The sequence below is a fragment of the Protomyctophum bolini genome, assembly GCF_963924005.1.
Source record: "Protomyctophum bolini genome assembly, chromosome: 6".
Classification (NCBI taxonomy): Eukaryota; Metazoa; Chordata; class Actinopteri; order Myctophiformes; family Myctophidae; genus Protomyctophum; species Protomyctophum bolini.
In genome coordinates, this window is record NC_137867.1 from 47,157,217 (window position 1) to 47,277,948 (window position 120,732).

Here is a 120,732-nt window from a genome sequence, read left to right on the forward strand (position 1 = left end):
ATACATGGTCAGGACTGGAGACAGGGACCACATGCAATACCTTCACGGACCACCAGTGGTCCATGGACCACCTGTTGAAAACCCCCAGGACTAGACTAGATGAGTGGAACAACAAACACTAGACCCCTTTGGCGTTGTATTTGTTTTAATTGAACCGCCTGTTTCAACACTTTGTGTTTCGTTTGTGTCTGTAAATCAAGTTTTTTTTTTGTGTTATATAATTATGCAAATGCATCAATTATATTATTGTTTATTATTACCGTATTTATTCATGTATTTACCTTTTATCCTTATTCTATTTAACAGTACCCTATCAAATCAAATGTATGCCTTTTTCATGTCTTGTTTACTTTCGTCATTTTGTAGTGTATAGTCCAACTGTCCAGGACCACTAGTAGTAAAGCTTCCTTCATCGATCCGTGTGCAGCAGCCTGTGCTCTGTGCCGTTAACCCTTCCATGCTGAACAGAATGATGTGGACAGTGGGGCGATAGCAGATCTACAAGCTCACAACGCGTCGCGATGCGACGCGTTGTGAGCTTGTAGATCGGCTATTTCTCCCCCCAATGCGCGACGCCGTCGTGCGACGAAGTACAGTATAACCTAACAACAACCACCAGTCCCACCCATAGGTCCCACTCCCCCTCCACCCCCACAAACATTGTGAAAACATTTTTTCACTGTGTTGTCTTACTGTCTGCACTCTGCAGACCCATCCTGCACCTGGCGATTAAAAAAAAACCCACACAACAACGACAGGACAGACTCTAATCTGAATAATATTAATAATCAATCATGTGGATATTCAAGAGGAAGAAAAGAAAGCGCAAAGAAAATTCCATTTGGGACAAGTCGATGTCCGTGTCTCAGCCCAACCTCCTCCTCTCCTCCTCCTCTTCCTCGTCCTCCTCGGTGGATCTAATGGACAACATTGTGAAGGAGAAGAAGAAGGAGTCGTTCTTGTTGTCACCTCCTCTCCTCCTCTGCACCAAGTCCTCCCCGGGCCGGAGCGGGGAGGAGGAGGTGGAGGACTCGGATCCCCCGCCGCAGGAGGCAGCTTCTGCCGGGCTGCCGCTGCTGCAGTCTCCCGGTCTCACTCTCCCACCTCTCCCCAGCAGCTCCAGACCCCCGGGGCCGGCGGTGGTGGCGGCGGAGGACAGACCCTGGTCCCAGTCCCACCACAAGAGCGCCTCGCTCGGATCGGCGTCCATGCACGAGCCGCTGGAGGAGGAGGAGGTGGAGGTGGAGTTGGAGGCGCTATCCGGCTGGCTTAATCGGACGACACAGGTGACTACTGAGGCGGTCAAGAAAAAACTGCAGCAACTGGTGAGAATCTTTATTCATTTTGAATCATTTCACTTTTCTTCTCTGGTGCAGTGCATGTATAGCGCCTATACAGTGCAAATGTATAAGTTAAAATGTACAATTTCGCAGACGCTTCAGAGCGATTTACAGTATAAGCATTAAGAACAAAAAAAACATGGTGATACATCCATAGAAAATTGTTCATAATCATGAATAATATACGCTATTAAGTAGAACCTGAAATAACATAAGTAGAACAGTGGAATATCTATATAGTTACTTAACCATTGCATTGATTGGTTACATTTGTATGCTGCTGACAGTCAGTCAGTTACAATCAGCTCAAGTGATTGAAAGAATTCAGATTTTTTTCCCCTCTCTTTTTATTTGCAATAGCATGCCATTCCTATACCACACCACACTGCAGAAATACTGTCTATATAGCCTAAAGTATGGTGCTGCATTCATAATGTTGCTTGAGTGAAACAAAATGATTGGCATCAAAATACTATCTATGCCAGTGGTTCCCAAAGTGGGGTCCGGCCGGGGACCCCCAGGGGTCCTTGAGGGAGTTCCAGGGGGTCCCCCCCAGCTAAATGGACCCCTATGGGACGGTAACTCTGAGAGTGTACAAATGGAACCAAATGGACCGGTTCCATTTGTACACTCTCAGAGTTAAATTGACATTGATTTTAATTGGAGGTCCCAGAGATAGAAATGCCATTAAATGGGGGTCCGTAGAGTAATGCATGTCAAACCCTGGGGGTCCTTGAAATTAAACGGGTTGAGAATCACTGCTAGAGCCGTAAAAATCTTCTCTTATGGGGGGTCACTGGAATATGTCTTCAAATGGGGGTCCCTGGCATATGTCTTCAAATGGGGGTCACTGGAATATGTCTTCAAATGGGGGTCCCTGGCATATGTCTTCAAATGGGGGTCCCTGGCATATCTCTTCAAATGGGGGTCCCTGGCATATCTCTTCAAATGGGGGTCCCTGGCATATCTCTTCAAATGGGGGTCCCTGGCATATGTCTTCAAATGGGGGTCCCTGGCATATGTCTTCAAATGGGGGTCCCTGGCATATGTCTTCAAATGGGGGTCCCTGGCATATGTCTTCAAATGGGGGTCCCTGGCATATCTCTTCAAATGGGGGTCCCTGGCATATCTCTTCAAATGGGGGTCCCTGGCATATGTCTTCAAATGGGGGTCCCTGGCATATGTCTTCAAATGGGGGTCCCTGGCATATGTCTTCAAATGGGGGTCCCTGGCATATGTCTTCAAATGGGGGTCCCTGGCATATCTCTTCAAATGGGGGTCCCTGGCATATCTCTTCAAATGGGGGTCCCTGGCATATGTCTTCAAATGGGGGTCCCTGGCATATCTCTTCAAATGGGGGTCCGTGGGCTGATGATTAGTGTCAATATGGGGGTCCTTGACTTGAAAAAGTTTGGGAACCACTGATCTTCTAGGCTACTAAAGGTTTTAAATACTCATTATGCAGATTACAGAACGGTCCATTTCACAGTCATATCACCGGAGTTTATAGCCTATCACGGATGGGGGTGGTAATTACTGTAATGACTTTATGTGCTGCTGGGTAGATTAACCTATAATTAATAATACATCATCATTTATCACTTAATGATAGCCTATGTCTTTGTATTAATATGATAAATATTTTTTAATTTTAATAATCTCTGTGCAGGATGCCCCATTTATTTTGGAATATTAAAATGTGACTTAATTAACTGCATTGTAATTATTGATGCGTTCATAATATCTAATTAAAGTTTTAACTTCTTAATTGAAGCTTAAGTAGGCCTATACTGCTGCGGCCTATTTGGTGATTATTACATTATGGTTAATGTATCTGCAAAGTAGCTCAAATAACATCTTCAAAATGTAATGGAGTAGAAGTATTTTTACGTATAGCAGAAAATGGGAAATACTCAAGTTGAGTAAAGTAACTCAAAATTGCATTATACGGTGTCCGAACCTTTTGGACTTGAGAGCCACTTTCAAAATGACCAGCTTAACCAGATGTATACCCACCCAGGTGGCTCAGCGGTAGAGTGGCTGGAGTTCGAACCCGGGCTGTTAGTGTCAAAGTGTCCTTGAGCAAGACTCTGAACCCCTAATTGCTCCTCCTGATGTGCTGGTTGGTGCCTTGCCTGGTTTCCGCCGCCATCGGTGTATGAATGAATGGGTGAATGTAATGCACAATCTATGTAGCCTCTTTTTCTATTTATTTTCTATTATAATTATAATTATAATTATATACTACTGTACATACTGTACAACAGTGTACATTCAACAAACAATGCATTACTGTATTGCACTCTGGTTAGACGCCACTATTCATTTCATTGTCAAAGTATTTGTATACTATGTGCAGTGACAATAAATGTAATCTATTTTTTTTTAAAGCTCCTTGGATAAAGGGGCTATATAAAAAAATGCACCAAAAAAAATGCACCATTTACCAAAAAAATATTTTATCCCATCCCTGAAAACAGTTTAAAACTGTACTTGAGGGGGCATTGGAATAGCGGTGCTGGTGTGTTGCTACTAAGCCAGCAAACACACTCAGAATGGGAAATAGGGGAGGGATGGAATTCGTACCGCTTTGTTTTGTATAACTTTGAATCATTTGGACGGCGGTGGCTGGTGGCTCAGGGGTAGAGAGTGGCTGGATGGATGGAAACTGCAAGGTTGCCAGTTCGAACCCTGTGGGCTCCCCCAGAGTTAGTGTTGAAGTGTCCTTGAGCAAGACTCTGATCCCCTAATTGCTCCTGATGTGCTGCTTGGTTGGTGCCTTGCATGGTTTCCTCTGCCATCGGTGTATGAATCAGTGTGTGAATGGGTGAATGTAATGCACAATCTATGTAAAGCGCCTTGGATAAAGGCGCTATAGAAATGCACCATTTAACTTTGTAATGCTATACTGACGTTTGTGCGGAAGTTCGCAAAACACTCTTGAAAACAAAGTATTGCATTGTGGGTTTTGAGCTGACAGGCCCTATATTTGATGTCAATGAAGTCACGTTAATTCAAGCGGCAGATGTGCCTTTTTTCTAGGGATGCACCGAAAGGGAAATTCTTGGCCGAAACCGAATATAGGAAACAGTCGGCTGGAAATACGAATACCGAATATGATTAATATTATATATCTTTTTTCCTACCTTTTTCCTACCTATACACTATTCAGTGATATATTTGCCTATTCAGGCCATAACCGAATAGGCAGAAAATGCATTTTTTTGCCATTTTCTGCCGAATATTTTCTGCGGCCGAATATTCGGTGCATCACTACTTCTTTCGTTTTTTTCTTATGTATATTTTAGGGCCATGTCAACCTACAAATACTTCGTTTTTGGACACCCCTGCTCTACATGTACTTATTTACTTCCCTCCACTGGAGGGGTGTAGTCTTTTTTACAAAGAAGGCTGGTCTTTCGATGGTTAATGTCTTGATAATGGAAAGTTGGCTGGACTGAGACAAACTATGTGATAATCACTCCCATATAACAATCACAGTACAGAACCAGAACACAGCTGACTGACATCCTGTGGGACAAAAAACATGTCCTCTTCTGGAGGACACGTAAAGCAAGCACTGTGTCACGTTTTATCAATGAATAAAATGTCATTTGTAATGATGTAATGATGGTAGATCAGAGGTTCCTAACACAATGTTCTATCATTGTCAGTGACCCTATCATTGATCGTGGTGACGGAACTTATAGATTCACGTTTCGGGAACCCTTCTCGGGTACCAGTGGGACCAACATGTCCCGCGTACCAACCAGCACAGGTCCACTTACCAGTGGTTGGGAACTTCTGCTATATCCTACCTATTCTGGGGGGGGGGGGGGGGATCTGTAAGCTCACAATGTTTTCGTCGCATTGTGAGAGATTGGCTGCAGAGGCCTACAGTACGCTACTGTAGAATAGATTGGCTTGCAGAGGGAAATGCTATCGGGCCTACAGTACGCTACTGTAGAATAGAACTCAGAGGTGACTGACTGGTTTTTTCGACATGAGTTTTATACAAAAACATATTCACTGAAGTGAATAAGGACAGGTTTAAAGTTGAATTCCCTTGTGAGAGTCAGATATTAGTACAGTTAAGAGAGACAGACATTGATTTTGAACATATATATATATATATATATATATATATATATATATATATGTTTTGGTCAGAAACTTAAACAGCACGGAGGTAGTAAGATATTAAGGCTAAAAGGATAACACAAAAAAGACAGACAGACAGACTGTCTCTCTTTGTAATTCTTGTGTTTTGGCAACACATGTCAAATGCCATATGTCAATAAAGCCTGTCGAATCAGACACACGGAGATAGATAGAGAGGGAGAGGGAGAGATTAGTGTGTTTATGTGTGTTGGGGGAGGGGAGGGACAGTATTGAGGTGGGCTCCTGTTGTTGAATCAACCCTATATACCTGCTCTGACCTGCATGGATCCGATGACACCGTGTGGAATTCTGGGAATTAAAAACTGTGTTCGCTTAGAATCAGTGTTGTTTTTGGCAGCACATTTTAATTTAGTTTTAGTCACATTTTAGTCACCCGGAATGTTTTAGTCGACTAAATGTCCTAAGATTTTAGTCGACTAAATCCACAGTTGATTTTGTCGACTAAAATGCATTTTGGCGGGCCTTAATGCCGTCGTGATGGCTGAAATAGCATATCTACAAGCTCAGCGCAGATCTACAAGCTCACTGCGACGCGTTGTGAGCTTGTAGATTGGCTATTTTCAGCATGCAACCAAGTGTAAAATATTTTACTTATACTGGATCTCTTGTCCACTAGTCCCTTCCTAACATTTTACTCTAGTTTTCATCTGTTGACGAAATTCTCAGTATTTTTTTGTCTTAGTTTTAGTCATCATAGTGTACTAGATTTAATTTAGTTTCCATTTAGTTTTCGTCAGTGAAGAAAAGGTAGTCGAACGAACATTTCTCGTCTTGGTTTTTAGTCGACGAAAACATCACTGCTTATATAATGAATCCAGCTGTAATTTTCTCCCACTATGGGCTCATATTACACAGACATGGAGCCCAGACTGACTGGAGGCCTAAAGTTCCTAAACCCTAAATGGATCCATGGGAGCCTAGCTACGGAAGTAACAAAATTACTTTTACTGGAATTCCACCCACACATGTGTTGTTGCCCATTGTGCCTGTTGTTGCCCACTTTTTGGGGAAAAGGCTCACGTGTGTGTCTGTCTGTGAGCACGTGTTTCTCCTAGAATTGTTCTTTTTCTGCCGTGCGTGGCGTGTGTGTGTGTTCTGAAAACTCCTCTGTGCCAGTCTGCAGCGTGCATGTATCCTGCAGCAGAGACATGCTGGCCATTGGGAAAGGAAAGGAAAGTTACTATTTACCCAGGGTAACTGGACTAAGGAAAGGAAAGGTACTATGTTTACCCAGGGTAACTGGACTAAGGAAGGGAAAGGTACTATGTTTACCCAGGGTAACTGGACTAAGGAAAGGAAAGGTACTATGTTTACCCAGGGTAACTGGACTAAGGAAAGGAAAGGTACTATGTTTACCCAGGGTAACTGGACTAAGGAAAGGAAAGGTACTATGTTTACCCAGGGTAACTGGACTAAGGAAAGGAAAGGTACTATATTTACCCAGGGTAACTGGACTAAGGAAAGGAAAGGTACTATGTTTACCCTGCAGGGTAACTGGACTAAGGAAAGGAAAGGTACTATGTTTACCCAGGGTAACTGGACTAAGGAAAGGAAAGGTACTATGTTTACCCAGGGTAACTGGACTAAGGAAAGGAAAGGTACTATATTTACCCAGGGTAACTGGACTAAGGAAAGGAAAGGTACTATGTTTACCCTGCAGGGTAACTGGACTAAGGAAAGGAAAGGTACTATGTTTACCCAGGGTAACTGGACTAAGGAAAGGAAAGGTACTATGTTTACCCAGGGTAACTGGACTAAGGAAAGGAAAGGTACTATATTTACCCAGGGTAACTGGACTAAGGAAAGGAAAGGTACTATGTTTACCCTGCAGGGTAACTGGACTAAGGAAAGGAAAGGTACTATGTTTACCCAGGGTAACTGGACTTTTGATTGATTGATTGAAATCTTTATTAACAGTTTGCAGAATTACAGTACATTTCAAGCACAAACTCAATACAAAGACTGTTAACTGTGAGTGGACGACCCAATTAAGCCTTACACTTGTTTACAACAGGGTCCACATTGTTCAATTCATCAAAACATTTAGAGACAAACAAATAGACACTTCTATGTAGTTAAAGAATAGAACAGGAATTCATCATATAGGAAGCGAAAAGGGAAAAAAAGTATATATACAGTGAGGGGAACAGGGGGATAAAAGAAAAGAAAACGAAAGACAGAGTGTAGGGCGCCTGCACACAACACCATGCGTTGATGCCATGTGTGCATATGTGCAGGCACCCAACACCACGTCCATACAAAAACATAGTACAATCCATAGTACAAAGACAGAGTGTAGGGCGCCTGCACACAACACCATGCGTTGATGCCATGTGTGCATATGTGCAGGCACCCAACACCACGTCCATACAAAAACATAGTACAATCCAGATACAAATTCAGCTTTTACAGAGGCCAGTTTCGAATTGCAGCCATCCGTAGGTGCCCTTTGAGAGCAGTTTTGAAGGAGCCAAGGGATTCACATGTCTTAATGACTGTTGGTAGGGCGTTCCACATTTTGGTCGCATAGGAGCGAAAAGAATTTAGTCCCTTGTTTGTGCCGAATCTGGGTTGTACATGGTTTGTTGCACTCCCTCTGGTGTTGTGGGTGTGGACTTCGTTTACATTAAGGAAGTATTTAGACAGGTACATGGGTATCTTGGTGGTGTATCTAATCTTGTGGACCAGACCCATTGCAAGATGCTGTACTCTGTCGTCGACCCTAAGCCATCCCAGCCTGTCAAAGTGGGCAGGGGTGAGGTGGGTTCGGGGGGTGAGGCCAAGTAGGAGCCTGACCAGTTTGTTTTGGGAGGTCTGGAGCCTTGTTTTAAGGGCCTTTGAGGTGCTGTGGTACCAGGAGGTGGATGCATAGTCAAAGAAACCTTGTACAAGGGCTCCTGTTAAGGTCTTCAAGGTGTTTTTGTCGACCAGTGAGGAGATCCTGTAGAGGAATCTTGTTCTTTGATTGACTTTTTTGATTACGTTGGTGGCCATCTTATCACCGGAAAGATTGGCCTCCAGGATGGAACCTAGGTAGGTAATTTGATCCTTCCGTGTGATAATATCATCACCAACTCTAACCAAGAAGCCATCTGCCTTTTTGAGATTACTATTTGATCCGAAGAGAATGGATTCAGTTTTTCCCAGGTGTAAGGATAGTTTGTTATCAGCGAGCCAGGTGCAGATTCTACCGAGTTCAGAGCTGAGGGTCTTTTCAACCTGCAGTTTGTTCCTGTCCGAGACCAGCAGTGCTGAGTCGTCTGCGAACAGGAACAAGTTGCAGTCACAAGCTGAAGTCATGTCGTTTACATATATTAGGAACAGTAAAGGCCCTAGTATGCTTCCTTGTGGGACGCCACAGCTCACTGGGAGGGGGGGGGACAGTGTTCCGTTCACTTCCACCATCTGTTCTCTCCCCTCCAGGTAGGATTGCATCCAGCTCACTGATGTGCTATCAAAACCAATAGCTTTAAGCTTGTTAACCAGTATGGAGTGGTTCACGGTGTCAAAAGCCTTTTGGAGGTCCAGCATGACCATGCCGCAGTATTTTCCAGCATCCACCTCGTGTTTGATGTGGTCGCTCAAATAGAGAAGGCATGTGTCAGTGGAGTGGGATGTTCTGAAACCAGATTGGAACTCGTACAACAATTTATTAGTGGCAAGATACTTTTCAACCTGTTCATAGACTATTTTTTCCATCACTTTCGAGATGGAGCTTAGAATAGAAATAGGGCGGTAGTTGCCGGGTTCTAATTTGCTCCCTTTTTTGTACAGGGGGGTTACTTTGGCCAGTTTAAAATCTCTGGGGACCTGTCCTTGTTTGATGGAGAGGTTAACTATGTGGGTGATGACTGGAGCTATGGAAATGGACTAAGGAAAGGAAAGGTACTATATTTACCCAGGGTAACTGGACTAAGGAAAGGAAAGGTACTATGTTTACCCTGCAGGGTAACTGGACTAAGGAAAGGAAAGGTACTATGTTTACCCAGGGTAACTGGACTAAGGAAAGGAAAGGTACTATGTTTACCCAGGGTAACTGGACTAAGGAAAGGAAAGGTACTATGTTTACCCTGCAGGGTAACTGGACTAAGGAAAGGAAAGGTACTATGTTTACCCAGGGTAACTGGACTAAGGAAAGGAAAGGTACTATGTTTACCCTGCAGGGTAACTGGACTAAGGAAAGGAAAGGTACTATGTTTACCCAGGGTAACTGCATGGACTAAGCTCAAGAACTTGTTTACAGCCAGGCCCTGCTAGCTCATAGAACATTTCATGGTAGGGGTTCAATGCCTTGCTCAAAGGGCACTTCAGCGGTGGTAATTTTAACGTGCCGGTCCGGGGATACGAACTATAGCGACCTTCCGATATCAAGACCGCTCCGGCACAAACCGTTCGGCCACCGCTGCCCACCGCTCTCATTACTGCTTGGGCCGTTCCAATCCAGGCCGGTCTGAGCCAGAAAAAAATCATATTTAATTTCGAAGACACAACAATTATCTTTTAACAAGGTAACAGCCCTATATAATCATGTTGCTTTGTGACATAATAATGTTGTGCACATAGCAGCTGCTCTCAGCCATCCTGGCTGCAGCTGCGCAGCCTGTTTAGGTCACTGCTGTGTAGACCTAAATGGACCTAAAATGCACACGCACGCCCTTGCTTCGTCAGTGTTTCGTAGAGAGGGCCTCCGCAACTCCACTTCACTCCCGGGCTGAATTATGGGCCCACCCCGTCACCACGTCCCTGTCCTGCAGACTGGCACGCTTGGCAGACTGGCAGAGCCTGGATCTAGGCTGAAGGGCACTGACACCACACCACACCACACTGTCTGCATTTTAGATTTCTTGGTATTACCATTTTTGTGCACTACTCCATTTCTGAGAATTACAAACAAAGTAAAGTGACCTCAGGGGAAAGTCAATAAGATGCATTTATTGCATGATATTAAGCTGCCGAACATACATTATTGATTACAAAAACAAAACAAATCAAACACTTGAATGATGAAGGAAAAACACTTTGTCTGCCCTGCTTTGTTATACTTACTGTACTTACATACATGGTGGAAGGAAGCTTGGAGTTATTAGCATATTCATTTTGGGCGGGAAACCCTTTTGGTGTTTTAAGCATTATGTTATTTTTTAGCTATTGAAAAATAGCAGATCTACAAGCTCATGTAGAGTGCCACACTACGAGCTTGTATAGGTCTGCTATTTTTGAAAAATCGTGGCACAAATCTTTGAATATAATTATATTCTTTCAGAGTGAATGTTTTTAACTAAAATCTTTGCTTCTGGGAGGTCCCTGGAAGTTGGAACATGTTTTCAGTTAGGGGTCGGCGGCCAATTACATATAATTATTGGGGTCCTTGACATGAAATATTGAGCACCACTGATATAGAAACATGAGGTATTTCAGAAAACTGATTTAGAAATTTAGAAGACATTCTTTTACATTTTGTGATGTCAGGCCTAAATGGGTTAACAACTCTGAACATGCTTCTCATTACTGCTTGACCTGTATGCATGTTCATTTAATTTCTTCACTCACACACAGAGCTGTATCTAATCCTGTTTCTCTTGCTCTTCTTTCTATATCTCTAGGCTACACTCAAAAAACTACAAACAATATTAATTTGTAGTACCAAAAATAATTTGACCCACTTGTGTCTACAACACATGATCCTATCATACACGCCCGTCCGTTTACATGTGTGACATGTGAGTGACACACGTGTTCTACACGTTTTCTTGCCTGTCATACTTGGTGGGTTATGTCGGTGAGCCTGCCTGGGGAGCCTGAGGCCATGCTTATGTTGTCCTACAGGTTCAGTTCCATCCCAGGCCAGCAGAGTGTCCCTGAGGCCTGAGCAAAACCTTTATGTAAAGGACTCTATCTTAATCCATTCCTGACCTGAGATCACATTCTAAAAATGTCTTCTACATCCTGACAGTTTTTCATTCTGACCTGAGATCAGATTCTAAAAATGTCTTCCTGACAGTTTTCTGAAAAAGCTATGTTTCTATGTCAGTCGTTCTTCGATTTTTCAAAAATAGCAGACCTACAAGCGCTATGAGCTTGTAGATCTGCTATTTTTCAATAGCTAAAGCATGACATAATGCTAACACCAAAAGGGGGTTCCGCCCAAAATGGGTTAAAACGACGATTCTAAAAATATGTCTTCTAAATCCTAAAAGTTTTCTGAAAAACCTACGTATGTTTCTATATCAGTGGTGTTCAACTATTTCATCATGTCAAGGACCCCCAGAATTATCTGTATTCGGCCGCTGACCCCCATCTCAAAATATGTGGTATACTTCCAGGGACCCCCAGAAGCAAATATCTGAGTTAAAAACGTTAGAAAATAATAATAATATATATTCAAAGATTTGCGCCACATTTTTCAAGATCTTTCAAAAAATAGCAGATCTACAAGCTCCCTGTTCTGCTCTTCTGTGGGCATTGATCAGCTGAGTGGCTGCAAATAGGTTTTTTTAGGGGCGCTAGCCCCTCCTATATCCAGCTTTTAGTGTGTGTGTTTAAACACAAACTTTGTCCTAGCACAAACATTAAAAGCCATGGATAACTGGCCCTTTTTACGTCATACTGTAAACTCAAACATTAAAAGCTGGACATGATGCTGTATGATGATAAGAGCACCCCTGGTTTTATTAACTTAACTTAATTACTTTTTTTTGCCTCCTTCTAGTTTATTTTCTTTCTAAAATGACACCTCTGCCAGAACCCTATGATCCAAGCTGAGTTATTGATAGAATGTATGTACAGTCAGTCAGTCAGTGCTGTACAATACATTATAGCTGTAGGCTGTTATGCTAAACAAGTCCACCCGCTTATTGAGCAGAAAATAATTTGCATTCGCATGTGTTTTAAATGTAGGTCGGATCAGATTCAGTCAGATGTTTACAACAGTGTGTTAGTTAGCTAGCTATCTGTGCCTGTGGCGTGGGAAACCGGTGCTTATTATCAGATGATGAATTATGATGAATTCCTGTTCTGTTCTTTAACTATATAGAAGTGTCTATTTGTATACGTCTCTAAATGTTTTGATGAATTGAACATGGTGGACCCTGTTGTAAACAAGTGTAATGCTTAATTGGGTCGTCCACTCACAGTTAACAGTCTTTGTATTGAGTTTGTGCTTGAAATGTGTACTGTAATTCTGCAAAGTGTTAATAAATATTTCAATCAATCAAAAATCAGACATGTAATACCTTCAGATGAAGGTAGGGGGCGCACTGCTCATGTGTTTTTTAGTACAAAGCATGTTGTTACAATGCAAATGCATAACAGTGATACTCCGCTGAAGAAGATCCCCACACAGTCTGCCTTTTAATTGTAATGGCTTTCTTAAGATAACTGTTTGTTAAACAATAAAGCTGGCATCCTAAATAAGTGAGGGGGCACCCGGATTTGAACCAGGGACCTCTTGATCTGCAGTCAAATGCTCTACCACTGAGCTATACCCCCTTGTTACACGATAGGCAGAAAACACAGCCCTGTTCCTTTTGTTCAAGGCTACAGGTCAACAAACAGTAGATTCTCACCTTAGCTAGCATGCCTCTATTTGCATATCAATGCGTGTGTGTGTGTGTGTGTGTGTGTGTGTGTGTGTGTGTGTGTGTGTGTGTGTGACTGTGTGTGTGCCTGTATCACAGGGTGTGATACAGTGTGTGTGTGTGTGTGTGTGTGTGTGTGTGTGTGTGTGTGCAATTCATTGGTTGAGTAGTTTACTTTTGCCCATTAAGGCCTCAAAGCCGTTATCAGGAAGATCGGGCCATTAGCGTCAGTGCCTGGAAATATAATGTTGGGTGTGTAACTGTGTATAAGTTGCGCCTTCAGTGGTAGCAGGAAATCGGAGGGTTCATTTACCGGTAATTCTTGCTCTCAGCACACTGAGTGAGCCGCTCACTGTAGTATCATATCCACAATTTCAACCATTTAATGCACTTTATTGTTATGAGTTGACTGTTTCTTTTTTTTTCTTTTTTTATTCTCAATTCCTAGTCTTTGATTGAAATCTGTATTAACAGTTTGCAGAATGACAGTACATTTCAAGCACAAACTCAATACAAAGACTGTTAACTGTGAGTGGATGGACGACCCAATTAAGCATTACACTTGTTTACAAGAGGGTCCACCTTGTTCAATTCATCAAAACATTTAGAGACGTACACATAGACACTTCTATATAGTCAAAGAACAGAACAGGAATTAATCATAAAGGAGGTAAAGTATCCTGAGCAGTGAGCACACACACACACACACACACACACACACACACACACACACACACACACACACACACACACACACACACACACACACAGCATCAAAATGCTCCCATCTGTTGTTAATATTCTTTCTCCCAAGGCTGTGTAGAGAAGAATCAGTCACATAATTATATCACATTCTAGGCACTTAAGTTGGCACACATAACTATCAACAATATTGCAGGATATTAATTAGGCCTGCTGGCCTTTAGGTATAGTATACCTTCTGAGTCCTGAATGATCCCAATTCAATTCAATTCAAAGGGCTTTATTGGCATGAGAAAACATACGTTTATACATTGCCAAAGCAGAAAGAACAATACAACAATACAGCAATACAATCAAAACAAAAAAGTATGTACTTTGAAGGTCAGAATCTTCAATAGATCAACTTCTATGTATACCAAGATCACTCGATGCAGGTATAGTGCAGGAATATATACAATGATTAGTCTTTAGGGTGGTTGTGTTGATCCCACCGCATTCTTGTCACGTCTCCTATACCTAACCTGCACCCTCAGCATAGCTGTCAATCAGGCTTTTTTCCCCCGGTCAAGAGATTAAGAACTATAGTAACCTCCTCCTCCTCCTCCTCCTCCTCCTCCTCCTATATAGTCAACCGTTATGTCATGAATCCTTCCACGCATGCACTCGTCTTAGTAGTTTCCGTAAACAACAACATCTTCTACTGTATATACAGTAATAGTATCGCTGTTCAGTTTTCGACGGTCTGAGGAAATATAGGCTCTTGCGTGATCGATCCTTTTGGACAGGTTTAATCTCTGCGTCGGTCGGTCACTCTTTCTTTGGCAACGGAACGGATCAGCGTACTGTACGTGGAACTAATTAACCCATTCTGAACGGGAACCCCTTTTGGTGTTAGCATGATGTTATGCTTTAGCTATTGAAAAATAGCAGATCTACAAGCTCATAGCGCGCCACCGAGTGGCGCGCTACGAGCTTGTAGGTCTGCTATTTTTTTGAAAAATCGAAGAACGACTGACATTTTTAGAATCTGATCTCGGGTCAGAATGGGTTCATCAGACCAGTGTGTGTCCAGTGTGGAAACCTCGTATGAATCTGATCTCAGGTCAGAATGGGTTAAGAGGAGCAACGCAAGAGGAAGGACCTGCTGTGTCAGGAGAATAGCTGGATTCTTTCATGTTTAGAAGGTGCCACGAGGGAGGTACCATCATCTCTCTACCCTAGCTGTCGTTGTAGACTAACTCTGCTTCCACCTTTCCACTCCTCTCTGCCTCGTAAACCTCGCCTTTCTGCATTCCCTTCTCTGTAGTCTCTACCTTTACACTGAATGGAAAACTGAGGCTCTGAGTTGAGTGTTGATGATGGTCTGAGGACCAAAATGTCCACTCTCACACTTCTTTCCCCCCCACCATTCTTTTCTACACTTTTGTAAGTAAAGGACACATTCTTTGCATCTAAAGAGCCTTAGTTTTCCTTTCAGTGTGCGAGCCCTTTTGTTGTTGTTGTTTATGGACTGACTATAGATTCTGGCCTCTCGCACCTGTTTTCAGCCCCGCCGATAGTATAAGCCCTTGAGAGCGCAAAAACGTCCCTAAATCTTTTACATTTCCGCATTCCCCATTTTTCCCATCTCTTGTTCTTCTGCCTCTTCTCTGCCCCATTTGTTCCCACCCTTTTTCTCCATGTTAGACTGTTAGACCAGCCTCTGTTGTTCTCCCTACAGTTATCTCCATGTTAGACTGTTAGGGGCAGCGGTGGCCGAACGGTTTGCGGAGCGGTCTTGATATCGGAAGGTCGCTATAGTTCGTATCCCCGGAACCGGCACGTTAAAACTACCACCGCTGAAGTGCCCTTGAGCAAGGCATTGAACCCCTACCATGAAATGTTCTATGAGCAGGGCCTGGCTGTAAACAAGTTCTTGAGCTTAGTCCAGTTACCCTGCAGGGTAAACATAGTACCTTTCCTTTCCTTTCCCCTACAGTTATCTCCATGTTAGACTGTTAGTGTCCCCCCCCGTCCCCCCTCTATAATATCTGTCTACGGTCTGCACCCTGGCGTTTGATGACCGAGGCCTCTGTCACAGACTCCCTGCTGGCGTTTCGAGGGTTAATCCGTGATGAGTCGTCCACGCTGGCGTCCACATGTGGCCGGCTGTTATCGGTGAGCGCCTTCAGGACGGTGTCCCTCTGGGCTCATGTTTGAGGCTCAGTTGTTTTCGTGTCATAGTCAGTGGTTTTCTTTTTTAATATATTTTTTATCCCACGATTTTGTAACCCATTTTTCACCCCTGTGTCAATCACCTAATGTGATCCTGGGCTCTACACACCCTCCACCAACCTAGTCCTCATATATGGGGGACAAGGGGAGAGCAACGGACTTGAACTCATGCTTCCTTCATTCCTGAGTGCCCAAGTTGCTCCTTTACACCTGACAGGGGGGAGTTTCCCTGGTTGGACGTCGCGTGTGGAAGGAACACGTTATTCCAACCAGTTCCTTTCCCCTCCATCAGGCGCCCCGGCTGGCCAGGGGGAGGCAGTATAGAGACCAGTTCCTTTCCCCTCCATCAGGCGCCCCGGCTGGCCAGGGGGAGGCAGTTTCTGTAGTCAGTGGTTTTCAACCCTTTTCATATCAACGGCCCATTATTTAGTCAGCTATTTGAGCCGGTACTGAACCACCATTTGAGGAGATTTAAACTCAAAACTTGGTGATTTTGTCCACAATTCCATGCTGTATTGAGGTGGTACCATAGGAGAGATAACAGGCAACATGCTCATTGCTCAACCCATTCTGGGTGGGAACCCCTTTAGTGTTTTAAACATTATATGTGGGAAAAAATAGAAGATCTACAAGGTCATGAGCCTATAGATCTGCTATTTTTCTACACATACGAGTTTGTAGATCTGCTATTTTAGAAAAATCGTGAAAATGTGGATGTGCAAATCTTTGAATATATATTATATTTTTTCAGAGTGAAAGTTTTTTACTCAAATCTTTGCTTCTGGGAAGGGGGGGGGGGTCCCTGGAAGTACATATTTTCAGATGGGGGTCCGCGGCCAAATACAGATAATTCTGGGAGTCCTTGACATGAAATAGTTTGAGAACCACTGACATAGAAACATATACTGTAGGCTTTTCAGAAAACTGTCAGCATTTAGAAGGCATTATTTTGTACTAGAATCGAACTCGGGTCAAAATGTGTTTAAATGTTTAGAGGGGGCACCCGGATTTGAACCAGGGACCTCTTGATCTGCAGTCAAATGCTCTACCACTGAGCTATACCCCCGTGCTGTCAATACAGAGAGGCAGGACACACTTCTGTGTCCCTTTGTTCAGGACTAGGTCCTCACTCCCTTTGTTTGCATATCAATCGTGTGTGTGTGTGTGTGTGTGTGTGTGTGTGTGTGTGTGTGTGTGTGTGTGTGTGAGAGAGTGTGTGTGTGTGTGTGTGTGTGTGTGAGAGAGTGTGTGTGTGTGTGTGTGTGAGAGTGTGTGCGCACGCGCGTGTGTGTTTTGTCCCTAATCTCATAAATCGCTGGACCAATCAATGCCAGTTGGTCAAGCGAGACATGTTTACGATAACTGTGTTATAGATTACACGTACATGCACACCTAGCTTGGTGGACGGTAGGAAAGCAGGCAGAAAGAACACAGCTATATAATATACAAATATCAGACATCATCATCATCATGCATCATCTCATTCCGGCCAATCGGAATTTGCGTCCTTAACCTTCGTCTTCAATGTCTGTGTTGGGACAAACGCTCAAAGTTGGCCATTCATTATCAATGGCATTCAATGTTTGTATGCCAAAGGTGAACAATCGCAACTACACATGAGCTGAAAAAAATGCAACTACGGTATCAATATTTACCATTTACTTCACAGAAAAACATGCCCAAAGACAAGACTTGCTGTGCTGAAAACTGTCTGTTGAACATAACGGTGTCTCTCTCTTGTACAGCTGTGGAGAAAACCCTTAAAACACAGCAGTTTGATTCTGTTACTCTGTCGGTGTGTGCAGTTCAGTTTTGGTCGGCTCTGAACACAGTAGTACAGTACTGTCTGCATGTTGACGTTAACAGATCCCTGTTAAGTGAACCGTCGTCATCATCATCATCCACATGAAAATATAATTAAGTTAGGACAGTTTAATTAGCTGACCTTAACGGTTTCATTGATTATGATTTAACGTTCTTGTCTATCATGACAGACGTTGTCTCAAGGTCACACGTGACTGTGGTGTGACTATGTTTTACGGTCAGTCTCCAAAGCTCTGCCACAAAGATAGCCATCTATGCCAGTGTCTCTGTGTGTAATAAGTGAGGGGGCACCCGGATTTGAACCGGGGACCTCTTGATCTGCAGTCAAATGCTCTACCCCTGAGCTATACCCCCATGTTATAAGCATGTCTGTCAGATTACATATAATTATGTGGTCCTTTACTCAGAGGCTAGGTCAACTAGTCTTGTTTTAGTTACAGATTTTTAGAGGATTAAAAACATACATACTTAAGCAATATTCTTTGGATATATACGAAAATCGACAGAAAAACCAGTCTACAAGCTCACAGCGCCTTGCATCTCACGATGTGTGTGATTTTGTACATAGAGGCTCATTGGCTGTAACAAAAAATCACACCCGTGTGAAGTTGTGAACTGAATGGTGAAACTCCCCTCTCCCCTTTCCCCTATCCCCCTGCCGCTCTCTCTCTCTCTCTCTCTCTCTCTCTCTCTCTCTCTCTCTCTCTCTCTCTCTCTCTCTCTCTCTGTAATTAGCAGGCAACAGTGCAACACTATCTCTCTCTCTCTCTGTTTCTGGCACAACAGTGCCACTTTTGCCCCTACTGGTACTCATAGTCAAGAATGGACCTTTTGCACAATAAGTATTTTAGCGTTTGGAATCCTGAGATACAGTGGAATACGTCTCACAGGGTTGTGTGTAGATGGTGTGTACAGTAAGAGTATTATTTCTGGCCTGCGGTTATGTATGCACAGTGTCAGTAAATCTGTTGTAATCAGCTTGTAATTCACACACGGACGTCCGTCTCAACACGCCCAGACACTACCTATACTGTACCTACCGTAGTACTGGAATCTGGTTCTCGTTGTTGTCACACAATGAACACTCTATCTGACTCAATTTAACTGTTAAATTGAGTCACACACACACACATGCGCAATTGCGCATACGTGCACGCACACACACACACACACACACACACACACACAGGGCTTTTCAAAGGGGCTGCCGCGAATGTACCTGAGTTGCACTGTACTTAATTCCCGATCTACAGTAGTACACCACATCTCTCTCATCTCATTGTGAGCTTGTAGATCGGCTATTTGTTGGGTGGGGGGGATGGGGCGGCGGTGGCTCAGGGGCAGAGTGGGCCGGATGGCAGTTCGAGACCCTGTGGTGCTCCCCCAGAGTCAGTGTCAAAGTGTTCCTTGAACCCCTAATTGCTCCTGATGTGCTGGTTGGTTGGTGTATGAATGTGTGAGTGAATGTGATGCACAATCTATGTAAAGCGCCTTGGATAAAGGTGCTATATAAATGCACCATTTACCATTTGTGGTCAATGAGGTTATTTTCAATTATTTTGAAAGTTTGAGAACCAGCTGGTCTATCTATAGCATCATCAATGCTGACATTTATTGCGTGAACTGTAATCATACTGTATAACTTCAGTACGAGTTCACAGTGATGCCTCGATCCAGTCCTGAAAAACAATCTAGTCTATTTCCGTTGCACGACACTGGCGTGCAACTCTAAGTATAAAATCAGGCTCCAGGGCTTGGAGGAGAGCAGTGGGTGCTTTGACAAGCTTGTAGTTATACTACTGTGGAACGCACTCCCTCCAGCCCTGCCTGGAATCCTTAAAGATTCCCATGATTTTCCACCCTAAAACATGATCACCTTATTGTTATATTATATACAAGGCAGACCACAACGGAAACACTCTCAGTCTTTTTTTTGTGTATAGTCCATTTGGCGTTTTCTAACACTTTTTGTAACTTTTTTAAAACTGCCTACTTCTATTCTATTTCTGAGTGTAGTTTAGGATGGTGGGTGCAACAGGCAGGGTTTAAAGGAGAATTTCAGACTAGAAGGCTTTCTTCTTACCTTTGTGTGTAGTTGTTACGTCCCCACCAAAGAGGTCCAGGTGTTATTTTGTGCAAAAGCTTCTTATTGGCTATTTCCCCTAATATAAGCCCTCAATGAATTCAATTCAATTCAATTCAATTCAATTCAATTCAATTCAATTGAACTGAATTGAATTGAACTGAATTGAATTGAATTGGGCGTTGGGTTTTAGTGCTAATTCGCTTATGTCCATCGCTCAAAAAAAAAGTATATATCCTCTCTTCATAATGTAAATAGTATCCCAAGCGGCACACTTTACTACTTATTTCGATGGAAATAAGTGAATTAGCACTAAAACCCAACCCCCATTGAGGGGCTTATGGTAGGGGAAATAGCCAATAATGCACTTTTGCACAAAATAACACGTGGACCTACTTTGGTTAGGGACGTAACAACTGGAACGTATAGCCTGCGGAGTTAGTTCATTCAGACAGACAGACATACTGGAGGGGGTTCATGCCATGCTCAAAGGCACATATACTATACTCAAGGGGTTAATATTACTATGTGGGTGTGTTCAGTGTGTGCAAGTCCCACACACGTCATTCGCCGATGCGGCAGTCAGCTGACCAATTGGGCGGGCTACTTAAGCTCACCAGTCGCATTGCTCTTCCTGCCTTCCTCTGCTCATGGTTCCTGGTTGTTATGTGATGTTTTCTCCCAGCAGCACCACCTCTGTTATTTATGATCCCCTTGGGGGTTTTATAATTATTGTATAATCTATCTCCCTGCTCTTAATGTTTTACGATGGTGCTTAATCGCGCCGAGCGGGGAGAAAATGCAGCCGAGCCGAACGCCAAGTCAAATATCATTATGCACACTCATTACTCACTCTGTAATAAATATTGGTTAAGTCTATCCGTGAGTTGTCTGCATGACTGAACTACACATAAAGGTAAGAAAGCCTTCTAGTCCTATATAGCTCTGTGTAGTTTGGTTTGATGTTTCAGCCACAGCAGCTCTGGGTGGAGACCTGTGTTGTTGCATGAGTCTCTCTCTCTCTGCCCTCCATTTCCTGTTTCTACACCGTCCTGCCAAATAACTGTATAAAGCAATAACACCAAACAAAAGAAAAGAAAAACAAAAGAGTTGAAATGATCAGACATTCAGTATTTCAACCCCCAGGATAGCGTAGGCCGTAGGGAGTGATGTAAAGTGCATTTACTTAACCCATTTTGGGGCGGGAACCCCTTTTGGTGTTTTAGAGCATTATATTATACTTTAGCTATTGAAAAATAGCAGATCTACAATCTCATAGTGCGGCACCGAGTGCCGCGCAACAAGCTTGTAGGTCTGATATCTTTGCTTATGGTGGGTCCCTGGAACAACATATTTTTTAGATGGGGGTCGGCGGCCAAATACAATACAATTTTTGGGGGTTCTTGAATGAAAATGTTTGAGAACCACTGACATATAGAAACATGGATTTTTCAAGAAAACTGTCAGGATTTAGAAGAGGATTTTGTAGTGTGTTTTAAGTCGTGTACATTGTTGAGGTACTTTGTCTTTTACCTCACTTGAAACTAGCGTTATCTATCCATTATCTGCAGTGTTGTCATGAGACACTACGAGGTCTGTGATTAATCCTGATGCATTTAGACGACGCGCGCCTCAGGTTCCTGCAACCTCCATTGATTTGTTGTTGTTGCTGTCTGACTGAGTGCTCTGTGTCTCAGTGTCTGTGTGTGTGTGTCTGTGTGTTGCGTGTGTGTGCACTGTGCACGTGCATGCATTGCTCCTAGCATGCGTGATTGGGAGAGAGATGGAGACAGCTAGATTGTGGCCGTCCATTATTGATCGATGATGAGATATAGGATCCAAAAGGAAAGCACGTGTCGCACATCTACAGGAATTCTACAGGTGTTGCTGGTCAAACATACACGTACAATGAAAAGGAAGGGATATACTGCCTCCCCCTGGCCAGCCGGGGCGCCTGATGGAGGGGTGAAGGAACTGGTTGGAATAACGTGTTCCTTCCACGCGCGCTAAGTCCAACGAGGGAAACCCCCCCCCCCCCCCCCCCCCCCCCTGTCAGGTGTAAAGGAGCAACTTGGACACTCGGGCATGAAGGAAGCATGAGTTCAAGTCCGTTGCTCTCCCCAGGTTGGCGGAGGGTGTGTAGAGCCCAGGATCACATTAGATGATTGACACAGGGGTGAGAAATGGGTTACAAAATCGTGGGATAAGAATTATATTAAAAGAAAAAGGAAGGCATGTCCAGTCCACACACTGTGTCTCTGCTCCCAGGACATTTTGATTTGGTACGTTTCCACCCTTAAGGGGTCTTCTTCGTCCGGTATGACGAAGACCTGGCCTGCATGTACGAAGATTGTTGATCTATATGAACATATAATCAGCAATGGAGACATGCTAAGGACTGGGCGGTCACTCACTTCTGATCTATGGATATTATCTTCATAACGAGAAGTCCTTAGTTTATAGATTGTTGTGTGTTGTTGTGGGAAGATCGATGCACCGTTAATTAACCGTTTGCGTGAAGTATAGGCAATACAGTGGTGCACAGTACTGCACTATTCTAACAGTCATTTACTCTGCCCCATCTTTTGCTAGGGTATTGTTGAGTCGTCAATGTCACACTTGTTGTTCTTGGCCATGATGGGACCTCTCAGCCTGGCTTGTGAGAGAGAGAGAGGGAGGGAGGGACAGAGAGAAGTGTCACTCAGGCCCGGTGGGGACAGACCAGAGAGGAGAAAAGCATGTTTTCATTTTGGATTCTAAATAAAGTGCATTCTGACCTGAGATCAGATTCATACGAGGTTTCCACTGGACACACACTGGTCTGATTAACCCATTCTGACCTGAGATCAGATTCATACGAGGTTTCCACTAGGACACACACTGGTCTGATTAACCCATTCTGACCTGAGATCAGATTCTAAAAATGTCAGTTGTTCTTCGATTTTTCAAAAATGGCAGACCTACAAGCTCGTAGCGCGCCACTCGGTGGCGCGCTACGAGCTTGTAGAACTGCTATTTTTCAATAGCTAAAGCATAACATGATGCAAAAATGGGTTCCCGTTCAGAATGGGTTAACAGCTTCACTTTGCTATTGGACAATATAGTTCCCCCCATGCATCACAACACTAAACTGTATTGTGTATGTGTGTTGTACATGTACAGGTAGCCCCTCTCGGAACCCTACATAAAGCTTTTATGAAATTTGATTGTCGCTTTATATAGGGTTCCTGGCCATGCTAAGATTTTCCAATGCGATTGTTGGAACGCGGATATAAACAAACTCAACCTTTCGTCGATCGGCGCGCTATTACCGCGCTTTTTATTGTGTTTGTTTACGGATGTGCGAACTATAAGTACCTTACATACCTCTGATAAAATATCCTGTGTCGCGGAAGCCGTTAAGTATTTTTAATCCATGTTTGATTAAAAATGTCGCTTTGATTTCTTCTTGTTTATTTACCGTTTATTGTACCGCCTCCCGATGTGCGGTTGGCTTTGCGGGCTACGTCCCTGCCTCTGATCTGCTCCGTCATAGCTGTAGCACCACTAGCTAGCCAGATAGGCGGTACAATGAGGTGTCAATAAACAAGGTAGGAAGAAGCGACATTTTTAATCAATCATGGATTAAAAATACTTAACGGCTTCCGCGACACAGGAGATGTGTCGGTATGGTATGTAAGGTACTTATAGTTCGCACATTCGTATGTCAACACATGAATAAACATGGTAAAAGCGCGCAGAATCGTTTCTCATGGCGTGTTTACATTGTATTTGTGTGTGCGTAACTGGCGGCAGCCCAGCGTGAAACAGGACCCAATGTGTAAAGTAATCAAAGTGTCAGAAACTTTACTACATTTGGGTTCTGCTTGCGGGGCTAATGTACAGGGTGGAGGTGGCTCAGGGGTAGAGTTGCCGGATGGAAACCGCAAGGTTGCCAGTTGGAACCCTGTGTGGGCTCCCCCAGAGTAATGGTGTCAAAGTGTCCTTGAGCAAGACTCTGAAAGTCTGAACCCCTAATTGCTCCTGATGGTGCTGGTTGTCGGTGCCTTGCATGTTTTCAGCCCGACGTGAATGTAAAGCCTGTACCATTTATGTCAGCATCTACTTAATACGTATATACGTGATTACGTGTATGTACAGTATACTATACACAACGTGTCAGGTGCCTGTGTGTCTGTGTGTGTGTGTGGAGGGAAGGGGGGTTTATGGGGTATAATAATAATTAAATATTATAGTAGCTATGAGAGGGGTGCTATGTGCAACTGTATGTTTGCGTATGTGTGTACGTGAGTGCGTGCATGCGCGATGCGGGCAGAAAGCCAACAGGCCAGAGAGACGCTATAGCAGAGAGATGGAAATCTCTCTCTCTCTCTCTCTCTCCGCTGGTCCAAAAGCACTCAGAAAGAGGTTTGAGAGAGAGAGAGGAGGGGAGGAAGCTGCACTCGTGTAATTTCCTGTCAGCGGTGTGTGTGTGTGTGTGTGTGTGTGTGTGTGTGTGTGTGTGTGTGTGTGTCCCGGGGGACAACTTCATAGTACAGCTCAATGGGAACCTTTTCGCTGTGAGAGTGGGGCTGCCTGTTAGAGAGATATATAGATGCTGTTGTTTAGGTGGGGCGAGCGGAGCGGAGTGGAGCGGAGTGCACGGTGCTTCACCGGTGGAGTATTAGCCCATTCTAGGCGGGAACCCGTTTTTGGTGTTAGCAATTATGTTATGCTTTAGCTATTGAAAAATAGCAGATCTACAAGCTCATAGCGCGCCACCGAGTGGCGCGCTACGAGCTTGTAGGTCTGCTATCTTTGGAAAAATCGAAGACCGACTGACACATAGAAACATAGCTTTTCCAGAAAACTGTCGGGATGTAGAAGACATTTTTTTAGAATCTGATCTCAGGTCAGAATGGGTTAGAGAGCAGGTCTTTACTTATGTGTGGTGGTGGTGGAGGTGGAGGACGTGACAGACAGAGGCATGGCGGTGAGTTCTCTGAAGCGAGGAAGGAAGGAAGGGAAGGAGATTTATGGCGATACATACGAGCTATATATGACTGATGGAATGACTGACCGCTGCACTTCATTCAGGAAGTGTTTTAACCCATTCTGGACGGCAACCCCTGTTGGCTACTTTAGCTATTGAAAAATAGCAGATCTACAAGCTCGTAGCGCGGCACCGAGTGCCGCGCTACGAGCTTGAGTAGGTCTGCTATTTTTTTGAAAGATCGTGAGAATGTGGCGCAAATCTTAGTTTGAATATATATTCTTTCAGAGTGAACGTTTTTTTTTTAACTCAAATCTTTGCTTCTATTGGAAGGTCCTTAATTAATTGGAACAACATATTTTCAGGTGGCGGTTGCCGGCCAATTACATAATACATATTTAGGGGTCCTTGACATGAAATATATAGCGAGAACCACTGATATAGAAACATACAGTAGGTATTCCAGAAAACTGTCGTGATGTAGAAGACATTTTCCACGTCAGTCCTAAACGGTTTAAGAATACCACAGCAGTATAATGAGTGGTACTTAGCAGCGTATATATATACAGTACCTGTGTCCTCCTATCCTGCATGTCTGTGACAGTACTGAGCGTGTCACTATTAATGCATTTCATTATTTATAGCGCCGCAGCTATTCATTGTTCTCTTAATAGCGATTATTCTGTCAATTCCTGTTTTTGATTTAATGGAACAATGGAGAAGTGTTGTTGTTTTGGATACTTATTGTAATGAATGACAATGTGAAAATGTGTTCTAATTGGGGTTTTTTCTTTCTTTCATTCTGTCTTTCTAATCACCTAAATCGGCTAGTCTGATTAACCACTTGTATTTCTTTTTTTAACTTAAGGGACAGTTGGCAAAAATGGAAAATTATTTTCTTATTGAACGACTGAAACGTTGCTCAATAAAAAATAATGCTGTATGAATGAATGAATGAATGTATGAATGAATTAATGATTTTTTATTTATTTACGTGTCTGTCCGACTGACTTTTGCAGCCCATCCCTTTACGGGATTATTCAGACACAATTTACAGTACATTATATTTCCTGTGCCGACACGCTGACACCAAAATATCAAACAAAAGTAAATATCATACAATGTATACATAACATAATCAAGAGTACTGTACAGTCAAGTAATGCATTTTGTCACGATAGAGACTGTAAGTGAAGACAGTGTGCGGAATCTTTTTCTTTTTTTTTTTCACATACTGTACTTCTCCAGTCCCAGTTATCCGACCGTACTGTATGCACCTGTCCTCTGTAGGTGTGCATTTTCTTTCTTCTAAACTTCAGGGAAACCTTTGAATTATTTTTGGAAAAGGTCTACACAACACAGCATTGCTTTTTTGGGGGGCGGGAACCCCTTTTGCCGTTTTAAGCATTATGTTATACTTTATATATTGAAAAATAGCAGATCTACAAGCTCGTAGGTCTGCAATTCTTTTGAATAATAGTGAAAATGTAGTACAAATCTTTGAATATATATTCTTTCAGAGCGAACGTTTTTAACTAAAATCTTTGCTTCTGGGAGGGTCCCTGGAACAACATATTTTCAGATGGGGGTCGGCGGCCAATTACATATAATCTTGGGGTTCCTTGACATGAAAATGTTTGAGAACAACTGACATAGAAACATGGGGTTTTCCAGAAAACTGTCCAGAAAATGTACTTTGCAAGTATATATATATTTTTTAAAGCAACCAACTTTCCAATGCTTTAACTGAAGTATACACACGTTTGACTTTCACTTTGAGTTATATTTGACCAGGATTATCTCTATACTTGTAGGGTTGAGCACTTTGCCATGCAATCACTGACTGACTCACTGTGTCTGAACTCTTCCATTCCCAGAGCATGGGCGCGCCGGGCACCTCGGGGGTCAGTCCCGACAGATCTCTGACTGACTCATCTTAACTCTTCCATTCCCAGAGCATGGGCGCACCGGGCACCTCGGGGGTCAGTCCCGACAGATCTCTGACTGACTCATCTTAACTCTTCCATTCCCAGAGCATGGGCGCACCGGGCACCTCCGGGGTCAGTCCCGACAGATCTCTGACTGACTCATCTTAACTCTTCCATTCCCAGAGCATGGGCGCACCGGGCACCTCCGGGGTCAGTCCCGACAGATCTCTGCCCAGCTCGGAGATGTACAAGCTGGACATCGAGCTGAAGAAAGGACTCAACCTGGCCATCCGCGACAGAGGAGGTACGTGTTTGTGTCTCTGCTTTCTGTTACAAGTTACAATCCGAAAACCTTTTATTTGTGTGCTATTTATTGTGAGCTAGTTATAGAGCACCGAAGTCCTGACGTCACTGTCGGTATAGAGGGCGTCAGTCCCCAGGTTCATGTATTTTTTATTTGCATTTAAAATCCCCATTTTAGATCTCTTCATATAAGAACTGCGTTTGAAAAATAAACCGATCATCCCGGCCTTTTCGCTCGTATGGATATGAAGCATCGACTGAAGGTGGAAATGTACAAATAATATACCCAAAGAGTAACAAAATAAGCGTTAGAAATGAGTCAAACAACCCAGAGACTACATTTCCGGGTAGGCTGCAACTGAATGTTAATTACGTTTATTTTTATTTTATTGATATATATAATTTAATGTTTCGTGGTTAGTACGAGTCGAGTCACCACCAGCTGAGCTTACGTCAATGAGGAATCTCAGGAACGCAATGTGTTTGTTGACAGCTGGGCGTGACGTATATTAGGACATCATTAACGACACACAGCCACCCCCCCCCCTGACAGAAAGGCCTGAGTGGTCGGTTTATTTTTCAATCACAGTTCTTATATGAAGCGATCTAAAATACCCCTGTGGGGATTTCAATGCAACTAAAAAAAAATACATGAACCTGTGTACTGGCGCCCTCTACTGACAGTGACGTCAGTCTTCGGTGCTCTATAGTTCAGCTTTTATGCAAGGTGCATTTCATTCATCTATTCTCACACACCGACAGTGGAGGAAAGGACACTTTGACATGGATAGTTCAATTTTGTTTAACTTAAGTTGTATGAAATACTTGCCATGTAGTGGTTGCAACTATATTAAACCTGTTTGGTAGCCATAAACGTCTAAATGTCTAATTGCCAATTAAGTACCAATTATATTCTTTATTTATTTTTGAAATTCCTCTAATCTGGTGTACAGGTGATGACATGCACATTACATGCATAATAGATTACAAATTATTTCTTTCTTTATAAGGGGAGAATTGGCACTCAGAGCCTAAACTGGTGACCACCAGGTGGCGCTGTTAATTGATGTTGTCGCTATTGACCTTACAAGTGAAGTGATCAATTATTTCACTCCTCGTTTGTTAAATCTTTAGTTTATAGGGCATAGCAGTGGGCGTGGTTTTCTGGTTCCACTGAAAAATCTGCCATTCATTTTTCCCAATAGAGGAATAAATATATATTTATATCAATTATTCTAAGACTGGAATCAAGCCATTCAGGATCCTGGTGAATCGTGACTATATAAAACCTTTGATTGGGAAAAAAATAAGAAACAAATTAGTATATCATAGAATAAAATATATTTTTTTTTTTTCTCCACAGAATCAAAGGTTTTACGTTGATGATTCACCAGGATTCACCTGTTATGACCAATCCATCAATCAGTGGATCTCACATAGCATACTTTAAGTTCTCATTTATTGGTATCGCACTCACGTTTCACGGTTTAAGTACGCCGAGCGTTAAGAAGTCACCTTTGGCCGAATCAGCGCCGCCCGAGTTATGTACAGTTTGTACACCGAGGACAGAATCGTAAATCATCGAGTCTCGGTAGCTCCGAGACGGCATTTTGTTTCTGACTGGGGGACCCCGCCCCGCCCCGCCCTGCCCTGCCACAAGAGAGCGCGGAGGGGGAATTGACGAGAACGAGCACTCCTTTTTCAATCTGACTGTTGTTTTCAATCTTACCACATTATACATAATTAATGTTATATTATCACTGGAATCTGTTGTTTTCAATCTTACCACATTATACATAATTAATGTTATATTATCACTGGAATCTGTTGTTTTCAATCTTACCACATTATACATAATTAATGTTAAATTATCACTGGAATCTGTTGTTTTCAATCTTACCACACATCTGATCATGAGTACAATATAAATGCTTCCGTCATACAGTCTGGAGCAACGGAAGCTCTGATCATGAGTCAAATATAAATGCTTCCGTCGTACAGTCTGGAGCAACGGAAGCTCTGATCATGAGTAAAATATAAATGCTTCCGTCATACAGTCTGGAGCAACGGAAGCTCTGATCATGAGTAAAATATAAATGCTTCCGTCGTACAGTCTGGAGCAACGGAAGCTCTGATCATGAGTCAAATATACATGCTTCCGTCATACAGTCTGGAGCAACGGAAGCTCTGATCATGAGTAAAATATAAATGCTCTGGAGCTGAAGATGAAACTGTGACAGTCTAGTGTTTGGTGTTCCAGGTACCAGCGACCCGTACGTGAAGATGAAACTGAACGGCAAGGAGGTTTTCCGGTCCAAAACGGTCCATAAGAACCTGAACCCGGTGTGGGACGAGAGGACCAGTGTGGTGATCGACAGCCTGACCGAACCGCTCTATCTAAAGGTAATGCACCACACAAACACACACACACACACACACACACTACACCTCCACCACACACACACACACACACACACACTACACCTCCACCACACACGCACGCACGCACGTACGTACGTGCATGCCCACAAAGCATCTCATTTCTGTGTGGTTGACATGGCGTAGAACCCGATAGGTAGACTGGAGATCAGGTGTTTTTTTTTGGGGTTACGCTGATTGGCTGAACGGGCTGTCTGTCAACGCTGTAGTCCCGTAACCGTAACCAGAGATCAGACTCCGTAACCAGAGATCAGACTCATGGATGGAAATGCGATTTCTCTGACGTGGCCCAAAAAAACCCGGCAGAAATGTGGATTGAGCAAATCATAACAATTTACTCACTGGGAGATCTAAAGGTCTTTTGACGAATGACTGTGAGCGATCAGATCCTGATGATATGATATGATATAACACTGATATGATATGATATAGTACTTTATTGTCAGTTCACATTGAAATTTGTCTTGCGACACAGCAGCCAAGTATGCAGAACACATATACACACATTTGACATAACACAAAGAAACAAGGCAATTTACATACATAAAGACATGAAGACAAGAGCAATATCCACCGCTTAGATTACCCCGTGGCTACTACAACTCCTGATTAAGCCTCAAGGTCGACTGGTGGACAAAGGACCTCTTTAGTCTGACCTTATTGTATGCTGGTACACCATATCTCCTTCCTGAAGGTAGCAACCTATATTCTCCATACAACACGTGCTTAGTATTAGAGGTGATATTCCTTGCTAACCTTAGGATGCTGTTGTCATACGTGGATGTATAAAGTTTCTGAAGTTGTTGTCCAACAATCTTTGAACAAATGTTCAGTTGTTGCAGCAGTTGTGACTTTAGAGCTGAGAGTTTTCTGAAAAACCCATGTTTCTATGTCACTGGTGCTCAAACAATTATTAGTAATTGGCCGCCGACCCCCATCTGAAAATATGTTGTTCCAGGGACCCCCCAGAAGCAAGGATTTGAATTAAAAACGTTCGCTCTGAAAGAATATATATTCAAACATCTGCGCCACATTTTCACAATTTTTCAAAAACAGCAGATCTACAAGCACTGAGTGCCGCGCTATGAGCTTGTAGATCTGCTATTTTTATAGCTAAAGTATAGCTAAAGTATAAAATAATGCTTAAAACAATGGGTCAATGAAAAACGATATCGGAACTGCCAAAACTGCTAAAATGGCAACTATACTTTAGAAACAAGCCCAAATAAAGAACTACACTTTAGAAACAAGCCCAAATAAAGAACTACACTTTAGAAACAAGCCCAAATAAACAACTACACTTTAGAAACAAGCCCAAATAAAGAACTACACTTTAGAAACAAGCCCAAATAAAGAACTACACTTTAGAAACAAGCCCAAACTAAAGCACAGTAAATATTTGCAAGCACCTTCACAGAAAAACAAGTCCAAACTAAGTCACCATAATTTATAAATATAGCAGTGGCTCACAATACCTCAGCCTGCTGGCCTAAGAGTCTAACATCTTACCCCAAATCAGAGGGAGTTCCCTGTGGCTTAGTGGTTAAGATGTTGGCTCTCCACACGGGAGACCCGGGTTCAAGTCCCATGGGTTGAATGTGGCAGATCCCCGTGTGAGGTCAAATGGTGGGTGAGTGTAGCAGAGTGCCTCACAACCTCATCCTGATGACCTGAGAGTCCAACATCTCCCCCGAGTCACAGGGAATTCCCTTTGGTTTACTGTTTAAAGGGTTAGTTCAGATCTTTGGACTTAAAGCTGTAGGAAATAGAGCGTTGCAGTCCCGCCCCCCTTTCAGAACAACGAGGGCACCAGGAAATATTTCTCCATGCCCTTTATTTCCTTTCTAATTATTTGTTCGGCCCCAAAAGATTGTGTTTGTTGTCATGAGTTGGCTTTGTCTGAGGCTTAAAAGGTCTTTAAATAAATACTTTATGAAACGTCTATGGGAAAAATGAATGGGAAATGCTTTTCCAGGTCTGTCGTCGTCATGAGGGTGCGGGACTGTGACGCTCTATAGTCTATACTTTAGAAAGAAGCCCAAATAAACAACTACACTTTAGAAACAAGCCCAAATAAACAACTACACTTTAGAAACAAGCCCAAATAAACAACTACACTTTAGAAACAAGCCCAAATAAACAACTACACTTTAGAAACAAGCCCAAATAAACAACTACACTTTAGAAACAAGCCCAAATAAACAACTACACTTTAGAAACAAGCCCAAATAAACAACTACACTTTAGAAACAAGCCCAAATAAACAACTACACTTTAGAAACAAGCCCAAATAAACAACTACACTTTAGAAACAAGCCCAAATAAACAACTACACTTTAGAAACAAGCCCAAAAAAAAGCACAGTCAATATTTGCAAGAAACTTCACGGAAAAACAAGTCCAAAAAAACCCCTAACCCTTACCCTGAAAAACTAACCCAAGTCCAAACTAACCCTTATAAATATAGCAGAGGCTCACAATACCTCAGCCTGCTGGCCTAAGAGTCTAACATCTTCCCCCAAACCAGAGGGAGTTCCCTGTGGCTTAGTGGTTAAGATGTTGGCTCTCCACACGGGAGACCCGGGTTCAAGTCCCATGGGTTAAATGAAACCCTTTCCCCGTGTGAGGTCAAATGGTGGGTGAGTGTAGCAGAGTGCCTCACAACCTCATCCTGATGACCTGAGAGTCCAACATCTCCCCCGAGTCACAGGGAATTCCCTTTGGTTTACTGTTTAAAGGGTTAGTTCAGGTTTTTGGACTTAAAGCTGTAGGAAATGGGGCGTCCCAGTCCCGCCCCCTTTCAGAACGACGAGGGCACCAAGGACTCTAATTTAGGCCCTTTCTGAAACCAGTCCCTTGACTTGAAGTGCTCTCGGGAGGTTCCCTCGTCAGGAAGTGCCCCTTCAGCTGAATCAAGTTCCCTTGATTAGGGTGCTGGGTGTAAAAAACTGTTTGGAAATACACTCGTCGTATGTCGTGTATCGTGTATGTTTGTGTGACATGTGGATTTCATTAATATGGAAAAAGGAAATACAGCGTATTGTGTGATTTCATTTATAGTTTTTCACGGTGGGGTAAATAAAGAGCCCTTGTGAACATCAGTTGGAGCGTTGTCTATTCTGCATCGGATGAAGATTGTTTAGGAGCAGTTTATTTATCATTTATTTGTGGTGGTTCTTCCATTTGTAGGTCGCGGTTTCCATGCGGACAGAGAGCAGGGCTGCACAAGGCAATGGAGTCTAGATCGGCACAGACTCGCTCTTGAGGGCTTTATATGCCACTTCCACTCAAGGCTGCTTGGTTTCGGATGACACTTAATATGGCGCAGCCTCGCGTGAACGTGCATATCGAGGGCGAGTGGCGAGGAGCTGGTTTCAGAAAGGGGGTAACCCTAACCCTAAAGAGGACGAGAAGCGAAGACCGTACGGTGGACACCATGTTGCTCCCTGGAAGGGATAGTCCTTGGAGGGCACCAAGAAATAATTACCCATACATTTTTTCCCCATAGACGTTTCATAAAATATTCAATTAAAGACATTTAAGCCTTGGACAATTTGTCAAAAAAAAGAAACATTGGGCCGAACAAATAATTAGAAAGAAGAAAATAAGGGCAGTGTACAGTACTTTTATTTTTTACACGAGCATTGCATATTTCAGCAGGTCACCAATTTCACCGTAACATCACCATGCTGGTGTGACCGAGTGGCCAAGACTTTGGGTATTGGAACCTCTATTGGTGTTTTAAGCATTATGGTATGCTTTAGCTATTGAACAATAGCAGATCTACAAGCTCATAGCGTGGCACCGAGTGCCGCTCTACAAGATTGTAGGTCTGCTATTTTAGAAAAATCGTGAAAATGTGCCTGAAATCTTTGAATATACAGTATGTTCTATCACAGCGAACGTTTTTAAATCAAATCTTAACATATTTTCAGATGGGGGGTCGGCGGCCAATTACATATAGTTTTTGGGGTCCTTGACATGAAATATTGAGCACCACTGATATAGAAACATAGTTATTTCACTGTCAGGATTTAGAAGACATTTTTTTAATTTCGACGTCGGGCCTAAATGGGTTAAAGAGAGTAAAACATATTGTACACTTTAGCCCCAAAAAAGCAGTCAATATTTGTAAGCAACTTCACAGAAAAACAAGTCCAAACTAAGTCGCCGTAATTCATAAATGTAGCAGTGTGTGGCTCACTAAAAGTCTACCATCTTCCCCCAAATCAGAAGGAGTTCCCTTTGGCTTAGTGGTTAAGATGTTGGCTCTCCACACGGGAGACCCCGGGTTCAAGTCCCATGGTTGCCTAACCCCGTGTGAGGTCAAATGGTGGGTGAGTGAGGCAGAGTGCCTCCCAACCTCATCCTGATGACCTGAGAGTCTAACATCTCCCCCGAGTCACAGGGAATTCCCTTTTAGTCCGCCAGCCGAGGTGGAAGGGTGGGAAATTTAGTATTCCTTTCGCTTTAAGTAGCATGTCAAACTAGGAGGTTTTCATGATTCTGAATCCATTCCAATCATTAGTTTTGCACGAAATACACTCCTTGGACGAAATACACGGCCATAGACATCATGACAAATGTGATGAGGTCAGCACATTTTGGGCACATTCGGGAAAGTTGCATGTCACATGCTACTTAAAGCAAAAGGAAAATTTGACAGTTCTGCTTGCCACAGGATGTTAATGATAGGATCACAAGAAACCCCTATAAAAATGCCCAAAACTGACAGCCGGTCAGCAAGTGGATTCATGAATGTATGTATATACTATATAGAGTAGACAATATTTTAGGCCAATAAAAAAATACTATATACCAAATTTCCCACTTTAAACAAAAGACTGCCGGACTATTTGGCTTAGTATGCAAAATACTAGCAGTGCCTCAAACACAACCTCAGCCTGCTGGCCTAAGAGTCTAACATCTTCCCCCGAATCAGAGGGAGTTCCCTGTGGCTTAGTGGTTAAGATGTTGGCTCTCCACACGGGAGACCCGGGTTCAAGTCCCATGGGTTGTATAACTGCACCTATTCCCCGTGTGAGGTCAAAGGGTGGGTGAGTGTAGCAGAGTGCCTCACAACCTCATCCTGATGACCTGAGAGTCCAACATCTCCCCCGAGTCACAGGGAATTCCCTTTGGCTTACTGTTTAAAGGGTTAGTTCAGGTTTTTGGACTTAAAGCTGTAGGAAATGGAGCGTCCCAGTCCCGCCCCCTTTCAGAACGACGAGGGCACCAAGGACTCTAATTTAGGCCCTTTCTGAAACCAGTCCCTTGACTTGAAGTGCTCTCGGGAGGTTCCCTCGTCAGGAAGTGCCCCTTCAGCTGAATCAAGTTCCCTTGATTTGGGTGCTGGGTATAAAAAACTGTTTGGAAATACACTCGCCCTCCTTGTGCAGAAACAGGAAACAGACACCATTCGTTGGCATCGTTGCCATGGTTACCATCATGATATTGACTTACCTGTTTAGTTTGTAGCTATATTGCATTGAATCGTGTATGTTTGTGTGACATGTGGATTTCATTAATATTATGGAAAAAGGAAATACAGCGTGACTCATGTCATATACATCCATGGTGTTTATAAATCATTGTGTTAAAAGTTGTTTTGTTTGTGTGATTTAATTTATAGATTTTCACGGTGGGGTAAATAAAGAGCCCTTGTGAACATCAGTTGGAGGCGTTGTCTATTCTGCATCGGATGAAGATTGTTTAGGAGCAGTTTATTTATCATTTATTTGTGGTGGTTCTTCCATTTGTAGGTCGCGGTTTCCATGCGGACAGAGAGCAGGGCTGCACAAGGCAATGGAGTCTAGATCGGCACAGACTCGCTCTTGAGGGCTTTATAAGCCACTTCCACTCAAGGGCCGGTTGCTTGGTTTCGGACGACACTTAATATGGCGCAGCCTCGCGTGAACGCGCATATCGAGGGCAAGTGTGTAGGGTGAGTGGCGAGGAGCTGGTTTCAGAAAGGGGGTAACCCTAAACCTAAAGAGGACGAGAAGCGAAGACCGTACGGTGGACACCATGTTGCTCCCTGGAAGGGATAGTTTCCCCATAGACGTTTCATAAAATATTCAATTAAAGACATTTAAGCCTTGGACAATTTGTCAAAAAAAAGAAACATTGGGCCGAACAAATAATTAGAAAGAAGAAAATAAGGGCAGTGTACAGTACTTTTATTTTTTACACGAGCATTGCATATTTCAGCAGGTCACCAATTTCACCGTAACATCACCATGCTGGTGTGACCGAGTGGCCAAGACTTTGGGTATTGGAACCTCTATTGGTGTTTTAAGCATTATGGTATGCTTTAGCTATTGAAAAATAGCAGATCTACAAGCTCATAGCGTGGCACCGAGTGCCGCTCTACAAGATTGTAGGTCTGCTATTTTAGAAAAATCGTTAAAATGTGCCTGAAATCTTTGAATATATATTCTATCACGGCGAACGTTTTAAACTCAAATCTTAACATATTTTCAGATGGAGGGTCGGTGGCCAATTACATATAGTTTTTGGGGTCCTTGACATGAAATATTGAGCACCACTGATATAGAAACATAGTTATTTCACTGTCAGGATTTAGAAGATTTTTTTTAATTTCGACGTCGGGCCTAAATGGGTTAAAGAGAGTAAAAAAGGTAAAAACATATTGTACACTTTAGCCCCAAAAAAGCACAGTCAATATTTGTAAGCAACTTCACAGAAAAACAAGTCCAAACTAAGTCGCCGTAATTCATAAATGTAGCAGTGTGTGGCTCACAACTAAAAGTCTACCATCTTCCCCCAAATCAGAGGGAGTTTCCTTTGGCTTAGTGGTTAAGATGTTGGCTCTCCACACGGGAGACCCGTGTTCAAGTCCCATGGTTGCCTAACCCCGTGTGAGGTCAAATGGTGGGTGAGTGTAGCAGAGTGCCTCACAGCCTCATCCTGATGACCTGAGAGTCCAACATCTCCCCCGAGTCACAGGGAATTCCCTTTTAGTCCGCCAGCCGAGGTGGAAGGGTGGGAAATTTGGTATTCCTTTCGCTTTAAGTAGCATGTCAAACTAGGAGGTTTTCATGATTCCGAATCCATTCCAATCATTAGTTTTGCACAAAATACACTCCTTGGACGAAAAACGGCCATAGACATCATGACAAATGTGATGAGGTCAGCACATTTTGGGCACATTCGGGAAAGTTGCATGTCACATGCTACTTAAAGCAAAAGGAAAATTTGACAGTTCTGCTTGCCATAGGATGTTAATGGTAGGATCACAAGAGACCCCTATAAAAATGCCCAAAACTGACAGCCGGTCAGCAAGTGGATTCATGAATGTATGTATATACTATATAGAGTAGACAATATTTTAGGCCAATAAAAAAAGACTATATACCAAATTTCCCACTTTAAACAAAAGAAGTCTGTCGGCTGCCGGACTATTTGGCTTAGAATGCAAAATACTAGCAGTGTGCCTCAAACACAACCTCAGCCTGCTGGCCTAAGAGTCTAACGTCTTCCCCCAAACCAGAGGGAGTTCCCTGTGGCTTAGTGGTTAAGATGTTGGCTCTCCACACGGGAGACCCGGGTTCAAGTCCCATGGGTTAAATTCTCCGGCCCTTTCCCCGTGTGAGGTCAAAGGGTGGGTGAGTGTAGCAGAGTGCCTCACAGCCTCATCCTGATGACCTGAGAGTCCAACATCTCCCCCGAGTCACAGGGAATTCCCTTTGGCTTACTGTTTAAAGGGTTAGTTCAGATTTTTAGGACTTAAAGTCCCCTTTTGGAACGACGAGGGCACCAGGAAATAATTCCCCATTATTTTTTTCCCATAGACGTTTCAAAATGTATTTATTTAAAGATCTGTAAGCCTCGGACAAAGCCAAATCATGACAATAAACACTCTTTTTTTTGAAAAAAATAATAAAAGTGTTGTACCCTGGCCTGCCCTTCTTTCTAATTATTTGTTCGGCCCAAAACAATTGTGTTTATTGTCATGAGTTGTCACGGTCCGAGTTGGCTTTGTCTGAGGCTTAAAAGGTCTTTAAATAAATAATTTATGAAATATCTTTGGGAAAAATGAATGGGAAATGCTTTTCCAGGTCTGTTGTCGTCATGAAAGGGGACGGGACTGTGACGCTCAATACTTTAGAAACAAGCCTGAATAAACAACTTCACTTTAGAAACAAGCCCAAATAAACAACTACACTTTAGAAACAAGCCCAAAAAAAGCATAGTCAATATTTGCAAGAAACTTCACGGAAAAACAAGGCCAAACTAAGTCACTAATAATTTATAAATGTATGTGCCTCAAACACAACCTCAGCCTGCTGACCTTAGAGTCTAACATCTTCCCCCAAATCAAAGGGAGTTCCCTGTGGCTTAGTGGTTAAGATGTTGGCTCTCCACACGGGAGACCCGGGTTCAAGTCCCATGGGTTATGCCAGAGCCCCTTTCCCCGTGTGAGGTCAAAGGGTGAGTGAGTGTAGCAGAGTGCCTCACAACCTCATCCTGATGACCTGAGAGTCCAACATCTCCCCCGAGTCACAGGGAATTCCCTTTAGCTTACTGTTTAGACCCAAGGCTGATTCTAAAAAAAAATGTGGTTCTCAAACTATTTCATGTCAAGGACCCCCACAAATTATATGTAAAATTACTGTTCCAGAAAGCCGTCAGATGTACAGAATGATGAATGTTGGAAATATGCACTTCCAAACAGTCACTTCTTCTGTACCATCCGGCCATGTTAGTTATAGAAGCAGCTTTGTAGCATGTGTGCGCAATATCCCTGATTAGTGTGTGTGTGTGTGTGTGTGTGCACACACACACACCTGCACCTCATTACTTGCATCACACCACAGGGCTTGTTACAGAAACCATGTCACACATTCTGAATGGCTGTTTTTTTGGGCTTTACATAGCACGCCACGACAGAATAGTTGATCTCATAACTAAGGACATTTCTAAACACTTTGCACTGTCTGTGAGAATGTACAAACATTCCTGTGTCAAACCTTCCATGTTTCAACTCTGTACTGAAAATACTGACATTTTTGCACATCTCTCTGCTAACACACCAGATGTTGTTGTGGTCAATGAAGAGAACAAATCAGTTTTCATTCTTGAAATGGCCTGCACCTTTGACTCTAGCTTAGAGGAAGCCTTTATGACTAAGGTCATTAAGTACCAGCCGCTCCTCCAGTCCATCATTGAACTAGGCTATAGGTGCAATCTATATGTGTTTATCTTCGGCAGCCTAGGACATGTACACAGTTTGGTCGTAAGAGGCTTCCAACAACTTGGGATGCCAAAAAAAGCAGCCAAACGGCTTGCGAAATTCTGTGCAATATCTTCCACTATCGGTAGCCGCCAAATATGGCGAAGACGCTGTTACCTGTACCCCTGAAGGGTGTGTGGGTATTTGTTCGGGATTTGCTGACTGCATTCTGTACGGCACCTTGTAAATATTTGTGTCCTTGTATTTGTATCTCTTATGTGGACATAAATAAATGATTAAAATGTGTGTGCGTGTGCATGCGTGCGTGTGCGCGTGCACAGTCAGTGCCCACGTGTATATGCAATTAGTACAATTATAAATTAACATGACATTTTTAAACTAGCAAAAAGCGATGATAGAAATAACTAGAAGTGCACTCTGTCGAGTGCATACTTGCTTGTTGCACACTAGTAGGCCATAAATGGCCAACTAGTGCGCAAGCAGAGCGAGCAAGTACTTTCGACCGCTACAAACTGTCAACCAATTACATATACATATACTATGTATATGTATATATGTAATTTGTCCGTCCCAGCCAACCCGCCACTTTTTATGCGTATGCACCGTCCCAGCAAATTGTGCCTGATACGGCAGTGGTGCCAGATTACATACATGTATACACAGGAGCATTACCTTTAATCCTCCCAACACTAAAACATATGGTCATTACGTCACCATCGAAAACCAATTACACTCTGGCATTGGGTCCTTTAATCCACATATTTCTTACCTCATCATTGAGAGCTAGTTATACATATACTATATGTAATTTGTAAATTGATTATACTGGCTGTCTGCCGGCGTCTCTTCTGGTACAGCTGGTGGATGGAAATGAAGCTCCTCCCACGCGGCAGAATCCTGCTGGGGCAAGCTTTAAAAGGAATCTGGCCGACGTGCTCAGAAAAGCACAGTCAATATTTCTAAACAACTTCACAGAAAATCAAGTCCAAACTAAGTCGCCATAATTCATAAATGTAGCAGTGTGTGGCTCACAACTAAAAGTCTACCATCTTCCCCCAAATCAGAGGGAGTTCCCTGTGGCTTAGTGGTTAAGATGTTGGCTCTCCACACGGGAGACCCGGGTTCAAGTCCCATGGGTTAAATTCTCCGGCCCTTTCCCCGTGTGAGGTCAAATGGTGGGTGAGTGTAGCAGAGTGCCTCACAACCTCATCCTGATGACCTGAGAGTCCAACATCTCCCCCGAGTCACAGGGAATTCCCTTTAGCTTACTGTTTAGACCCAAGGCTGATTCTAAAAAAAATGTGGTTCTCAAACTATTTCATGTCAAGGACCCCCACAAATTATAAGTAAAACTACTGTTCCAGAAAGCCGTCAGATGTACAGAATGATGAATGTTGGAAATATGCAACAAAGAGTCACTTCCAAACAGTCACTTCTTCTATGCCGGCCGGCCATGTTAATTTAATAGAAGCAGCTTTGTAGCATGTGTGCGCAACGTCCCTGATTAGTGAGTGTGTGTGTGCGTGTGCATGCGTGCGTGTGCGCGTGCACAGTCAGTGCCCACGTGTATATGCAATTAGTACAATTATAAATTAACATGACATTTTTAACCCATTCTGACCGGGCACCCATTTTGGTGTTTAGCATCATGTTATGCTTTACCTATTGAAAAATAGCAGATCTACAAGCTCATATCGCGCCACCGAGTGGCGCGATACGAGCTTGTAGGTCTGCTATTTTTGAAAAATCGAAGAACGACTGACATTTTTTAAAATCTGATCTCAGGTCAGAATGGGTTCATCAGACCAGTGTGTGTCCAGTGGAAACCTCGTATGAATCTGATCTCAGGTCAGAATGGGTTAAACTAGCAAAAACCGATGATAGAAATAACTATAACTGCACTCTGTCGAGTGCATACTTGCTTGTTGCACACTAGTAGGCCATAAATGGCCAACTAGTGCGCAAGCAGAGCGAGCAAGTACTTTCGACCGCTACAAACTGTCAACCAATTACATATACATATACTATGTATTATGTATATGTCATTTGTCCGTCCCAACCCAACCCGCCACTTTTTATGCGAATGCACCGTCCCAGCAAATTGTGCCTGATACGGCAGTGGTGCCAGATTACATACATGTATACACAGGAGCGTTACCTTTAATCCTCCCAACACTAAAACATATCGTCATTACGTCACCATCGAAAACCAATTACACTCTGGCATTGGGTCCTTTAATCCACATATTTCTTACCTCATCATTGAGAGCTCATTGAGAGCGTAGCAGTGTTCCTCACAACCTCAGCCTGCTGACCTAAAACTCTAACATCTTCCCCCAAATCAGAGGGAGTTCCCTGTGGCTTAGTGGTTAAGATGTTGGCTCTCCACACGGGAGACCCGGGTTCAAGTCCCATGGGTTAAATGCTCGGAAACCCTGTGTGAGGTCAAATGGTGGGTGAGTGTAGCAGAGTGCCTCCCAACCTCATCCTGATGACCTGAGAGTCCAACATCTCCCCCGAGTCACAGGGAATTCCCTTTTAGTCCGGCAGCCGAGGTGGAAGGGTGGGAAATGTAGTATTCCTTTCGCTTTAAGTAGCATGTCGAACTAGGAGGTTTTCATGATTCTGAATCCATTCCAATCATTAGTTTTGCACGAAATACACTCCTTGGACGAAAAACGGCCATAGACGTCATGACAAATGTGATGAGGTCAGCACATTTTGGCCACATTCGGGAAAGTTGCATGTCACATATGCTACTTAAAGCAAAAGGAACATTTGACAGTTCTGCCTGCCACAGGATGTTAATGGTAGGATCACAAGAGACCCCTATAAAAATGCCCAAAACTGACAGCCGATCAGCAAGTGCATTCATGAATGTATGTATATACTATATAGAGTAGACAATATTTTATAGGCCAATAAAAATATACTATATACCAAATTTCCCACTTTAAACAAAAGAAGCCTGTCGGCTTCCGGACTATTCGGCTTAGTATGCAAAATACTAGCAGTGTGCCTCAAACACAACCTCAGCCTGCTGACCTAAGAGTCTAACATCTTCCCCCAAATCAGAGGGAGTTCCCTGTGGCTTAGTGGTTAAGATGTTGGCTCTCCACACGGGAGACCCGGGTTCAAGTCCCATGGGTTGAATGCCAGCCCCTTTCCCCGTGTGAGGTCAAAATGGTGGGTGAGTGTAGCAGAGTGCCTCACAGCCTCATCCTGATGACCTGAGAGTCCAACATCTCCCCCGAGTCACAGGGAATTCCCTTTGGCTTACTGTTTAAAGGGTTAGTTCAGATTTTTAGGACTTAAAGTCCCCTTTTGGAACGACGAGGGCACCAGGAAATAATTCCCCATTATTTTTTCCCATAGACGTTTCAAAATGTATTTATTTAAAGATCTGTAAGCCTCGGACAAAGCCAAATCATGACAATAAACACTCTTTTTTTGAAAAAAATAATAAAAGTGTTGTACCCTGGCCTGCCCTTCTTTCTAATTATTTGTTCGGCCCAAAACAATTGTGTTTATTGTCATGAGTTGTCACGGTCCGAGTTGGCTTTGTCTGAGGCTTAAAAGGTCTTTAAATAAATAATTTATGAAATATCTTTGGGAAAAATGAATGGGAAATGCTTTTCCAGGTCTGTTGTCGTCATGAAAGGGGACGGGACTGTGACGCTCAATACTTTGGAAACAAGCCCGAATAAACAACTTCACTTTAGAAACAAGCCCAAATAAACAACTACACTTTAGAAACAAGCCCAAATAAACAACTACACTTTAGAAACAAGCCCAAAAAAAGCATAGTCAATATTTGCAAGAAACTTCACGGAAAAACAAGGCCAAACTAAGTCACCATAATTTATAAATGTATGTGCCTCAAACACAACCTCAGCCTGCTGGCCTAAGAGTCTAACATCTTCCCCCAAATCAGAGGGAGTTCCCTGTGGCTTAGTGGTTAAGATGTTGGCTCTCCACACGGGAGACCCGGGTTCAAGTCCCATGGGTTGAATGCCAGCCCCTTTCCCCGTGTGAGGTCAAAAGGGTGGGTGAGTGTAGCAGAGTGCCTCACAGCCTCATCCTGATGACCTGAGAGTCCAACATCTCCCCCGAGTCACAGGGAATTCCCTTTAGCTTACTGTTTAGACCCAAGGCTGATTCTAAAAAAAAATGTGGTTCTCAAACTATTTCATGTCAAGGACCCCCACAAATTATATGTAAAACTACAGTTCCAGAAAGCCGTCAGATGTACAGAATGATGAATGTTGGAAATATGCAACAAAGAGTCACTTCCAAACAGTCACTTCTTCTATGCCGGCCGGCCATGTTACTTTAATAGAAGCAGCTTTGTAGCATGTGTGCGCAATGTCCCTGATTAGTGAGTGTGTGTCTGTGCATGCGTGCGTGTGCGCGTGCACAGTCAGTGCCCACGTGTATATGCAATTAGTACAATTATAAATTAACATGACATTTTTAAACTAGCAAAAACGATGATAGAAATAACTAGAACTGCACTCTGTCGAGTGCATACTTGCTTGTTGCACACTAGTAGGCCATAAATGGCCAACTAGTGCGCAAGCAGAGCGAGCAAGTACTTTCGACCGCTACAAACTGTCAACCAATTACATATACATATACTATGTATATGTATATATGTAATTTGTCCGTCCCAGCCAACCCGCCACTTTTTATGCGAATGCACCGTCCCAGCAAATTGTGCCTGATACGGCAGTGGTGCCAGATTACATACATGTATACACAGGAGCATTACCTTTAATCCTCCCAACACTAAAACGTATCGTCATTACGTCACCATCGAAAACCAATTACACTCTGGCATTGGGTCCTTTAATCCACATATTTCTTACCTCATCATTGAGAGCTCATTGAGAGCGTAGCAGTGTTCCTCACAACCTCAGCCTGCTGACCTAAAATTCTAACATCTTCCCCCAAATCAGAGGGAGTTCCCCGTGGCTTAGTGGTTAAGATGTTGGCTCTCCACACGGGAGACCCGGGTTCAAGTCCCATGGGTTAAATTCCGGTAAATTCCCCCTGTTGCCTTTCCCCGTGTGAGGTCAAAGGGTGGGTGAGTGTAGCAGAGTGCCTCACAGCCTCATCCTGATGACCTGAGAGTCCAACATCTCCCCCGAGTCACAGGGAATTCCCTTTAGCTTACTGTTTAGACCCGAGGCTGATTTTTTTTTAAAAGGCTTCTAAATCAGACAGTTTTCTGAAAAAACATTATATGTAAAACTACTGTTCCAGAAAGCCGTCAGATGTACAGAATGATGAATGTTGGAAATATGCAACAAAGAGTCACTTCCAAACAGTCACTTTTCACTTCTTCTATGCCGGCTGTGGGCATGTTGGTTATAGAAGCAGCGTTGTAGCATGTGTGCGCAATCTGCATGTAGCATGTGTCCCTGATTAGTGAGTGTTTGTAAGTGTGCGTGCGTGCGTGCGTGCGTGCGTGCGTGTGCGTGCGTGTGTGCGTGCGTGTGCGCGTGCACAGTCAGTGCCCGCGTGTATATACAATTAGTACAATTATAAATTAACATGAGATTTTTTAACTAGCTAAAAACTGATAATAGAAATAAAGACCTGAAGGCAAAAACAAGGGAACAAAACAACCCAAAGTGATAGTTGTGAACTGCAACAGGCTCCACTAAGGGCCCTGCAGCTCTCCCTCAGACAGCCTGGGCACACCTCAACCTCCATGCGCAGCCAAAAGAAGCTGTCTGCCGGCGTCTCTTCCGGGTTTTTAGACCAGCTGGTGGATGGAAATGAAGCTCCTCCCACGCGGCAGAATGCCGCTGGGGTTCAAGCTTTTCCAGGAATCTGGCCGACGTGCTCAGAAAAGCACAGTCAATATTTGCAAACAACTTCACGGAAAATCAAGTCCAAACTATGTCGCCATAATTCATAAATGTAGCAGTGTGTGGCTCACAACTAAAAGTCTACCATCTTCCCCCAAATCAGAGGGAGTTCCCTTTGGCTTAGTGGTTAAGATGTTGGCTCTCCACGCGGGAGACCCGGGTTCAAGTCCCATGGGTTACATGGAGTTCATTTGAAAACCCTGTGTGAGGTCAAAAGGGGGGGGTGAGTGTAGCAGAGTGCCTCACAGCCTCATCCTGATGGCCTGAGAGTCCAACATCTCCCCCGAGTCACAGGGAATTCCCTTTGGCTTGGTGGTGTTCTATTCCTGTAAGAAATACTGTTTTCAGCATTCTCAAACGTTCTAGCAGCCAGCTTGTAGCATGGCTCGTTGGGCAATAGACTTTCAACCCATACATCCTGCGTTCGAATGCTGCTCACGCAAGTAATGTGTGTGTGTGTGTGTGTGTGTGCGTGTGCGTGTGTGCAATTATAACAGTTATAAACTCACCTGAAAATGTTAAACTTGCTGAAACTGATATAATAGAAATAAAGACCTGAAGGCAAGAACAAGTTCTGGTCTATACTTTAGAAAGAAGCCCAAATAAACAAAGTACACTTTAGAAACAAGCCCAAATAAACAACTACACTTTAGAAACAAGCCCAAATAAACAACTACACTTTAGAAACAAGCCCAAATAAACAACTACACTTTAGAAACAAGCCCAAATAAACAAAGTACACTTTAGAAACAAGCCCAAATAAAGAACTACACTTAAGAAACAAGCCAAAATAAACAACTACACTTTAAAAACAAGCCCAAATAAACAACTACACTTTAGAAACAAGCCCAAAAAAAGCAGTGAATATTTGCAAGCACCTTCACAGTAAAACAAGTCCAAACTAAGTCGCCATAATTTATAAATGTAGCAGTGTTCCTCACAACCTCAGCCTGCTGACCTAAAATTCTAACATCTTCCCCCAAATCAGAGGGAGTTCCCTGTGGCTTAGTGGTTAAGATGTTGGCTCTCCACACGGGAGACCCGGGTTCAAGTCCCATGGGTTAAATTCAGGTCATCCTTCCCCGTGTGAGGTCAAATGGTGGGTGAGTGTAGCAGAGTGCCTCACAACCTCATCCTGATGACCTGAGAGTCCAACATCTCCCCCGAGTCACAGGGAATTCCCTTTGGCTTACTGTTTAAAGGGTTAGTTCAGATTCTTGGACTTAAAGCTGTAGGAGCGTCCCGGCCCCTTTTGGAACGACGAGGGTACCAGGAAATAATTCCCCATTCATTTTTCCCCATAGATGTTTCAAAAGGTATTTATTTGAAGATCTGTAAGCCTCGGACAAAGCCAACAGCCGAGTTGACAAATCATGACACTAAACCAAAGAAATGGTGGAACACATAATTAGAAAGAAGAAAACTAAAACAAACAGAGTGTTGTACCCTGGCCTGCCCTTCTTTATAATTATTTGTTCGCCCCAATTTTCTTTTTGTTTATTTTCATGATTCGTCAACTGGGCTGTTGGCTATACTTTAGAAAGAAGCCCAAATAAACAACTACACTTTAGAAACGTTACTCTGTTTGTATTTCTCAATTTACTTCTATATTTGTAAAAAACAAAAAATGTATAAACAGAAGTTGAACATTAAAAAAAAAAAAACCCTACACTTTAGAAACAAGCCCAAAATAAACAGTCAATATTTGCAAGCAACTTCAGTCCAAACTAAGTCACCATAATTTATAAATGTATCGGTGCCTCAAACACAACCTCAGCCTGCTGACCTAAGAGTCTAACATCTTCCCCCAAATCAAAGGGAGTTCCCTGTGGCTTAGTGGTTAAGATGTTGGCTCTCCACACGGGAGACCCGGGTTCAAGTCCCATGGGTTGAATGTGGCAGATCCCCGTGTGAGGTCAAAAGGGTGGGTGAGTGTAGCAGAGTGCCTCACAACCTCATCCTGATGACCTGAGAGTCCAACATCTCCCCCGAGGCACAGGGAATTTCCTTTGGCTTAGTATGCAAACCATACTCTCTCCCCATGCCTTCGGCCTGGTGGAGACAATAAAACATACTCTTTCCCCATGCCTTCGGCCTGGTGGAGACAATAAAACATACTCTTTCCCCATGCCTTCGGCCTGGTGGAGACAATAAAACATACTCTCTCCCCATGCCTTCGGCCTGGTGGAGACAATAAAACATACTCTTTCCCCATGCCTTCGGCCTGGTGGAGACAATAAAACATACTCTCTCCCCATGCCTTCGGCCTGGTGGAGACAATAAAACATACTCTCTCCCCATGCCTTCGGCCTGGTGGAGACAATAAAACATACTCTCTCCCCATGCCTTCGGCCTGGTGGAGACAATAAAACATACTCTCTCCCCATGCCTTCGGCCTGGTGGAGACAATAAAACATACTCTCTCCCCATGCCTTCGGCCTGGTGGAGACAATAAGTCGCTATCATTTATAAACGTAGCAGTGCCTCACAACAACCTCAGCCCGCTGACCTTAAAAGTCTAACATCTTCCCCCAAATCAGAGGGAGTTCCCTTTGGCTTAGTGGTTAAGATGTTGGCTCTCCACACGGGAGACCCGGGTTCAAGTCCCATGGGTTAAATGGTCGCAAACCCCATGTGAGGTCAAATGGTGGGTGAGTGTAGCAGAGTGCCTCACAACCTCATCCTGATGACCTGAGAGTCCAACATCTCCCCCGAGTCACAGGGAATTCCCTTTGGCTTACTGTTTAAAGGGTTAGTTCAGATATTTGGACCTAAAGCTGTAGGAAATAGAGCGTTGCAGTCCCGCCCCCCTTTCAGAACGACGAGGGCACCAGGAAATATTTCTCCATGCCCTTTTTTTCCTTTCTAATTATTTGTTCGGCCCCAAAAGATTGTGTTTGTTGTCATGAGTTGGCTTTGTCTGAGGCTTAAAAGGTCTAAATAAATACTTTATGAAACGTCTATGGGAAAAATGAATGGGAAATGCTTTTCCAGGTCTGTCGTCGTCATAAAAGGGGACGGGACTGTGACGCTCTATAGTCTATACTTTAGAAACAAGCCCAAATAAACAACTACACTTTAGAAACAAGCCCAAATAAACAACTACACTTTAGAAACAAGCCCAAATAAACAACTACACTTTAGAAACAAGCCCAAATAAACAACTACACTTTAGAAACAAGCCCAAATAAACAACTACACTTTAGAAACAAGCCCAAATAAACAACTACACTTTAGAAACAAGCCCAAATAAACAACTACACTTTAGAAACAAGCCCAAATAAACAACTACACTTTAGAAACAAGCCCAAAAAAAAAGCACAGTCAATATTTGCAAGAAACTTCACAGAAAAACAAGTCAAAAAAAAACCCTTACCCTGAAAAACTAACCCATGTCCAAACTAACCCTTATAAATATAGCAGTGGCTCACAATACCTCAGCCTGCTGGCCTAAGAGTCTAACATCTTCCCCCAAATCAGAGGGAGTTCCCTGTGGCTTAGTGGTTAAGATGTTGGCTCTCCACACGGGAGACCCGGGTTCAAGTCCCATGGGTTAAGTCTCAATGTAAGTAATTATCCCTGTGTGAGGTCAAATGACCTGAGAGTCCAACATCTCCCCCGAGTCACAGGGAACTCCTTTTGGCTTACTGTTTAAGTTGGCTGATTAATTAATTAAATCAGTTTTCTGTCTGATTCTGACAGGTTTCTCTATCAGTGGTTCTTAAACTATTTCACGTCAAGGACCCCCAAACATTATATTGTAATGTTGGCCGCCAAGTAAAACTACTGTTCCAGAAAGCCGTCAGATGTACAGAATGAGGAATGTTGGAAATATGCAACAAAGAGTCACTTCCAAACAGTCACTTCTTCTATGCCGGCCGGCCATGCTAGTTTAACCCATTTGGTGTTTTGAACATTAGGTTATAATTCAGCTGTTGAAAAATAGCAGATCTACAAGCTCCACAAGCTATTTTTGAAAAATCGTGAAAATGTGGCGCAAATTTGGAATATATATATATATATATTATTTTTTTTACTCACTTACTTTGCTTCTGGGGTGTGGCCAATTACATAATCATTTTTAGGGGTCCTTGACATGAAATATTGAGCACCACTAATACAGAAACATATAGGTATTTCAGAAAACTGTCAGAATTTCAGATTTCTTTAAAAAAAAATTACCTCAGGCCTAAATGGGTTAATAGAAGCAGCTTTGTAGCATGTGTGTGCAATGTCCCTGATTAGTGTGTGTGTGTGTGTGTGTGTGTGTGTGTGTGTGTGTGTGTGTGTGTGTGTGTGTGTGTGTGTGTGTGTGTGTGTGTGTGTGTGTGTGTGTGTGTGTGTGTGTGTGTGTGTGTGTGCGTGTGCGTGTGTGTGCGTGTGTGTGTGTGTGTGTGTGTGTGTGTGTGTTTAGGGCAGCGGCTGTGTTTCAAATAGTATTAACATATATAATTATGTTTCTTCTCCGCAGGTGTTTGACTATGACTTTGGTCTTCAAGACGACTTCATGGGCTCCGCGTACCTCAACCTGGTGTCTCTAGAACAACACAGGTACTTTACCTCAACCTCAGGTACTTTACCTCAACCTGGTGTCTCTAGAACAACACAGGTACTTTCTTACTCTTTCTTTACTGTGTATTTCCCTCAATATATAAAATCTACAAATGAAAAAAAAGGGTATATTTTTGTCACTCAAGAGAAAATAACGAATAACTCTTGCAGGGCGCACTGGGCTCATCATGCATGTAAAGATTTATTGCACTCTTAAAGTGCTGCGTTTATTTGTGACTCGAGTACAAGCGGTGAATGAATGAATGAATGAATTTTTATTTTCGTATCTTGTCATTTAAGACCCATCCCTTACGGGATTATAAGACACCAACAACATAAATAAACAATTTCACGTTCACTTCCCACACAGAAGTTACACAATTGATCAAAACAAAAACAGAAATAAACATTATCATAAAATAAAATAAAATACATCACATATAAGTTTTCTTTGTCCGTATGTCCCAAGCTTTCTCTATATATTCTGCTAATGCAAATATCTTTTGTTCGAAAATCCATCTCAGTCGTTCTGAATGTGAATGTTGGTGTGTGATATGCTCCTCCTCACACTGTGCTAACAACAACAACAATATACACACTGTACAATACTGGGTATAGGAAATAATGTATAATACATGTTGGACAAAACATGAAGGTAAATCCATTAGCAGCAATGGAGTACAAAAGTAGAACCAGAATCATCTCTATTACAGTTTTACAAGTAAAACAAGTGGGTGAAATGGGCTGCAGTGCACAGTCTTGACGCACAGTCAATATTTACAAGCAACTTACTTAACTGTAGCACTGGCTCACAATATAACCTCAGCCTGCTGGCCTAAAAGTCTAACATCTTCCCCCAAATCAGAGGGAGTTCCCTTTGGCTTAGTGGTTAAGATGTTGGCTCTCCACACGGGAGACCCGGGTTCAATTCCCATGGGTTATTCCAGGCACTATATCCCCGTGTGAGGTCAAAAGGGGGGGTGAGTGTAGCAGAGTGCCTCACAATCTCATCCTGATGACCTGAGAGTCTAACATCAACCCCCGAGTCACAGGGAATTCCCTTTGGCCAAATTCCAATACCCGAAATCTATTCCACTTGCTCACTCCAGCATGGCCATGTTATGGTAAAATTGGTGACCTGCCGAAATGTGTGACCATCATCATGTGGACTTCACACAACTTACATGGAAGTCTTTAAATATAGTCTAACCTAGGTTGAACTCTGCTAAAAACGGCAACGATTTACATTGGGACACTGTCTGACATTATGTGATTGTTTCTACAAGATTGTCACATATTTCAGCAGGTCACCAATTTCAACGTAACGCCAACCATGCTGGAGTGGCCGAGACTTTGGCTAAACTAAGGCTTAGTGTTTAGGGTTAGTTCAGAATTTTGGACTTAAAGCTGTAGGAAACAACCTACTTATAACATACGTAAGTGCAGGAGATTCGTCCCTCACATGTTCTCCCCGTGTCCCCTATGGTAGGTACCCTCACAAAAACATGCAGTAATCCTGGTCTCTAAACTACCTCCCCCTGGCCAGCCGGGGCGCCTGATGGAGGGGAAAGGATCTGGTCGAAATAACGTTTTCCTTTCACGCGCTACGTCCGGCCAGGGAAACCCCCCCCTGTCGGGTGTAAAGGAGCAACTTGGACTCCTCATGCATAGAAGGAGGCATGAGGTCAGTCCGCTGCCCCCCAGGTTGGCAGAGGAAGTGTAGCGCCCAGGATTACATTAGATAATTGGCACTGAGTGAAAAAACTGGGTTACAAAATCGTGGGATAAAAATGATTAAAAAAATAAACATGCCTATTATTTGAAACCCTCTACAAAGAGCACCTGTCTGCAGTTTTTCGACATATTAAGGACCCACGAAGCGGGTTTATTTTTTCTTGATAAACATGCTCTTGTTGGGAGTTTAAAAAAAGGGATGTTTACACATGGAACTAGTTTGAACTGGCAGTTTATTTGTCATTGTTCAGGGCTCGGATAACCTCAGGGGACTACTCTGTGTTGCATTATATAACCTGGAACAAGTATCCAGACATTATATTTAATACAATATAATACATATTGCATTGTTCATGTAAACTGTAAAGAATCAATGCTGCTTAATCACCACCAGTATACCATGGTAGGCTATGAGTTGCTTAAATATTGGAGCTACTTATTAATATTAACACCAATCATAGGATTTAATGATCAAATGTGTCATATTATATAATGTTGTTGCTGCTGGTCAGAAACCTTGTATCCATATTTCAGCTGTTTGTATATTTTTTTGGTATGATGTCATTGCGTGTGTGTGTGTGTGTGTGTGTGTGTGTGTGTGTGTGTGTGTGTTTATTTTTTTATATATTTTTTCTTATCCCACGATTTTGTAACCCATTTTTCACCCCTGTGTCAATCATCTAATGTGATCCTGGGCTCTACACACCCTCCACCAACCTAGTCCCCATATATGGGGGACAAGGGGAGACCAACCTAGTCCCCATATATGGGGGACAAGGGGAGACCAACCTAGTCCCCATATATGGGGGAAAAAGGGGAGAGTAACGGACTTGAACTCATGCTTCCTTCATGCCTGAGTGTCCAAGTTGCTCCTTTACACCTGACAGGGGGGAGTTTCCCTGGTTGGACGTATAGCGCGTGGAAGGAACACGTTATTCCAACCAGTTCCTTTCCCCTCCATCAGGCGCCCCGGCTGGCCAGGGGGAGGCAGTTTAGAGACCAGGATTACTGCTGTTTTTTGTGAGGGTCCCTACTCCACACAGAAAGGCCCTTTCGCCAACCCCGCCTCGGGTATGGGCACTGATGAGTGTGTGTGTGTGTGTGTGTGTGTGTGTGTGTGTGTGTGTGTGTGTGTGTGTGTGTGTGTGTGTGTGTGTGTGTTTTAAGGACGGTCCCGGTGACCTTGACCCTGAGGGACCCCCAGCACCCTGCCGACGACCTGGGGACCCTCGACCTGCTGGTCACCCTGACCCCCAAACACAGTCCTGTAGAGGAGACCACACACACCATGGTATGTATACGCTGGGTGTGTGTCATTCTCTCTCACATGCACACATGCACACATGCACGCACGCGCACACACACACACACGCACACACACACACACACACACACAGTCACACACACACTCACACACACACACACACACACACACACACACACACACACACACACACACACTCTCAGACAGGAACAACAAGTCAAGAGGCTACAGACCTCTGTCTGTCTGTCTGTCTGTCTGTCTGTCTGTATGTCTGTCTGTCTGTCAGTCATCCATTACAATCACCATTCCACAAGATTCTACAATCTTGACTTTCAACATGGCAATGTGGTTTGGCAATCTAAATGTAAAAGGAAGAAGCAAGCTGCAGCGAATAGTAAACCTAGCCTCAAAAATCATTGGGAAGAGACAGCAACAATTAGGCTGTATATCTACAAGGAGGTAGTTCGTAAAAAAGCAAACGACCTCCTCTCATCCACTCTGCAGGGAGTTCCAACTACTTCCCTGTTCCCTCAGTGGTAGACGGTACAAAAGTACCAAAAGCTAACCGTAACATTTTTTTTTAATTCCTTCATACCAAATGCCATTAAGGCACTAAATGATACTGTGTCTCGCTAGATTTGTTTGTTTTTCCAATGTATTTGCATTGGTATTTGTATTTGTCCTGCACTTTTTTGCCATGAGAAAATAATTGTGTTAAGTGTTGTTGCTGTTGTTGTAACCGTTTGTTTTTTACTGTTGAGACCCAAGACGAATTTCCACACGTGGACAATACATGAAACTAACTAACGAACTAACTAACTGTACTGAATAAGAGATGCAGATACAGTATACAGACATGACGTACAGTACTGAGTGAGTCTGTGCTTTCCACGGCAGAAAGACACGGTTAAGGCATATCGCTGGAGTTCTGTTGTCCATACAGTGAGTTCATGCTGCCTATACTGTACTGTACTGTAGCAACTATACCCCTTGTAGCCTAAACCTGTCACTGATAGCCTCTCCTTATTAGTCCTAGATAATAGACTCATAATAATATGTGTTTCCTTTTTTCTTGTTTATTAGTTTGAATTGTGTGTACATATATATATATATATATATATATATATACTTTTTTGGGGGGATAGTCGCTAGCCTCCAACGTCTGACTTTCGGAATTACGTCATATGGCAGCCCAAGTCTATGGACTTTGAATGTTTGTTTAGTGCACTTTAAGCGAACATTACCAGGCGGCGCCAGGCGCCCCTCACTTGTCCTGTTCGTTTTCTTCAAATCAACATTTCTCATGCAGCTATTTTCATATAAAATATTCACTTTCAATTTACTTTGGCGCTATAAATGTTTTTACTGCCAACAAACAATACCCCAGCTATAGCTACATGAATTGATTGATTGATTGATTGATTGGATATTTGTTTATTAGACATAATGTATAAACAGCAACAGTCAAACACTCAGTCCAAAATAAGGGGTAGCACCAAAAACAGTCCTTGCGAATGAGCTGTGAGTGTTTCACAGTATTGTGAACCAAATGAGCTGTGAGTGTTTCACAGTATTGTGAACCAAATGAGCTGTGAGTGTTTCACAGTATTGTGAACCAAATGAGCTGTGAGTGTTTCACAGTATTGTGAACCAAATGAGCTGTGAGTGTTTCACAGTATTGTGAACCAAATGAGCTGTGAGTGTTTCACAGTATTGTGAACCAGGACATGGTCTCTGAGTGTTTCATAGTATTGTGGACCACATGGACTCGGTCTAGACTGTAATTGTATTCATGCAGAGTGGAGCAAACAGGACTTCCTCTCTCTGACCCATTATATTCTCAGCAGGTTTTTGCATTCATGTTTCATTGGCTAAAGCAGGACCTCTAGTGGTCAAATGTATAATACACTTATATACAGGATGGTATAAATAAAAAGTAATTATTACAAACGAATAAGAGAGAAGGAAAGCGAATCAAAGCACAGCAAAGAACCAGTAGAGGGAAAAAAAGCTAGAACAAAAACCCCATCAATCAACAATGCTTTTTAGAGACGTTCTCCAGTTCAGATGACCTGTAGACCCTCCTCCGCTAGTCAACTCCTGTATTTCTAGGACCATTCAACCTTTTATAGCTTAGTGATTGTGTAGATCTGTGGTTAAAGCATGGCGCCGGACTGACCTCATGCTTCCTTCTATGCATGAGGAGTCCAATTCTGACCACCAGGTCAAAATTCATGTCAGATCCTGTGTCTATAGGCTAGTAGACGTGACCTTTGACATGATCCAAATGTCTCAATAGAAGAGAAGAGAGACAAAATACCACCACCCCAATTGTATAAGTTATATATTGTATTCACATACCTTTTTTGACATCGACATTTTATTCATCATGTGGTACAGTTGGTAGTGCTGTCGCCGAGTCACAGCTAGAAGGTCCTGGGTTCGATTCCCACTCGGGGAGCTGTGGGTGCTGGCGGCGTGTTTCCTCCTCCGCGTCATCAGTGCCCATACCCGAGGCGGGGTTGGCGAAAGGGCCTTTCTGTGTGGAGTTTGCATGTTCTCCCCGTGTCCCCTAGGGTAGGTACCCTCACATGTTCTCCTCGTGTCCCCTAGGGTAGGTACCCTCACATGTTCTCCTCGTGTCCCCTAGGGTAGGTACCCTCACATGTTCTCCCCGTGTCCCCTATAGGGTAGGTACCCTCACATGTTCTCCCCGTGTCCCTATAGGGTAGGTACCCTCACAAAAAACATGCAGTAATCCTGGTCTCTAAACTGCCTCCCCCTGGCCAGCCTGGGGCGCCTGATGGAGGGGAAAGGACCTGGTCGGAAAATAACGTGTTCCTTCCACGCGCTACGTCCAACCAGGGAAACTCCCCCCTGTCAGGTGTGACTGGGACTCAGGCATGAAGGAAGCATGAGTTCAAGTCCGTTGCTCTCCCCAGGTTGGTGGAGGGTGTGTAGAGCCCAGGATCACATTAGATAATTGACACAGGGGTGAAAAATTGGTTACAAAATCATGGGATAAAAGAAAGTACCGGTAAGTGACAACAACGTGCTGCGTTAAGGAGAGATTACGTCTAAATGTGTGTCGTTGTGTTCAGACCATGCTGCTCCGGAGGTCCTGGAAGCGATCCAGCAAGGTAACGATCTGACAAATAAAGATAAAACATCCGTCATCAACATCCTCATCGTAGAATCCAGCCTCTGCTCCTCCGCATTTCTCATCAGCTTGTGGAGCGCTATTGGTCTTTTTCAAGTAGTATACTTAAATCAAGTAGTATACTTAAATCAAGTATAGTATCCTTGAATCAAGTAAATCAAGTAGTATACTGTACTTGAAAAAGACTGGTCGAAACGTTGTATGTCCTGACCTGCTGTGATTGTGAATAAATACTTTGGAGCGTTACAAAAAAAGATGAGTTGCGAGCCTTTGCTTTTCTTTAGGTATATCTGCTTTCCAGACAGATGCGTTGTTGGCTAGCGTAGATGAGAATTCCTGTCGCTTATTCCTTCCGCCTATTGTCTGTAGTTCTGCAGCTCTTGGCAGTGAGTGTAGGAAACTCTTAAGTTGATATCCGTTATTAAACCGTTCACTCCCATGTCGTTGCCGTCGTCAAGAGCAGAAACCTCCTGTTATCTCTGTGTGCAGTGTTGTTTTTGGCAGCTAATTTTGATTTTAGTTTTAGTCATTAGTCTCTTGAATCGTTTTCATTTAGGTTTTAGTCACATTTTAGTCACCTGGAATGTTTTAGTCTAATTATTTTACTCGACTAAATCTACAGTTGATTTTGTCGACTAAAATGTATTTTGGTGGGCCTTTACACTTTATACCCTTGCTGAAAATAGCCGATCTACAAGCTCACAGCGCGTCGCAGATCTTGTAGATCTGCTATTTGCAGCATGCAACTAATTGTAAAAATGACTTATACTGGATCTCTTGTCCACTAGTCCCTTCCTAACATTTTAGTCTAGTTTCTATTTGTTGACAAAATTGTCAGTGTATTTAGTCTTAGTTTTAGTCATCGTAGCTTCGTTTCCAAAAAAAGGTAGTCAACGAACATCTTTTGTCATAGTTTTAGTCGACGAAATCAACACTGACACAAAGGCATCAGTTACTAGTAGTTACTTTGTAGATTCTGGTCATTATTACAAGACATACATTAACCACTTCAGCCCTGTAGATAGGCTATAGATTTCGGGCCATTTGAAAATTGCAGATCTGCTATTTTCATAAGATTTTTATATAATTTAAAACGTGAAATGGTACGTTCTGCATAATGAGTACATTTTAATGCCAGTATACTTTTAGTACTTTTATCCAAGTACATTTTGAATTGATTGAAGAATTACAGTACATTTCAAGCACAACTCAATACAAAGACTGTTAACTGTGAGTGGACGACCCAATTAAGCATTACACTTGTTTACAAGAGGGTCCACCATGTTCAATTGATCAAAACCTTTAGAGACGTACAAATAGACACTTCTATATAGCCAAAGAACAGAACAGGAATTCATCTTAAAGGAGGTAAAAAGGGAAAAGAAACCTATACAGTGAGGGGGAAAAGGATTCAGATTTTACGGGGGGCCGTTTGGAATTGCAGCCGTCCGTAGGTGGTGCCCTTTGAGAGCAGTTTTGAAGAAGTCAATTCTGGACTTCTACTTGTAACGGAGTAGTTCTAAATTATGGTATTAGTACCTTTACTTATTAAAGTAAAAAACTTTGAGTAATTGAGTACTTTTCCTGCCACTGCCTGATTGTCAGACTGAAGCAGGCAGATCCAGGCTATTATGAACCCACGCTGTTCGCCCACTAGGTGGCAGTCTTTGCACCCTCTGTGATCTACTCCTGTCAGTAAACAACAACAAGCACATGCTGTTGCATCTTCATGCCATATCTTTTTATACACGTCGTTCTGCAAGACTTGCCAAAATAAGCATCTTCAGCAACAAGTGCACAACTTTAGCTTCATGAAGAGTGTGATTGAGAACCCTTTGCTACCATGTTGTTGGTGTCATAGAGTGATTGAGAACCCTTTGCTACCATCATGTTGTTGGCTTGCACTTTCCATCACATTGTTTCAGCGTGCTTCATGGCCACCTTCACTGCCATAACAGTATAATTGTTAGTCCGGAAGCCGACAGGCTTCTTTTGTTTAAAGTGGGAATTTTTTTATAGTCTTTTTGTATTGGCCTAAAATAGTGTCTATTTACAGTACATACATTCATGCTGACCGGCTGTCGGCATTGAGCCATCTTTTTAATAGGGGTTTCTCACTTTCTTGTGACCCTACCACTAACATCCTATGGCAGGAAAAAATGTCAAACTTTCCTTTTGCTTTAAGTAGCATGTGACAATTCTGAATCCATTCCAATCATTAGTTTTGCACAAAATACACTCCTTGGGCTAAAAACAGCCATAGCCACTTGCCCAAAATGTGCCGTCCATATGGCTGATTTTTAGCCCAAGGAGTGTTTTTGTGTAAAACTAATGATGCTTGGAATGGATTCATAATCATGAAAAACCCACATATCACATGCTACTTAAAGCAAAGGAAAGTTAGACATTTTTGACATTTTTTGCCTGCCATAGGATGTTAGTGGTAGGGTCACAAGAAACCGCTATGAAAACAATTGTCCAAAACTGACAGCCGGTCAGCAAGTGGATTCATGAATGTATGAATATAGACAATATTTTGGCCCAATAAAAAAGACTATATCAATCTCCCAGCCGTCCACCTCGACTGCCGGACTATGTGTCTTATTGTTCACTGTAAGAAGAGTCCACTTTGTACACTTGCATTGTTGGACTAACGCTGTCGTATGACATGTGCATAAGTTTGCTAAAGTGTAGAGGGGGCACCCGGATTTGAACCGGGGACCTCTTGATCTGCAGTCAAATGCTCTACCACTGAGCTATACCCCCTTGTTACACGGCAGGCAGAAAACACAGCCCTGTTCCTTTTGTTCAAGGCTACAGGTCAACAAACAGTAGATTATCACTGTAGCTAGCCTGCCTCTATTTGCATATCAATGCGTGTGTGTGTGTGTGTGTGTGTGTGTGTGTGTGTGTATACATTCCTGCACTATACCTGCATCGAGTGATCTTGGTAGCTAGAAGTTGATCTATTGAAGATTCTGACCTTCAAATGTACAGTACATAATTTTTGTTTTGATTGTATTGCTGTATTGTTGTATTGTTCTTTCTGCTTTGGCATCAATGTAAACGTATGTTTTCTCATGCCAATAAAGCCCTTTGAATTGAAGTGTGTGTGTGTGTGTGTGTGTGTGTGTGTGTGTCTGTGTGTGTCTATACGTGTGTGTGTGTGTGTGTGTGTGTGTGTGTGTGTGTGTCTGTGTGTCTATACGTGTGTGTGTGTGTGTGTGTGTGTGTGTGTGTGCGTCTCTCTCTATGTGTGTGTGCGTAGCAGCAGCAGTCGTCTCTGCGTCTCTCAGAGTTCCACCAGAAGGCCCAGCTGTGGCGAGGCATCGTTAGCATCGCCCTCATCGAGGGCCGCGATCTTCTCCCCATGGACGCCAACGGCCTCAGCGACCCCTACGTCAAGTTCCGCCTGGGAGACCAGAAGTACAAGAGTAAGGTAACCACGCCTCCTGTACTGTACTGTATTGTACTGTACTGTACCACCCGTTGACCATTGGCAGACCGCGGCCATGTTTCCATCAGCACTTCCAAACTCCAGCACCTTCACAGAAAAACAAGTCCAAACTAATTAAGTCTCCATCATTTATAAATATTGCAGTGGCTCACGATAACCTCAGCCTGCTGCCCAACATCTTCCCCCAAAATCAGAGGGAGTTCCCTGTGGCTTAGTGGTTAAGATGTTGGCTCTCCACACGGGAGACCCGGGTTCAAGTCCCATGGGTTACGTGCCTCTTTCTTTCCCTGTGTGAGGTCAAAAGGGTGGGTGAGTGTAGCAGAATGCCTCACAACCTCATCCTGATGACCTGAGAGTCCAACATCTCCCCCGAGTCACAGGGAATTCCCTTTGGCTTTGCAGACTGTGACCATGTTTCTGTCAGAGTTTGGAAGCACTCGTTTTCTGTAAAGCAATGTCCTGCTGCCTCCTGCATTGTGTGCTAATTATAAACAGGTGGTACGCAGGGCAGTTGAGTGATATCTAACGAGCACTTCCAAACTCCAGCACCTTCACAGAAAAACAAGTCCAAACTAATTAAGTCGCCATCATTTATAAATATTGCAGTGGCTCACAATACCTCATCCTGCTGACCTAAGAGTCTAACATCTTCCCCCAAATCAGAGGGAGTTCCCTGTGGCTTAGTGGTTAAGATGTTGGCTCTCCACACGGGAGACCCGGGTTCAAGTCCCATGGGTTGATTGCCAGCCCCTTTCCCCGTGTGAGTTCAAAAGGGTGGGTGAGTGTAGCAGAGTGCCTCACAACCTCATCCTGATGGCCTGAGAGTCTAACATCTCCCCCGAGTCACAGGGAATTCCCTTTGGCTTTGCAGACTGTGACCATGTTTCCATCAGAGTTTGGAAGCACTCGTTTCCCGTAAAGCAATGTCCTGCTGCCTCCTGCAATATGTGCTAATTATAAACAGGTGGTACGCAGGGCAGTTGGGTGATATCTAACGAGCACTTCCAAACTCCAGCACCTTCACAGAAAAACAAGTCCAAACTAAGTCGCTATAATTTATAAATATTGCAGTGGCTCACGATAACCTCAGCCGGATTCGTTGTAGGTCACATTCACACCAGAGAACTTTGCTGCGATTAAAACTAATCTTGCTGCACATTTCCTAATGCGTATCAAAGAACGGGGGTTTCGCTTCGCTTCCAATCGCACGATTCGGTGCATTAATCAATTGCTTAAGAAAACACATGAAAACACTGCAGTGTATTATAGCCTACAGAATAGTCTGTCTGTCTGTCTGTCTGTCTGTGCGTGCCGTAAACATGGAGTGCTGTCACTGTGTGGGGACTGGGGAGTATAGGGACTTTCAACTCGATAAACTTGTAAACATTTTACGCTGCTGTCTGTTATATCAGTGCGCTCAGCGCTGTGCCTCCATGCCCAAAAGAACAGTGCGTGGCTGCGTGCGTATAGTGAGAGAGCGAGAGAGAGAGAGAGAGGGGGGGGTCCAGTCCCAGACGGCACGACACATGCACGCTATGAGTATAATTTTATCACCATAGATTTCACTGTGTAGGCTAGTTTATGAATGGAACACAACACATTGATAAAGGTCCCCCCTGCTGCGTTTCCAATTGCTGCGGATGACAGTGTGAAGGCAAACCGCAGCAAATTAAATATGCAAGAATCCCAATTTCTCCGCCCATACGCATCGAGTCTACCGAAGTATTAGGTGTGAATGTGACCTTAATCGCAGCAAAGCTCTCTGGTGTGAATGTGACCTAACATCTTCCCCCATGTCAGAGGGAGTTCCCTGTGGCTTAGTGGTTAAGATGTTGGCTCTCCACGCGGGAGACCCGGGTTCAAGTCCCATGGGTTAAATGCTGTAAAAATCCCAGAAGAGTACCCTGTGTGAGGTCAAAAGGGTGGGTGAGTGTAGCAGAGTGCCTCACAACCTCATCCCGATGGCCTGAGAGTCTAACATCTCCCCCGAGTCACAGGGAATTCCCTTTGGCTTTGCAGACTGTGACCATTGTTTCCGTCAGAGTTTGGAAGCACTCGTTTTCAGTAAAGCAATGTCCTGCTTCCTCCTGCATCATGTGCTAATTATAAACAGGTGGTACACACACAGGGCAGTTGAGTGATATCTAACGAGCACTTCCAAACTCCAGCACTTAGAAAAAGAATCACCTGCAACAAGGACACAAAGTATAGCTCATAACATGTATACAGTGGATTTTTATGAAACAAACACTTTGAGGATAGAAAGAGAATAGTTCAAGCTTTCCGTTAACAGCTGCAATGTTGGTGAGTTTGACGTTGTTTAACCCATTCTGAACGGGAACCCATTTTGGGTGTTAGCATCATGTTATGCTTTAGCTATTTAAAAATAGCAGATCTACAAGCTCGTAGCGCGCCACCGAGTGGCGCGCTACGAGCTTGTAGGTCTGCTATTTTTTGAAAAATCGAAGAACGACTGACATTTTTTAGAATCTGATCTCAGGTCAGAATGTGTTAATCAGACCAGTGTGTGTGTGTCCAGTGGGAAAACCTGGTATGAATCTGATCTCGGGTCAGAATGGGTTAATACAATCAGAGAGGACTTTTCTGTCTGGATGAATGGGCTACGATGGCCGCGGACTGCATAATGGAGAATATACTGTACTTTCTTCACCATAAATGCAGCAGTAAGGTACAGTGGTACATCACCACCTACTGTATCTCCTCTCATCTCTTTCACCATATTCATATATCTTTATTATAATCTAGCTTGTAGAGTGGCCATTTTAGCGAGAGAAAAAAATGTGAAAATGCTAATCTTTGAATATACTTTTTTAACGCCAATCTTTGCTTCTGGAGGGGTCCCTGGAACAAAATATTTTCAGATGGGGGGGGGGGTCGGCGTGGCCAAATAGATTGTGGGGGTCCTTGACATGACAAAGTTTGAGACCTCTTCCTTCAGGAAAGGATTCCATATAAGCCTTCTGGCTTCTTCCTTTCCTTGCATTGTATTTTTGTTTCTTTGATATGTTATTGTCTATTTTTTGTACTATATGCTAAATAAATAAACCTAAACCTAAACCACTGATATAGTTCAACGTCTGTTTTTTTAGAAGACATTTTGTAGAATGGTTTTGAATCTGTAAATGTCTTCTAAATCTAGTAGGAGTTCTCAAACCTTTTCATGCCAACGACCTCCAAACACTTTTCAAGACTTCAAAAATGTAAAAAGAAAAAAATATATATTATCTGTTTACAGGATAGAAAAAGATTCCGTTTGGGGTTCGTGTTTAGGCTTATTAGGTATTTAGAAGTTAAGTTTAGGGATTTGAGATATACCTGGTTGTTGGTTTTATATTTACTAGACTTGTACGTGCCAGTCGCAGTCGGCCACCGGCCTACTTGGGAACGATGTGACTTGGGGAACCTAATGATATACGTTGTCATAGCAACCCGTTTTAACTGTCAGCCGGTGTCCCACATGGACATCTGTGTCTGTGCCTGTGTGTGATAAGACTGCAAACTGAAAAGTGTACCTGGCAATCAATTGCCAGGTGAAAGGAGTTGGCCTCATTAGGCCCACTGGCAGAGCCTGACCAGAGCCTTTTGTGGTGGTCCTGGAGAACCGTGGGTCCGACCGACTCGATACCGGGCACTGCACTGCCTGTGGGGGGGTGTGGAACGCGTGTGTGTCGAATGTGAAGTCGGTGGGTCGAACGGTTCTCGGGTTACGTGCATTACAACAACTGTACACACAAGTATACACGTGCATTACAACAACCGTACTCACAAGTATACACGTACCTTACAACAACCGTACTCACAAGTATACACGTACATTACAACAACCGTACTCACAAGTATACACGTACATTACAACAACCGTACTCACAAGTATACACGTACATTACAACAACCGTACTCACAAGTATACACGTGCATTACAACAACCGTACTCACAAGTATACACGTGCATTACAACAACCGTACTCACAAGTATACACGTACGTTACAACAACCGTACTCACAAGTATACACGTACATTACAACAACCGTACTCACAAGTATACACGTGCATTACAACAACCGTACACACAAGTATACACGTGCATTACAACAACCGTACTCACAAGTATACACGTGCATTACAACAACCGTACTCACAAGTATACACGTGCATTACAACAACCGTACTCACAAGTATACACGTGCATTACAACAACCGTACTCACAAGTATACACGTACATTACAACAACCGTACTCACAAGTATACACGTACATTACAACAACCGTACTCACAAGTATACACGTGCATTACAACAACCGTACTCACAAGTATACACGTGCATTACAACAACCGTACTCACAAGTATACACGTACGTTACAACAACCGTACTCACAAGTATACACGTACATTACAACAACCGTACTCACAAGTATACACGTGCATTACAACAACCGTACTCACAAGTATACACGTGCATTACAACAACCGTACTCACAAGTATACACGTACATTACAACAACCGTACTCACAAGTATACACGTACATTACAACAACCGTACTCACAAGTATACACGTGCATTACAACAACCGTACACACAAGTATACACGTACATTACAACAACCGTACTCACAAGTATACACGTGCATTACAACAACCGTACACACAAGTATACACGTGCATTACAACAACCGTACACACAAGTATACACGTGCATTACAACAACCGTACACACAAGTATACACGTGCATTACAACAACCGTACTCACAAGTATACACGTGCATTACAACAACCGTACTCACAAGTATACACGTGCATTACAACAACCGTACTCACAAGTATACACGTGCATTACAACAACCGTACTCACAAGTATACACGTGCATTACAACAACCGTACTCACAAGTATACACGTACATTACAACAACCGTACTCACAAGTATACACGTACATTACAACAACCGTACTCACAAGTATACACGTGCATTACAACAACCGTACACACAAGTATACACGTACATTACAACAACCGTACTCACAAGTATACACGTGCATTACAACAACCGTACACACAAGTATACACGTGCATTACAACAACCGTACACACAAGTATACACGTACATTACAACAACCGTACACACAAGTATACACGTACATTACAACAACCGTACACACAAGTATACACGTACATTACAACAACCGTACTCACAAGTATACACGTACAGTATGCAGAGACCTGGTTCAGGTTCAGGTTTATTTGTCATGTGTATGCACACACACACACACACACACACACACACACGCACACACACACACACACACTTCACAAGTGTAAATAATGTATTTCTTGTTGTTTTTGTTTCTGTTATTTTCCATACGTATGTTTGATTACTTTGTCTTAATATTTGTATATTACTATTTGTTAAAATTGTATATTAACCTTGGTGAGAACCAAATATAAGCCCTCCCTGGGTTTCTTTTCTCACCTGCACACACTTCTCTTTTATTAATGTTACCTTTTTGTACTGTTTTTATTGTGCGAAATAAACTAAACTAAACTATGTGTATAGATACAGAGTATAAATACAATTAAATTTATTTTGCTCAGAGCACTCTCAGTCTTACATACACTGCAGGACATAAACAAACATCTATAGTGGTGCAAGAAAAAGACAAAAAAAAACAGAAGAAAAACAAAGTGCAAGTGAAGTGACAAAACAGTGCAATACAGTTCAAGGTCAGCTGTTCAGCAGCCTGACTGCCTGGGGGTAGAAACTGTTACTGAGACGGTACGAGATTTGATGCTCTGGTAGCGTTTTTTTGGAAGGGAGTAGTTACTTTGAACAGGGTATTTAATTTTTATAGTAGGATTGCACACTTTGTCCCGTGCACTGTAAGCTTGTAGATCTGCTATAGTTTTCGGATTTAGGCTCATGGTTTACAATGATCTAAAATGTTATTTATTTCCTTGTTTGGTTTTGGTTGTGTTTTCTTCGTGCGTGCGTGTGCGTGTGTGTGTGCGTCTGTGCGTGCGTGTGTGCGTGTGTGTGCAGACCGTGCCCAAGACCCTGAGCCCCCAGTGGAGGGAGCAGTTTGACCTGCACCTGTTCGAGGAGACGGGCGAGGTGCTGGAGATCACCGTCTGGGACAAAGACACGGGACGCCGGGACGACTTCATTGGACGGTCAGTTCATTGGTTTGCTTGGAGCCGTGCACTATAGCGTAATTTCCTTCTACAAGCTCATACGAGCGTTTTTCACTCAAAACGTTTTTCACTCAAATCTTTGCTTCTGGGGTGGATCCCTAGAACAACATATTTTCAGATGGGGGTCGGCGGCCAAATATACGATAATTCTGGGGGTCCTTGACATGAAATAGTTTGAGAACGACTGACATGGAAACATTCTGTAGAATCGACCTCGGGTCTAAATGGGTTAAAAAAGGGAAACTTCACCCTTTTTGCAAACGTTAATGACGTTTAGAAGATTTAGAACACTTTCCTGGGGGTCTTTATGTGTGTAATATGTGGTTTTAGATATTTTAGATTGTAGCAGTGAGCCCAGTGTCTCTGATGTCATGGACACTAGTGGGCAAACTTACTTCCTGGACTACATGTTGTCTCGGTAAGACAGCCCTCCCCCTCCTATCCACAAGGAGGAGCAGTGCACCAAAGCATTATGGGAATTGTAGTCCGCAGGATGTGAACATGTGTAACCGGAAGTGTTTTTTTGACCATGACCTTCAGGTGTGAGCTGGACCTGTCCACGCTGGCCAAGGAGCAGACGCACCACATGGAGTTACCGCTGGAGGACACTAGGGGCACTGTGGTGCTGCTGGTCACGCTCACCGCCTCCTCGCACGTCTGCATCGCAGATCTACAGGTGACGCCGCTGGACGACCCAGAGGAGCGCCGTGAGATCCTGCAGAGATACGTAAGAGAGAGAGAGAGAGAGACACACTGGGAAAGACTTTCATTCAATTAACCCATTCTGACCTGAGATCAGATTCAAAAAATGTCTTCTACATCCTGACAGTTTTCATTCTGACCTGAGAGCAGATTCAAAAAATGTCTTCTACATCCTGACAGTTTTCATTCTGACCTGAGAGCAGATTCTAAAAATGTCTTCTATATCAGTCGCTCTTCGATTTTTCAAAAATAGCAGACCTGTGCGCTATGAGCTTGAAATTGGTGACCTGCTGAAATATGTGATAATCTTGTAGAAACAATCACATAATGTCAGACAGTGTCCCAATGTAAATCGTTGCCGTCTTTAGCAGAGTTCAACCTACGTTAGACTATATTTAAAGACTTCCATGTAAGTTGTGTGAAGTTGTAAATGAGTCCGTTTGATGAGGGATGATGCACAAATGATGCATAAATATGTTTATCACAGAAGTCCACATGATGATGGTCACATATTTCAGCAGGTCACCAATTTTACCATAACACGGCCATGCTGGAGTGAGCAAGTGGAATAGATTTTGGGTATTGGAATTTGGCCAAAGGGAATTCCCTGTGACTCGGGGGTTGATGTTAGACTCTCAGGTCATCAGGATGAGGTTGTGAGGCACTCTGCTACACTCACCCCCCCTTTTGACCTCACACGGGGATCAAATACCTCCGCCAATAAACCCATGGGAATTTAACCCGGGTCTCCCGTGTGGAGAGCCAACATCTTAACCACTAAGCCAAAGGGAACTCCCTCTGATTTGGGGGAAGATGTTAGACTTTTAAGGCCAGCAGGCTGAGGTTGTGTTTGAGGCACACTGCTACATTTATAAATTATGGTCACTTAGTTTGGACTTTTTTAGTTTGGAGTTGCTTGCAAATATTGACTGCTTTTTTTGGGCTTGTTTCCAAAGTGTACTTTTTTTTTTTTAATGTTCTGTTTATACATTTTTTATTTTTTACAAATATAGAAGTAAATTGAGAAATACAAACAGAGTAACGTTTCTAAAGTGTAGTTGTTTATTTGGGCTACTTTCTAAAGTATAGTTTGTTTTAGTTTTCTTCTTTCTAATTATGTGTTCCACCATTTCTTTGGTTTAGTGTCTTTAGTGATTTGTCAACTCGACTGTTCGCTTTGTCCGAGGCTTACAGTATATAATATTTTATTTACCGTTTTTTTTAGCATCCATCGTTAGCCTCCGGTGGCTCCCATTGTGTGTAGATCTGTGTTCCTTTGTTCAAGGTTAGGTCATCCTCTATTTGCATATCTATGTGTGCTTGTGCGTGTGTGTGTGTGTGTGTGTGTGTGTGTGTGCGTGTGTGTGTGCTGTTTTCCCAGGGCGTGTGGCGGTCTCTGTCCAGGTTAAAGGATGTGGGCGTGGTTCAGATCAAGGTGATGAGAGCTGAGGGCCTGATGGCTGCTGACGTCAACGGTACAGTAACCGTCTTCAACTGTACGCACGCACAAACCAACTGTTTTCTCTTCCTCTTTGCAGTAATAAACTGAAAATATATAGTTCACAATGCCTGACAGTGACAGATAGCACGTTGTTGTGTTGGTTGTTGTAGGTAAAAGTGACCCGTTCTGCGTGCTGGAACTGAACAACGACAGATTACAGACACACACCGTTTACAAGAACCTCAGCCCGGAGTGGAACAAAGTCTTCACCTTGTGAGTCCCTTTATCCTCTCTCTCTCTCTCTCTCTGTCTCTGTCTCTGTCTCTGTCTCTGTCAACTACCTTTTTTCACTAAATAAACTAAAGCTATATGATTTAAACTAAAGCTATACGATGACTAAATAAGATCTAAGACATGGACCTCCTCTTCCTCCTCCATCAGTAACGTGAAAGACATCCACGCTGTGCTGGAGGTGAGCGTCTATGACGAGGACAGAGGCCCCAGCGCAGACTTCCTGGGAAAAGTGGCCATTCCCCTGTTACAGGTATGTGTTTACACTAGCACCATTCCCCTGTTACAGGTATATGTGCATGAGTTTACGGTACCATTCCCCTGTTACAGGTATGTGTTTACACTAGCACCATTCCCCTGTTACAGGTATATGTGCATGAGTTTACGGTACCATTCCCCTGTTACAGGTATGTGTTTACACTATAGTACCATTCCCCTGTTACAGGTATGTGTTTACACTAGCACCATTCCTGTAACAGCGGGTTCCGTGTCAATGCATGTTTTGTGATTGATCTGTTGTGTCTTCGCAGTGTGCGTCCTATCCATGTCCATGTCCTCCTCCTGTCTTGTGTTGTACTAGTGACTCTGAGGTCCCACAGGTTGGTGTTGGGTCCTAGTGCACGTCTCTAGTTGTGTCTTTTTGAGAATGTTATTATGTTGTTGTCGTTCAGATGCGTGCCGGGGGGGAGAAGGCGTACGTGTTGAAGAATAAGAACCTCACCGGTCCAACCAAGGGACTCATCTACCTGGAGACTGAAGTAATCTACAACACCGTGAGTGTACTAAATACTTCTATACCTGTACTACAATGTACATTTTCAACACCGTGAGTGTACTAAATAAATACTACAATGTACATTTACAACACTGTGAGTGTACTAAATACTTCTACCTGTACATTTAGCCATGGCCCAATAGAGCGGCGCAGTCCCTCCACCTTTCAGAACAACGAACGGCCCAGGAAATGAAAACGCAATGCATTTCCCCATAGGCAGTTTTTATTTAATTTATTTAAAGACCTTTTAAGCGTCGTACGAAGCCAACTCTTGTCGTGACAAATCATGACAAACACACACAATATTTTGAACCAAACAAAGAATTACAAAGAAGAAAAACAACAAAGAAAGTCTTGTAACCTGCCGTTCTTTTCTACTTTCTAATTCTAATTCTGGGAAATGTATTTTCATTTCCTGGGCCGTTCGTTGTTCTGAAAGGGGGAGGGACTGCGCCGCTCTATTGTGGATGACTTTGTTTCTTGGTGTTGAAGAGGCACTTCTATACAACTCAATGTCACAAAGACCAAAGACATGCTTATTGATTTCCGTCTCTGTCCATGTTGTCCACCAGCTCCTCACAGCAGTGTTATCGATGGCCAGTCAGTATAGAGTTTGTAACTATAATTACACATATCTCGGGACAATGATAGATAATAATCGTCTGAAATTTCGACTGCAACACTGAAATGGTATGTATGTAAGGAAAGGCCAGCAGAGCCTCTTCTGTTTAATTTACAATTTAGGCATTTAGCAGACGCTCTTAATCCAGAGCGACTTACATTAAGCAAGAACAAAAGCATGGGAATACATCACATAAAAACATTCATCATGAAACATGCGTAAGCTAAGAAAGTAACAGTGGAATATCTATATAATGAAATGTATACGTATAAACTTTACATATATACTACTATGCTATACATATGTACTATGGCGTGCTATGACTATATACAATGCAATTCTAGTGCTGTCTACATAACATGCTATAAGTCTGTTTCAAATGCTATCTAAGTCTACAGAAGTGCTATCTAGGGTAGAGTAAGTGCTATGGGCCATGATGGAGTCTGAAAAGGTGGGTTTTCAGACTACGGCGGAAGATTGGGAGTGATGCTGCAGTTCTGACTGCCATGGGAAGTGCATTCCACAGTTTTGGAGCCAGAAGGGAGAAGAGTTTGGGACGTGTGGAGCGTTGTCCCGGCGTTTTTAGTGAGGGTACTTCCAGCTTCCCTGCGTTAGCTGATCTGAGTGCGCGGGAGGGTTTGTAGGGTTCAATCATCCTTGCAAGATATGGGGGAGCCATACCTTTGGTTGCTTTGAATGCCAGCATCAGAGTTTTGTATTCTGTGCGGGCAGCGACCGGGAGCCAGTGGAGGGAGCGGAGCAGGGGGGAGACATGTGAGAATTTTGGCTGGTTGAAGACCAAGCGAGCTGCAGCATTTTGGATCAGCTGGAGAGGCTTAAGTGCACATGCTGGTAGGCCAGTAAGGAGGGAGTTACAAACTTACAATAGTCAAGTTTTGACAAGACTTGTCTGGATTAGGAGCTGGGCTGATTCCTGGGTGAGAAACGGTCTAATTCGTCGTATGTTATAGAGTGTGAACCTACAGGATCGAGTGACAGCTGTGATGTGAGCTTTGAACGAGAGCTGACTGTCCAGGACAACACCAAGATTCCTGGCTGTTGGGACAGACGTTACCAGGGCGTTGTCTACGGAAATAGTTAACTCCCGCATAGGGCAGGACTTAGCTGGGAAGAAGAGAAGCTCAGTCTTGTCTGGGTTCAGCTTGAGGTGGTTGGAGGACATCCACTGTGAGATGTCAGCCAGGCATGCCGTGATGCGCTCTTCCACCTGAGTGGCAGAAGGGGGGAAGGATAGAAACAGTTGTGTGTCATCGGCGTAGCAGTGATAGGATATATTGTGGGCAGAGATGATAGTGCCAAGGGATTTAGTGTACAGTGAGAAAAGGAGGGGACCAAGTACAGATCCCTGTGGGACCCCAGTTTGGAGGGTTCGGGGGGATGATAACAGACCTTTCCAGGAAACCTGGTAGGTCCGTTCGGTGAAGTAGGAGGAGAACCACTTTAGTGACGTTCCACCGATGCCTAGATCCGCTAGGGTGTCTAGGAGCAGCTGGTGGTTCACTGTGTCAAATGCTGCCGATAGGTCTAGGAGAATCAGTACTGCAGAGTGGGAAGCAGCTTGGGCAGCATGTAGTGCTTCTGTGACTGCCAGCAGGGCAGTTTCTGTGGAGTGGGCCTTCTTGAATCCGGACTGGTTGGGATCCAGCAGGTTGTTCTGTGAGAGATGGAGAGAGAGCTGGTTGGAGACAACACGTTCAATGGTTTTAGAAATAAATGAGAGGAGTGATACCGGTCTGTAGTTCTTGACATCTGAGGGGTCAAGAGTTGGTTTCTTGAGGAGTGGTGTTACTCTGGCTGACTTGAGGGCAGATGGGACGCAGCCTGAGGTTACTGAGGTGTTGATGATGGAGGTGATGAAGGGGAGCAGATCAGGTGCGATGGTCTGGAAGATTGGAGACGGGACAGGGTCAAGAGGACAAGTGGTAGGTCTAGAGGATGTTACTAGTTGTAAGACCTCGTCTGGGGAAAGAGGAGAGAAGGAGTACATGCATGGTATGTTGGGGTTAGTGTTGGTTGAGTCAGATGCCACTTTATGTGGGAGGGGAGGAAAGGAGCTGCTGATATCATCAACCTTCTTCTCGAAGTAGTTGACAAAAACATCAGCAGTGAGGGATGCAGGTTGAGTGGGGGGAGGGGGTTTAAGGAGGGAGGAGAAAGTGGAGAAGAGCTTCCTTGGGTTAGAAGTACAGGATTGGATTTTGGTGTGGTAGAAAGAGGTTTTAGCAGTGGTTAGTGAGAGGGCGAAGGCAGAGAGGAGTGAGTGAAAGTGGGAAAGGTCATCTGGTAGCATTGTCTTGTGCCACTTTCTTTCGGCTGCCCTTAGAGGTGTTCTTTCAGATCTGAGAGTTTCAGATAGCCAGGGAGCCGGTGGACATGAGCGAGCTGGAAGTTAAAGTCCAAATGCCAGGTCGACAGTCACTGATGATTTTGTTTTATAGAGCCTTAATTCATTGAGTCTGTCAACTCCATTTTGCTGGTATGGCAACCTCGGTGTCAGACAGAAAAATGCCCTTTTGGTGTTAGCATTATGTCATGCTTTAGCTATTGAAAAATAGCAGATCTACAAGCTCATACGAGCTTGTAGGTCTGCTATTTTTAAAAAAAACGAACGACTGACATAGAAACATAGCTTTTTCAGAAAACTGTCAGGATGTTTAGAATCTGATCTCAGGTCAAAATGGTTTAAGCGGCATTGATTGTCTACACTCTACATGAACAATGCATTATATATTATTATGCCACTCCAGCATGGTTGGCGTTACGTTGAAATTGGTGACCTGCTGAAATAATATGTGACAATCTTGTAGAAACAATCACATAATGTCAGACAGTGTCCCAATGTAAATCGTTGCCGTTTTTTGCAGAATTCAACCTACGTTAGACTATATTTAAAGACTTCCATGTAAGTTGTGTGAAGTCCACATGATGATGGTCACATATTTCAGCAGGTCACCAATTTTACCATAACACGGCCATGCTGGAGTGAGCAAGTGGAATAGATTTTGGGTATTGGAATTTGTCTAAAGGGAATTCCCTGTGACTCAGGGGTTGATGTTAGACTCTCAGGTCATCAGGATGAGGTTGTGAGGCACTCTGCTACACTCACCCCCCCTTTTGACCTCACACGGGGATTTAGTACCTCTGCGATTAAACCCATGGGAATTGAACCCGGGTCTCCCGTGTGGAGAGCCAACATCTTAACCGCTAAGCCAAAGGGAACTCCCTCTGATTTGGGGTAAGATGTTAGACTTTTAAGGCCAGCAGGATGAGGTTGTGTTTGAGGCACACTGCTACATTTATAAATTATGGTGACTTAGTTTGGACTGAAGTTGCTTGCAAATATTGACTGCTTTTTTTGGGCTTGTTTCTAAAGTGTAGGTTTTTTTTTTTTTTTTATGTTCTGTTTATAATTTTTTTGTTTTTTACAAATATAGAAGTAAATTGAGAAATACAAACAAAGTAACGTTTCTAAAGTGTAGTTGTTTATTTGGGCTTCTTTCTAAAGTATAGCCAACAGCCGAGTTGACAAATCATGAAAATAAACAAAAAGAAAATTGGGCCGAACAAATAATTATAAAGAAGGACAGGCCAGGGTACAACACTCTGTTTGTTTTAGTTTTCTTCTTTCTAATTATGTGTTCGTTCCACCATTTCTTTGGTTTAGTGTCATGATTTGTCAACTCGGCTGTTGGCTTTGTCCGAGGCTTACAGATCTTTAAATAAATACCTTTTGAAACATCTATGGGGAAAAATGAATGGGGAATTATTTCCTGGTACCCTCGTCGTTCTAAAAGGGTCCGGGACGCTCCTACAGCTTTAAGTCCAAAAACCTGAACTAACCCTTTAAACAGTAAGCCAAAGGGAATTCCCTGTGACTCGGGGGAGATGTTGGACTCTCAGGTCATCAGGATGAGGTTGTGAGGCACTCTGCTACACTCACTCACCCTTTTGACCTCACACGGGGAAAGGATGCCTGGACTTTAACCCATGGGACTTGAACCCGGGTCTCCCGTGCGGAGAGCCAACATCTTAACCACTAAGCCACAGGGAACTCCCTCTGGTTTGTGGGAAGATGTTAGACTTTTAAGGCCAGCAGGATGAGGTTGTGTTTGAGGCACACTGCTTGAGAACCACTGATATAGAAACCTGTCAGACAGAATCAGACAGAAAACTGATTTAATTAATTAATCAGCCAACTTAAACAGTAAGCCAAAAGGAGTTCCCTGTGACTCGGGGGAGATGTTGGACTCTCAGGTCATTTGACCTCACACGGGGAAGTGTGATGAGACCATGAGTGTGTTTAACCCATGGGACTTGAACCCGGGTCTCCCGTGTGGAGAGCCAACATCTTAACCACTAAGCCAAAGGGAACTCCTTCTGATTTGGGGGAAGATGTTAAGACTTTTAAGGCCAGCAGGCTGAGGTTGTGTTTGAGGCACACTGCTACATTTATAAATTATGGTCACTTAGTTTTGACTGAAGTTGCTTGCAAATATTGACTTATTTTTTGGGGCTTGTTTCTAAAGTGTAGGTTTTCTTTCTTTTTTTTAATGTTCTGTTTATACATTTTTTGTTTTTTACAAATATAGAAGTAAATTGAGAAATACAAACAGAGTAACGTTTCTAAAGTGTAGTTGTTTATTTGGGCTTCTTTCTAAAGTATAGCCAACAGCCCAGTTGACGAATCATGAAAATAAACAAAGAATAATTGGGCCGAACAAATAATTATAAAGAAGGGCAGGCCAGGGTACAACACTCTGTTTGTTTTCTTCTTTCTAATTATGTGTTCGTTCCACCATTTCTTTGGTTTAGTGTCATATTTTGTCAACTCGGCTGTTGGCTTTGTCCGAGGCTTACAGATCTTTAAATAAATACTTTATGAAACATCTATGGGGAAAAAATTATGGGGAATTATTTCCATGGTGCCCTCGTCGTTCTAAAAGGGGGCGGCACGCTCCTACAGCTTTAAGTCCAAGAATCTGAACTAACCCTTTAAACAGTAAGCCAAAGGGAATTCCCTGTGACTCGGGGGAGATGTTGGACTCTCAGGTCATCAGGATGAGGTTGTGAGGCACTCTGCTACACTCACCCACCATTTGACCTCACACGGGGAAAGGATGCCTGGACTTTAACCCATGGGACTTGAACCCGGGTCTCCCGTGCGGAGAGCCAACATCTTAACCACTAAGCCACAGGGAACTCCCTCTGGTTTGTGGGAAGATGTTAGACTTTTAAGGCCAGCAGGATGAGGTTGTGTTTGAGGCACACTGCTTGAGAACCACTGATATAGAAACCTGTCAGACAGAATCAGACAGAAAACTGATTTAATTAATTAATCAGCCAACTTAAACAGTAAGCCAAAAGGAGTTCCCTGTGACTCGGGGGAGATGTTGGACTCTCAGGTCATTTGACCTCACACGGGGAAGTGTGATGAGACCATGAGTGTGTTTAACCCATGGGACTTGAACCCGGGTCTCCCGTGTGGAGAGCCAACATCTTAACCACTAAGCCAAAGGGAACTCCTTCTGATTTGGGGGAAGATGTTAAGACTTTTAAGGCCAGCAGGCTGAGGTTGTGTTTGAGGCACACTGCTACATTTATAAATTATGGTCACTTAGTTTTGACTGAAGTTGCTTGCAAATATTGACTTATTTTTTGGGGCTTGTTTCTAAAGTGTAGGTTTTCTTTCTTTTTTTTAATGTTCTGTTTATACATTTTTTGTTTTTTACAAATATAGAAGTAAATTGAGAAATACAAACAGAGTAACGTTTCTAAAGTGTAGTTGTTTATTTGGGCTTCTTTCTAAAGTATAGCCAACAGCCCAGTTGACGAATCATGAAAATAAACAAAGAATAATTGGGCCGAACAAATAATTATAAAGAAGGGCAGGCCAGGGTACAACACTCTGTTTGTTTTCTTCTTTCTAATTATGTGTTCGTTCCACCATTTCTTTGGTTTAGTGTCATATTTTGTCAACTCGGCTGTTGGCTTTGTCCGAGGCTTACAGATCTTTAAATAAATACTTTATGAAACATCTATGGGGAAAAAATTATGGGGAATTATTTCCATGGTGCCCTCGTCGTTCTAAAAGGGGGCGGCACGCTCCTACAGCTTTAAGTCCAAGAATCTGAACTAACCCTTTAAACAGTAAGCCAAAGGGAATTCCCTGTGACTCGGGGGAGATGTTGGACTCTCAGGTCATCAGGATGAGGTTGTGAGGTTGAGGTTGAAATCATCATCATCAGGGAAATAACCCATGGGACTTGAACCCGCGTCTCCCGTGTGGAGAGGCAACATCTTAACCACTAAGCCACAGGGAACTCCCTCTGGTTTGGGGGAAGATGTTAGACTTTTAAGGCCAGCAGGATGAGGTTGTGTTTGAGGCACACTGCTTGAGAACCACTGAAATAGAAACCTGTCAGACAGAATCAGACAGAAAACTGATTTAATTAATTAATCAGCCAACTTAAACAGTAAGCCAAAAGGAGTTCCCTGTGACTCGGGGGAGATGTTGGACTCTCAGGTCATTTGACCTCACAAGGGGAAGTGTGATGAGACCATGAGTGTGTTTAACCCATGGGACTTGAACCCGGGTCTCCCGTGTGGAGAGCCAACATCTTAACCACTAAGCCAAAGGGAACTCCCTGTGATTTGGGGGAAGATGTTAGACTTTTAAGGCCAGCGGGCTGAGGTTGTTGTGCGGCACTGCTACGTTTATAAATGATAGCGACTTATTGTCTCCACCAGGCCGAAGGCATGGGGAGAGAGTATGTTTTATTGTCTCCACCAGGCCGAAGGCATGGGGAGAGAGTATGTTTTATTGTCTCCACCAGGCCGAAGGCATGGGGAGAGAGTATGTTTTATTGTCTCCACCAGGCCGAAGGCATGGGGAGAGAGTATGTGGTGAGGCTAGATGTAGTACACTTTAGCTCTAGCTACACTTTATAATTTAATGTAACAATCTGTATCTTGTGATAATGTTCACGTATGTCTAGTTGTTCTCTATGCATGTTCTACTGTTTGTAATGTGTCTCAAGAGCTTGTATTATCTGCTGTTTAAAACAAAGTGCCCATGCAGCATGGGACATATAAATAAACCTGACCTTGACCTTGACCTAAGCTGATCAACCAGCCTGGCCCTGAGTCATTCTGCATCTGGTGAGGACACCCTGACACCCTGACAGGGCGGCGGTGGCTCAGTGGGTAGAGTGGCTGGATGGTAACCGCAAGGTTGCCAGTTTAAACCCCCAGAGTTAGTGTCAAAGTGTCCTTGAGCAAGACGCTGAACCCTGATGTGCTGGTTGGTGCCTTGTGTGGTTTCCGCCGCCATCAGTGTATGAATGTGTGTGTGAATGGGTGAATGTAATGCTCAATCCATGTAAAGCGCCTTGGATAAAGGCGCTATAGAAATGCACCATTTACCTATTTATTATTTATTATTTTTTTTTTATTTTTTTTAACAGCGGGCGACAGCCCGGAAGTGCATTATTTGTCTATGGGACCCGGCGGCGTTAGCAGGCGATTGGTCGAAAAGTAGGGATTGTGTTAAAAGGGTCTTAAAGTTACATAGTGCAGCTTTTTAACCCATTTTGGGGCGGGAACCCCTTTTGGTGTTTTAAAGCATTTAAGCCGGATGCGAGGAATTCATATTCCTGGTATAGGGGGAACACACAGCTGTCTGCTCTAATGAGGATGCTTTTTTTAGCACCTGCTCGTCATATTATACGTATATGACTCAGACAGCTGGATTTTGCCCCACACAATCTTGCTATCCCCGCCCCCTTAACAACCCCATTAGCCCATTCTGACCTGAGATCAGATTCTAAGAATGTCTTCTATGTCAGTCAATAGCAGATCTACAAGCTCGTAGCGCGCCACCGAGTGGCGCGCTACGAGCTTGTAGATCTGCTATTTTTTGAAAAATCAGGAAAATGTGGCCCAAATCTTTGAATATATATTCTTTCAGAGCGAACGTTTTTAACTCGTATATCTTTGCTTCTGGGGGAGGGGTCACTGGAACAACATATTTTCAGATGGGGGTCGGCGGCCAATTACATATAGTTTCTGGGGGTCCTTGACGTGAAATATTGAGCGCCACTGACATAGAAACATGGGTATTTCAGAAAACTGTCAGGATTTTTAAGACATTCTTTTAATTTCGACGTCTATATGGGTTTAAAGGGTCTTAAAGTTACATCGTTCAGCTTTTTAAGGGTCTATTCTTCTCTTCAGGTCAAGGTTTAAAGGGTCTTAAAGGGTCTTAAAGTTAATTCTATTATTAAAGTCTATTCTTGTCTTCAGGTCAAAGCTGCTCTGAATACTGTGGCCCCTGCAGAGCAGAGGTACCTTGAAGAGGAACCGAAAGTCTCCAAACAGGTATGTGTTCTTATCATCATCATATCATCATTATCATCATATCATACTATATCATCATATGATCATACTATAATTAACCAAATGTCTGAATGTCTGAATGTGTGTCTGTGTGTGTGTGTGTGTCAGAAACACTGCCGTAGCTCCTCACTTTAAAGAAAAGAGCAGATCTACAAGCTCACGTAGCTACGTGCTTGTATAGATAGCAAACGACCTCCTCTCATCCACTCTGCAGGCAGTTCCAACTACTTCCCTCTGGTAGACGGTACAAAAGTACCAAAAGCTAACCGTAACATTTTTTAAAATTCCTTCATACCAAATGCCATTAAGGCACTAAATGATACCGTGTCTCGCTAGATTTGTTTGTTTTTCCAATGTATTTGCATTGGTATTTGTATTTGTCCTGCACTTTTTTGCCATGAGAGAATAATTGTGTTTAAGTGTTGTTGCTGTTGTTGTAACTGTTTGTTTTTTTACTGTTGAGACCGAAGACGAATTTCCACACGTGGACAATAAATGAAACTAACTAACTAACTAACATAGGTCTGCTATTTTTTGAAAAATCGAAGAGCGACTGACACATAGAAACATAGCTTTTTTCAGAAAACTGTCAGGATGTATAGAAGACTATTTTTAGAATGGTCAGAATGGGTTCTAATCAATGAATCATGGCGTCTTAACGTTTCAGCTGCTCCGGCAGAACTTCAACCGCGTGAAGAGATGCATCATGGTCCTCATCAGCCACGGGACGTACGTCAACAGCTGCTTCGAGTGGGAGTCGGCGCCACGAAGCATCACGTCCTTCCTGGTACGAAGGACACTCATGAAAGCAGGGAATCATAGCTTCAAATTGACATATTGGTTGTTCAGTTTGACCCTCCAGTTTTAGGAGATATGGCTTATAGAGTGATGTCTGGCAGAGAAACAGCGAGTTGAGAAAACAGGCTTGAAAAGGTTCACTTCTGTGGTCTCTAACATTACACCTATAGCTACATGTTTAAGCATTTATTTCATATTTACATGTCTTCTGTGGTCTCTAACATTACACCTATAGCTACATGTTTAAGCATTTATTTCATATTTACATGTCTTCTGTGGTCTCTAACATTACACCTATAGCTACATGTTTAAGCATTTATTTCATATTTACATGTCTTCTGTGGTCTCTAACATTACACCTATAGCTACACGTTTAAGCATTTATTTCATATTTACATGTCTTCTGTGGTCTCTAACATTACACCTATAGCTACATGTTTAAGCATTTATTTCATATTTACATGTCTTCTGTGGTCTCTAACATTACACCTATAGCTACATGTTTAAGCATTTATTTCATATTTACATGTCTTCTGTGGTCTCTAACATTACACCTATAGCTACACGTTTAAGCATTTATTTCATATTTACATGTCTTCTGTGGTCTCTAACATTACACCTATAGCTACATGTTTAAGCATTTATTTCATATTTACATGTCTTCTGTGGTCTCTAACATTACACCTATAGCTACATGTTTAAGCATTTATTTCATATTTACATGTCTTCTGTGGTCTCTAACATTACACCTATAGCTACATGTTTAAGCATTTATTTCATATTTACATGTCTTCTGTGGTCTCTAACATTACACCTATAGCTACATGTTTAAGCATTTATTTCATATTTACATGTCTTCTGTGGTCTCTAACATTACACCTATAGCTACATGTTTAAGCATTTATTTCATATTTACATGTCTTCTGTGGTCTCTAACATTACACCTATAGCTACATGTTTAAGCATTTATTTCATATTTACATGTCTTCTGTGGTCTCTAACATTACACCTATAGCTACATGTTTGGGCATTTATTTCATATTTACATGTCTTCTGTGGTCTCTAACATTACACCTAGCTACATGTTTAAGCATTTATTTCATATTTACATGTCGATTTCAGCTCTGACATTTGTTTCAGACATGCTCTAGTATGTGAATAGTCTGCCTGTGCTATAAACTCATTTTTGGAGAAAAAATCTCCTCTGGTGAAAAGCTGGAATTTGCGCGATGGCAGTCTCTCAGTCAAATCTGGTCACATTTATATATGCCCACACAAAGGAGACGCATACAAGGACACAAATATTATAGGTTACCAAATCACGGCATGTGTTTTCATGGCACAATATAGGCATGTCACTCAGCAATAGAGCACCGAAGTCCTGACGTAACTCGCTCATCCCTTCGGTTCCCCTGGTTCGCGGAAGTAATTTCTCTATGGAGAATAACATGGGGTGATCTTAATATCGTCTACTATAAGCGTTGTGGTCCAAAAATAAACAAGCTCTCTCGGCGTTATTGTCAGGGAGGTGTCTCTGTATCGTTATATTGTCAGGGAGGTGTCTCTGCATCGTTATATTGTCAGGGAGGTGTCTCTGTATCGTTATATTGTCAGGGAGGTGTCTCTGTATCGTTATATTGTCAGGGAGGTGTCTCTGTATCGTTATATTGTCAGGGAGGTGTCTCTGTATCGTTATATTGTCAGGGAGGTGTCTCTGTATCGTTATATTGTCAGGGAGGTGTCTCTGTATCGTTATATTGTCAGGGAGGTGTCTCTGTATCGTTATATTGTCAGGGAGGTGTCTCTGTATCGTTATATTGTCAGGGAGGTGTCTCTGTATCGTTATATTGTCAGGGAGGTGTCTCTGTATCGTTATATTGTCAGGGAGGTGTCTCTGTATCGTTATATTGTCAGGGAGGTGTCTCTGTATCGTTATATTGTCAGGGAGGTGTCTCTGTATCGTTATATTGTCAGGGAGGTGTCTCTGTATCGTTATATTGTCAGGGAGGTGTCTCTGTATCGTTATATTGTTAGGGAGGTGTCTCTGTATCGTTATATTGTCAGGGAGGTGTCTCTGTATCGTTATATTGTCAGGGAGGTGTCTCTCTGTATCGTTTGCAACAGTCAGTCACTCATATATGATACAGTCTGCTTCTAGGGGAAATGTAACTAATTCAGTAGCAGTAACAATAGCGTTTTCTCTCAGTCAGTTGATGTGAAATGTGTGAAACGGCCAGGTTGACATGTTTATTTTTCAAACACAGTTCTTATATGAGGCGATCTAAAATCCCCCCTATGGGGATTATAATGAAAATAAAAAGTACATGAACCCGTGGATTTATAGCGCCCTCTACTGGTATTGACGTCAGACTTCGGTGCTCTATATAGCGGAGACACCACAATACCAAAAATCCTTTTTGGGCATCCCAAGTTGTGGTTGTTAGACAACAACCAGTCTGTGGGTAATTTATGCCCTAGGCTGCCAAATATAAAGGCCAAATAGAGCGTCGCAGTCCCTTTCATGACGACGAGAGACCCGGAAAATAATTCCCCGTTAATTTTCCTCATAGACTTTTCAAAAAAGTATTTATTTAACCCATTCTGACCGGGAACCCGTTTTGGTGTTAGCATCATGTTATGCTTTTAGCTATTGAAAAATAGCAGATCTACAAGCTCATAGCGCGCCACCGAGTGGCGCGCTACGAGCTTGTAGGTCTGCTATTTTTTAAAAATCGAAGAACGACTGACATTTTTTAGAATCTGATCTCAGGTCAGAATGGGTTCATCAGATCCAGTGTGTGTCCAGTGGAAACCTCGTATGAATCTGATCTCAGGTCAGAATGGGTTAAAGACGTTTTACGCCGCGGACAAAGCCAACTCGAGCTGTTGTGACACGTCATGACAATAATGTAATGAACACAATGTTTTGGGCAGATCAAATACCGGTAATTAGAAAGAAGGAGAAAAAAAGGCAGGTTACAAGTACACTTTTTGTTTTGTTTTTCTTCAGCTGTTTGTGGTGGTGGTGTGGAACTTTGAGCTGTACATGCTGCCTCTGGCCCTGGTGCTGCTGTTCACCTGGAACTACCTGTTCACCTCCTGCAGGGACCCAGGAGACCTGGTGAGAGACAACACACATTATCCCCCTTTCTGAAACCAGCTCCTCGCCACTCGCCCTACACACTTGCCCTCGATATGCGCGTTCACGCGAGGCTGCGCCATATTAAGTGTCGTCCGAAACCAAGCAGCCTTGAGTGGAAGTGGCTTATAAAGCCCTCAAGAGCGAGTCTGTGCCGATCTAGACTCCATTGCCTAATTACCCCACTGTGAAAAACTACAAATGAAACCACACAAACAAAACAACTTTTAACAATGATTTATGAACACCATGGATGTATATGACATGTCATTTTTGACAGTCACGCTGTATTTCCTTTTTCCATATTAATGAAATCCACATGTCACACAAACATACACGATGCAACGCAATATACTGTAACTACAAACAAAATAGCAGGTTTGTTATACCATCACGCAATTGCATGATGGTAACCATGGCAACGAATGGTGTCTGTTTCCTGTTTCTGCACAAGGAGGGCGAGTGTATTTCCAAACAGTTTTTTATACCCAGCACCCTAATCAAGGGAACTTGATTCAGCTGAAGGGGCACTTCCTGACGAGGGAACCTCCCGAGAGCACTTCAAGTCAAGGGACTGGTTTCAGAAAGGGCCTAAATTAGAGTCCTTGGTGCCCTCGTCGTTCTGAAAGGGGGCGGGACTGGGACGCCCCATTCCCTACAGCTTTAGGTCCAAAAACCTGAACTAACCCTTTAAACAGTAAGCCAAACGGAATTCCCTGTGACTCGGGGGAGATGTTGGACTCTCAGGTCATCAGGATGAGGTTGTGAGGCACTCTGCTACACTCACCCACCATTTGACCTCACACGGGGAATAGGTGCAGGTATTCAACCCATGGGACTTGAACCCGGGTCTCCCGTGTGGAGAGCCAACATCTTAACCACTAAGCCACAGGGAACTCCCTCTGGTTTGGGGGAAGATGTTAGACTCTTAGGCCAGCAGGCTGAGGTATTGTGAGCCACTGCTATATTTATAAGGGTTAGTTTGGACTTGGGTTAGTTTTTCAGGGTAAGGGTTTTTTTTGGACTTACTTTTCTGTGAAGTTTCTTGCAAATATTGACTGTGCTTTTTTTTTGGGCTTGTTTCTAAAGTGTAGTTGTTTATTTGGGCTTGTTTCTAAAGTGTAGTTGTTTATTTGGGCTTCTTTCTAAAGTGTAGTTGTTTATTTGGGCTTCTTTCTAAAGTGTAGTTGTTTATTTGGGCTTGTTTCTAAAGTGTAGTTGTTTATTTGGGCTTGTTTCTAAAGTGTAGTTGTTTATTTGGGCTTGTTTCTAAAGTGTAGTTGTTTATTTGGGCTTGTTTCTAAAGTGTAGTTGTTTATTTGGGCTTGTTTCTAAAGTGTAGTTGTTTATTTGGGCTTGTTTCTAAAGTGTAGTTGTTTATTTGGGCTTGTTTCTAAAGTGTAGTTGTTTATTTGGGCTTGTTTCTAAAGTGTAGTTGTTTATTTGGGCTTGTTTCTAAAGTGTAGTTGTTTATTTGGGCTTGTTTCTAAAGTGTAGTTGTTTATTTGGGCTTGTTTCTAAAGTGTAGTTGTTTATTTGGGCTTGTTTCTAAAGTGTAGTTGTTTATTTGGGCTTGTTTCTAAAGTGTAGTTGTTTATTTGGGCTTGTTTCTAAAGTGTAGTTGTTTATTTGGGCTTGTTTCTAAAGTGTAGTTGTTTATTTGGGCTTGTTTCTAAAGTGTAGTTGTTTATTTGGGCTTGTTTCTAAAGTGTAGTTGTTTATTTGGGCTTGTTTCTAAAGTGTAGTTGTTTATTTGGGCTTGTTTCTAAAGTGTAGTTGTTTATTTGGGCTTGTTTCTAAAGTGTAGTTGTTTATTTGGGCTTGTTTCTAAAGTGTAGTTGTTTATTTGGGCTTGTTTCTAAAGTGTAGTTGTTTATTTGGGCTTCTTTCTAAAGTATAGACTATAGAGCGTCACAGTCCCGTCCCCTTTCATGACGACGACAGACCTGGAAAAGCATTTCCCATTCATTTTCCCCATAGACGTTTCATAAAGTATTTATTTAAAGACCTTTTAAGCCTCAGACAAAGCCAACTCATGACAACAAACACAATCTTTTGGGGCCGTACAAATAATTAGAAAGGAAAAAAAGGGCATGGAGAAATATATATTATAATATTATTATAATAAATATAATATTTAGTCGTTCTGAAATGGGGGCGGGACTGCAACGCTCTATTTCCTACAGCTTTAAGTCCAAGAATCTGAACTAACCCTTTAAACAGTAAACCAAAGGGAATTCCCTGTGACTCGGGGGAGATGTTGGACTCTCAGGTCATCAGGATGAGGTTGTGAGGCACTCTGCTACACTCACCCACCATTTGACCTCACACGGGGTTTCTTACCCGAATTTAACCCATGGGACTTGAACCCGGGTCTCCCGTGTGGAGAGCCAACATCTTAACCACTAAGCCACAGGGAACTCCCTCTGATTTGGGGGAAGATGTTAGACTCTTAGGCCAGCAGGCTGATGTATTGTGAGCCTCAGTGAGACTCAGCCATTTCCATAGCTCCAGTCATCACCCACATAGTTAACCTCTCCATCAAACAAGGACAGGTCCCCAGAGATTTTAAACTGGCCAAAGTAACCCCCCTGTACAAAAAAGGGAGCAAATTAGAACCCGGCAACTACCGCCCTATTTCTATTCTAAGCTCCATCTCGAAAGTGATGGAAAAAATAGTCTATGAACAGGTTGAAAAGTATCTTGCCACTAATAAATTGTTGTACGAGTTCCAATCTGGTTTCAGAACATCCCACTCCACTGACACATGCCTTCTCTATTTGAGCGACCACATCAAACACGAGGTGGATGCTGGAAAATACTGCGGCATGGTCATGCTGGACCTCCAAAAGGCTTTTGACACCGTGAACCACTCCATACTGGTTAACAAGCTTAAAGCTATTGGTTTTGATAGCACATCAGTGAGCTGGATGCAATCCTACCTGGAGGGGAGAGAACAGATGGTGGAAGTGAACGGAACACTGTCCCCCCCCCTCCCAGTGAGCTGTGGCGTCCCACAAGGAAGCATACTAGGGCCTTTACTGTTCCTAATATATGTAAACGACATGACTTCAGCTTGTGACTGCAACTTGTTCCTGTTCGCAGACGACTCAGCACTGCTGGTCTCGGACAGGAACAAACTGCAGGTTGAAAAGACCCTCAGCTCCGAACTCGGTAGAATCTGCACCTGGCTCGCTGATAACAAACTATCCTTACACCTGGGAAAAACTGAATCCATTCTCTTCGGATCAAATAGTAATCTCAAAAAGGCAGATGGCTTCTTGGTTAGAGTTGGTGATGATATTATCACACGGAAGGATCAAATTACCTACCTAGGTTCCATCCTGGAGGCCAATCTTTCCGGTGATAAGATGGCCACCAACGTAATCAAAAAAGTCAATCAAAGAACAAGATTCCTCTACAGGATCTCCTCACTGGTCGACAAAAACACCTTGAAGACCTTAACAGGAGCCCTTGTACAAGGTTTCTTTGACTATGCATCCACCTCCTGGTACCACAGCACCTCAAAGGCCCTTAAAACAAGGCTCCAGACCTCCCAAAACAAACTGGTCAGGCTCCTACTTGGCCTCACCCCCCGAACCCACCTCACCCCTGCCCACTTTGACAGGCTGGGATGGCTTAGGGTCGACGACAGAGTACAGCATCTTGCAATGGGTCTGGTCCACAAGATTAGATACACCACCAAGATACCCATGTACCTGTCTAAATACTTCCTAAATGTAAACGAAGTCCACACCCACAACACCAGAGGGAGTGCAACAAACCATGTACAACCCAGATTCGGCACAAACAAGGGACTAAATTCTTTTCGCTCCTATGCGACCAAAATGTGGAACGCCCTACCAACAGTCATTAAGACATGTGAATCCCTTGGCTCCTTCAAAACTGCTCTCAAAGGGCACCTACGGATGGCTGCAATTCGAAACTGGCCTCTGTAAAAGCTGAATTTGTATCTGGATTGTACTATGTTTTTGTATGGACGTGGTGTTGGGTGCCTGCACATATGCACACATGGCATCAACGCATGGTGTTGTGTGCAGGCGCCCTACACTCTGTCTTTGTACTATGGATTGTACTATGTTTTTGTATGGACGTGGTGTTGGGTGCCTGCACATATGCACACATGGCATCAACGCATGGTGTTGTGTGCAGGCGCCCTACACTCTGTCTTTCGTTTTCTTTTCTTTTATCCCCCTGTTCCCCTCACTGTATATATACTTTTTTTCCCTTTTCGCTTCCTATATAATGAATTCCTGTTCTGTTCTTTAACTACATAGAAGTGTCTATTTGTTTGTCTCTAAATGTTTTGATGAATTGAACAATGTGGACCCTGTTGTAAACAAGTGTAAGGCTTAATTGGGTCGTCCACTCACAGTTAACAGTCTTTGTATTGAGTTTGTGCTTGAAATGTACTGTAATTCTGCAAACTGTTAATAAAGATTTCAATCAATCAATCAATCAGCCACTGCTATATTTATAAATTATGGTGACTTAGTTTGGACTTGTTTTTCCGTGAAGGTGCTTGCAAATATTTACTGTGCTTTTATTTGGGCTTGTTTCTAAAGTGTAGTTGTTTATTTGGGCTTGTTTCTAAAGTGTTTTATTTGGGCTTGTTTCTAAAGTGTAGTTGTTTATTTGGGCTTGTTTCTAAAGTGTAGTTGTTTATTTGGGCTTGTTTCTAAAGTGTAGTTGTTTATTTGGGCTTGTTTCTAAAGTGTAGTTGTTTATTTGGGCTTCTTTCTAAAGTATAGACCAGGGGTGCCTAGAAGGTAGATCTACCAGTAGATCACACAGGCTTTGCAGGTAGACCACATGACATGCCCCAAATATATATCATTAAAAAAACTACTTGAATTAAGGTGACTGATTGTTTAAAAGAGCCTTTCAGCTCAAACACACAATACAAATGCAATACAAATACAAAGTCATATACAAATAACTACGAATCTCATTTTCCTCTCTCTATTTCCCATTCCAAGTGTGTTTGTCTTATAGTATGTAACGCCAGTGATGCTGTTTTCAGCAATGGGATAATACTTTTTTGGGTGAATTAGAATTTAAGTCTTTAATTTAAAGGCGTTTATGCCGCGGACAAAGCCAACTCGGCTCGTGACGAATCATGACAATAAACACAATGTTTTGGGCCGATCAAAAAATTAGAAAGAAGGAAAAAAAGGGTAGCGTACAATTACCTTTTGTTTTGTTTTTCTTCTTTCTAATTATTTGATCGGCCCAAAACATTGTGTTTATTGTCATGATTTGTCACAAGCCGAGTTGGCTTTGTCCGCGGAGTAAACGTCTTTAAATAAATACTTTTTGAAAAGTCTAGGGGGAAAATGAACGAATTCTGTTTTGTTCTTGCCTTGAGGTCTTTATTTCTATTATATCAGTTTCAGCAAGTTTAACATTTTCAGGTGAATTTATAACTGTTATAATTGCACACACGCACACACACACACACACACACACACACACACACACACATAACCATTACTTGCGTGAGCAGCATTCGAACGCAGGAGGTATGGGTTGAAAGTCTATTGCCCAACGAGCCATGCTACAAGCTGGCTGCTAGAACGTTGGAGAATGCTGAAAACAGTATTTCTTACAGGAATAGAACACCACCAAGCCAAAGGGAATTCCCTGTGACTCGGGGGAGATGTTAGACTTTCAGGTCATCAGGATGAGGCTGTGAGGCACTCTGCTACACTCACCCACCCTTTGACCTCACACAGGTTTTTTTTTCCCAATTTAACCCATGGGACTTGAACCCGGGTCTCCCGCGTGGAGAGCCAACATCTTAACCACTAAGCCACAGGGAACTCCCTCTGATTTGGGGGGAGATGTTAGACTTTTAGTTGTGAGCCACACACTGATACATTTATGAATTATGGCGACTTAGTTTGGACTTGTTTTTCTGTGAAGTTGCTTACAAATATTGACTGTGCTTTTTTGGGGCTAAAGTGTACAATATGTTTTTCCCTTTTTTACTCTCTTTAACCCATTTAGGCCCGACGTCTGTCTAAATCCTGACAGTGAAATAACTATGTTTCTATATCAGTGGTGCTCAATATTTTAAGGACCCCAAAAACTCCCCATCTGAAAATATGTTAAGATTTGAGTTAAAAACGTTCGCTGTGATAGAATATATATTCAAAGATTTCAGGCACATTTTCACGATTTTTCTAGAATAGCAGACCTACAATCTTGTAGAGCGGATGTATATGACATGAGTCACGCTGTATTTCCTTTTTCCATATGAATGAAATCCACATGTCACACAAACATACACGATTCAATGCAATATAACTACAAACTAAACAGGTAAGTCAATTGCATGATGGTAACCATGGCAACGATGCCAACGAATGGTGTCCGTTTCCTGTTTCTGCACAAGGAGGGCGAGTGTATTTCCAAACAGTTTTTTATACCCAGCACCCTAATCAAGGGAACTTGATTCAGCTGAAGGGGCACTTCCTGACGAGGGAACCTCCCGAGAGCACTTCAAGTCAAGGGACTGGTTTCAGAAAGGGCCTAAATTAGAGTCCTTGGTGCCCTCGTCGTTCTGAAAGGGGGCGGGACTGGGACGCCCCATTTCCTACAGCTTTAAGTCCAAAAACCTGAACTAACCCTTTAAACAGTAAGCTAAAGGGAATTCCCTGTGACTCGGGGGAGATGTTGGACTCTCAGGTCATCAGGATGAGGCTGTGAGGCACTCTGCTACACTCACCCACCATTTGACCTCACACGGGGAAGGGGATCCAGGACTTCAACCCATGGGACTTGAACCCGGGTCTCCCGTGTGGAGAGCCAACATCTTAACCACTAAGCCACAGGGAACTCCCTCTGGTTTGGGGGAAGATGTCAGACTCTTAGGCCAGCAGGCTGAGGTATTGTGAGACACTGCTATATTTATAAGGGTTAGTTTTTTCAGGGTAAGGGTTAGGGTTTTTTTGGGCTGAATAGTCTCTTCATTTGGACAGAACCCTTATCCCTTATCCTTAAACGTATATGCCATTTCTGTACTATTTTGAAATACATTTTAAAATAGTTCAACTAGCCGATCTACACCGAGACGTTGTGAGCTTGTAGATCGGCTATTTGAACAATTTTTTAAATGTTTTTCAAAATCTTTAAAAAACAAATGCAAATTCGTTTAGGGCTAAAGGTTAAGATGGAGCCCCTCAGGTCTTTTGAATAAAAATAGCCATTCAGTTTTAGTTTCGTCATATTTTACTATTTTAGTCATCTGAAATGTTTTGTAGTTGACTAAATATCATAAGATTTTAGCCGACTAAATGTACAGTTGATGTAGTCGACTGGCAGGCCTCGATGTGGCATCATAATACGTAATAAATAATACGTAATAATACGTCCCCCTGTCTGTCCCCCTGCAGTCAGTTGAGGTGATGTTTGACTGGGAAGACGAGGACGACGACAAAGATGACAAGGTCAGTTACTGTACAACTACCTGGCATATCTTTATAAATGGGGGTCTGCGGGCAAATGGGGGTCCGCGGGCTAACGAGTGTCTTTTTTTTTTCTTCTGATGGACAGACTGTACGCCTGTCTGTCTGTTGTCTGTAAGCCTGTCTGTTGTTTTGTCCTGCAGGACTCTGAGCGGGGGCGGGGCCTGATGGACAGACTCTACGCCATCCAGGACGTGTTCATCAGCGTTCAGAGCGCCCTGGACGACGTGGCGTCTTACGGAGAGAGGATCAAGAAGTGAGCTTTTTTTTTTTAATAATTTTTTTATCCCACGATTTTGTAACCCATTTTTCACCCCTGTGTCAATCATCTAATGTGATCCTGGGCTCTACACACCCTCCACCAACCTAGTCCCCATATATGGGGGACAAGGGGTGAGCAACGGACTTGAACTCATGCTTCCTTCATGCCTGAGTGTCCAAGTTGCTCCTTTACACCTGACAGGGGGGAGTTTCCCTGGTTGGACGTATAGCGCGTGGAAGGAACACGTTATTCCGAAGAAGAAGTGAGCTTTAACCCATTTAGGCCTGACATAGACATTTCTAAAATGTCTTCTAAATACTGACAGTTTTCTGTCAGGATTTGTGCCACATTTTCACGATTTCTTTTTTTTCCCAAAAATATCAGACCTACAAGCTCCACTCGGTGGCGCGCTACGAGCTTGTAGTTCTGCTATTTTTTTTTATTTTTATTTAAGAACCACTGACATTAGAAACATAGCTTTTTCAGAAAACTGTCAGGATGTAGAAGACATTTTTAGAATCTGATCTCAGGTCAAAATGGGTTAATACAATTTTTTTTTTTTAACTTGAATTATTGTTTATAGCAGCTTTCATAATAGTCCCTGACATCACAGTTGAAACATGAAAACATTTCAGCTCAATTCATATTTCATGTTTTATAAATCCTTTATTTATTGTTTCTCCCTCTCTCCTCCAAACTCTTGCGTCTGTCTGGGGCTGCAGTTCGGTGAACTGGACCGTGCCTTTCATCAGCTGGCTGGCCATCATCTCCCTGTGTGTGGCTACCGTTCTGCTTTACGTCGTTCCTCTGAGATACCTGGTGCTTGCATGGGGTAAGATTCGATTTGTCACACACGTTACCGCAGTGAAATTTGTTCTCCGCATTTGACCCTTGGAGCGGTGAGCCGCAGCCGTGCTGCGCTCGGGAATCATTTGATCAATAGATTTGACCCCCCTCCCAATCCAACTCCAACCCTTTGATGCTGAGTGCCAAGCAGGGAGGCATTGGGTCCCATTTCTACAGTCTTTTTGGTATGACCCGGCCGGGGATCGAACCCCCGACCTTCCAGTTTCAGGGCGGACACTCGAACCACAAGGCCACTGTCTGGTGGGCATCCCTCATTCCCTATTACGGGATGTTAGCCCCTGCATCTCTAACACTCTGTGCACGCAGCAGTGTGCACGCAGCAGTGTGCACGCAGCCATGCACTGTTGCTCTGTCTCTGTCTGGAGATCAGACGACACAACCTCATTGTTCCCGTCTTGTCTTTATAGGCGTGAATAAATTCACAAAGAAACTACGCAACCCGTATCTGATCGACACCAACGAGCTCCTCAACTTCTTCTCCAGACTGCCGTCCGACGTACAGCTGGTACGTATACTGTACAACGTACTGTACATGTGGAACATCTAGGATAATACCAGTAAGACGCGCAAACGCAGGAAGCGAACGCAGCTCGTACATATTTGGGTTTTGGACGTATAGCTGCTTTGGGGACTCCTTATATGGTTATGGCTGAGTCATGGTGACGTAATCACTCAGCTCCATATATGGGCACAAAAGCGGGACAGACACACAGACAGACACACAGACAGACATGATCTGCTAGGTCTCATAGTAAGTGCTCAGTGCGTTCGCAATATACTGTAGCTTCTTGATTTATTCCTACAGTATGATCCTAGATTACTGAGCCACTACACTACACTGTCTCTATATGCATCTGATGTATTATACCTGGTGTTGTTTACATTGCTTACTGTAAATCGCTCTGGATTAAGAAGAGCATCAGCTAATTTGACTAAATTGTAAATGGGACGCTGTTGTACAACAAAGTGTAAAAGAGCTGGCTGGCTGGCTGGCTGGCTGACTGGCTGGCTGGCTGGCTGGCTGGCTGACTGACTGGCTGGCTGGCTGGCTGGCCTGACTGGCTGACTGGCTGGCTGGCTGGCCTGACTGGCTGACTGGCTGGCTGAGACTGGCTGGCTGGCTGACTTTGTGTTCTGCTGTTGTTTCAGATGCAGTACAGCGAGTTGAAGGTCGACCCGTCGTCACAAAGTCCCAGCAAGCGCAGCAGACGACCTCACATCAGCTCCTGATCATCTTCATCCTCATCATCATCATCATCATCATGCTGTTAACCAATCGCCTGCTTGGGATCCAGACTGATTATAGATTTTGACTCGCGTACTTCCAACTCCAGTTTCACATTGGAAGCAAATGTTGTCCGCGCCCCAAACACGGGGGTCCCGAGTCCCCAAACACAGGTCCCGAGTCCCCAAACACAGGTCCCGAGTCCCGACAGGATGGTTTATCAGACTGAGGAGCAAAGTGAGACGAAACGGAGCCAACCAGTCTGGATTCCAGGCTAGTAAAAAAAAATATATATATATTTATGAATGTATTCTTTCAAGCTGCTTTTACACACCAGTTTTGTTTGGGCGGTTAATTCGCCTGAAATATATGCCCCCAAAAAAACAAAACATAAAGCCATTTTAAACACTAAAGCAGGTGTTTGAATGCCTCCATGCCCCATGGTGGTGTTTGAATGCCTCCATGCCCCACGGTGGTGGTGTAGCACGGACAGATTAAACGATGCAAAGACACGTTGTGAGTTGATCTGGAGCAGCTGCATGCATCGTTGTGTCTTTGCAGCCGGCTTCCATTGACAATGAACTGGTAGACTGCATCGTTTAATCTCCCCCGTGTGAACGCAACAGCAGTGGTTCTCAACCTTTTCAGGCTGTAATAAGTTAACCCCCCCCCCTCAAACTAATTATAATTCATTAGTGGCGGCTGTGGCTCAGGAGGTAGAGCAGGTCGTCCAAAGATCCCTGGGTCGGCGGTTCGAATCCCGCCTCCTCCTCCTCCTCCTGTCCACATGTCGAAGTGTCCTCGGGCAAGACGACACGGAACCCTACGTTGCCTCCGATGAGTCGGTCGGTGTGTGAATGTGGGAAGTGAGGACGCTGACGTCGACTGTTCGCAGCTTCACCTCCCAACATGAACCGTTGACAAAGAGCTTTGAGAACGTGGAAAAGAGCTATAAAAATGCACCCTGAACCAAGCACTTATATACAGTAGGAGTCGAGGCATTACATTTAGTTTGACTCGGTTCACAGATAAACATTGTGAAAATAGCAGATCTGCTATTTTCACAATTTTTGCCTCTTTCTTACATTGTTTGACCGTGCAGTTTTTATATTGTCTGTTGACTTTTGATTGATGCAGTTAATGGTCTTTATCTTTTCTTTATTGCTTCTTTCTGTTTGTTTGAGGTATTAAAAGGGTCCTTAAATTGTCACGTAAGTGTCATCTGAGGACCCCCCCCTCCCCCCTCAATTTCTAGGAAGAAATGTGTGTAGAATATGCCAGTGATGTACAGAATGTCTGCTATGAAGGTTATTTTACATGGATTATGTAGTGTTGTGTACCAACATTTTTTTCCAAATAGATTTTTTTTACTTTTGTGTCATGTCTGCTATAAATGCCAAAGCGATTGGCACCGTTCACGGTTCAACTCACAGGACTTAATGCCTGATGCGTGAGCTTACAAGTAGATTGGCTCTTTCTCAGTATAAACCAAACTTTAGATTCCTGAACATACTCGCACAAAAGGAACATTATTCACACATCAGACGCAGTGTGTGTGTGTGTGTGTGTGTGTGTGTGTGTGTGTGTGTGTGTGCGTGCGTGTGATTCAGAAGCTTTATAAAGTGCATCGCATTTGGTAAACGATCAAAAAAGTGAGACGTTCTAAAAACACCTTTGTTACCCTGATAGCTGTCGGTGGTTGTTTAAAGCTTATCCTTTGGTGATTAGGTTGTAATAATATCACAAAGCTTGAGGTAACAGTGCTTCCATTTTTATGCTGTTTCCAACATGACAGCCATATGTAAACAAACACACAACAATGTCACTCGTTTACAACCAAACGTTGCTCTCAAAAGCAGAGAAATAAGACGATGCCGTAGTACCCAAAAAATGATTCTATATATTGTTCAACTCACTTCCTTGTTTTGCTGCAGCTGGGCAGACGGCCACTTATTCTTTACATTACCGCGTAAGCAAGGAAATATCTTGTTTTGGTGTGTTTTGGGGTCAATTTATTAATTTATGTAGCCATGTAATAAGTGCGATAATGCTTGGCTATTAGCGTGTTCACTTCTAGTGATTTTTACTAGTTGACTAGTTGCCTAGTTTACTAGTCGACTAGTTGTTTTAACACGTCTGTGATTTATTTAACCCATTCTGACCTGAGATCAGATTCATACGAGGTTTTCCACTGGACACACACTGGTCTGATCAACCCATGCTGACCTGAGATCAGATTCTAAAAATGTCAGTCGTTCTTCGATTTTTCAAAAATAGCAGACCTACAAGCTCATAGCGCGCCACTCGGTGGCGCGCTATGAGCTTGTAGATCTGCTATTTTTCAATAGCTAAAGCACGACATGAATGCTAACACCAAAAGGGGTTCCCGTTCAGAATGGGATAATAAACAATGACCACCTATATAGCCATGCATTATGCCTTAACAAAGGCTTACATAAATAAATGTCCATGGATATAATTAAGGTGCTAAAAACTTTTTAAAACAACACGTTACACAAAGAGGAAGTAGTGTGCATTATTTGGGCTACAGCTGGCCGCCCTCATGTTTCACAGAAAACAATGTAAAATGAACGGAACGAACTCCGTTTAATGTAATCATGTAATCAAGCATGAAGTCACTTTACTGTAGACAATGTATACCGATTATTACTGTACCTATAAATATAATGTATGTTATCCTGTTTGTTAATCACCACAATGCCTATAATGTACCTTCCATTGTTCCTGTTTATTGTCCTGTCAACATCATTATGAAGTATAGGAATGCTGAACGTCGTGTCATTGTGTGTGTGTGTGTGTGTGTGTGTGTGTGTGTGTGTGTGTGTGTGTGTGTGTGTGTGTGTGTGTGTGTGTGTGTGTGTGTGTGTGTGTGTGTGTGCGTGTGTGTGCGTGTGCGTCAGATTCCCGGAAACGCTCTCCTCCGCGTCAGTCAGCTGCTTCTTCATCCATCCACCAGCTGTCTAAAAAGCGGGAATAATGACGTCTGTCGTCAGCTTCCTCTGTCCGCGGCTGTGCGCTAAGGTGTGTGTGTGTGTGTGTGTGTGTGTGTGTGTGTGTGACGTACGTGCACGCGAGAGAGAGATGAGATGATATTCTGGTCGTATCATATGACTCAGATGCGATGTGAAGAAACAGCCCCTTATGCATGTCTTTGTCTGTTGAGTACAAAGTGGTTATTATTATTATTATTATTCATGTGTGTCTTGCATAACCGTAAAGCGTTGCATGACTGTCTGGGAGCCTACTGTATGATAGAGATACTGAAGTGCATTCATATATAGGCTGTATGTATATATACGGTAACCCATTTATAGGCCTGACGTCGAAATAAATACAAAAAATGTTTTGCTGCTATTTTTCAATAGCAAAAGCATTTAACATAATGCTTAAGTTAAAACACCAAAAGGGTGTTCCCGTACGGAATGGGATAATGGTGTACTGTGTGGGCACTTCATGCATGTATGTATGCATGAAGCATCTACAAGTGGTGGAAGCTGTTCCTAAACGCGTATTTCGGAACAAACGACGGAAAAACGCTGGAAAAATCTGCGTGTGCTGCAGGGACCTTTAGGCCCTGTTTAGACTGCAGTCACGTCAAGTCAAATATACTTTTAGCTATTTTTCAATAGCTCTAAACTAAAGTATATCCCGCCCAGAATCGGTTAAGTATACCTATAACCACCGTTAACCACTTCCTATACCTGGCCCTGTTGTCCGTGTTTTTGGGCATGTCGTTATTATGTGAAAAAAAAATCTTCAAACATTTCCAAAGAAGTTGCAGCTTTAAGCAGCTTGTAGATCAGCTATTTTCACTGGTCGTCATATTATGATGAAGTATATGTATATATATATAGGGCTTAAAGTCATACAGTGTAACATTTTCCAATTAAACAAATGTCATTTTTGTTACTCTTGTATTGTTGTTTTTCCTCAATAACCATTACACATAAATGTGATTTTTTTTATTCATGGCAGTGATCCATGCTTTGCAGGCGCTGGGACCAGAGTACGTGGTGTGTATATTCACAGAGATACTGAGATGTGACAGTTTACAGCGGTCGAAAGTACTTGCGCGCTCTGCTTGCGCACTAGTTGGCCATTTATGGCCTACTAGTGTGCAACAAGCAAGTATGCACTCGGCAGAGTGCAGTTCTAGTTATAATTATCATCGTAATATAATAATAATAATACTTACGCAAACCGTAACCAGCTTCCCTGATTGGCCAACAACACCCTGTGACGTATGTTTCGGACGTCACCAAATGCAGCAAGGTAAATATATGAATCCAACTGCTTTCTCTCCCTGCGAATATTCACCAGCGGTGTTTCATACTATAGAGCATGTCTTCCGCAGCGGAAGAAGAGGACCTGGGCAAGGACCTGGGCAGCGACGACCCCATCAACGCCATCGACGACGCGCTCCTGACGACCACCATACAGGCCCAGAAGCCCGCGGCCGGTAAACACATAGCCATACCGTTCCACGAGGTCCAGAAGCTGTGCCTGGAGTACAGGTTCATCCCGAGGATCGAGGGCCTGCAGACCTTCACGTCCCTGGCCAAGCTCCAGCTCAACAGCAACAGCATCAAGAGGATCGAGGGACTGGAGCGTCTCACCAACCTGAGGTGCCTCGACCTGTCCTTCAATGACATCGAGCGCGTGGAGGGCTTCGACACGCTGGTGAAGCTGGAGGACCTCAGCCTGTACCACAACAAGATCTCCGTCCTGGAGAACATGGACACGCTCAACAGGCTCCAGATCGTCTCCATCGGGATGAACCTGATCGACGACTTGGAGAGCGTGGAGTACCTCCGGAGGTTCAAGGACCTGCACTGCCTCAACCTGGCCGGGAACGTCATCTGCGACATACCCGACTACAAGAACGTCATCGCCTCCCGGCTGCCCACGCTGTCCTACCTGGACTACCGGCTGGTGGACAGGGTGTCGGACGAGGCCGTGAAGGCCATCAGCGAGTACGACCTGATCGTCTCCATGCTCCGCGACAAGGAGATCCTGTACGAGAAGAGCCTGGTGGACCCCGAGCAGCTCCACCGCGACGCCTTCGTGGAGTCCCTGAACGACCACCACCTCTACGACAGCATCATCGAGGACGACGAGGAGGCGCAGAAGTGGACCGAGGCGCCCGGCATGGCCGCCCTGCTGCAGGCCTTCAAGTACGTCGTTCACGACCTGTGCACGCAGATCTTCGACACGGGCCTGCACGAGTGGGAGCAGCGCGAGGCCGAGATCCAGGCCTTCTACGTGTGCCTGAAGGCCACGGTGGCCGCCAACCAGCAGGTGGCGGGCCAGGTGGTCACGGAGTTCGAGCTGCGGCGGAAGCAGCGCATGCTGGAGATCTGCGCGCTGCCCGACGCCGGCGGCCAGGCGGAGCAGCGGCTGGCGTACGACGAGGAGATCAAGCTCTTCTTCGACAGCCTGATGATGCTGGAGATGCAGCTGGTGGACGAGCTGGCCGGCCTCATCAAGGAGCTGGGCCGGCGGATCGGCGAGATGGTCGACGGCTTCACCGAGAGCGCCCGGGGCGTCTTCGAGCAGATCCGCGGCGAGGAGAAGAAGACGGACGACGAGCTCATGAAGAACGTGGTGGCGACGGTGCAGAAGGTGCAGGCCAACGAGATGAAGGACCTGCCCATCGACGTCCGCATGCTCTTCAAGAAGAAGGAGACGGTGGTCGACGCCATGGTGGCCTGGCACCAGAACCGCGTGATGAAGATCAGCCGGCGCGAGGAGGCGCTGACCATGCGCATCCACCAGTGGCTGGTGGAGTTCCTGGAGGGCATCCGGGACGAGGAGGTGAAGAGGACGGGACACCGGCTGGCCGAGGTGAACACCTACATCACCTACGTGAAGGGTGAGCTGGCGCTGGTCCGGCCCTACAGCCCTGGCGTCCAGAGTCCAGAAGGGTGAGCTGGCGCTGATCCGGCCCTACAGCCCCGTCCAGAGTCCAGAAGGGTGAGCTGGCGCTGATCCGGCCCTACAGCCCCGTCCAGAGTCCAGAAGGGTGAGCTGGCGCTGATCCGGCCCTACAGCCCCGTCCAGAGTCCAGAAGGGTGAGCTGGCGCTGATCCGGCCCTACAGCCCCGTCCAGAGCACAGAGCCAGCGCAGAGTATACGCTACGGTACGGTATGAGCCCTGGGGCCATTCCTGGGGCTCTGGATGTTCCGGGGAGCCCCGCGGGGACCCCCACATGAAGACTCACCTCATCAGAGACTCACCCTTAGCCCCGTCTGAAGACTCACCTCATCAGAGACTCACCCTTAGCCCTGTAGCACAAAGATAGCATGTTATTGAGACAGATGTATATGATTTAATGTTTGTTTTAGAGTACTAATGAATACTAATAATGAATGACATAAATCGTTTGCCAGCCAAGTCTATGGACTTTAATGCTTGTTTAGGGCACTAAATGATGACATAAGAAACAGTGGCAGCCAAGTCTATGGACTAATGATGTCTGTTTTAGAGTATGTTTGTTTTAAAGGAGTGAGGCACCCCTCACTTCACACAAGTGTGACTTTTACAAGTATGGCAAGAATGGTGGTCCCTTATTGGCTGTTGATTGTGACGTAACTGCGGTATGTTTCGAGGTCTACAGGATTTAGAACAGCAGCTGTAATAGACACTAGTTAGTAGCAGTACTTGCGCGCTCTGCTTGCGCACAAGTAGGCCCATGTATGGCCTACTTGTGTGCAAGGCGCAAGTTGGCACCTCGACAGAGTGCATTTATAGTTTAATATTATATCTACCGGTATACCTTTATCTATGATCCTACTGTATCCTACTGTAATAATAGATACATTTCAAGGATCTCCAGTTTGATATGAATTAGGCCACAGACCCCCCCCCCCCCCCCCCCTTGATATTATAGTATTTTTATTTATGTATGCATTTCTGGGACCCCCCCAAACTACACACTGAAATCCTCAGTGTTAATTCAACTCTTTGAGTGTACGGTTGGAACAAGTAAAGGGTCTGAGAAACGGTATTCTTTGTATATATGAACGATTTTCGTTTTTTTGTTCTTGTATGTTAACCCATTTTGGGGTGTTAGCATTATGTTATGCCTTAGCTATATTGAAAAATAGCAGATCTACAAGCTCATAGCGCGCCACCGAGTGGCGCGCTACAAGCTTGTAGGTCTGCTATTTTTGAAAAAATCGAAGAACGACTGACAGAAACATAGCTTTTTCAGAAAACTGTCAGGATGTAGAAGACATTTTTAGAATCTGATCTCGGGTCAGAATGGGGTTTTAATACAAGGTGCTGTAAGTGATTTTGTTTTTGTTTAAATGAGTGTGTAAATTAGCTCTATATTAGCTTTCCTCTCCTCTCCTCTCCTCTCCTCAACTAACCTCTACTCACCAGGCTTTCCTCTCCTCTCCTCAAATAACCTCTACTCGCATCACCAGGCTTTCCTCTCCGCTCTTCTCCTCCCCAACTGCCCTGAGTTCTCTACTCTCCTCCCCTCTCCTCTCCTCTCGGCCCTCCCCTCCTCTCCTCCCCTCTCCCTGCCTGATTGCACTGACTCAACTCACCTGTGTGTTGTTTGTCAGCTGAGCCTCATGGTCTTTCTAAAGTTCTAAACACTCCACGAGCTCCAGCGTAGTATGGATGGACCTTTATATTAGAAGATATTCGTTGTCATGATGTTGCTTGTGTTGTGGTGGTTTTCCTTCGTTTCTTATCTTGTTCTAACATCTGACTGAGTGACTGGCTAGTGGCTACACTACAGCCTACACAGCTAGTTGCTGCCTGGCCGTACGGGTCCGTTTGGACGGCCCCCGGCTGGCCCCCGGGCCCCACGTTGAGAAACACGGCTATAACCCCTCCCGTCTGTGCGCACATGCTCAGTCGAGGCTGTTTTTGCGCACAGACACCACCAGAGCAGACTTGACCTGACTCCCTTTAGTTCAAGGAGAGACAGAGAGCGATAGAGAAGCACGGTTCTCTCTCATAGTGACAGATCAGCATCAACAGGAGCATTCTCTAACCCAGGCGGTCAACTGGTGTGTCTGACTGTCAGTCACTGACAAACCCAACTTTTTAGATGAAAATCCAACGCCCAAAGCCCCTGACCCAGCTGTGTGTTGGGCACTGCACAGAGGGACGGGAGCGTCCGAAACGCCGTGAGAACAGCTCTTAATACAAACTTTCTTCTCCTTTCTCGGAGGGCGCCAGCCAGCCCAGCCCAAGCCCAGGGCGGACGGGACGGTTACGGGACGGACGGACAGTTGTTGGGTTTTCTGTTCTTCTTTGAGGAAGGGGGGGTTAGAGGGTAAATTAAAATACCAACTAAAAAGAGAAATAATGGTGCTAGCCAAGGTTAAGACGCTGGCCGTGCACTTTGACGCCCGCCCGGAGGAGTTGGACTCGCCGGACCGCGGCGAGATCATCACGCCCGGCGGCAACCACCACCACATGCCGGCGTGCTTCTCCGGCGGCGACACGGTGTCCGGGCGGGTCGTGGTGGAGGTGGCCGGCGGGGAGGTGCGGGCCAGGCGGCTGGACATCACCGCCCGCGGCGTGGCCAAGGTCCGCTGGACCGAGTCCCGCAACGCCGGGGCCAACACCGCCTATACGCAAAATTACACCGAGGAGGTGGACTACCTAAGCCATTACGACACCCTCATTGGAGAGGAGAGAGGTAAGGAATAATGATGATGGTGATGGTGGTGGCTCATTACAGGGATGATAAATATATGGATGGTCTAGTCACTCTAGTGTTTGTATTCATTAATGTGTTATTTTAATATAACTCTCTGAGTATATACACATGTTACATTTGTATACACAATGTAACCAAATGTTTGGTTACATTGCCAAATGTAACCAAATGTTTGCTTAACATTTGGAAAATGTGACCAAACATTTGGATACATTTGTATAATACTCTCAGAGTTATAACTGTGAAGTGATGCAAGATTGCAACTATCTTCTTATATATCGGGCTAATATTGGCCCTACATAATGTATGGATTGGATACTTTAGCCTGTACTTGATACATTAGTATTAATGTTAAGCTAAGCTGGTTTATAGTATACTGAATTCGATTGTTTATTAATAAGTGTGTTTTTTAATTTGGAGTCAGTCCCTTTTTTTTAGATGTTATTGCAAAAGAAATATGAATAATGTTGGGATATGTTGTTTTGAAGTGGTGACCTAGTTCTCCTGGTTGCTATAGTGGTCCTGATGATGCACGAACAGCTGATAGTAAAGATGCACTAGATCTATAAACCTACAGTCTGTCACCTTTTAAAATGAGACGTAAAAACAACGCAATGCTATTCACGCCACAGATCAATCATTGTTCTATCGGTTATACATACCTGTAACATCAATTCATAAACTATAACCTATTTAGTTTAAAGTCGGGCACACATCGAGACCAAATGAAACCCTTCCTATCCCTTGCTTTTCAAGTTGATTTGCAAAGATATTATGGACTACAAATAAAGCCTCGTACAGCATCGCATTCGCTGGGGACATTTTTTTCCCCCCATGTCACTTAAGAGACATTTTTTCCTCGCTTATATTTATAGTATAATAATAAAATGATAGAACTATCTGAGGCTATCCTATCTATGATTCTTCAGGCAACTCCCTTTGTTGGAAAGCGGTTTAAACCTGTTCACAAACTGGCAGGAACTGAGAGGGGAGGGGAGGGGTTAGAACACGGAGAAGACAAGCATCTCTCTCTCTCTCTCTCTCTCTCTCTCTCTCTCTCTCTCTCTCTCTCTCTCTCTCTCTCTCTCTCCTCTCACACGCGCATATTAAGCTAGAACGTGATACGCCGACAGTAGCCTCAGGTGACTTTAAATTACAGTAATAAGTCATGAAAATGACACTCTTATGTGTGCAGCGTAGCATACAGACAGAGAGTGGCTGCTAGCTACCTAGCTGTCATCTTTTATTAGTTGCAGAGTGTGTGTGTGTGTGTGTGTGTGTGTGTGTGTTCCCTCCTAGGATGTCATATACGTGTCTAATGTCAGTGACATCATTTTATGATATGAGGAAGTTCAAGTACACTGACTTCACTGTATCGGATAGATTAACTATAGCCTATATAGTCTAGTCTAGTCTAGTCTAGTGCGACTGTACAGTGCATGACAGTAAAACAGTGACTCTTCAACCTTTTTCCAATTTCAAGGACGCCCCAATTTGTTAAACGTTAACTTATTAAGGGACCTAACCCATTAATACAGGGAAAGCATCTGTGTCATTTTAGATTTTAACTAAATATATATATATATACACGCACACACACACACACACACACACACACACTGGGAACCTAATAGCCTTGTGTTGTCGGAGCCTATGATGAGAAGATTATCAGTTTAGCCTCTCTGCCGCGCTGATTAAAATGGATGGTGTGCCCCGTCAACCAATAACAGTTTGTGAAAACAACTATTGCTAATCTTCTATTCCGGTTCAGACCAGACCATAAATAACCTTATAACACACATTTTTCTGTGCGTTCTGATTGGTCACGTGGCTGTTTTTTAGCCACTTAAAACCCCCCATTTTTAGTGGAGCGGAGTTCCCCGCATGGCTCCTCTGCACTTAGACCGGCTTACTGTATTCCGACCTTTATGTGAGCTCGGCTCTAGTTCTGCCAAATATTTGCCCTCATAATAAGCGTGCCTACTGTATAGCCAGGTCGACTTGGGTCATCTATTCTTCACACAGCAATGTTCAATTAGTCACATTTTTTGGTATACACGTCACAAGACATGAGCAGAAAGTGAAACGCAACTTGAAGGACCACTTCACCACTTTTTAACCTATCTTCATATAATCGGTCCTCACTAATAATCATGATAAAATGGCACGATTTTTTTCCTACTCAGTCTGTGTCTCATAGGAGGGCTGTGGGCAGTTTAGAAACCGTCTTCCAGTGACATCATCATTAGGCAGATTCTTTTTTTAAACAAGATTTTTTTACAAAAATGTTTAGATTTACATTTTCGCATTATTGCAACTTTTCAGGACTAGAAAGCCTGCGGTTTTTATTAGCGTGTATTCCCCATCGATGATGTCACTGGAAGACGGTTTCTGAACTGCCCCACAGACCTAATGAGACACAGACAGAGTAGAAAAGAATTGCGCAATTTTTTTTCATGACTATTAGTGAGGACCTATTATATGAAGATAGGTTGAAAAGTGGTGAAGTGGTCCTTTTAATTTCAACTCTATAAGACATAACATTGAGGTCCAAGAATGGTGGGTTTAGTTAGTGAGTTCACGAACATAAAGACGAGGCTCCTTTTTTTTTTAATTTAAATTTAAAATAACGTACGTTTTCCTGCAATGAGAGACGACAGGAAGACTGCAGTCACTGCACAGAAGATGACAACCAGTAGCGCAGCAGCATTTTACTGATGAGTAGGGATGTCCCCAAATCTACGATCACGTCTTTTTCTTTTTGTTTTGCTTTCGACCCTGATTCCGATCACTTAACCCATTCTGACCTGGCACCCATTTTGGTGTTAGCATCATGTTATGCTTTAGCTATTGAAAAATAGCAGATCTACAAGCTCATATCGCGCCACCGAGTGGCGCGATACGAGCTTGTAGGTCTGCTATTTTTGAAAAATCGAAGAACGACTGACATTTTTAGAATCTGATCTCAGGTCAGAATGGGTTCATCAGACCAGTGTGTGTCCAGTGGAAACCTCGTATGAATCTGATCTCAGGTCAGAATGGGTTAAAAATGATGTGATCGCCCCCACCACATTTTTTCCGATCGGGACAACCCTACTTATGAGTATGAATGAATAGCAACAAAAACCACCCATGGCGTGCCGCCGTACATTCTACAGCTTTCAGCTATATTCCTGTTTTTGGGGGATTTAATTGACTGTATTAAAGAAAATACAAATGACACTTTGCTAGAGAGGGTTTGGGTTGTGTGGTTTAGCATGCTATCATGATGAAACATTTACAGAAAAGCCGGAAAATTCACTCGCTCTCTCTCAGAATTGCTCTCTCAGAATTTTAAGGTTTTCAGAAACCTCATAGGTTAGGTTTTTATTTATAGAAGGCGTTTTGTTTAGAATTGGCGTTAGGTCTAAATGGGTAAAAATTGGTTCTAAATCATGGCTGTGAAAGAAAAACAATAACGTCTCCTTTGAGCTCCCTGGTATATCTTTCTCAAATGAGGGGTCCGAGGGCTAATGATGTGCATGTGGGGGTCCTGGAGATAATAATAATAATAATAATTAGATTAATTTATATAGCAAAACAGCTACAAACAGTTACAAAGTGCATTCTCAAAAATGTTTGAGAACCATGATGTAACTCCAGATATTGGTGCGATTTCTGATCAGACAAACCCCCCCCCCCCCCTCCTCCCCGCTCCATTCAGATCTAAAATCAACAGGAGCTAAACCTGTTTTACCGTGGCGTTGTACAGTATGCCTCTACAGTACGTCAATGAGAAGCTTTCGTGATCCATTTTTTCTCCTATCAATTTCACAAAACTATTGAAGAAATCTCACCAATATTCTTAAAACATTCCTCTTCCTGCTTGTAGTTTTGTATATTTATTTGTATTGTATTGTTGATGGTGATTTGTGTCTATATTGATTTCCAATGAATGTACATTTTCTCATGCTGGGTATTATTATTATTATTACATTTTAATAAATAACTTGTGAATATTAAGACTGAATCTTGTCTGTCCTTTTTTTTTTAAATCTCAACTCTTTCTTTCTGTGTGTTCTTAAATTAATGTCACAAATGCATTCTCTCTGCTTCAATGTTAAAGGGTTAAGAAGCTTGAAGGGTGGTGTGTGTGTGACTGTGTGTGTGTGTATACTTAGCTGAGCGTATACACTGTACTGTGTCGACGCGCACCTTGGGGGAAAACACCCGATCTACAAGCCGCTCCACTAAGCTGACGTGGCTCTCAGATGGCCTTGTAGATCGACTATAGTTTCCGACTCTAAGAGCGCGCGCGACACCGGCCGGCGGCTGGAGTCTAAACCTGGAGGGCATTCCTCTGTCTGCCCTCCTCTTCATACCCATCATGCCACAAGAACCACATGGTCTCACACAGAATGGGGGCGGGGACATGTCAGAAATTCATAACCAATGGGCAAGCCTCAGCAGTCGTGGTTGTGTGTGTGTGTGTGTGTGTGTCACACACTTCCTCCTCCTATGAGAGGGATGGGGGTTGGCCGTGTGTGTGACTGTGTGTGTGTGTGTGTGTGTGGCTGACGGAGGCTGCACGGTCTGGTTTATACCGGTCTGTTCTTGCTTCTCTGTCTGTGCTGCATGCGATTTGACAGCACATGCACGCACGCACGCACACGCACATCCCCGTGCGCTGCACATACAGACACACACATTCAATAGATAGCCCTGGTGCCAAAGATAACGTGCAGACATACGCGTGTGGATGTGTTGCACGCACGCACACACACACACACAGGAAATAGAAGTTTGATGGGGTTGAGCGGTGCTTAGAATTTGAAATGTAAACACAGTAAAACAGTGAGAATGAGGAAGTGAAAAAAAACAAGGTCATCTTTTCTCTCTCAGGGTGTGTCGCTTCTGTTCTCATGCTGTGAAGTCAAAGACTCCATAGTGCATGTACAGTATATATATATATATATATATATATATAATATATACAGCATTTACAGTAGGCTATACATTTTGTCTATCTATTTGGGATCACAGGTTTGAGGTTTCATGGTTTTTGAACAAGGTTTTTTTTGTTGTACGGTTGTGTTGATGGGATCAAATAAAGGTCTATCTACTGATGTGGGGGGGGGGGGGGGGGGATATGTCCCCAAATTATCTTCTAGTATGATTGTCACTCAGTCACTGTCATATTATGGAGCAAATAAAATGGTTTCCTTATATTAAAAAGAAAAGAAAAAAAAGATTATTGTGTTGGTGTACATTTGTACTGTATGTGACTATGTGTGGCTCTCAAGCTGTGCCATTTTAAATGTATCACATGTGAGGTTCACTGACCACTTCATGTACTTCATCCAATATTTCCAATTATTAAAATTGCTGATCTACTGTACATCAAGCTACACGAAGCTTGCAGATTGGACACTATTTCTGAATATTTGTTCAAAATATGTGATGACGTGCAAAAAAACAGGGGTCGCAGGTTTAACTGTATAGAGTGGAGGAACAAATGACGTTCAAATGTGTTCCTTCAGAGCAGGTGTGAACTTGTACACGTGTGTGTGTGTGTGTGTGTGTGTGTGTGTGTGTGTGTGTGTGTGGATTCCATTGTGCACCATTCATGGAATGGTGTACTTGTGCAGATTGGTGTACTTGTGCAGATTGCCAAATACACCGTCCCATCCGCGGGACGGTGTATTTGGAATGTTCTTGTGTCTTTCAGATGAAGACAGCCCAGAGGAAGGACTGACGGTCCTCCACACAGGCGTACACGAATTTGCTTTCAGCTTCAACCTGCCACAGATGTAAGTATAATTAATAATAATATATTATATTATATTGCACGAATGTGTCGCATTCTGAGCTCTCTCTAGTCTAGATTGTCTATTTTCGCCCCACATTCACCTATATTTACGACAATGTCATGTCACTCATAGGCTCGTAGATCAAACGGCACGCATAAAAGCTTTTTTTTCCTGCAGGTGGCATACGTTAGTCCGACATACCAATAGTGGCCGGTTAAGACGCATACGTGGCTGGTTAAGACTCGCACGTGGCTTCCACGTGCGGTTAGAGTAGGCCCCTGGCGACCTCATTTGACTGACTGACCCTCTGTCCGTTCCGCTAGGCCCCTGACCACCTCATTGACTGTCTGTCTGTCCCTCTGCCCGTTCCGCTAGGCCCCTGGCCACCTCATTGACTGTCTGTCTGTCCCTCTGCACGTTCCGCTAGGCCCCTGGCCCCCTCATTGACTGACTGTCTGTCCCTCTGCCCGCTCCGCTAGGCCCCTGGCCCCCTCATTGACTGACTGACTGACTGTCTGTCCCTCTGTCCTCTCCGCTAGGCCCCTGGCCACCTCGTTCGAGGGGAAGCACGGCAGCGTGCGGTACTGGGTTCGAGTGGAGCTGCACCGTCCGTGGCTGCCCACCGTCAAAGTGAAGAAGGAGTTTGTGGTGTTTGAGCACATCGACATTAACACGCCACTCCTGCTGGTGAGGAAGAACCACACGATCCATAACTAATCATAACTAATCAACAAGTAGGCTGAGAGATTGGGGAGGATAATATGTATTTTGTAGATTTGCTTAATGTGAAATGTTGCCCTCTGCATTTAGCCTATTAGAAGCGTCTCTCTGTGTGTTGTTGTCGTCTCTCAGGCGTCCCAGGCCGGGTCCAAGGAGAAGAACCTGTGCTGCTGGTTCTGTGCATCTGGACCCATTTCTGTCAGTGCCAAGATAGAGAGGAAAGGATACACTCCAGGTAACGCACACAGAACTTCACATGCTAAACACCAACCCACATCTGAACACCAAGCCACCAACAACATTTAGACCTGAGGCCGATTCTTAAAAAGTCTTCTAAAACAGTTTTCTGAGAAACCCTATGTTTCTATGTCAGTGGTGCTCAACCTCTTTCATGTCAAGGACTCCCCCCAGAAGCAAAGATTTGAGTTAAAAACGTTCGCTCTGAAAGAATATATATTCAAAGATTTGCACTTTGCATTTTCACAATTTTTTCTAAAATAGCAGATCTACAAGTTCGTAGCGCGGCACTCTGTGCCACGCTATGAGCTTGTAGATCTGCTATTTTTCAATAGCTAAAGTATAACATGATGCTTAAAACACCAAAAGGGTTAAATGGGTTAAACTTCACCACTTTTCAACTTACGTACCTTCGTATAATTGGTCCTCACTAATGTTCATGATTTAAAATGCCACCATTTTCTACTCGGTCTGCGTCTGTCTGTCTGTCTGTCTGTCTGTCTGTCTGTCTGTCTGTCTGTCTGTCTGTCTGTCTGTCTGTCTGTCTGTCTGTCTGTCTGTCTGTCTGTCTGTCTGTCTGTCTGTCTGTCTGTCTGTCTGTCTGTCTGTCTGTCTGTCTGTCTGTCTGTCTGTCTGTCTGTCTGTCTGTCTGTCTGTCTGTCTGTCTGTCTGTCTGTCTGTCTGTCTGTCTGTCTGTCTGTCTGTCTGTCTGTCTGTCTGTCTGTCTGTCTGAAATTCTTCATTAGGAACAATCCCTTGAGATGAACCATCTCGTTTTCAAGGGGCTCCACAATTCACAAAGTACACTTCATACATAAAGACACTTTGTTACAAACAATTCAACCAGATAAACAAGAAACAACAACAACAAAACAAAAACTGCAACAAGACAACATTTCACATAACATAGACATAACACATGGATCATTGCATCATGGATCTGCTACAGTGATAATTAGTGAAAACATGAACAGGTATAGTCTCCAGATGAGAGGACAGTTCACAGTTTTAAACAAATGAAAAGATGTTATTGAACGAATATGGACAGGTAGATTGTTCCAGTCACAAGGAGCTTTGAACATAAATTATTTTTTGCCAACTGATGTCTCATGGGGGAGGGGGGGGGGGGGCTGTGGGCAGTTCAGATTGAACTTGAATTTCCTGATGTGGGCGGGGCCGTGCGGGGGTGTGTGAGAGATGGGCACGAATGGGACAATGTCAGGGTGTCGCACCCTCACCGCGAAACCACCCAAGAGACTAGTCCTGGACCGGAAGTAGGCATAAATGCATTAATGATCTTAAATCCCTTTATTTTAGATTGTTTTGTTTGTAATAGTACAACATAAACATTACAGAGACTTTAGTTGTTACTGTACAATACTTTAAAACAGTTGTCATGTTGCACACATGCTTAAAATAGCTCTTATTTGCGCCGCCCTCGTTGAAAACAATGTATTTCCAACTCCAGCTGGTCTCAGTCTAGGCTGCATGAACAGCCCTCGGTTTCTGCCCCCTCAATGTCCTAACTCTTCTATTAGATATCTCTGGGTAGTGGATACTGTGCATGGTTGCCGAGTAGCCGCAGCAGCGCTGAAGTGTTTGTTGCTCAAGCCACACTGCGTAAAAGCAATCGGGGAATCATATCAATCTTTATTTATAGAGCACATAGTCACTGTCACGGCATACTGTAGTACGCTATGACATCAGATGGAAAGACAATGGAAAGGGTAAAACAGCACAGGGAACTAGACTTTAGTTTCCGCTAATGGAGCAGGACTTATAGAGAGAGAGAGAGTTGAAATGGTGAAAGAAAAGAACAGTTGATTGATGCTTCACTGCGTCACTGAAGTGCTGGAGAAAGTTGAAAAGCAGCTGAAAACCACCTGTTTCCGCACCAAGGTACTGGCGCTCCTTGTGTGTGTGTGCTTTGCTTTCTCCAGGCAGTGTTGCCATGTCTGCTTATTATAAGCAATCTTTGACTTTTGTTTGTGTGTAATTTGTGGTTTTAGATATTTTAGATTTTAGCAGTGAGCCCAGTGTCTTTGATGTCATGGACACCGGGCTCAATTACTTCCTGGATTACAATTCCCATAATGCTTTGGTGCACTGCTCCTCCTTGTGGATAGGGGGAGGGCTGTCTTACTGAGACAACATGTAGTTGTCTCAAAGTATTACTTTACTCACGGCACGCTTTTAAGTCAAGACTATAATTTGAAGCTATAACTAGGCTAAGTTTGAGCGTCACAGTCCCGCCCACTGCGAGGGCACAGGAAGAGAATTTCCCATTCATATTTTCCATAGACGTTTCAAAACTTATTTATTTAAAGACCTTTTAAGCCTCGGACAAAGCCAACAGCCGCCGAGTTGACAAATCATGACAATAAACACATTTGTGTGGGCCGAACAAATAATTAGAAGAAAAACTCTTTAAGTGTTTTACCCTGACCTTTATTTCTACTTTCTACTAATTATCTTTATTATTTTTATCCCAAAACAAGTGTTTATTTTCATAATTTGTCAACTTGGAAATTCTCTCCTGGTGCCCTAGTCGTTCTGGGAAGGGGACGGGACTGCGACGCTCCATAAGCTAGTTTCATAAAGCAGTATATTAGCCTTTTCACAAAGTAATACTGCCTTTTCCCCCCCATTTCCAACCCCCCTCCTCCTCCTCCTCCTCCTCCTCCTCCTCCTCCCTGCACCCACAGGCGAGTCCATCCAGATCTTCGCCGAGGTGGAGAACTGTTCGTCTCGCGTGGTGGTGCCCAAGGCGGCGCTGTACCAGACCCAGACCTTCTTCGCCAAGGGCAAGGCCCGGCAGATCCAGCAGCTGGTGTCCAAGCTGCGTGGAGACACACTACCTCAGGGAAAGAGCCAGAGCTGGGAGGGCAAGCTGCTGAAGATCCCCCCCGTGTCCCCCTCCATCCTGGACTGTCCCATCATCAGGGTGGAATACGACCTGGTGGTGAGCAGGGTTGTTTTTGGCAGCAAATTTCTATTTTAGTTTTAGTCATAGTCTCTTGAATAGTTTTCACTTAGTTTTAGTCACATTTTAGTCACCTGGAATGTTCTAGTGTTTAGTCTAGTTTTAGTCGACTAAATGTCATCAGATTTTAGTCGACTAAATCTACAGTTGATTTAGTCGACTAAAATGTGTTTTGACAGGCCTTGATGTCGTTGTAATGACATATTTTACAAAATAGCAGATATACAATCTCACAACGCGTCATATCTGCTATTTTCAGCATGCAACCCAGCATAAAACTGGATCTCTTGTCCACTAGTCCCTTCCTAACATTTTAATCTAGTTTTTATTTGTTGACGAAATTGTCAGTATATTTAGTCTTAGTTTTAGTCATCATAGATTCGTTTTTATTTAGTTTTAGTCAGTGAAAAAAGGTAGTCAACGAACATTTTTCGTCTTAGTTTTAGTCGACGAAAACTGGTGGTGAGTCTGACTGACTGACTGACAACGCTCCCCTCTGTGTTCCAAAGAATAGAGCACCCAAGTCCTGACCAAGGTTATAATAGTTAACTAAAACTAACTAAAAAAAATAAAACTAGAATAAAAAAAAAACATTTAATTAACTGAAACTAATAAAAACTCAAAATAAATTAAAAAACGATAACTAAACTGAAACTGACTTGTGTGTGTCCTCTAAACTAACTGAAATGATAGACAAAATACCCGTAGTTTTAGTTTTTATCAATATGTATATGGCTTTCGGATATTTATAATATAATCCTTTTAAATTCATTCGATTCATTTCCTCATTTCTCCAACAAGTTTTACGGCAGTTTTCAGCACCGTACGGCAGCATGTAGCCACGCTAACCCACAAATAAACCAAAGTACGAAAAAAACTAAAACTAAACTAAGCATTTTCACCAAAATAAAAACTAGCAAACCCGCTCTAAAAACTAACTAAAACTAACTGAATTAGAAAGAAATATGTCAAAACTAACTAAAACTAAACTATAATGAAAAAACCAAAACTATTATAACCTTGGTCCTGACGTAACTCGCTCATCCCTTCGATTCCCCTGGTTCTAAAGTCCTGACGTAACTCGCTCATCCCTTCGATTCCCCTGGTTCTAAAGTCCTGACGTAACTCGCTCATCCCTTCGATTCCCCTGGTTCGCGGAAGTAATGTCTCTATGGAGAATAACATGGGGTGATCTTAAAATCGTTTCATATAAGTGTTGTGGTCCAAAAATAAACAAGCTGTCTCAACGTTATTGTCAGGGAGGTGTCTCTGTATCGTTTGCGACAGTCTGTCACTCATAATGATACAGTCTGCTTCTAGAGAATATGTAACTAATTCAGTAGCAGTAACATTAGCATTTTCTCTCAGTCAGTTGATTCTTCATATCCATATGAGTGAAGCGGCCGGGATGACATTTTTTTTCCAAACACAGTTCTTATATGAGGCGATCTAAAATCCTCCCTATATGGGGATTATAATGCAAATAAAAAGTACATGAACCTCTACCGATATTGACGTCAGACTTCGGTGCTCTATGGAAACCTGAGGAAATTATTCTACAAAATGTCTTTTGAAAAACCCTATGTTTCTGTATCGGTCGTTCTCAAACTATGTTTCATGTCAAGGACCCCCAGAATTATATCTAATTGGCCGCGACGCCTAATCTCAAAATATGTTGTTCCAAGCAGGGACCCCCCAGAAGCAAAGATTTGAGTTAAAAACGTTTGCTCTGAAAGTATATATATTCAAAGATTTGCACTACAATTTCATGATTTTTCACGCCACTGAGTGCCGTGCTATGAGCTTGTAGAACTGCTATTTTCCAATAGCCAAAGTGTAACATAGTGCTTAAAACACCAAAAGGGGACATAATTCTACAAATGTCTTCTAATCTAAATCACTTTTCTAAACAGTTTTCTGAAAAACATATGTTTCTATGTCAGTTCTCAAACGTTTTCATGTCAAGAACCCCCAAAAATATATGTAATTGGCCGCCGACCCCCATTTTTCAGGGACAGTTCCCAGAGAATGCAATGTGTCCTCCCATGAATCTCTGTCTTCAGTAGTCAGACAGCCCTGCTCAGTGCTTCACATCCAGACTAAACATGTCCTCTCTTCAGTAGTCAGACAGCCCTGCTCAGTGCTTCACATCCAGACTAAACCTGTCCTCTCTCCCATGTCTCTCCTAGGTCTATGTGGACGTCCCGGGGGGACTGAACCTGTCTCTGTCTGTCTCTAGGTCTATGTGGACGTCCCAGGGGGACTGAACCTGTCTCTGAACCTGTCTCTGTCTGTCTCTAGGTCTATGTGGACGTCCCTGGGGGACTGAACCTGTCTCTGAACCTGTCTCTGTCTGTCTCTAGGTCTATGTGGACGTCCCTGGGGGACTGAACCTGTCTCTGAACCTGTCTCTGTCTGTCTCTAGGTCTATGTGGACGTCCCAGGGGGTCTGAACCTGTGCGTGTCCTTACCGCTGGTCATCGGGACCATTCCGCTGCACGGCTGCTCCTCTCGAACCTCCAGCATTAGCAGCCACTGCAGCACCATGAGCTGGTTGGACCAGAACGATAGGCCGGAGGGTACGTTGTGCACGCACACACACACACACACACACACACACACACACACACACACACACACACACACACACACACACACGCACACACACACGCACAACCCATTCTGATCTGATCTGATCAGATTAAAAAAATGTCTTCTACATCCTGACAGTTTTCTGAAAAAGCTGTGTTTCCATGTCAGTCGTTATTTGATTTTTCAAAAAATAGCAGACCTACAAGCTCGTAGCGCGCCACTCGGTGGCGCGCTACGAGCTTGTAGATCTGCTGTTTTTCAATAGCTAAAGCATAACATAATGCTATAACACCAAAAGGGGTTCCCGTTCAGAATGGGTTATTTGTATTCACATTTTACAAGAAATGTCTTGAACACAAACAATAGTGGATGCGCACACTTTGAGAAAACTCTACAACAGGACGTGCTTCAGGATCCAGATCACGGGTACAGAAAGCATCGCCTTCTCCATATAATGGTCGACTGCTAATTATTATTGCAGACACTGAACAGAATTTTGCCGATGCCTGACCAGCTCTCGGCTTATTGGGGCATGCCTGCAATCTGCAGGCCCCTCACCACTGATTTATGGACATTACAGAGGCTTCCAAATATGAACACAAGTATAGTTTACATCTGTAGCCAAGCTGTATAATAGCATCCTTAAGACGCTGGTACTAAAGCACCTTGGTAAGGAATGCCTCTTCCAGACTGTGGTCAAATGTACATGCCATTCTCTACTGTCCTCATCAACAACAACAACAATATCTGGTGTATTAGCTGTGACATCTGAGAAAGCATCATTTTCATTACTGTGCATGAACATGGCGGTTGAAACACGTGAGTGCTCATTATACATTTTGGCAGATGATGAAACATATGAACTTATACTGTATGTCCTTAACTAATAGGTCAACAATTCTGTCGTGCCTAGCAATGTACATTCCCTTATAAATATACATAGCAGCCATTAAGAATTATGTGACAGTGTTTCTGTAACTGGAGTGTGGTCATGGTCACACACACACACACACACACACACACACACACACACACACACACACACACACACACACACACACACACACACACACACCTCCAGCATCAGCAGCAACATGAGCTGGCTGGACCAGTCCGATAGGCACGCACACACGCGCTCGCTCGCTTGCTCGTGCTCCCTCTGTGCACTCACATACACACACGTGCAGGCAAATGCACGCACGCACACAGACAGACACCCACTGATCTCTAATGTACGTTGTCCAGTGTTGTTTTCGTAGACTAAAACTAAGACGACATTTTTTCGTCGACTACCCTTTTTCCTTTTTTTTTTATAATATTTGTTTTATTCGGAAAGTGCATTATAATTGTACATGTAGCATTTCTACAAACGATATAAGAGCAGTTCCCAAGATTTTCTTCTTTTCTTTTTTTTCCCCGACCCCTCTTCCCTCCCTCATCCCCCCTCCATGTGGCAACATCTCCAATGTCTCTGTATAGTATAGTCCTTTTTCCTATATAAGGCATCGAGTCCACACTCAAACAGAGACAGGCACGGCAGTAACACTTCAGGTGGTGCATTTCAGGAGGACAAAGAAAAAAAGAAAGAGTGGGCGGAAAAAGACATAAGAAACAAAAAACAACAACAACTAAAGTATATACATTTATGCTGAGGGGGACAAAAACAATATAGCTTTGGTCTTCGACCACGAGAGGAGGAGAGGTGTCTTATACATTTTATATTTATACAATCATACAGCAGGCAATGAACCAGTGAGATTACACGAAGTCCGCTCTCAGGGGGGCAATATGCACAATCCAGTTGTTCCAAATTTGGTAGAAATTGTCTAATCTAGTTCTTAACATGTATGTTAATTTTTCCATTTTGAAGATGTCTAGGACTATTCCATGCCAATCGTCCATTGTGGGTGTGATTGGGGATAGCCATCTTCTTGTTATTGATTTTTTGCTGGCTGCCAAGAGAATCTGCAGTAGCTTTGTGTATCTCGACTGGTTAAGACATTCAATGTGGCCCAGGTACATGGTTGTGAAGTTGAAGGGTATTGGAGTATTAAATACTGAGCACAGTGATTTATGAATATTGTTCCAAAACACCCCCAATTTGGGGCACCCCCAGAAAATGTGAAAGTGGTTGGCTTTCTTTGCCCCACACTGCCTCCAACACAGCCTATCGTCCCCTTTGTATTTTTCCTGGTATGGGGTCTTAAAATATCTAATAATATTTTTCCAACAGTGCTCTCTCCAGTCCATAGAACAAGTTGAGGTAGACTGGAACTCCCAGATCCCTCCCCATACTTCCTCTGAGAGTTCAACTCCTGCGTCCCTCTCCCATCTCTCTTTGATGTACAACGTGCTTTCATTCTTAGCATCTGAAATGGCGCCATATAACTCAGAGATGGACTTACTTGGCTCCACTGTGAGAGCTGACTTTAATATGAAAAATAATTCTGATTCAACTGCAGAAAACTCTTTGAATTTGCATTCTTGATTGATATAGTGCCGCACCTGGAGGTATCTGTAAAAGTCAGCCTGTTCCAGACCATGTTTGACTTGTATTGATCTGAAACTATCAATTTCAGTTCTTTGCATAAATGACATGTAAGTTGTGATTCCTTTCTCTATCCATGACTTAAATCTAATGTCGCCTCTATTTGGGACAAAGTCTGTGTCGAAGGCACACCATCTGAAAAGTTTCAACATTTTTTTTAAACCACATGACCTCACAACCTTTTGCCACACATTTAACGTATGGTTTATCCATGGGTTATTGATCCTCTCTAATCGGTCCGCCAAACCCCTGTCACCTATTGCAGCCTGCAGAGGGAAGTCAGAAACTAAACCAAGCTCCAACTCCTTCCATCTCGCTTTATACCCCCTGTTACTCCAGTATAACAGAGGAGTTATCTGGGCTGCATAATAGTAATTTCTTAAACAGGGAAGAGCCATGCCCCCTTTGTCCTTTCTCAGTTGTAGGGTGCTATATTTAATTCTTGGTTTCTTCCCTTGCCAAATGAACCTAGAGATCCATTTGTCCCATTCTCTGAATTGTTTATCGTCCACTTCTACTGGGAGATTTCTAAAGATGTAAAGTAAGCGGGGAAGAATGTTCATCTTGACTGAACTTATTCTTGAGTTTAGGCTTAGGAAGGGGATTAGGTTCCATCTATGTAAATCAGATTTAATTTTCATCGATATGGGACCATAATTAGCTTGCCTTAACTTTGAAGGATCTTTCGTCACATTTATTCCCAAGTATTTGATTTCTTCGTTGTCCCATTTCAAATCATATTTTTCCCTCAGTCCCCTTGGGGCATTAAAGTTTAGAGCCATGACCTGTGTTTTAGAAGTGTTGAGCTTATAACCGGATAGTTCACCATAACCTGTTAGTAGTGACATCAGTTCGTTAAATGACCTCTCAGGGTCCCCCCCTAAGTACACGAGGACATCATCTGCGAACATGGCAGCCTTGTGTTCGATACCCCCCATACTTATGCCTTTGACGGCTTCACTCTGTCTTATTAATTGGCCTAGGGGTTCAATAAATAAGTCGAAGAGGAGAGGCGAGATTGCGCACCCCTGCCTCGAACCACGTTTCAAAACGAAAGCATCAGACAAATCTCCATTAATCTTGATACGAGCTGTAGGTTTGTCGTATAGGGTCTGAATAACTTTTATAAATGTTTCATCAAAACCAAATTTCGCCATTACTTTGTGACTACCCTTTTTCCACTGAGGAAAACTAAATGAAAACTAAGCTATGATGACTAAAACTAAGACTAAATATTCAGACAATTTCGTCAACAGATAAAAACTAGTATAAAATGTTAGGAAGGGACTATAGTGGACAAGAGATCCACTATAAGTCATTTTACACTTGGTTGCATGCTGAAAATAACAGATCTACAAGTATTATCACTATTTTCAGCATGTGTATAATCAGTCCTTATGACGGCATCAAGGCCCGCCAAAACACATTTTAGTCGACTAAAATCTTATGATATTTAGTAGACTGAAACTAGACTAACGCTAAGACATTCCAGGTGACTAAAATGCGACTGAAACTAAATGAAAACTATTCAAGAGACTATGACTAAAACTAAAATCTAAATGTACGTTGCAGCTCCTCCCAGTTACAGCGACCTGGCCGTGTCGGAGGAGCACAGACAGGACTGTCTGCGTGGCTGCGACGCAGACGCAGACACAGAGGCAGAGACCGACCACCAGGGGTCACTGCTGCTGGCGTACATCACACAGTTCACATACCTGCCACCGCCACTTTACTCCGAGGTAAATGGTTTTGCGATTCACTCGAAACGTCAGGAAAACATCCTGGCAGAAATCCTTGAGTTTCCACATCAAGTTGGTAACCAAATGGACCCTTATAGATCTGTAACTCTTGAGAGTGAAACCAGTTAAACCAAATGGACCCGTTTAATTGTACGTTCTCACGAGTTAAATTGTTGTTGAAACATCTTTTTTTTAACTTAATTTATAAGAAGTCTATACAGAATGTAAAATAATTGTTATTTTGATCAACGTTTGCCTGTTATCTCTCCTATTTGGTACCAACAATGAAACATATTCTTTAGTTTTGTTGTGAGAGGCTAAATGTATGTCTACTCTACTGTAATGTTTATTCTTATGTGGACCCCAGGAAGACTAGGTTGGTTTCTACGGCAACAGCTAATGGAGATCCTTAATAAAAATAAAAAATAAAGTCATGTCATCAAATGCTTAACCCATTTAGGCCTGACCTCAAAATATATTTTCACGATTTTTCAAAAATAGCAGACCTACAAGAGTCCTAGCATGCCACTCGGTGGCGCGCTCTGAGCTTTTAGCTCGTGTGTGTGCGTCTCCCTCAGGTCATTTAAACCGTCCCAGCGATATAAATATATATTCATGTGTGTGCGACGTGCGTCTCTCTCAGGTCGACCCTTACCCTGATGATGATGATGTTGACAGCTGTGGAAGACCATACCTGTGCCCCTCGCGCTGAACGAAGAACACAGCGACACAGCGCTGCTCACACACACACCGCAGCTGCAGACAGCAGACAACACATCGCAGCTGCAGACAGCAGACAGCAGACGGCAGACAGCAGACAACACACCGCAGACAGCAGACCACAGACCGCAGCATGGCTCAGGTCACTGCACCCAGCAGCTTAAAGCCAGCGGGGCCACACACACACACACACACACACGCACGCACACACATGCACACACACACGCACACACGCACACACACACACACACACACACACACACACACACACACATACACATACACATACACATACACTCACACACACACACACACACACACGGTGTCATGATCCGGTGTCCTCACAGTCAGAAATGACACTTAGGAGAGAGAGAAGTGTTCGCTGACCTTTTGTTTGTGGGGGAAATACAGATTCTTTTTTCAGGGTTCCATGCTGAATGCTTTCTAGACGTTTTTGGAAAATAGAAAATAAAATAAAAAAATACCGCAAATATATATATATGGATTCCAGGGTTTATGTGGGTTTAAGGTATTTGTTTTTAAATGGTGTTCGTATCAAACATAAAAATATGAAACATATCAGACAGACATCAGTCATTTCCCTCCCCCCAAAAAAAGGAAATGAATGTATTTAATTATTCAGTGTGACCGAGAAAGCAGGGATGAAACGTTATCTCCCCACGGACCATACAAATCTAATGAGCAGTACTTCATCCACCCCATCCCACCTAACCTCGCCTCACCAGGCTTTCCACCGCCTCGGAGGAAAGCCTGGTCTCTGTTTCAAAAGTCCGTATGATCCGAGCTGGGGCCGGATGATGTGGTTACGTCATGTTGTAGTATTGTTTTGTAGTCGCCAGACAGGATGAACAGGCGGCGACAACTTCCTTTTCCCTCTCAATAAAAGCTCTCGCTTACGAGAGCTTTTATTGCTTTTATTCAAACAGGAAGCAACAAACAGCTTCCTGTTTGTTGTAGGCAAACCATTGCCTACAACATGACGTAAGCATATAATCCAGCTTCAGCCCGGATCATATACCGAAATGAAATGGTGCCCAGGCTACACCCAGAGAATCCCACCCATCCATCCCACCCAGAGAAACCTTGCCTTTTACACCGAAACATTTCCAAAACCACATCACACCCCCCCCCTGGGGATTTTTGCTTCACCTGAGTGGCCTGCTTGGCCGAGCAGCCAATCGCCTCGCTGCCTGCCGTCCACCGTCTTGAGTTTCGCAGAACCACGAAGTACGGAAGAGTTTTATTATAATATCGCCCGTTTTTCCTGTAGGTTTTAACGCAGAGTTGAACTAGTTCCAACTCAGGAACTATGTAATCCTCGTTTAGGCGGAAGGACACAGCGAGCATAGATAACGTTTAGAAATGTGTTGCTGTGAAAAGGCATACGTGATCTTAGAAGAACTGCTATCCTTTAGCTAGAGGAAATAACTGCTATCCTTTAGCTAGAGGAAATAACTGCTATCCTTTAGCTAGAGGAAAGAACTGCTATCCTTTAGCTAGAGGAAAGAACTGCTATCCTTTAGCTAGAGGAAAGAACTGCTATCCTTTAGCTAGAGGAAAGAACTGCTATCCTTTAGCTAGAGGAAAGAACTGCTATCCTTTAGCTAGAGGAAAGAACTGCTATCCTTTAGCTATAGAGGAAAGAACTGCTATCCTTTAGCTATAGAGGAAAGAACTGCTATCCTTTAGCTAGAGGAAAGAACTGCTATCCTTTAGCTATAGAGGAAAGAACTGCTATCCTTTAGCTAGAGGAAAGAACTGCTATCCTTTAGCTAGAGGAAAGAACTGCTATCCTTTAGCTAGAGGAAAGAACTGCTATCCTTTAGCTAGAGGAAAGCCAAAACCTCCCCCGTCTATTTCATATCTCGTAACGGTGGTGTGACTATGGAGAGAGAGAGACTATGGAGACTATATGGAGAGAGAGAGAGAGAGAGAACAAATCAAACAGACATAGTAACTGTGGTCAGAACGAAGCATCTGTTGTTTTTTTTTGCCTCAACCTGAATTTTGCACACATTTTGTCTTTCTTAATGTTTGTTTTGTTGTTTTTTCTACCTGTGGCGGCTTGAGACGGTAAACTTCCAACAGGATGCGCTTAATTTAATGTCAGGTTCTTTTCCACTATGTGTAAAAACGCTAAAGCCACTGCGCTTCTCAATGTGAGGTTCCAGAGGAGGACCACCCACCCAGGGCCCACCCACCCAGGGGGTCCTTAACTAACTGAGGAGGATCCAAATGGACCCTTTCACAGGTCTGAAGCAGGCCCACAGAGAGTGTACAAATTATGGCACCCCTTATGCTATGGGGGTCCCATTTAACCCATTTTAGGCCGGAACCCCTTTTTTGGTGTTAGCATTATGTTGTCTTTAGCTATTGAAAAATAGCAGATCTACAAGCTCATAGCGTGCCACCGAGTGGCGCGCTACGAGCTTGTAGGTCTGCTATTTTTTTGAAAAATCGAAGAACGACTGACATAGAAACATAGCTTTTACAGAAAACTGTCAGGATGTGGAAGACATCTTTAGATTCTGATCTCAGGTCAGAATGGGTTAAAACAAAAACACATCAAATGGGTGTCCCGTGACCTATAATATGGAACTGGGGTGTCCTTGAAATGAAATGAATAAATGTTGAGAATCGCTGTGCTGAGGCTGTGTTGCGGTATCAAAGAGTGTGAGTCAGTGAATGAATGAAAGAATGGTGATGACAAAATAATCTGCTTTTGAGCTGCAGTCTCGAGTCTGGCCTAAAGGTGTCGCTAATTATAACCTGCTTGGTCTCCAGGGTGAGATATTATGGTGGTGGTGGTGTGAGTTAGTGAAATTAGTGTGAATTTGGGGGTCCTTGACAACATGAAATAGTTTGGGAACCACTGATGTGCGACACTCTTAACGACAAAGCATGATTTGGTCTTGATTCAGTGACGCTAAGTCTCATCTCGGCTACAATGTGTCGCAGCGGTGAATATGCGGGGGGGGGGGGGGGGGGGATTCCTTTTTTTGGGTTTTTTTTTTTTGCAGTTAGACTTTACAAGATAAGTAAATGGATTGGCGGTTTTCGAAAGATTTTCAGGATTTACGGTATTATAATATTTCTTTCGAAATGTCAAAAAAAAACAAAAAAAAACAGGTATGCCGGGTTGAGTTGTTAAAAAAATGGTACAAATTGCGTGCGTGTGCTGCGTATGTCTGTCTGTGTGTGCACACGTGCATGTCCGTGCACACGTGTGTCCGCGTTGATCATATAATGACCAGGTATGTGTGTGTATATATATATATACACCCCCCAACTATGGGTTTATGTTGAAGCACAATTTTGACCAATCAAAATAACAGTGTGGTTGTTTTGACCCAATCAAATTGTGGTAGGCTGTTACCATGGAGACATTGTTTCCAGATGCAGGTGTTGGGAAAAAAAAGAAAAGAGAAAAAAAAATGACATGTTTACAATTTAATAATCTAAATGAGAATGTTGTTCAAATATTACTCCTCCTCCTAACTTCTAAATACCAAGTGCAATATATTTTTATATTTGTGAGTTTTTTGCACTAGTTTTTCATACGGTTTGTTTATTTTTGATTTTTTTTTGCTGCATTACCTTATTGTTCTGATCTAA

At 43.3% G+C, this 120,732-nt stretch overlaps 2 protein-coding genes across 6 annotated transcripts; both read left to right on the forward strand.

The window, feature by feature from the left end:
- The first annotated feature begins 677 nt into the window (after positions 1-677).
- Positions 678-93,333, forward strand: mctp1b (multiple C2 domains, transmembrane 1b). 5 transcript variants are annotated; one of them, XM_080765892.1, is made up of 21 exons: positions 678-1,325; positions 27,006-27,126; positions 29,386-29,528; positions 49,128-49,207; positions 52,109-52,232; positions 55,307-55,345; positions 58,634-58,804; positions 64,882-65,012; positions 65,574-65,760; positions 67,117-67,210; positions 67,347-67,449; positions 67,618-67,720; positions 68,139-68,240; positions 77,187-77,261; positions 77,947-78,066; positions 81,088-81,198; positions 88,635-88,688; positions 88,850-88,962; positions 89,691-89,800; positions 90,243-90,340; positions 90,985-93,333. In XM_080765892.1, exons 1-21 carry the CDS (start codon positions 795-797, stop codon positions 91,063-91,065), a joined length of 2,691 nt encoding a protein of 896 aa, XP_080622018.1. In that variant the 5' UTR covers positions 678-794; the 3' UTR covers positions 91,066-93,333. The 5 variants fall into 5 exon arrangements, with proteins under 5 accessions (XP_080622018.1, XP_080622019.1, XP_080622020.1 ...); XM_080765893.1 differs by having other exon boundaries at positions 58,637-58,804; XM_080765894.1 differs by lacking the exon at positions 55,307-55,345.
- A 5,669-nt stretch (positions 93,334-99,002) lies between these two features.
- On the forward strand, positions 99,003-118,176 carry arrdc3b (arrestin domain containing 3b). The gene is made up of 8 exons (XM_080766986.1): positions 99,003-99,747; positions 105,476-105,557; positions 106,097-106,244; positions 106,410-106,512; positions 109,220-109,476; positions 111,923-112,076; positions 116,210-116,376; positions 117,020-118,176. Exons 1-8 carry the CDS (start codon positions 99,411-99,413, stop codon positions 117,086-117,088), a joined length of 1,317 nt encoding a protein of 438 aa, XP_080623112.1. The 5' UTR covers positions 99,003-99,410; the 3' UTR covers positions 117,089-118,176.
- The last annotated feature ends 2,556 nt before the right edge of the window (positions 118,177-120,732 follow it).

Excerpts from the sequence above, each read along its gene's own strand:
- mctp1b (XM_080765892.1), top strand. The coding sequence starts at position 795 with ATGTGGATATTCAAGAGGAAGAAAAGAAAGCGCAAAGAAAATTCCATT. Across the intron at positions 77,262-77,946 it reads AACCGAAAGTCTCCAAACAG|CTGCTCCGGCAGAACTTCAA; the intron begins GTATGTGTTCTT and ends TTAACGTTTCAG. Across the intron at positions 88,963-89,690 it reads TACGGAGAGAGGATCAAGAA|TTCGGTGAACTGGACCGTGC; the intron begins GTGAGCTTTTTT and ends CTGGGGCTGCAG.
- arrdc3b (XM_080766986.1), top strand. The coding sequence starts at position 99,411 with ATGGTGCTAGCCAAGGTTAAGACGCTGGCCGTGCACTTTGACGCCCGC. Across the intron at positions 99,748-105,475 it reads CCTCATTGGAGAGGAGAGAG|ATGAAGACAGCCCAGAGGAA; the intron begins GTAAGGAATAAT and ends TGTGTCTTTCAG. Across the intron at positions 106,513-109,219 it reads GAGGAAAGGATACACTCCAG|GCGAGTCCATCCAGATCTTC; the intron begins GTAACGCACACA and ends CTGCACCCACAG.